At 39.4% G+C, this 106,923-nt stretch overlaps 2 protein-coding genes and 1 pseudogene across 3 annotated transcripts; 2 read left to right on the forward strand and 1 right to left on the reverse strand.

The window, feature by feature from the left end:
* Nucleotides 1-9,306: 9,306 nt before the first annotated feature.
* On the reverse strand, nt 9,307-10,413 carry LOC122127231 (transmembrane protein 41B-like). Its single transcript, XM_042701859.1, has one exon. The coding sequence runs from the start codon at nt 10,381-10,383 to the stop codon at nt 9,508-9,510; it is 876 nt and encodes a 291-aa protein (XP_042557793.1). The 5' UTR covers nt 10,384-10,413; the 3' UTR covers nt 9,307-9,507.
* A 15,013-nt stretch (nt 10,414-25,426) lies between these two features.
* On the forward strand, nt 25,427-80,467 carry Ppa2 (inorganic pyrophosphatase 2). Of its 2 annotated transcripts, none has more exons than XM_042701840.1 (12): nt 25,427-25,598; nt 37,052-37,116; nt 37,952-37,996; nt 41,270-41,323; nt 42,243-42,362; nt 51,189-51,275; nt 55,889-56,015; nt 64,309-64,436; nt 66,622-66,707; nt 74,700-74,769; nt 78,881-78,920; nt 80,103-80,467. In XM_042701840.1, exons 1-12 carry the CDS (start codon nt 25,427-25,429, stop codon nt 80,132-80,134), a joined length of 1,026 nt encoding a protein of 341 aa, XP_042557774.1. In that variant the 3' UTR covers nt 80,135-80,467. The 2 variants fall into 2 exon arrangements, with proteins under 2 accessions (XP_042557774.1, XP_042557775.1); XM_042701841.1 differs by having other exon boundaries at nt 80,106-80,467.
* On the forward strand, nt 33,566-33,742 carry LOC122127277 (annotated as a pseudogene).
* Nucleotides 80,468-106,923: the final 26,456 nt, after the last annotated feature.

Below are 106,923 nucleotides of genomic sequence, written 5' to 3' on the forward strand. Positions count from 1 at the left end.
CAAGCCCCAGGACTGGTAAAAATAAAAAGCCTGGGAGAACTCATTCTATTGTTCTAATAGCGTCATTATTTTTATTAATTCCCTAATGGAACTAAGATATATTTATGAATATATACATTTATATTATAAATATATTTTATATATGTTAGTATCTATATTTATAAATATTTATATACAAACATGTTTATAAATATATGTAATTTTTTTTCAGGCAAGGGAAAGGTTTATTTTTGAGCTGCAGGCCACCTCTGATCAAGTTGAAAGCTGTAATATTTATATATGTATAATATGTACACATGTATAAATATTATAAATATTATTATATAAATATAATAGCGCCTATGTAAATATAAAAATAATACTGAAAGTCTTTCAAAACTACTGCTGTGGTATGAATCTGAAATGCCCCCCAAAGGCTGAGATGTTGGGAGTTTGACAGGTGATGTGCTGTGGGGAAGTGTTTGGATCCTGAGGTTCTGACCTAATCCATGAATTAATCCTTTGATGGATCCATCACAGGATGGCATTACTGGGAAGTTGTGGAAAGAAGGTATGGCATAGTTGGAGGAAGTGGGTCACTGCAGATGTCCTGGAAAGTTGTTTCCTGTCCCCAGCTCCTTCTCTCTTTTCTGTTTCCTGGCTGTCATGTGGTGAGTGGCTCTGCTCCACTCTTCCCTTCCACCATGATGCTGTACTTCTCCATAGGCCCAGAGACAGAGGAAGACACAAAATAAGTTGTTTCCTTAGGTAATCTGTCACAGAAACAAAAAGCTGACTAACACAATGATCTTTTATTCAGTCAGTGAGTGAGGCAGGCATTGTTGTTCACTCAATTTTTATCTATGGTTTTACCCCCAGGCCATATTTCAGCAGCAGAACCCTTATTTTGTTGCAGGCATCCTTGAATTGGCAAACCAATGCTAATTATTCCCTCTTTTTCCAGTCTGTCTTGCAAGGAAGTCCTGGCAGATTGGACCTCAGTGGTAGTCTGCTAGAGTGAGGGGCAAGTATGGATTCTGGAAAGCTTTTGTTGCTCCAATTAAAGGGGCAGGCAGAAGGACCTCAATCTTCCCCTTTCCTCCAGATTTGATTATAGGGAGGGCCTTTACATATCTGTGCCACAAATCAACAGTTGCAACCATCCAGCTTTATAGTTGCTATTGTTAGGATAAAGACTTAACTTTTTAAAAAATATTTTTAAATTTTTTTATCATAGGACCTGAACTATGGGCCTGGGCACTGTCCCTCAGCTCTTCAGCTCAAGGCTAGCGCTCTACCACTTGAGCCACAGCGCCACTTCTGGCTTTTTTCTTATGTGGTGCTGAGGAATCGAACCCAGGGCCTCAGGCATGCAAGGCAAGTGCTCTACCACTGAGCCACCTTCCCAGCCCTGTCCCTCAGCTCTTTAGCTCAAGGCTAGCGCTCTATCACTTGAGCCTCAGTGCCACTTCTGGCTTTTTCTGCTTATGTGGTGCTGAGGAATGGAATCCAGGGCCTTGTGCATGCAAGGCAAGCACACTACCACTGAGCCACCTTCAGGGCCCCAAGACTTACCTTTTTTAAGCCATGGTTAGAAAGCTTGTAGACATATTTCTGAGAGATTTGACAGATAGAACATGGTACGCACATGAAGCCACAGTTCTGTTTGCTCATCTCCCTGACATTTCTTAGCCAGTGTGTTCAGTTTTTCCAGCACAAAACATGATTTATCTCTGCTGGAAATAAAAACATCTGGTTCAGAGAAATTTTGAATGGATACCTTAACTGTACAGTATCTGCAAGGTAAAAGGAGCCTCTAATCTATCAAAGCTTCATGTTCTTTGGAAGAGGTAAAAAGTATTTCCATGTAAGAAGTTTATATAAGTTGAAAAAAAATATTAATGTTGAGACATTCAAATTCATTTTAGTGGAAACAGGGAACAAACGAGTCCTTATTCATTATTAGGAAAAGCACTGGACACTAAATCCAGGAGTTTTACTCTTGGGTATGACAAAAATAAGTTTCATGACAATACAGTTGACATAATCTCTCTAGGTCCCAATTTCCTCATCAGTAAACTTTAAGGAAAAGCTGGCCATTAATGCTATACACAAGGTATTTTTAAGCTCTCATTTATGCCCGCGGGAGTATTTCATTATCATGTGCCCTCTCAATGTATCCCTGCCCATGTGACTTGTTTTGGCCAATGAGATAGATGAAAAGCAGTGTATGTCACTTTGGGGTAAAGTGTGTAGAGCTCAGTGGGGTTTTCTATTGCTTTGTTTCCTTCATCCATGGGATCCAGAAAGATTTCAGCCAGTGGATGCGCCATTAGAATGAGTAGTGAACATGGATTTCTAGAGCAGAGCACCCTGATATTCCATCATGTGATGAGAGAATGAAATGAGTCTTTGTTGCTTGAAATTACTAAGATTTGATGCCTTTTTATCTTACTATTGCAGTATTATTTAGACTACACTTACAAATTCAGAGGGCAAACTATATAATACCTACATCTTTTTAAGATCCAGCATTATGTAATTTCAGAATTATAAGACCCAGCATACTATTAGATTGCAAAGTTCTTAATTCCAAAACAGAAATAACATCTCTTGAATAATGTGAATAAATTGGGTTGAAGAAGGTAAGAGTATAATCTCGGCAGGAAAAAAATCTTAGACTAGAATAGTGGTGGTAAAGAAAGGTTGATGAACTCAAGCTATGCTATACAAGTTGAAGGCACAGTGGTTACAACTGGTTTGATGGATGTAGGTAAGCAAAAAGAGAAATGAATGACGCATTCCAAGTTTTCAGCCTGAATGGAAGAAATTTAGTGTTGTGTGCTACTATAAGAAGAATAACAAGAGGAAGTATGGGTTGTTAAGAATTTTGTTCAAGATACAGAAATGGTTATGATGCTTGTAAGCTGTCCAAGGGAATTATGGGGCTTTGGAGTGATCAATTTAGAGCCATTATTTAGATTTTAGATTTAAAAACTAGGGGGTCATTATACTATACACAGTATATAAAGCTATAGATTGAGGATATAATCAAGGAAAACAATGTACCCAGAAGAAAAAGAACAAGCATCTCTGAAGATCTCTAAGTCTAGAAAATGGCTTAGAGAAAAACCTAGCAAATAAACTACTACATTTTTTAAAAAAATTTTATTGTGAAAATACTGTACAGAGGGGTTACAATTACATGGGCAAGATAGTGAGTACATTTCTTATCAAGCATTGTAGCCTCCTCCTTTGTTTCCCCTTCCCATCCCTTCCCAGCCTCCCCACCCCCCCGTCCTCCCACCTAATCCTCCCCCCCCCCCCCAAACTACTACTTTTGAGTAGAAGAAAAGCAGTAGAATTTTATTCCAGTGAACTCTGGAAGCAAGCTTTTTCCAAAATGAAGGGTTCATCAAATAAAATAGAAATAAAATGAAAGGTTCTATTTGTCATTTTCAACATACGGGAGTTTGAATTCAGGACTTTTCATAGGCTGTGGCTCAAGTGGTAGAGTGCTAGCCTGGAGCTGAAGGGCTCAGCACCCATGACCAGAGTTCAGGCCCCACGACCGGACCCCCCCCCCCAAAAAAAAGAGTCTCATGGACTTTCCTGCCCAGGCTGGCTTTGAACTGGGATCCTCAGATCTCAGCCTCCTGAGTAGCTGGGATTACAGGCATGAGCCACCCGTGCCTGGCCTTTTTTCCTTCTTGCAAGGCATCTAGGAACAACTCTCTATCACCTTTCTTTATTCTAATTTATCCGAGGAATCTGAGATTTTACCAATCATTTCAAGTGGTTTTATGCACACTTCCACTTTGAGAATTCATGTGAGTATTCACCTTGACTCCAGTATCTCTACTTCATTTCATCCTGTCTAATATTCTTTTGAGTTCCCAAACATCAGGTCAAGTCATTCTTCCGACTAAAAGACATTTGATCCCACTGCCTGTAGAAGGAAACCTAAGTATTCCTTAGGTCTCAATCAGATTGTTGAATTCTTAATTATTTACTGTTCTAGTCATTGATTGCTGAATGACAAATCATACCCCTGTACCCCAAAACTTAGATGCTTGAAACAATGATTACCATTAGACTAACACTGATAGTTTTTGTGAGATAGGCGTTTTGGAAAGTCTGAGTCACCTGGGAAGTTCAAATTCAGGGCTCTCATATAGTTGTTTGTAAATATTGATTGGATCTGGAGCAGCAAGTAGCTGGACCAGCCGTTAGTTGACCAGGGAGCTTCTTTTCCTCATTGACTCAGAGCCTCTCCCTTTGATGTCTAGTTTAAGCTTCCTTTGCAGCCCAGAATCTGGAAGTCAAATGTTTTGTGTGTCTCCAAAAGTGGGAGTGTCTCATGAGAACCAGGCAGAAACTGGACCATGTTTGACCACGGCCTCTGTGGCAAGTGTCACTTCCAGGAAGAGCAGAACACATACTCAGAATCCAAAGGAGGCTATATAGATTCTCCTTCCTCGATAGGAAGAATACCCAAATCTTTCTAAAGAAGTTCTTACAAAAAGGAAGGAATTGCCATGGCTACCATTGACAAATGTAATCTGATTCCCAATCCCATTATACACTCTACATTCTATTTTTAGGATGGATTTTGTTCAAGCAGCTTCTTATAAATGAAATTGCCTTCCCCATCCCAGTGCAATCCTATACATCCTTCCAGCCCTACTTTAAATGTCACTTCTTCTATGACATTTCTCTCCTGTCTCCTGGGAACAGCCACTTCCTCCTGCCTCTGAAATCACCTCTCAACATACTTCTTCCATATGAAGGAAGCTCCTTATATTCTGTGACCTCGGATGATGAGCTCCTAAAGCTATTTGCTGCTGAAGCTCTCATGACTAGCAGGATGTTTGTCGTTAAGAGAATCAGGTATCAGTATAAGATTATGTAATCAGCTTACCCAATTATGGAGAAAGATGTGGGTAAGAACAGAAGAATTTTTTCTTATTATTAGTACTTTCTTGCAAAAAGAGAGTATAGAAATGGAAACAAAAGGAAGAATCAGAGGATATTATTTCCTCAAAGATGAGGTCATTAATGCATCTGTAAGATGGCCATAAAGCCAGCTTTGAGTGCTCCCTATTCAACTATAAATTGCTCACCGTGGCCCTGCTATCTTGTAGCTGTATTTTTATATCCACTGATGTGCTTCCTGAAAGCAACCATTTCTGTTAATGCACTGGACCAAGCAACAGCATAATAACCCTGTCAGCAAACAATGGATGGGAGCTCAGGCCTGGGAGGAGGTAAACCTCCTAATGTTTTTATCCTCTTGACTGAAGTAATGTTAGCAATGACATATGATCAGACTTGGGCCTTTGTCTCAGCAATAATGAATCATCCATTACGAGATTTTCAAGGTTGTCGGGAGGAAATTGATCTTAGGAAGGGGGAACATTTTTGCTAGTGCATGAGATGGCCTGGCTATGAGCAAAACCAGCCACATAAGCAAGAAAAAGTGCCATTGGAATCTCTGAAAACTATTTAATAACGCCAGGGTCTATATTGGATCATTGGGTTCAATTTCCAATTGTATATGATCTTTCAGAATTCATTTAACAATTACTCAGCAGAACAGCAACTTGGGCCAAAACAGCTGGAAGATGAAATGAACTATGCTCATTTTCAAGGGAGAATTTAGATGATTTCTGTTTTTGCCTTCTCGCTAATTTCTCCTAGCTTTATGTCTTCAAATGAGTACTAACCTGATATTTAGCTTCTAAATATTAGATGGGACTAATTTGGTCTTAATTTGGTACTGAGAAACTGTTAAGTTCATTATAAGTATTAATAATTAACATTTATTAAAGAAGAAAAATTATTATGGTTGAAGACTTAAATGTGTCTGTTATAATGCCATCTTTTATATGCATGATTATATATTACGGGTTTCTAAAAGATAGTCATCAAATCATCCTGGAAACTCAAATTAAAATAAATGATCCTGTATTGCTTCATTCCCTAGACATTTTGTCGTTTCACTTGGTTTTATTTTGTGAAGAAAACCTGTTTTTTTGGTGGAGCTCAATGCATTGAGATCAAGTAGCTGTTTGTGCTTTTTGAGCTTATAGGTCAGCAACTGAAGCTACAAATGACTGGGAGAAAAAGCATTCTTTGAATAAGTGCAGTAAGAACTCATGTAAATCACTTGTAGTGAGAAGCAGTTCTTCTGGTTTGACTGAGTTTGAAAAATGTACTGTCTTCTGAACTAATTATAGACTTTAACTTCACTAATTCTGAGAATTCCCTATTGATGTCAAATTAACTACTTAGCCGTTCCTGACTCAGTTTCTTCACCTTTCAAGGCTCAGCTTCAGATTGATCTTAACATTTCATAGATATATACTGCTGTTCCTCTAGGGAATACTATTAAATTCAAAATTATGGTATCCATGGTAACTATAACTAGGTCAGACTGCACTTAGAGGAACAGTCTGAACTTAGAGAATCTCTATCCGTTCCCAACCATCCTCTGTGCCTGCAATGTCCATTGAACACAGCTTTTCAAGAAAAGGGCCGAGTACCCTGTAGGAGAGATTTATGATTTATTTGTAATCTGCACACTCATAAAAACTTTGTGCAAGTTGTATAATGCATGGTGTGGATTTTCGCCAGTCCCAGGGCTTAAACCCAGGGCCTAGGCGCTGTCCCTGAGCTTTGTTATTCTAAGCTAGTGCTCTACTACTTGATCCACAGCTCCATTTCTGGCTATTTGGTTGTTAATTGGAGATAAGAGTCTCATCAGGCTTCCCTTCCCTGGCTGGCTTTGAACTTCTGCCCTCAGATCTCAGTATGTTGAGTAGCTAGTGCTGTAGCATGAGCTACTGGCTTCCAGCAACAACCAAAGAATTCTATAAAAGGAACTGGGGTAGCTTGAAGACATCTGTTGGTTATAGTCAATCCTACCTCCAGATACTGTTTTCTGAATCAATAAATACTCATAGTTCCCTTCCACTCACCACTCCAATATCTTTATCTTACAGTCTGTTACACGATCTTTTTATAAAAATCAATTATATGTGCACCTGTAGTTTCACATGTGCACAAAATTGGGCAAAGACAATACTGCACAGTGGAACTTAGCAGTTACTAAGTTCTAGAGTAATCATTATAACATTACATGAAGGGCTCCATTTATTGAGCATCTAGCTTGTGTCGTGCCACTTAATTATTCTTCAGGTTCTATGAACAAGCCTGAGGCCTATATTTTTATTATTATAGTTTAACAAGACTGAAACTGAAATAATAGCTTCACTGTCGATTACCTGGTAGATAATAGAAATGAGGAACCAGCTCAAGTAGGTCCAGCCTAAAACTCAATGCCCTTTTCTTCATAAAAAGTATTTCAACTTATCTTTCTATTATCTTTGTGTGGTAGATTCAAAAACAAAATAATGCCTGATTACAAGAGCAACTGACTTGTTGAGCTAGGTTTTCAGCTTTAACCTATATGCTTGGCATTTAGGTAAGTGCCAAGTTTATTTTGAAGTATAAATATCTTTAAAAAGTCTAAGTGGTTGCAAAACATCATCCAGCAGGTTGGTTGCCAGCCTAGAACTGTAAAAGTAGACTCTTGATATATAAAATATTATTTCTCCTTGCACATTGATAATCTAGAGAGAAATATTTCATTGATGCTCATAAGCAATGGTATAACTTGGCTAGACTCCTGGAGACAAAGGGCTTACTTGGAGTGTAATCTTTGCATGGCTACTTTCTTTTCTCCTGTGGAAAAAAACATAGGTGGATTAAAAATAATCTGGAGCAGAGATAAACAAAAGCAAGTATGCATCTGGTTTGTTTTTTTTTTTTTTGAGGTTTCTTGAGTCAAAGCTCTTATTTTTATTTTTAAAAGTCTGATAAAAATTTACTCAGTTACATTTTGTACATTAATATTTAGTGAACTTTGTCTCAAAAGGCTATGTTTTAAATTCATTTGTAAAAATAACAAAAGCTTTACCAGTCAGTCTCTGGTCAATAAGAAAGAAAACCTTGCTACTCTGGTCAATAGGAAAGAAAACCTTGCTAGAAATAACAATAAATAATTTTGCACAAAAGACCAGGTGACATTAAGACCACTATATTAATCTATTATTTTTGTATGTACAACATATCCATTTGTTAATACTGTGATAGAAAAAAATTAATCAGTCCATATTATGCAGTAAGACAGGCTTTGAGGACAACCACACCTCTGATAATGAATGAAAACATACAAGATTTCTTACAGAGCTAAAGCACTTTTTCAACATTAATATTCTTAGGGTGAAAGTAAAACTGAGGAAGTACTTTAGATTGGCTGTGTCCCAGAATCAAGGGCACAAGGGCATACCAAGCAGCAAAAAGCTTTTCAGTTTTCCAGAACTATTCAAACTTAATAGTTACTATGTGAGCAGGTAGTTTACTTTTTGAAACAGAAGAGTAAAAACTAAATTGTGAAATGGCTTGAGTTTAAAGCAGTCCCAAACAAAAAGCCATCATATAAACAAGATAGTCTTACAAGTGTATCATGCATTAAAAAGAATAATTACATAATACGTTGCTTAATTATCAAATGAGGTAAAATTTACAGTCATTAGAACCATAAACTGTAATTAGCCATTAGTGTTGTGCTGCTACTGTTTGTTTCAAAATAAAATAACCATCTAATGTCTGGAATTGGTATTTTCAGATCCTCTACTGAGATATTAGAGATGTTATAACAAAATATCTAAGTATACATTATCAACACCAATATTATATAGGTATGCATCTTCATTTTGCATATATAGTGTGGAAATACTGCAAAACCTAGAAAAAAACATGAATGAAAACAGACTGGCCAGAATTTACATTATCAGACTATTCCATAATACAAATCTAAAACAGAAAATGATAAATCTGTAAGACAAATAACTTGATATCCTATTTTCATTGGTGGCTGAAGATACAGTTCCTAATGAAATTCATTACCTCAAAGGGTAACAGAAAAAGAAAATGTAAACCTTTTTTAAATTTTATTTATCCAGTTTATCCTCTGACATTAGGCTAAACTTTAGCAAAAACTATACCTCTTATTTTATGACAGAATCTTGCTAACTTGCCTGGGCTGCCTCAAATTCACAATCTTTAGTCTCTTGAGTGGCTTAGGATGATAGGTGCACAACACTGCACTTGACTTCACTATCTATTTTACTTGTTAGACATAAAAATAAATATTGGATGTATTCAGACCAAGAAGTTTCTACCATGCCTCTATTATCTGTCTATAGCCATTGTTAGTAGTTTGTAAGATGTCTATCATAACTATAGATGACAGCACTTTTCTTAGTATGCCAATTTCTCCTTTTAAATTCTGTGCGCTCTTGTCATTTAAATGCATTATTTAAAATGTATCATTACATATTTTACAAATATCCCATAAAACAATACTTCTTTCGAGTACTGATTATTTAAAAACAAATGGATGCACCTGCTAATCCTGAGATGATGAAAATGAAGATGACAGAAAAACCTAGTTTTAATTTTTTACTCAAATTTCTGCTTTAGTTTCTTCTGGAAGATAGCTGGCAGAATAGAAAGAATGGCCAAAATCATCAGAATAAATACTGAGTTCCAGGAAACAGCTTCCCCGGCTGTTGTAAGCTGGTACAGTGTTGTTCCTGCCTTGATTGCTACAAAAGAGGGAGGTGCAACGCCTAGAAAAGTGCCAATAAAAAAAACTTTCAGTGGCACGTTTATCACAGGAGATGTAATATTGATAAACCAATTAGGCAGAAATGGTGTTATTCTCAAAAATATTATGTAGTTTATGAGATGTTCTCTGTGACGTTCAACCTGTTGTGACCACTTTACTGCTTTCTCTGTTAAGTATTTATATACAACTGGTCTTCCAACTAAATAGGAGAGCATATAGCAGAATGAGGCACCAAGTCCAGAACACAAACAAACAAGAAATAAGGCTAGTGGAAAGGGATAAAGAAACCCTGAGAGTATGCTGAGAAAAATAGAGCCAGGAATAGCAAATGTTTGCAAGAAAATATACGTAGCAAAGTAAGCTACAAGTACTTGTACATAAAAGGTGTCCTTATATTTGGATAAAACTTTTCCTAGAGCCTTGGCATCATCCATATTCCTGGGGACCTTCATATTCACTCTTTCTTCTTCACTAAGCTGAGGAAAATTTTTATATACCAAAAACATAACAAAGGCTGCAGACAAGAAAATGGACACCAATATAAGAAGTGACATTCTTGCTGACCCCGCTTCCACACAGGCTTTTTCCTTCAGACTGCCTCCGCTGCCCGGCTCCGCGGAATCCCGCGTCCGCGCAGCCTGGTCCTCTACTGGGGTCTTGTGGAGTGCCCCCGTTGGCGACCGTTCGGCGGCTTTGCCTTTCGCCATGGCGGCTGAGCTGACCTCAGCTAGACGACGTTCTGCATCTGGTTTTATTTGATTTTATTTGACTATCACTTTGTTATAAACAAGATGTGCACAATGTTTGGAGTAATTGTATGAGACTCTCAGAATTGAGATTTGTAAAAGTTTGTTTTGCAGAAGATTAGGCAGATAAAACAGAAAGATTTTGAAACAGGAAATAATAAAAGGAGGTTTTGTGAAACCATCAAAAGCAAGAGAAGAGATCACACCTGAGATGCTCTGAAATGAGACCAGATACACCTCAAAATAAAAGAGTATGCAAAGAAACTCCATTAGCAAACAGCTAACAGGATGCTGTTTGATCAAATCTCAAGCAGAAGATGGGATAGTAGCTTAATCTGTTGCCAAGGAGAAAAGCTGGGTTTAAATCTAAAGAATCTTGATCCTTCAGTAGCTAACTTTATGAGAGAAACATTTAGCATATTATTATTTTTTTGTCAGTTGTGGGGCTTGAACTCTGTTCTTGGGCGCTGTCCCTGCGCTCTTCAGCTCAAAGTTAGTACTCTACCACTGAGCCACAGCACCACTTCCAGTTTTCTAGTGGTTTATTGGAGATAACATTCTCACGGACTTTCATGCCCAGCCTGGCTTTGAACCAAAATCCTCAGATCTCACAGGTTTGAGCCACCAGCATCCAGCTTAGTATACAATTATTATGAGATCTATCAATGTGTCTCTGGGAACAGAAGAGAGGTAGAGTGCTCAGGAGTAGACAGAATGAATGGTGTGCGTGTGCAAATGAGGATCACAATTTAAAAAGTGTCACAAAAAGCCATATGTAATGATAGCCTGTGACAAGGTGAATTGTCCAACATGTATCTATGCATCTGATTATCACTTCTACAGATGCATTTTGATTTTAGTTTTAATCTGTCATTATGTCTTTAAGTCATTCATTCTGAAGGAAAACAAAGCAAAACAAGAAGATACCCAAGTCAGTTAAAATATTTGTCCAGTGCCTGTTTTCCATATACAAGAGTATTTGCTCCTGACAAGAATAGACAATCGCTTCTCAGAATTCTGACCTCACTGGTGATTGCCAAAATGACTTCAGCTAGTGAGGACACACAGAATAACCTGTGTTGATGCTGACCTTGGTGACATTTGCTCAGTGTTGTGACAGATTCTGTCCAAAGCAAATTGGATCCAGATCATACAAAGTTTTGGCTTTTCATCATTTTTCATAAATTAAGCCTCTAACAATGTTTGCAAACGTCACACTGGGCTGGGATGTATGCATTGGAAGCATGCACTTTACTCAAATTATACCTAATCCAGCCTCTTACCTCATCGCTCCCTACTGTCCTTCATGCATCAGAAAGCAAGACAACCAGTCTCTTTGAAGTAGATTGATTCAGTGTTTCCTCCGCTGATAAGCATCAATTCACATAAAAATGTAACTCAGTGCTAATAAAGAAGGGAAAGGTAATCTCCTTCATATTATTCAAGCATTCCCAAGACTTATGCAGGTATAGTTCAAAGTGACTTAACTACTCCTGCTAACTTTTCTCTTTTCTAGCACCTCTAGCCTATCTCCATAACAAGTCTGAGGTTTCCTTAAATTGCCTTTCTCCCTGTAATGTTTTCTGTATGTAACTTGAAGAATATGTTGTAATTGTAATATTATTTGTACTAAAACCCATCTTTGTTTGGAATTTTAGTGCTTCATTATTAAGGATATATTAAGGATTGACTTGGGTAAATTTACTTCAATAACTATCTGAGGGGACAGAAGAGAAGAGACAGAAGAGGAGGGAGAGAGAGAGAGAAGAGGAGAAAGAGAATCTTTTTTTTCTGCCTGCTTTCTATAAACTGTTAAAAACGTAGACTTGTTTTCATTATAAACTAGATTAGTTTCTAGTTATTTAGAAGTAGAGATACCTATTAGGAAAAGCTTACTAACTTTAGATGAATTATTTTTTTTAGTTATATTTTAAGACCAGACTTAGTGGCACATACCTGTAATCCCATCCTGGGGCTTGAACTCTGGATCTGGGCGCTGTCCCTGAACCCCTTTTTGCTCAAGGCTAGCACTCTGCACTTGTGCCATAGCCCCACTTCTGGCTTTTTAATTGGAGATACAAGTCTCATGGACTTTCCTGGCCTTGATCCTGAGATCCTCAGATCTCAGCCTTCTAAGTAGCAAGCAAGAATGGCTACCAGCACCTGGCTGAGAGAGAAACTTTACAGACACAATGCAGATGTCAGCAACAGCAGCACAATTCATCATCCTAGCAAATATATGGAAGGTTTTAAACATAGGTAGCAAGATACTTGTCTTGGTCCTTTGAAGAAATTTGGATTAGCCATTGTGCCTTTCACAAAGGGAACAAAGACCAGTAAATGCTAGCACTCTTAATCTACCCTATCTCCGTGTGGCTCTATGTTCCTGCCACGCTGCAGTGTGTTCCTCCTGATTGTAGAGAAAACACTTTATATGGTATTGTAAATACTCGCATTACATGGCCCATTCATGCTTTCTTGTGGAAGCAGATGTTTAGTGGGCTTGTGGTAATAAAGGAAATGAATTACTAAAACTTGTTAATCTGGCTTCTCTAAGATATCTTTATTCTGTTCGTGTTTTGTAGATGACCTAACTTACCATGTCTGAACTAGAGTCAAATTTATATTGTTTCTTCTATCACTGAAATATTTCACTTGTGATGAAAACTCTAGAAAAATATGACTTATAGTTAGTAACATTTCCTTTCAGAATATTGCACAGAGAGTATATTAGTACTTTCTCTTCTCTTTGAAATAATCTTACACTATCCCATCCTGGAGAGGTGAAAATCTCTATTGAGAACACAGACACAACCTTAATATGCCATAAATAAATCGAGAATGGGTGACAAAGGAGGGTGGTTTAAATGCTGCATGATTTCCAAAATTTATGTTACATTTATTTTTGGTTAATAGAGGACAATAAAAATAATTCAAAGTAATAGAGACAATAGGATGTTTTAATGCATGTGTATATTGTTTAATGTTCAATCCAAGTTAAACATTTCAATCTCTTTCGGCGTCTCTTTACAGTTGAAAGAAGAGCCATGAAATCCTTCCTTCTAGCTGGGTAAGTAATATACTACATTATTATGATCTGACACTACCCTCCTGTATAATAGACACCAGGACTTTTTTCTCATATCACTCATATCCAACTGTAACTTAGCATTCATTGACCAGCCTTTCTCTCCTTTTCCCTCCTGTTCCCTCCTCAGTCTCTGGAAGTCACTATTCTACTCTCCATTTCTATGAGATCAACTTTTTCCATTTTGCATGACTGAAATGAGGTTCTTGTCAGAATGGTTTTTTTCAGTACCAGGTTAGCCTCCCATTTGTACTACAATTTATAAATGTCTCTATGATTTGAGTTTATTCCAAGCAATACTTATAAAAGGCATATAATCAAAAAATTACCCAAAGATATAAAGTAAAATTCATGGGATAAATAATAAGCTGTGAAGAATTATCCCAGGGAGTAAAGAGAATTCGTATTTTTACTAATGTCTTGATGAAAAGAGTTCAAAGAAACTGATAAGAGCTACCACACCTCAATAATAAAATATGGGCAAAGGGTATGAACAGATGTTCACAGAAGAGGAAATGCAAATGTTCTTTCTGCATCAATGTGCTGTTTTTTTAAATGTAGCATCATATTCACTATCCTGATTAAAAAAATGCTTACTTTTTCCTGTAATTCCTGGGAGTTTGTGGAGAAAGAAGTTGCTATTGAATGCTAAGAGAATACTCATTAGAAAACACCCTAAGAAACCGCTGGGTTGGGGTGCAATTGGTCACCCCTGAAAGTTATTTTCAAAAGAACAAATGCCTAAAGTCCAATTTCACAGGATTAAAAAGACAATTGTGTGCAATAAATGAAAGATGGAGCCAGTGCCATTAAGCCAAGAAGCTAGTCAATGAAAGAGAGTGAAACATGGCATTATCTAAAAGGGGGAAAATGGTTATTAACTCATCCATGTGTCTAACATATACTGGCTATTGATCCTGTTTTGATTACTTGGCCTTTCTGCATGCCATTTTGCTTTTATGTAAGAACCATCAATGTAATTCACATTGAAGGATTCTGTTATTTTGAAAACTTTGACTTTTAAAAATTATACATATTAGTGGTGTGCCATATCATGTGTAGATACATGCATATATTGTTTAATATTGATCTCAGGGTGAGTGTGTCTATGTCTTCAAATGTTTGTCATTTTATTGTGGTGAAAACATTCAAAGAAAAGTCCTTTCCTTTAGCTTTTTTTTCCTCAAGAGAACTGTTCACTGAAAACTGATCATTGAAAGTTGAACACTAGGATTATAGGCTGTTAATTTTTGTTGTTTATTTTCCTTCATGCTGTTCCAGTTATATTCATTATGGTCCTTATGGGTTAGAAAAACATACTGATATATTTGTACCTGATGTTGATACTTGATGTTGATATTTGTACTTGATATTGATTTTTCAAAGTTGCCTTTGAGAGTTGCCCTCACACCATTTGGGGTTAGAATCTTCCTCCCAAACAAAGAAATTAATATGAGAAAATGGGTCTGAATGGTGAAACTCTTGAGTCAAAGTGGGAGGACACAAGACTTGACAAATGTCAAGAACAAATACCTTCAGTTTGTAAAACATGTGAGCAAATATTGATTACAAGTACAATTTCTTTCTGCCTCTATTTTAATGTCATATACAACAGTACTGTTTAAAATCTTGGTCTGCCTACCTAGTAAATAATAATGGTGTATTTGTGAATAAAGAAGACTTTTCCATTGGATGTGTGATGTAAATATTTGTTCATTATTGGTGATACATGCATGGATCTGTGTGCTTTCTGTATTTTTATTATAAAAAGAGAATGGGTTAATGAAGCAAATAATGCATAATAAATGAAATCTATTATCAAATGATGCAAGGATCTTTGAAGGCATAATTTCTTTGTATATGATCAGCAGATTTCTAGACATTCAGATTTTATTGAGATTTGTACCTGGTAGGAATAAGAAGCATGATATTGTCATTTAAAATAAGACATAAGAAGGTTGACTGATAAACACAGAAATATGAAAAAAGTACCAGTATAGAGAAGTAGACAATATTTAACTTGATTACCCAAGAAGACTACCGAATAGGTTAGGGTGCCCTTGGGTGGAAGCAACAGAAATGAGCATAAACAATACAGATAATTATTGGTTCAGTTGGTCAGTGTATCTAAATATAAATTTGCATAGATTTGATTCCTAAACTGCATCAACAAAAACCAAACCAAGGAGCAAATTTCTTTCCCTTCCTCAAATCTGGCCTCCAGGGGGAGTCAGCTCAGTTTCCTTCTTCTGCTGGCTCCCCCTTGTGGTGTCAAGATAGTTAGCAAATTCTCAAATGTTTTTATTGCATGGGGAACTCTTGGAAGTAGTGGGGAGGATCCTTTCCTTAAAAGCCCATAACTCAGCCAGGGCCTTTGTACCACGACATTCCTAAGCAGTGGAAAGAACAGAGGCCTGAAATTCCTTACACAAGATGTACTAAATCGATCTACCTCTCTACTGATAATTAACTCGCTGTTTGTAAAGAACAAAATAGTTATTTTTTTATTTAAAGGTCAACTTTTTTTATTTGTTCATTTCTTGCATTTGAAGTACTCTTCCATGACATCCTTGGCCTAAGACTCTTTGCCATAGTCCTTAACAACTACACAACTGCAACGAACCACTTTACGGGTTTTCCCTCTCGATCAATTTTGCAGAGACCTACCCACTCGCCTAGTTTTTTGTTATCATCGACCTTAATAAGGTTGATTTGGTGCTCAGCACAAAGTGCCTCCACCAACTTGACATACATAGGCTCACTGCAGTTGGACGCAAGCACACAAAGGTGTGCTTAGCGCAATTTTAGTATATGTGTTGCCAAAGCAAACACCAAAATAGCTTTATCTTCATAAATACTAGCAAATATATCATATCACTTGAACTCAGGGCCTTTTTCCCTGGCTAACTGCCTTGCTTGCTCAGGGGTATCAGTGTTGAGCCACACCTTCAATTTGGTTTTTTGCTAGTAAAATGGAGATGGTTGTTCCTTGGTAGACTCTTCTGCCAAGGCTGGCTGTTTCACTCAAGATTGAAACACTACCACTTGAGCCACAACTCCACTTGCAGCATTTTTTTTGTGGTTAATTGGAGATAAGAGTCTTACAGACATTCCTGTCTGGGCTGATTTGGAATTGCAATCCTCAGACCTCAGTCTTTTGAGTAGGTAGGATTACAGTCATGAGCCACCAGCACCTAGCAAAAATATTACTTTTAAACAAGGAAAATTCCTCAGCTGCCAAATCTTCAATCATTCTGATCACAAACATCAACTTAAATTATGGATTTTTACTTTGCATTATTAGGGGAGGAGGTGCCCTGAAATTATTTTTTGGTGTGGTCATAAGGTCTGATATGAATTAAGTCTGTCCAATTTCCTTGCCATAGATTATATAAAATTTACTTCAAGGAATTGCCTTTGGAACCTAGAGTTCTTTTGAATCCAGTACTCAGAATATGTATCAAAAAGAAAAATATAGAAATTCTCTAGTTAAATCATTAAAAACAAAATTAATTCCCACTGCTCAAGGCCTAAAGGGAAAAATCTAGAAAATAGGCAAAGGAAATGGATTGTCTCATTAGATTTTGTACAGGACATATCATTACTAATTTATTAGCTCAACTCTTGAATTGGATTAAAGTATTACCAAGACTATAATATTTGTGATATTACAAGGAATTTATAATGTCATCTGAAGCTAAAATTTCTTAATATTATATTAATTTAGAAGCAGCAATAATACTTAATCAAGCAAAACTTTCTGTTTTTCTCGTATCATTTAACAATATGTAATTAAATCAAATGTGATTCTTGTATGATAGATAAATTTTATTATGTCAAATATAGTAAGCAGCCAGAAAGACTGAAATCTTAATATCAGATATATTCTACAAATCATTAGCACAGAGTTTAAACCAACCTGATTGTTCTCTTCTTTTTTTGTGTCTTAGGACATGTGTTTATTTTCACTTAGATAAGATCTGTCTTAAAAGAATTTCTAGATGCTAACAACTCCCCAAACCCCACTTTTTCCCCTCTCAGCCAGAGAATTAAACTAATTTCTCATCTCTCAATCCCCAATGATATTTTTTTCTATTGGCCATGAGTCTGTTTCTTGGGCCATTTGTTTCAGTGAAAGTTGGAACACAAATCTGTCCTAAGAGAAGGGAAAAGGTTTCTGTAAAGATGGGTCTTGCACTTGCTCTGTGTGTGTGTGTATGTGTGTGTGTGTGTGTGTGTGTGTGTGTGTGTGTGTGTGTGTGTGAGTTATAGGGCTTGATCTCAGGGCCTGGACTCTGTCCCTGAGTCTCTTTGTGCTCAAGGCTAGTGCTCTACCACTTAAGCCACAGTGCCACTTACAGTTTTTGAGTAATTCTTTGGGGATAAGAGTCTCATGGGGACTTTTCAGCCTTAGCTGGCTTTGAACCATGATCCTTAGATCTTAGCCTCCTGAGTAGCTAGGATTACAGGCGTGAGCCACAGGTGCCCTGCTTCCGTTTGATTCTTTTTTCTCATTATTTAGAGAATACTTTATTAGTTTCGGTAATCAAACCCATGTAGATAAGACCTTACATACTTAATACAGTGCATTTACCCTTGTACAAATGGAAAAAAATTAAGCTTAACATTTCTAGACTGCATTTGATTCTTTAATGATGTCTTTTTTTCAGATTTTTTTTATTATTATGAAAATACTGTACAGAGGGGTTACAATTACATGGGCAAGATAATGAGTACATTTCTTATCAAGCATTGTAGCCTCCTCCTTTGTTTCCCCTTCCCATCCCATTCTCCTCTCACTCCCCCCTCCCCCCCCCCACCAAAGTTCGTTTTCTACATAACGACTTGTAGGAATCCAATGCGTTAATATAATTGCTTTTTAATTTTTTGTTTGCTTTGTCTTTCATTATTATAATATATATACATATACACGTATATTGCCTATCCTGGGGCTTGTGAACTATGGGCCTTGGCACTGTCCTTAAGTTTCTTTTGCTCAAGGCTAGCACTCTACCACTTGAGCCACAGGGCCACTTCCAGCTTTTTCTGTTCATGTCATACTGAAGAATTGAACCCAGGGTTCCATGCATGCTAGGCAAGCACTCTTATCACTGAGCCACATTCCCAGCCCATTATTTTTTCTTATCCAGATCTTCTTAACCACTCACACACAAGTACTTCTAAGGGAAAAGACGGGATATATGCCTCTAACAACTACCAGGCTTGATTGCAATTCTGAGGTAGAATATAGGGGATGGGCAAACTTGTATTTTAAAAGATCTCATTTTTCTTTTCCAGATCAAATGTAGCTTTTATGAAAGGAGGTAACAAATTCTCTATGGTTTCAGTAGTGCCTGTGACATGTGTCTGCAATAAGAATGGCATATAATTATTTTATCACTGTCCAGTTATTGTACAGTTTTCTAACTACCCCTGCTATTGCAAAATCACAGGAGACCTATTGCTAGTTATAGTTACTTAATGCCTAACTAAAAATACACATGTATCATTAGATCACAAAATTATTCTCTAGATTTCTAAATATATTTCAATATGATTAGTTTCTTCTTTAGTTGTATATTTTAATTTATGCACTTATAAACGTTTCTTTTTTTCCTTTGGTGGTACCAGAGTTTGAACTTAGGGCTATGCTTTCTAGATAGGTGCCCTACCACTTGAGCCAGGCTTCTGACCCCGTTTACAAACAATTATTTTAAGAAGGATTGGATAGGCTTAATAAGGTTACTAACGGGGGTGGGGGGTACATCGACTGAAAATGGCCAATAAGCTCTAAAGTAGTTGTTCTCAAAGTGATTGGACATAACTTTCCCTTTAAAAAATACCTAAGAAATTCATATAGCCTATAACCATTTTAGAGCATACAATTTTAGTAGCATTTATTGTGTAGCCATGACAGTGTATAACCACCACTTCCCTTTGCTTTCTAAACACTTTTGTTACCCCCTGACCTGGAAGCAACCATCCCCCATTTCTCCTTGCCCCTTGGCAACAGCTCCTCTGCTGTCCATCTGCGTGGATGTGCCTACTCTGGATGGTTTGCATAAAAGGAATCATGAATTAATTAAGCCAGACCCTTTGTGTCTGGCTTCTTTCACTTAGGCTAATGCTTTTGATGCTCATCCAACTTGTAAATTGTGTTATACCTACATCCTTTTTTATGGTTAGATTATATGGCTAGGTGATATTGTGTGTATACATCACAATTCCCACTGCTCACGGATTAAGACAACAACCCTGGAGTCTTCAAAGAGAGTCTCAGGGAGAGGCCATGAATTACAAATATAGTAAAATGCCGGTTCGGCCCCCTGCTCGCCAATCCATGGAAACTTCTTCATTCACTTCACAAAGTGCCCTTACTTCCCAAATAGCTGCCATTTATATTTGATCAAGCTGGCTACAGGAAATCACAAAGTCACATGGCAAAGATTTCCTGTCCCCTACCTCCAAATGGACACACACTTCAAAAAATTATCTTGACATCAATCTTTTGGTTACTTTGTGGTTAGGGAACAGGGTAAAGTAAGGCATTTAGACAGCTTGGATTCTATGTTTACATCTGAGCTTTAGGCACAGATTTCTGGAATACATCAGCCCAGATCTGTTCAAGTGATGGCTTGTTCTGATTGATCAAGCAGCCAGTGTGAACACAAGCCACAGTGGCTTTTGCTGAGTAGCTGGTTGCAAACTGCTTTCAAACAAATCAATGTTCAGAATTGATCTAAGGTCAGAAAAGAACTTTAAAACAATGTCACTTTCAGCATAGGGCAAACTTTATAGTTTGCTACTGGATCTCTTAAAGACTGAGCCATCATCAGGCCGAAATTTTCTGAATAGAGACCTGGAAACACAACAAATCAAAGAAAGGTTGGACAAATGGGATTGCATAAAGTTGCAGAGCTTCTGCAGGGCAAATGACATAGCTAGCAAGATCAATAGAAAGCCCACGGATTGGGAGAAGATCTTTACTAGCCATACAACGGACAAGGGTCTCATATCTAAAATATACTTGGAACTCAAAAAATTAAACCCCCCAACAACAAATCCTCAAAGAAACAACTGCCCAATAAATAAGTGGGCGAAAGACTTAAAGAGAAACTTCTCTGAAGAAGAAAGAAGGATGGCCAATAGACACATGAAGAAATGTTCAACATCCCTAGCCATAAAAGAAATGCAAATCAAAACAACATTGAGATATCACCTCACTCCAGTGAGAACGGCAAAAATCAAGAACTCTAACAACAACAGATGCTGGAGGGGATGTGGACAGAAAGGAACCTTAATTCATTGTTGGTGGGAATGTAAACTTGTTCAACCACTTTGGAAAGCAGTATGGAGGTTCCTCAAAAGACTCCACATAGAGCTCCCCTATGACCCAGCAATCCCACTTTTGGGCATTTACCCTAATGTTTACAAACAAGACCACACTAAAGCTACCAGCACAACTATGTTTATTGCAGCATTATTTACCATAGCTAAGATATGGAACCAACCCAGATGCCCCTCAGTAGATGAATGGATCAAGAAAATGTGGTATATATACACAATGGAATTCTATGCCTCCATCAGAAAGAATGACATTGCCCCATTTGTTAGGAAATGGAAAAACTTGGAAAAAATTATATTAAGTGAAGTAAGCCAGGCCCAAAGAAACGTAGGTCCCATGGTTTCCCTTATTTGTAATATCTAGTATATGTATGAGTCAAGCGGAAAAGGTCAGATAATGTGATGTCAGGAAAATGAACCCTTAGATGTGTATTTTAATGTTTTTTTCTTTCATGCATGTGTTTCTAACACATTTATAAGATTATCTCTTTGTTGCTTTGTATGTCCCTCCCCCACAGTATAACCCTTGCTTTCACTATATTTGATGTCAGTATAACTTGTGGAGGAGATGGGGAAAAACCAGTTGTTTAAGGATACAGGTGGACCTGTTGCAACAATGAGAAGTACAAGTTGTCATGTCCAAAACGAACTTTACAATGTTGGTGGGGGGGGGGGCTGGGGGGAGGGAGGAAGGAGAAGGATTGGGATTAGGGGGGGAGGGGGGAGGCTGGGAAGGGATGTGAAGGATAAACAAAGGAGGAGGCTGCAATGCTTGGTAAGAAATGTACACATTATCCTGCCCATGTAACTGTAACTCCTCTGAACAGTATGTTCACAAATAAAATAAAATTAAATTAAAAAAAAAAAAAAAAAAAAAAAAAGACTGAGCCATCAGAATGGTTTTAGGGATTCATCATTTTGTCTGTCAAAGGTTTCAGACACATGGGAATTTTCCTTTTCACTTGGACCTCACATGTACTTTCTTTAAATACAGTACCCAGAGCTTGGTACTAAAGTTTAAGTTGAGTTATCTTTTCAAACATACAATATAAAAGCCCTGCTGAAATATCATATAGGAATGGAATTGGTAGATCTATGCAATGTATGAAATACAAAGAGAAAGTGATTATCAGTGAAATACTGATTCATTCAGAAACTCATCCTATTTACATTTTTTAAAGCCCTGAGAAGGAGAACTAAAGATTGCTGCTCTTGAATAGCTGTATATATCTTAAAAGAATTTTGAGATTTTATATTAGGGGTTCAGAAACCTTTTCAAAAAAAATGAGCTGTGAGAATATAGGCTTTGTTCATTAAGCTAGTGGAGGTGTGGGCAGCCAAAAAAAAGGGTCTAAACTCTCAATAAGGTGAAATTAGACATTGGCTTTGAAATAAATCCAGACCAAATAGCTCCAGTGTAATAACCAGTGGGGTGAAAGCCCGCCCCATGCTGACATCATCGCCCTGCAGCCTATTGCTTGGAGGGGGTGGGGCGTCAAGAAGCTGGCCTCACCACTCCGCTGGCCATCACTGGAGGGAGGAAGGCATTGAGGCTGCCCCACGGGGGCAGGCTGTCAAGAAGTGTCAAGAAGTGGTTGGACAGTGGGCAGCTTGAGTGGCTGTTGAAACTCTTAGAGCCATTGGAGTGGGGGAGGGGTGCAGCCTATATATAGGCTGTGTATTCTGAGTGGGTAGGGGGTTCCGTAGAGAGAGATGGTGGGGAGAGACAGCAAGAGGCAACTATCTGAGCAGGGCAGGCCTGTGGAGAGGCCTGCAGCCTGTGGAGAGGCCACTATTGGAGCAGAGCAGGGCAGGCCTGTGGAGAGGCCTGCAAAGAGACCTATAGAGAGGCCCAGGGAGAGGCCTGTGGAAATTGGAGAAGCCTGCAGAGAAGGAGGAAGAAAGAAAAAGGAAAAGCCTTCCCCTTTGGAGGTTTGGAGCTTTCAGAGGTCTGGGGTTTGGAGGTTTGCAGACCAACTAATAAAGGTCAGGGCTGCCCATTGGTGACTTGGAGGTTAGGTGGTTGAGACCATTCTTGGTTCTGGGTAGCTAACCCAGGACACAGTAGTCGCAGGTCCCCTTTCTGGTGTAAATAGTGTAAATAAAATCCTCTTGTCACCTTTAACCATGCTTTGATGGATTGTTTTGTTCTCAGGTCATAAAACCAGTAATATAATAGTGCACTTGCCAGTTTTTCTGAAAAGGTGACCATCTCCATGGGGTGGCCACAGGGGACCAGATCATCTTACATAGGATGCCTAATGGTTTGGAGCCCAGGTGCAAACTCATATCTCTATGGGTTTCTTCAAATCAGAATGAACATAATGCGTCCATTACTTATGAGGTTAGTTTAGTCCTGTCAGAGCTGATGAAAGCCACTACCCATATCGGTCTTGGAATTATGTGCTAGACTTTCCCATGAATCAGTATGTGAGTTAGGATAAAGGCAATGGTGTTCATTTGAGGAATAATGCTTTGAGAAAATTTGTCTTTTCACTGTTTTTCTATATAAAGCCATTGCTTCTAATATCCTGAAGCCATTTGTCTAAAAATCAGATGCAAGCCAGGCACTGGTGGCTCACGCCTGTAATCTTAGCTACTCAGAAGGCTGAGATCTGAGGATCATGGTTCAAAGCCAGCCTGGGTACAAAATTCTGTGAGCCTCTTATCTCCAATAAACCACTCAAAAAACCAGAAGTGGTGCTGTGGCTCAAGTGGTAGAGGGCTAGCTTTGAGCTGAAGAGCTGAGGGACAGTGACCAGAACCAGAATTCAAGCCCAACTACTGACAAAAATAAATAAATAAATAAATAATAAAAATCAGATGCAGAGAAAGTTTTATTTTATGTTTCTTAAACACTAGACCACTGGCTATGAACTCACAACTTCTCAGTAGGAATTTGCCTTCCTGAAACATGTGATCTTCAAAGATCTTTTTTTAACATAAATAATACAATTATACACCACTGTGATGTACTGTGATATATGCACAAAAACAATGTTTTCACAATTTATTAGAGCATTTGCCTTGTCATTTAGCCTAGTCAACTTGACACATCATAAAGCCACCCACGTTGACAAAAATATTTTAGGCCATACATCCTTAGTTCATGCTTGTAATTCTAGTGACTTAGAAGGCTAATCTCCAGAGGATTATGATTGGAAGCTAATCTAGGCTAAAAAATCTTTTAGGGTCCATCTCCAAATTAACCAGCCCAAAACAGGGCTGGGGGTGCAGGTGGCTCCAGTGATAAAGCCATCCAGGAAAGTGCAAGGCCCTGAGTTAAATCCTAGTATGAATAATAATAACTATTACTATGAATACTTATTACTATTTATTATTATTATTATTGGAACTACAATTGAAGTAGAGAGTCTGAGCGGTTAGTGACTCCTTCAAGGGCCAGACCCTTTGGAACCTGGAAGGACCAGGCTTCTAATGTTAACTATCACTATTTAATTATCTCAAGGAATACATGCCCAATCAAGGCACTGCAGTGGGCTCTGTTCACCTCTGGAGTAGAAACCTCTAGAATTCTACAAATGTCTCTGTAGTATTCTAGAGGTTCCTTGATGAAGTTAGTATACAGTAAGGAAATGCCATTTGTGGCACACTGTCCTTTGCTGCCTAACACCATTTGCCTCTCTGTAGTAAGTGTGGCTTATGGCTCCAATTGTTAGAGTGGCCCATAACCATCCCAGATAAAGGATACTCATTGTGGCCATTACCCTAAGCACTGTCCAAGGGGATATAAGAAAACTAGTTCATGCAATGTGGGGAACGTCATCTTTAAATATTCAAGGGGAATATTAGGAGGAGGTGGCATTTGGAAGGTCATGTCAAGGTCAAAGTTTCATAAGAAGGCCTACTTATGTCTTATATTGATGGTTGTACACAGTTTTCTCCTGTGTTGGACATGGGTTAGTCCACAATAGTTCCTGGCATAGAGTGACCACATAATAATAACATAATAATAATGTTGAGATGGTGAATATTGATGGGGTAAATGAATGAGCAAGTTCAAGTAAATGAATGACAGTTCTTCAGGGATGGTAGGCTTGTCTCGTGCATCATTGTTTTGTGTCTGTTTTGAGGTACTGGTGTTTGAGCTGACCAGAGTCACATTGGCTAGGCAGGTGCACTATAACTTGGAGCCACGCTGCCATAAATGGTGTGTGTGTGTGTGTGTGTGTGTCGCTCCTGGGGATTGAACTTGGGGCCTGGCACTGTCTCTTACCTTTTTGCTCAAGGCCGGCACTGCACCACCTGAGCCACAGCTCTACTTCCAGGCTTTTTGAGAATTAACTGAAGATACACTCATCGACATTGGTTCGCTTTGAACCTTGATCCACGAACCTCAGCCCTCCCAAGTAGCCAGGATTACAGGCAGGAGCCAGTGGTGCCGGGCTTTTCTTCTCCCTTGGGGCGAGAGTCCCGGCGCGCGAGGCAAGCCACACGGGCAGGCAGACGCAGTAACGCCTCCGGGCGGCAGGGGGCGCGCGCGCGCGGCCGGCCCCGCTCCTCCCTCCCCGGCCACGTCGCGGCGCGCCGGTCCGGCCCGCAGTCTACGCCATGCGCGCGCTGCGCTCGCTGCTGCGCGCGGGCCGGGGGTGGCGCGCGGGGCCCGCGGCCGCCTGCCCGCCGCGGGGAGCGAGCTCGGGCGGCGGGGCGCGCCGCGCCATGGCCGGGTTCGGCACGGAGGAGCGCGGCCGGCCCCACACGCTGGACTACCGCCTCTTCTTCAGTAAGTTGCTGGCGGGGGGAGCCGCGCCGGGCCAGGGACCCGGGAGGGCACCCGGGGTCCCGGTGCCGCCCCGCGCGGGCCCTCCGCGCGGCCCGGGCCGCCTTCCCGCACGCGGGGGCCCGCGACCCGCAAACGGGGGCGTGGGGGACACATCAGAACACCCCTCCCCCCGGCGGAGGGCCGGGGACCCCGCGCCGAGCCAACCGCCTGCGGGGCGCGCGAGGCCTCGCACACCCCACCCGGGGCCGGGCCTCCCGCAGCCCCCCACAACCCTCCACACCCGGCCTGTGCCCCAGGGTCACACCCCTGCGCCCCAACCTTCCACACCCTACCGCACCATCACACCCGGCCTGCAGCCTGGGGCCACACCGAATCCCCCCACAACTCCACCCCGACCCCACAGCCTGGGGTCACACTACACTACACCTCCACACCCCGACCCCACAGCCTGGAGGTCACGCTTGAGTCCTGCTCCTCAGCCCCCCTCCTTCCCCCCCAGCTCCCCAGGCTTCCATACCCCAACTATGTGAGCCCCCCCTCCCCAGCCTCCCACACCTACTCTCCACACCACAGCGCCCCCCCCCCCCCTTCCAGCCAGGCCTGGGGTCCCACCGCTTAGTGGGAAAAAAGGTGGTTGGAAAATGTCCCCAGGATTGTCATGGCAGCCACAAGACAGAACTTGGCTGAGGCACAAGTTTGCACCCCGCAGGTCCTTCCATCCTGGGGACAGTGGCCCTCCCACCCTCCACAAATCGAAGCCCCCCCCCCCCAGCGGAGCGACTCACCTTATTAGGTGTCCTCCTAATTTAAGTTTTAGCAAGGATTTATTATAAAAGGGTTGACATAGCGAGAAATAGAAACACTGAGGAAAATGTTTCCTGCTCTTCATGCAGGAAATGGGAGTTGAAGATTCCAAGAATTCATGAATGGGGGAAGATTCAAAGCTTGCCCAAACTCTGTGGTTATAATGCAACTAGGCCTAACCTTTCTATCCAAAGTTGGTTAATTTTTGTTTCCTAGTCTAAGCCATGCTAAACCCACCCCCCAGCCTCGTTCTTGTTTGGTCAAGACTGATCTGGCAAGGAAACTTAGCAAACTCCTTAACTCCTGGTGCAGTGGTGCTAGCATATAATCCTAGAATCTGGGAGGCAGAGGCAGAAGGATCACAAGTGCAAAGCCATCCTTGGCTGTACATACAAATAACCTGTCTCAAAAAAGCGGTTGGGAGAGGATGATGAAGACCAAAACTACCAATGTCTCAAATTTCTGAATGGATTGCGTTCCCAAAGTTACGATGTAGTGACTACTGGGAGTCATTTTCCTTAGAAACATGACAGTGGCAGACAAAAGCCTAACTACAGCATAGTATGGTGAAAGTGTCCTGACTTGCAGTCTCTACAGTAATCAGTTATAAACAACAAAAATAGTTGTTAAGTCTGAAATACGCTTGACCCTGATTTGAAACGGATATGGAGATTTAGTTCTGGGCCCTGTCCGCAAATTCATAATGTCAGTAAGACTAGATGAGAATGTAAAAGTACTGAAAGGTATTTTACTTGTATGGTGGAAACAGTGTTGAACCTGGAGCCTCCTACTGTGTTTGGAATGAACAACTGAGCGTTACTACTGGTTTTATATTAACTCTTCTATGATGTGCTGTTGGGGCAGGTAATTATGGAACAGTTTCATCAGCCATAAAAGATCTTTGACCTGGCAGTGATCTTCAAGGTCCTTTTTTAAAAAAAAATTATTTTAGTTTTTTTTTTTGAGGCCTGGGCACTGTCCTGAGCTTCTTTCACCCAAGGCTAGCATTCTACCGCTTAGCTACAGGGCCACTTCCAGCTTTTGTTTTTTCTTTGATTAGTTTATTTGGAGATAAGAGTCTCATGGACTTTTCTGCCAGGGCTGGCTTCAAACTGTGATCTTTAGATCTCAGCCTCCTGAGTAGCTAGGCGTACAGGTGTGAGCCACTGGCACCCAGTTGCATTGGTATTTCTTGAAGCCATTGGATGAATAATAAAGATTCAATTTCTCAAAGGACAAGACTGGTTTGGGGGTGTTGCAAATGTACTTCATACGTGTGATTTTGCTGTAACACAGCATTTCATCTTATCAGTAAAAATGTGTTGCTATGGTTGTTATTATTGATATTATAATTACTTAGTTGGTAAGTAGGGCATAAAAGAACAGGCTTTCCTGAGAGCAATACAAGAATTAGAAGAAAGGAGAGTGGTTTGGGGAGGGACCAAATAGTGAGGTCCTGATTGGAAGGTGTGTTGGGGGAAGTAATTTCTTAACTAGCCACCAGATGGCATTATTGACTCAGGGCTGTTCACTACTTGCTAGAGGCATTAGGAAGCCATTTGAAGATGAGTAGGGTAACGGGAAAACAATGCAGAAATAACTTTATAACGATACCTGTGGTAACTAAAGAATAAAAGTTTTAAAGTTCCCAACAAGTAAAAAATGTAAATATTTGAGGAGATGGAAATGCTCACTGTCCTGATTTGATCATTAACATTTTGTATATATGTTAGCACATATGCTGTCTCTTTAAGTCTAAATTTTGTGTGTCAAAGATAGTCATAAGTATATGCTAGTACTGGGCTAGGAAGGTGGCTCAGTGGTAGAGCGCTTGCCTTGCATGCTTAAGGCCCTGGGTTCGATTCCTCAGCACCACATAAGCAAAAAGAAAAAAGCCGGAAGTGGCGCTGTGACTCAAGTGGTAGAGCACTAGCCTTGAGCTAAAGAGCTGTGGGACAGCGCCCAGGCCCAGAGTTCAGGCCCACTACTGGAGCAAAAAAAAAAAAAGTAAATGCTAGTACTAGGTATCTAAGAATGAGGTTGTACTTCTGTTTCACTGCATTACTTGTCTGAAAATTGTTTTGTTTTTTTTTTTCAGGTAAGGGGTAGGTTTATTCAGTAGACCTGATGGGACCAGGCAAGGGTGGCACTCCACATGGCTGGGAAAGGCCTGGTAATGAGAGAGAGCTGGGAAAGAGAGGAAAGAGAGAGGAAAGAGCTAGAGAGAAAGCAGAAAGAGCTAGAATAGAACAGAGAGAGAGAGCCTGGGCCTGCGCTAGGCCTTACCTAGGGTATGGGCAGAGAAAGGTGTGGCCACATCAAATTCAGATGTGACCTCAGCGGATGCAGATGTGACCTCTTCCAGGTGTCCCAGTTGCCTAGGTAACGCAGGTACTGGGTGGAGACTTTGCTGCGAGGAGGGTGGAGTCTGCTTGCCATCCAGGAGTGGACCTTACATTCCAGCCTTTTAATAATCATGAAATAGGGCACGGATTCTCTCTGGCTACTTCCTGCTGACAAGGGGCATCGACAATAGGGGTAAAAGGCTGGAATTTGGTCCCCTCCCAGAGAAGGCAGTGAGCAGCATCTGTCCCTTGGTGGCGTGAGTCCTTAGATGAAGTCTAGAGAAGTCTCATGAGCATTGAGGGGCAGAGTAGAGAAGTGGTGTGGACGTGGATGTGAAGGCAGCAATGGTATTGGATGCCCTGATTCCGCCGCAGACAGACTGGTTCGCAAAAGGCTGTCAGAACTGTGGTTATTCCTCAGAGCAAAAAGGGAAAAACAAACAAAAAAGAAAAAAGAGGAAAAAAACAGAGAGGAATCCCAGCTATCCTGACTTTAAGCCCTTTATCCGAGTCACGGCACCATTTATGTTAGGTTTTTAAAAAGAGGTAGCCGAGTAAGAACTGCAGCACGCACGTGGTATTCAGGTAAGGGGTAGGTTTATTCAGTAGACCTGCTGGGACCAGGCAAGGTTGGCACTCCACGTGGCTGGGAAAGAGAGGAAAGGGAGAGAAAAGAGCTAGAAAAGAGCAGAGAGAACAAGAAAAGAACAGAGAGAGATAGAGAGCTAGAAAAGAACAGAGAGGTAAGAACAGAGCCTGAAAATTGTTCTTCAGCATTAATTATTTCTGTTATTAAAGCAGAAATAATTGCTATGTTCCCAAACTTATCCAAGTATATGAATAACAGTACAGTGGGAGACATTTTTCACTTTTGTGTCACTTTACTGCCATTACAAAGAATAAAAAGAATTGATTTAATACATTTTTAAATTGGTGTTGAACTTTGTACCAATAGTATTACCAGAGGGCAGGACGATTCTGGAAAAGACCAGCCTGGATCCTCAGGCCATCTTGGGCAGCCCTGGCCCTGTTAGTAACTTGTTGCGTGGACTTGTCATGGAACAAGTCCTTTTCCAAACTGCGCTTCATTGAATACATGCATCCCAGGGTGTTATTGTTAGGTTTTCTTATAACCAGAAGATTTCATGATTTAACAGACCAGGACACTTGTGGTTTTGTTGCTTAGAGAATAATAATGCAGATATTTAAATTATGATGTAAAAGAACTTGCCTCAAGCTTTTAAACCACCAAGCATTTATTTTTCGTAACACACTTATCACCTTAGTAACCCCAGTGCTTCGTGGGACTTAGTTTGGGAGGCACCATGAGGAAATTCTGTGACTTCCAGAAGTAACTGTTGTGATAACAGTTCTAAACTAACAGTCAGAATCACTTAAAATTACAGTCCTGGCTTCAACAGCTTACCCAGTCCTATGGATGGCCTAACCACTATGTGGCATCTCTTTGAAGACACCTTTAGCTCAGTTTCTCTAAAGTGGACCTATCATTCTGTAGAATGAGATTGGGTAGAAATGACCTGTCTCACATGTGACAAATAGGAAATATTTCTTTTCCTCTTTTCATTTTAAGATATTTGACTTTTTGTTTTTATGAGTGCAATCATTTGGTGACCATCTATTTATTATTGGCTCTCTCTAGGCTGTGGAATGCATATGCAATTTTTATTTCTGTACACCCAGGTCTTTAAGCCACCAAACTGAAAATACCTTAGAACAGTATCATTGGCATGAAATAATTTTCAAGCACAGAATGGCAAGAGAAGGATTTTAGAGAAAAAAAATGGATGAGTTCACTTTGGGAGTTTTTTTTAATTTGAGGAAGTTTTTGGGTATCCCAGTGGAACAGTTTGGTAGACTGTTCAAGTATGGGATATGAGGATAGAGATTTGGAAATTTTTGCTTTATACAGTAGTTAGAGCTATGGGACCAGGATAAGATCATTTGGAGACCATGGAGGTCACTCAAAGGCTGGGGGCATTTGCTGGAGGGCACCAGCATTTGAACTGAGGAAAGCAATAGAAGGTACCCCAGAAACGAAACAGAAGAGACATGGAGGAGAATGAAGAGGTTCACAGGCAGCCAGGTCTGAGAGGGAAGGCAGAGCTGGAGTGGATGACACTGCATGACCTAGTATCTTAGGCCTCATGCGGGGGGGGGGGTGCGGGGAGACAGCTGAAGCCAGGGTGCACATGGCCCCACGCTTTGGTCATGAGGCATTTTTCAGAACAGCTTCGGAAGCCTAAGGAACCCAGTAAGCAGTACAAGTGTGGATCTTGTGCAAAACTCACTCAAGAAATAAGAATGAGCAGGAAAAAAAGAGAGTGGAGAAAATACGATTTGCTAGTTATGAAGCTCGTCTGTTAGCTTCAAACTTTTTTTTTTTTACAATTGTTCATGTGTTTCACTGTTTGCATATTTGTATATAATGTACTTCAAGAATGTATTCACTCCCTGTGGGTCATAAGTTTTCATTCATGTCTTTATTTTTGTTTGTTTTTAAATTTAGGTCTAGATTGAGAGAAAATATGTGATATTTATCAGAGTTTGTCTTCTCTTACCTGCAGCTCCAACTATTTTCTTTCAAGTGACATAATTCCATTATTTGTTATGGCTGAGTAATGCTCCATTGTGTATATCCATATCCTAGTCTTACAATCCATTCATCAAATGTTGGGCACATTCTCTGCACTGTTGTTCTTCATTTCACTGATTTTTGCCTTTGGTTTCATTAGTTATTTCTATGTACTGTGTTTGAGTTCTTGTTTTTCTAAGAGAATGAGATGCATCATAATTTGAGTTCTGATTTTTTTTAATGTAAATATTCAAAACTTACCTCTCCTCTTTGTACCCATTGTGGGGTTTCAAAGATTGTGGTAAACTGTGTTTTCGTTTTCATTGGATCCTAGGAATTTTCTGCTTTCCTTCTTAATTTTTCAATGACTACTCCTTTTCAATGAGCATTCAGAAATGTATTGTGTAGTTTCCATGTATTTCTTGCAGTTTTACTTTTGATTACTAGTTTTATTCCATTCTGTTTTCTTGTATTTGTTAAGACTTTCCTTATGTCCTAAAATAGACTCTCTCTCTCTCTTTTTCTCTCTCTCTCTCTCTCTCTATATATATATGAAATGTCTTTGAGTTGCTGAGTTGGATATGTGTTCAGTGACTGTTTTGGAGTGTTCTGCAGATGTTAAGTCCATTTCATTTACTATATCATTTACTTCTGATGCTTTTTGTTGATGGTTGTCTCTTTTATCTATGTATTAGTAAAAATATTGAAGTCACCCACTGTTATTGTGTTGGAGTATATCTGTGTTTTGATGTCCACTGGTGTTTGTTTTATGAAATTGAGTGCTTTGATGTTCATTCTGTATGTTTTCCCTGGTTATGAGTATTATGTCTTCTTTTTTTGTCCTGGGATTTGAAGTCAAGCCCTGCGAGCTGTCCCTGAGCTTTTTTGCTCTAGGCTGGTGCCCACCACTTTGAGCCACTGCTCCACTTCTGTTTTTTTGGTGTCTAATTGGAGATAAGAGTCTCCGTAACTTTCCTGCCTGACTGGCTTTGAAGCACGATCCTCAGATCTCAGCTGCCTGAGAAGCTAGGATTACAAGTGTGAGTTACCAGTGCTCAGCCCTGTAGTATCTTCCTGATGGATTAATTACTCCCTTTGTCAACATGTAGTCACCTCCTTTTTTCTCCTACTAATTTGGTTTGAAGTATGCATGGTCAGATCTGAGTATGGCTTTTCTTCCTTGTTTTGGGGTTCCATTTGATTAGAATATCATTTTCCACTTTTTTAAATTAATTGTGAAAATACTACCAGTGGAGTTTCTCCCTAGCCATGTACAGACCTATAGTCTTCTACTATCTGGTGAATCATTTCTTTTGGGCTGTATTTAACGTGCAATACACCCTCCCTCCTCTACATACAGCCAGATGAAGGAACATTGGGAGGAGACAGAAAGTAATCTGGCTATGGAGTTACTGTAAAAATAGAAGACATTAAAAACACAAAGGAGGGGGTAAAATTCTCGACAAGAAAGTAGTCATTACCTTACTTATGTAACTGTAACCTCTGTGCAGCATCTTTATAATACAATAAAATTTAAAAGAAGGAAGCAAGTTCCAATGTAAGCCTCAGTTGTGGGCCAGTTCCCTCTGTGTGGGAAGAGACAACAGCAGGGGCAATAAGAAAAAAAAAAAAAGAAAATACTGTACAGAGGGGTTACAATTACATGAGCAAGGTAATGAGCACATTTCTTACCAAGCATTGTTGCCTCCTCCTTTGTTTCCTCTGTCTTATAGACAACAAATAGTTGGCTCTGTGTGTGTGTGTGTGTGTGTGTGTGTGTGTGTGTGTTCTTCCCTTAGCTGCTTTTGCTCAAGTCTAGCACTCTACCACTTGAACCACAGTGCTTCTTCTGCCTTCTTTTGAGTAGTTTATTGGAGATAAGAGTCTCAAGGACCTTTCCATCTGTGATTCTCAGATCTCAGCCTCCTGAGTAGAATTACTGGTGTGAGCCACCAGTGCCTGGCTGGGTCTTGTTTTTTTAATTGAATCTACCAGTCTGTGCCTTTAGAGAATTGAGATCATTAGTATTTGAGGTTTTTGTAGGAGGTACATAATTTCTGACTTATTTTTTGGTTAGTGTTTAATTTTTTTCCTAATTAATACTCATGTAGAGACTTGGCTAGTGTTATTTCTTTCTCATTGTTTTTGTGGTCATGTTTGTCTTCCTTTAAGTATCTTCTGCAGAGTTTCACCAGTTTTTGTATGCTATGGAAAATGTTTGCCTTAGCTTTGCGCAGCGGCAGTATGGTAGCCAATCAGGCTTATCCGAGGCGCGATTGTTGCTAATTGAAAATGTTTGCCTTTCCATTCTGAAAGATAGCTTTGCTTGATACAGTGATCTAGATTTTCTTCATATAGGTTGAAGATATATGAAATAATAGTGTAGAAGAATATAGTTTATTGTAGAAAAAGATAGTTATCATCAAAGAATGAAAACTTAAAAAACAATAGTAACAATAGACAGAAAATAAAAGTGGAAAAAATCAGATAAAATACGTGTCAGTACTTCCTTGTTGCAGAGCAGGAGAGTGTACACCAGCTGGACTTAGTGTAGCAGGGGATTTCCTCCAGTCTCTGGCCTTCAATGTTCTGGCTGTGCTTTTCTGGCTGTGTTCACCCTGGGTTCCTCTTGGGGACTGGGATTGTCTACAGTTGTTGCTCAGCTATTTGTGATGATGATAGGTAGGTTGCTTAAGACTCTCACCAGGATTTCAGCCTGGGCAGGGCAGGGCAGGGGAGGGGAGGGCTACTTGTGTTGAGTGACAGCAATTCTATGGGCAGGGCTCTTCCAGGGTTGCAGCAATTCTATAAGGGTTTGGGCTGTTCTAGTCAGGTGTGGCAGCAGCTAGTGAGGGGTCCGTGCAAGGGCCAGAGTGCACAGCTCCTGGGTCTTTGTACGCTCCAAGGACAACTGCTTCTGTGGCCTAGGCCTCGACCTATGCGCAAGATTCAGTATCTGCTCTGGCTGGTCTGCATGCAGCTGGTTTGCCCTCTCTCTCCTAGCCTGCAACATAGTTTTGTTTGCACAGGGTGTGTGACTAGCTATGTGCGAAATTTAGTGTCATTTCTAGCTGATCTGCAACAGGTTTGCCCTCTTCCTTCTAGCCCTCAGGAGGGTTTTATTTGCACAAGGTGTGTGGCTCACTCTTGCCAGACAAATACTCTAGGCAAACTTGCAAATATACTACAAATGCACTAGGTAAACCTATAGATACACTAGGTCAAGGGATGAAGCAGGTCTGGGTGTGCTCTATGGACTTCTCTGGCTACCACTCCTGCCCTTTGTCCACATTGGGGTGCTCAGGCTATGATTGTCTTCCCAAGTTTGCCTTCTTTTACCTAGCCTGCCAGACTGCCACTTGTTTGCAAAGTGGCAGGTGGTTAACTCTTGCCATACAATACACTGCATTTGGGTCTTGGGATGAAGTTGGTTAGGGTGTGCTTGCTGCAGCTTGCCTGCCTGCACCCATCCCTTGACTTCTGTCTGACCACAGCAAGGTTTGCCGTCTCCTCCCTAGCTGGCCAGGCTGGTGTTTGTACAATGGCACATGGCTAGCACTTGCCACCCCATGCGTGTGTGATGGGTCTAGGGGTAGAGTGACCGTGTCCTGCTCAGCAGTTTGCCCGCCTCCGCAGGGCTGCTCTGAGCTCTGTAGAATAAAAGTTTTCTTTGCTTCTTTTGTAAATAGAATGCTTGGTATTAAAACAAATTTTTTTTCCCTATCATTCTCTTCCTGGTGTCCTTCCCTTGCTTTTCTTTTCTTTTTTTTTTTCTTTTGTCGGTTGTGGGGCTTGAGCTCTGGGCTTAGACGCTGTCCCTGCGCTCTTCAGCTCAAGGCGAGCACTCTACCTCTTGAGCCACAGCGCCACTTCCAGTTTTCTAGTGGTTTATTGGAGATCAGAGTCTCAGGGACTTTCCTGCCTGGGCTGGCTTTGATCCTCAGATCTCAGCCTCCTGAGTAGCTAGGCGTGAGCCACCAGTGCCCAGCCCCTTGCTTTTCTAAACTGCTTACCTTTCCCTATAGCCAAGTTACTGAAGTTTTATTGGAGATTCATGGAGACACAAGAATGTGGTCGATGTCTGTAACCTGCAATCCTGAAACTTCTTTCATTAGACAGGTTCTTACTGCTAATTCCTGTAGAGAGTACAAAGAAGAGACTATATAAAACAATATTTGAAATGTCTCAATTTATTAATTTCTGTGTCTAATAATTTCAATGGATACTGCTCTGTAGTCTTTTAAGTTAACTAAATGAATGCAGTTGTTTATATTGGGCCAATGATCTAGTATTACTTATTTCTGTTCTTTGATATATTGTTGTTTTGTTGTGTTAATAACTGGAAAATTCTTTAAGTAAATATTTTAATAGTATGTGATACGCACCATACATGTGAACATATTAACTTTAGTTTTTTAATCCTAGCAGAAAATTAGCCTTCTTTATTACTAAAGCTTCCAATGAGAATTTCTACAAAGGCTGGCATGGTGGCACATACCTGTAACCCAGCTACTATATAGGAGGATTCTGGTTTGAGGCCAAACCTGGTCAAGTTAGCCCAAAACCCTATCTTAAAAACAAACCAAAAGCTAAAGACTTAGGGTATGACTCAGGTGATAGAGTACTTATCTAACAAGCATGGTACCTTGAGTTCAAGCCTCGGTACCACAAAAAAAAGAATTTCTTTAAGTGGTTTTGGTAATGGTGTGTAACAGTATGTTGGTATTTGGCATAAATGTAGGTGTTTGTTATAGAAGCAGACTATCAGACAGAGATTTCATATTCATATGATATTCTCTCTTGTACAAGCAATCAACATACAGGGAGCTCAAGAAACTAAATAACCAAAGAATCAATAACCCAATTAATAAATGGGCAAAGAAGCTAAGTAGAGACTTCTCAGAAGAATGGCCAATAAATACATAGGAAATGCTCGACATTCCTGGCCATAAAGGAAATGCAAATCAAAGTTCATTTCACTTTAGTAAGATTAGTCGTCATCAAGAATTTTTAAACTATATTTTAAAGACACCTTTTAGTATACAACTCTTAATATCTTAAGATAAGTTTGTTACTGAAAGTTGCTTTTGTTTTAAGCTTACCTTAATATAGACTTCTTTGCCAGTGTGGGTGAAAACAGATTATTTGTTTCTTTTTATAAAATGCGACCTTTTCACCATTCTGTGGATGGTAGATAGAAACTGGAGGTTTTATTAAGATTCTCCTAGGGAAAAAAATGGTACTAGTCTTTTTAGTGAGATTTTCGTGCATTTTTCTCTATTCTAGGCATTTTCTACATTGAATATTTAAGCAAATGATTTTCAGCAACACAGTATAGTTTAGATGGTGTTATTTCTCTTGGTGATTAGACAGGAACAATTTTTTTTTGTTGGTCATGGGGCTTGAACTCTGGGCCTGGGCGCTGTCCCTCAGTCCTTCAGCTCAAGGCTAGTGCTCTACCACTTGAGCCACAGTGCCACTTCTGGCTTTTTCTGTTTATGTGGTGCTGAGGAATCAAACCCAGAGCCTCATGCATGCGAGGCAAGCATTCTACCACTGAGCCACCTTCCCAGCCCAGGAACATTTTAAAAGTTGAGTTGAGCTTAACATTGGAGGTTTAAGAAGAAAGTCAGTACAGGTCAAAGTGGATCAAGTTATCATCGCTAAAAAGAGCCGGCATCGTTGCTTAATTGTGGGTTTTTCTTTTGCAGAGAATGTGGCAGGTCACTACATTTCCCCATTTCATGATATTCCTCTGAAGGTGGATATTAAAGAGGTATGATTTCCTACTTGTTTCTGGAATGAAGATAAGTGTTTTTGTCATTCCCATAAAATGCTTCTCTAGCAACACCCTGAAAGACGGAATATGGTTGGAGGTCAAGAAGGGAAGCAGGTGCAGTAACAGGGCTGTAAACCTCAATCATGAATGAAAATTTGGGTAAGGATAGGATTTGGAAAAAAGCGGGTGTTAGTGGTAGATAAAGCTTAGAATTCGGTATGAAGTGAAGATTAGAGGTAATAATTTAGTTAAACAATGGGCTTATTTTTAACAATAGCAACAATAATAATTGTTTTTCTGTTTGTTTGCTTCATTAGTAGTCATTTTGGTGTATAAATGTTATATGTACTGGGTGTACATTTGTGAATGGCTTAATTTTTCTTCCCAACCCACCACATAGTCTGGTTTAATTTAAAAAATGCCTCGTAGAGGCATAATCATCACACCTGGGTAGAATTCACAGGCAGGAGGTGCAGCCGGTACTTCCATGGCTTGTTAGTCATGCTCCCTGGAGTTTCATTTCAATAATGGAATGACTGTTTTAAGTGTAATCACTGGAAACTGCCAGTCTTTCCTTAAAGACTGTACAGAACCTTTGCTTATTTCATAAAAATCTGGAAAAATTCTTGAAAGTGATTTAGCTTTTCTAATACTTTATTTTATAAAATCCTTTGGTGCTTAGTTCACTGGACATTACTGGTGGGAGGAGGAAATTTCTGAGTAGCCTCTGGGATGGGACATGAAGAAAGCCGGTGCATTTTTATCACTTTGCAGTGCATCTGTATTTTTCTGTGAAATATTACACTCATAAATGCTGTCTTGTCTTTTATAGGAAAATGGCATTCCCACGAAGAAAGCACGGAATGATGAATATGAGGTATATCTAAAAGTTCCTATTTTGTGAATCTCTTTTATACTGTCTCTTTGGGACCTTAGTGATAGTTTGCATTTGTAAACTTGTGAGTTTGCCCATGTAAGACTCATGTGCATTCTGGTATTTTTTTCTTCTAGTATCTCTCTAAGGAAGTTAGGGCTTTTATTGTGGTAAAGTATTTGTAGCATAAAATTTACCATTTTAAACTTTATAGAATGTACAGTGTGCTGGCATTAAGTACTGCCTATTTGCAGAGTTTTCTGTCATCCCAGATGGAAACTTTGCACCCAGTAAATAAATAGCAGTCCCTTTTGACCCCTCCTGTATCCACTGTTCTTCTTTGTCTTTCAGTTTTACTGTTTTAGAAACTTCTTTCTCAAGGGAAAGACCTAAGAGAATCAATGCAAAACTAGATTTTGGTAGCAAACTATGTATTGTGGTAGATTAGTCTAAAGTAAATGTACTTCATGAGATGGCATCAGATTAGCTTCCTTTATTTGTAAAATAAAGTAGTTGGAGTATGTATTCCAAAACTTTAAAAAGTAAGAAAGAAAATGCTTGATAAAATAAATGCATGCCATATATTTCAAGTCTGTGTTTTAACTAAATGACTATCAAACCTTTTTGGAATTTCTCAGTTATATTATGTGATTGATATTTCTGCACCTCTTGCTCTAGGTGCTAGACAGCTTTCCCGGCTGCCTTACCTTTCCAGCCATATTACCTCTCTTCTCTCCCCTCACTGAGACTTTTGTCCCTAGTCTGTGATCCCTCTTCACACATAGACAAGGAGGCTGTTTAATCCCTACAGCCTTTGCCCGCCATCCTCCATTTTCTCGAGTTAGTGTTTGTCAAATAATCTTTCAATTACCCACACTGGACCCACTTACAGAGTTTGTTGGAGCTGAGGTCCTAGGACCCTCTTGTCTCTCTGCTAAATCAGAATCTACTTGATGGGGCCTGGTTCTCCTCCATGCTTAGCAAGTATTCCAGGTTCATCCTAGACATAAAGTTTGACAGCCAGTGTCCTAGTGATTAGGTACTTGATGTTGGACTAGCAAACATGAAGGAACTCAAAAGTTTGTATTAGCCTGTAACAGTGGGAAAAGTATATTCTGAGTCCAGACAACCAAATTAAAATACAATTCTTGTAATCTAGTTCACGTTAGAGACTATCTGATTTGTATTCATTTGAAAGCATTAAGAGGAAAGAAGAGCGATATTCCTATTTCCCCCCTCATTCCCCACCCCTGTGTATGTAAAACTTGGTGACTTTGTTTTGTTTAAAAATTGGGTGTTTTATTTCATTACATTTACAAAGGAAGAAATGGAGAGAAGAGGATTGAGGGAGAAGTTAAATGTCCATATATAATTGTCTGATTTGATATATGCCTCCTTTTATCTTGGTGATTTTCTAATAAATTCTGGCAGACCATTATTGGCTTGTAATTAATAACAATCTTTGGAAACCCAGACTAACGTGAGCCTGAAAATTACAGGCCCAATACATTTTAGCTGGAGAGAAGAAAGGCAGGTTAGAAGTTGGCCCTTAGTGATCAGGAGCAAGTGCTGAGGGAGGGGGAGTCTGACTTCCAGGCTGAAAATTCAGACCTATTCTTTGGCCCAGTTCAGGTCTGTGTGAGTGATTTTGGTAGGTGTCATTGTGTACAGCAGTCATCCTGAGCCTGGTCTTCTCTGTCATCTTGAATATTCATCCACGTGCATTTGTTCTACAGCTAGGCTTTCAGGGAATGAATACATTATGTGAACATCTGCCACTTACTTGGGTTTTTCTTTTAACGGCTTCTTGAGACATATTTAAACAGGTGTGGAGCACCTCATGAAAGAGCATAGAGAATGAAGCAGAACAGCAGGGCTGTGCCAGGGTTGCCGAGCTAGGTAGGAGATGCACTTCTAAGGCATAGTTGCTGGAAACTCATTCTAGGCTTTGTTTACCTCATTATGGGTTTGCCTCTTGCCATTTGAAAGTCTTAGTCTCACCTAGAAAAAATAAATATCATCATCGAACGTATATTTACATTTAATTGTGCAAATGGCATTGTTTGAATTAACAACATTTGCTATTCACTAAAACCTGCAAGCTGTTGTTTTTTTAAACCAACTTTGTGTATTAAAATGGCTTAGAGAGCTTTTAAAAATAAGCACCCTCCTGGCTCCTTCCCATCCAACTGAGTTCACATTGGTCAGTGGTAGGGCTAGGGATTTCTGTTTGTATTTAAAGCTCACCAGGTGAATTCGATGTGTGCACATTTGAAAATAAGTGTATTTAATTATTCTCAAATAATTGTGGTTTTTGGTGTTTGTTGTGAACTGATAGTTTAGAAATAGGATCAGAATGAATGATGAAAAGTATTAAGTCAAGTTTCAGTTTTTGATGATTGGATTCACAGACATGTGATTACTGTCAGCTTCCTGCATAGGATTCTAAATGCCAGTAACAACCAGTTGGCAGATTGGCCTGGTCCAGGGCCACACCTGGGGTAGTACTGTCTTGAACCATTGCTTCTTCCTGATTAAAATGTCACATGAGTCCCCAATAACTGGAATAGTCTCACTTTGTATGACATGCTGTGGAATGGCTTTTATTCACTACTGACCTATAGTCTCTGCTAGCTTAAGCAGTCTATAAAGTATAGGAGAAAAAGAAGCTATCTGAGGGGAGGGGAAATGGCTGGCTATGGTTTATGCAGAATCTATAACTGCCTATACTGATAGTTCTCATTTTGCATTATGATTGTATCTTACATGTAAATATTGTTGTATAGTTTTCAAAATATCTGACTTCATAACTTTCTGTGTGTTTTCCTTTACGTTATGTAAGTCACTGATCTTCCTAATTACTTTGTGGTAGTTGGGACGGAGATGGTCCCACTGTTTTCTTTGAACAGAAGAGTAAGGTGAAGTCTGAGATGAGGGACTGGGTCTCTCTCCTATCTTAGCTAGAAAATGATAGTCACCACCTCTTCCTGACTCCATTCTCCTTCTGTCATTGCACTGCAAAGGTGCATTTAAAGGTAGCAACCTTCAACACTAGGAGTCAAAGTGATGGGTTCAGTTCTGCTGTGTTTCAAACAACCTGTATAATTCCTACAAGAAATAGGTAAGTGTATAATGTGGACACTGAACATTTTTTTGTTGGACAAAAACCTATAGCATTCTTTCAAAGGCTGTACTAATTTCAGTTAGCACTAGGTTCTCCAATTCATAGTGAAAAAACCAGATGAAATATCCAGTGTTCTTTTTTTTAAATTACAGAATTTGTTTAATATGGTCGTGGAAGTGCCTCGGTGGACAAATGCTAAAATGGAGGTACGAGCGTGTTTATTAATGTAGAATGAACTGTCAGTGTAGTAATGATACAAAAACACTCTCTAGCTATTTGGCATAATACTTTGAAATAGGGATGTTTGACAGACTTCTTTATTACTTATTTTCAGTGTTTCATTATTTCTTTGGTAAGATGAGATCTCTTAGAGTTGAAATTTAGTTTGTGGCACTGTTTATGTAGCTAACTTCTACTGCTTGGGATCTGGTGGAATGTGTTATTTTAAGTTAAAGATAAGCATTGTTAAGAAGATGTGTAATTTTCAAAATTTATATTTAGGAAGTTTTATCAGTAATTTTACTAGGTCCTCTGTGTGTGTGTGTGTGTGTGTGTGTGTGTGCGTGTGTGTGTGTGTGTGTGTGTGTGTGTGTAGTTACCTGTAGTAACTGTGTGTGTGTATATACATACAGCGTATATACTGTATGTATACGTGTAGTGTATGTATGTATACATGTAAACACAGTATACAACGTACATTGTTTCTTCACTATCAATTATTTCCTTTGCTTTGCAGAAGCTTTTTCATTTGCTGTAATCACATTTGTCTAGTCTTGCTTTTTTTACTTGTATGTTTGGAGTCAAATCTAAAAGATTATTGCCCAGACAACTTGGTTAATCTTTATCTTCTTGCCATTCCAAGTATGTTATCACTTGTGTTTAGGAACATGAAATGCATAGTGTTACAGTGCCTCCACCTATGATTAGATGTTTCCTTTCCATCTTAAAATGGTATTCTAAATCAGTAATAGGCACTGACTTAATTTATTTTAAAGCACTTTTGACCGGTGAGTTAGAACATATTTTGTCTGAATATGGAAAATTTAAAAAGTGCTTAGATGTAAGATGTATCATATCACATCCAGTGCTCAGTCTCCTTTTTTTGTCCCCCTGTGGTCTGCTCAGATTGCCACCAAGGAACCATTGAATCCCATTAAACAAGACGCGAAGCATGGCAAGCTGCGCTTTGTGGCAAACATCTTCCCTCACAAGGGTTATATATGGAACTATGGGGCCCTCCCTCAGGTAATGTTTTGTTATAATGGTAAAATTTTTCTGTCTTCAGAAAAAAATTGCCTTGTAAATCCTGTGAACTACTTGAATTTAAATTGGTTCTGAGGACCCGTCAGTTGGAGAGATTTGTAAATTTAAAATTCTTTAATGTGCAGTTTTATTGCATCAATAAATTTTGTTTGAAACCATATATGTGTCTGTGCTGAAGTTCTTGGGGTCTGGCACAGTGTATTGACATTATGAGCACATTTCATTTTCTGGACTGAGCTATGAAGTGTGATTTGTGTGTGTGTATGTGTGTGTGTGTGAAGTGTGATTTGTGTTTGTGTGAGTGTGTGTGTGTGTGTGTGTGCATGTGCCAGTCCTCTGGCTTGAACTCAGGGCTTATGGCTTAGGTGCTATCCCTGAGCTTTTTTACTCTTTGAGCCACACAGTTCGTCTTCTGGCTGTTTGGTGGTTAATTGAAGATAGGAGTCTCAAGGACTTTCTTGCTTGGGCTGACTGAACCTTGATCCTCAGATGTCAGCCCCCCTGGGTAGCTAGGATTACAGGTGTAAACCACCAGAGCCTGGCTAATTTGGGGGGGGGGAATACAGTCATGGGGCCTGAACTCTGGGCCTGGGACACTGTCCCTCAGCTCTTCAGCTCAAGGCTAGTGCTCTACCACTTGAGCCACAGTGCCACTTCCGGCTTTTTTCTTTTTGCTTATGTGGTGCTGAGGAATTGAACCCAGGGCCTCATGCATGCAAGGCAAGCACTCTACCACTGAGCCACCTTCCCAGCCCCTGGCTAATTTTTTTATCTGTAGTCATTCCTATAATTTTGTTATACCTATTTATATGCAATGAATTTTATTTTTTAAATGGTTGATTTTTTCAGAACATGTGAGCTGAGTTAGACCATCTACTTACTCACTGTTAGGAGTAGAAAGCAAGGAGGATGAGAAGCAAGTGGCAGTATAATGACGAATGTTCTCATTGGATAGTTTCCTTTCTTATTTGCTTCCATCCTTTCTTGCTCTTTTAACTTTCCTCTCATATTTCAGTTTAACTAGGAAGCTTCAGTATGTTTGCTTGCTCCAAAGTCTAGGTTTGGGGGACAGAGAGAAAAAAACATTTGTTTTTATGTTTATTAACCTCATTAGAACATCTGCCTGAAGGTTTAATTTTTGTGTTTTTATATATTGATGTTAATATCTTGCATGAAATGCAAAGACTTAAGAAATTTCTAGGAATGGGGAGAGGGGTCCTGGCTTTATCCCAGCCCAGCAAAACAGCTGCCCATTTAGAATAAACATTCACAGAAAAGGGAAAATTGTTCTCTGAAGAGCCAGGCTGCTTTTCTTGCAGTTAGACCACCCACGTGGATGCATTCTTGGTTAACTGGCACTCCTAAAATGGATGTGCTCAGGATGGAAATGTCTGCTGAGATGGAAAGCAGCCTTTCTGATTCCCTAAATGCCTAAAAAGACATTCTGCTAGACTCACCAGGGAAAGGTTGAAGAAATTCTGTGGCACATAGGGCATGGGGAAAGGTGAGGAAGGGAGGAAGAGGGCCAGGCCAAAGAAGCCACTGAATTTGAGGCAGATGGAAAAAAAGGCATGTAAGGAAGAGAGAGTTCAAGTTTGTTCGTTTCTGTAGACATTTATTAAGAATCTATGTTCTGGCTAGTAAACTAGGTGTTGGGCTTAGAAGACAGAGGATACAATATGACCTTGGGCAAGGTACATCTTTACCTGTACAATGAAGAGTAATATCTATTGCATATGGCTGTGGTGAGAGGAAATGAAATTATTTCATTAGTAGAATGTGTAATGGATAGTAATATTGTGATTACTACTTGAATATTTTCTGTTTTTTATCGAAGTAATTTACATTCTGGTTGGTGTGATCGACATCTAAGCCTAACATTTTTACTAATTCTGTTATTTTGTTGGGGACAATATAAAGCAGACCTATTGATGAGAAGTGAAAGGAGGTGAGAGATGAAGGTAAAACAAAAGAAATTTATGTAGATTTCTCTATGGAGCCCGCTAAAATTTTGTGTTTCCCTTGTGTGATGTGTTTTAATTTTAAGGTGCTCTTATCTGCCATGATCTTAGTCTGTTATGTGTAGTAGTGTTCTCTTTCTCCATCTCTCTCTTTCTTTTTCTGTCTCTCCCTTGCTAGTACTGAGGTTTGAACTCAGGCCCTAAATCGTACTCAAACCTGTGCTATGTGAGCCACATCACTAGCCTGGCGTTTTGCAGGTTATTTGGAGATGGAGTTTCAGGGACTTTTCTTTGTGAGTTAACTTTGAATCAACCAAATTAAATTGCTTCCATGTCTTAATGTACTATTTACCTTGTATTCTCCATTACCTACCTAAAACATATTCCATCCAACATCTACTGTGAGAGTTTAAAAATCCAGGAATGCTTTTCCTATGCCAGAACTTTTCAGAGCCAACTATGGAAGTACATGTCTCTAATCCCACCTACTTTGGAGCACAGATCAAGACTGTCTGGGCAAAATTAGGATACCCAATTTGAAAAACAAACCCAAAGGACTGGGATGCAGCTCAAGTGGTAAAGTGCTTACAAAACCTGTGTTCTGTTCTAATACTGGAAAATAAAACAAAACAAAAACAATAAAGAGCCCCTCAATTTCTTGTCCTTAAAAGGATAAAATATAAAACTCTTATTTAAAAGTTCTTCCCTGACCCTGCATGATCTCCATCCTTACTTTGCAACTTTCTTCCTTCATCCTTACTTCCATTCCACACAACTTCTATAGTGTTTCTAATTTCTAAGCTTACAGAACTGTTCTTCCATTTAATACATATTTATTGAGTGTTTAATAGTTTCCAGGCAGTGTTTTTAGTCTTAAGTACTCTGGGAAAACAGTAATAAAAGTGACAAAAACTCATTGGGAACTTTTATTCTAGTCAGACAGATGAACAATAAACCAAGTATAATGTCAGCGGGTAGTAAGTGCACTGGAGGAGGAAAAAAAGCAGGGAGGCTGGGTGTGGCGGCTCATTAAATGCCTCCTTGTCCCTTCCTGTAATCTCAACTACTTGGGAAGAAGAGATTGGAAGGATTAGTGGTTCAAGGCTAGGATGCACAAAAAGTATTGAGACCCTGTGCAAATCAATAAGTCAAGGGTGATAGTGTGCATCTGTGCTCTCAGTTGCACAGGAATAGAGGTAGGAAGATCATGATCTTAGGCAAAGCCTGTACAGAAATGTAAAGCCACACCTGAAAAATAAAAAGCAGAAAAGGCTGGGGGTATGGCTTATGTGGTACAGTTCCTGCTTAGCAAGTAGAAGGCCTTGAATTCAAACCCCAGTACTGCTAGGAAGGGAGGGAATGGCACTCCGAAGTGTTCTTGACCTTGAGCTAAGGGAAGATCTCAGTGAAAAGTATTATTTCAGTAAAGATCTAAAGGAAGTGAGGGACCATGTATGGTGGACATTTAGGAAAAGAGCAGTCCAACAGGAAACAGCAAGGAGAATGGCCTGAGGTTGAATATGCCTTGTATAGTTAAGTAACACAGAGTAGCCCAGTGTGATTGAATGGAAATGAAGGAAAGGAAATAGACTGCTATTTTTAAGCAAAAGTCTTAGATATGTGTTTAAATCCTAGCCAGTCTTGGGAGTATATATGTGTGCACATAAACTTAGATTGCATATCCTATTTATCTACCAAATAAAAATAATTAAATTAAATGTTTTTAAAAACAATGCTCAAATGAAAGCCAACTCATACATGCCTATGAATAACACATATGCAATGCATTAATTAATTCACAGCAAAAATATTTACTGATCACCAGCTTAGTGCCAGCCACTAAGCTAGACAGTTGGGATATAACCATCAATAAAACACACAAAAATCCTGTTCTCATCAAGACTGCATTCTAAGGTCTGGGAATGTGGCTTAGTGATAAGAGTTCTTACCTACCCTGCACGAAGCCCTGGGTTTGATTCCTCAGTACCACCTAAACAGAAAAAGCTGGAAGTGGTGCTGTGGCTCCAGTGGTAGGGTGCTAGCCCTGAGCAAAAGAAGCTCAAGGACAGTGCCCAGGCCCTGAGTTCAAGCCCCAGGATTGATAAAAAACAAAACAAAACAAAACTGCACTGTAGCCAGAAGAAGTTGACAACAAATTAAATGAATTATAGGGCAGGTTACGGTGTGGGAAGTGCGGAAAGGGGGAAAAATAAAGCATAGAAATAAGAACAAGAGTTCTGGAGGCAGGGATTTTGTGGATGGTTATATCCTGGTTCTCAGTGTCATTGGCATATATAGATGCCACATTTGGCTGTTCACCTGTGATTTATCTTACAACAGTGGGAAATTTGGTGAGAGCAGTCATCAAGTCAACTGCTAAGTTGAAGATTGGGTTTAGAGCCTAAGAGACTTAACCTTGTTGGGTCCATCCATATGTATGGTCCCACCACCTGCCCCAACAAGGTGGTTGTGAGTAGCAAAGGGTGAGCCAGCAGCATGTTCAACTCTGTAGTGAATTCACAGTAATATCTCAGTGATGCCAGTGACAGCAAGAGGCACTCTTGCTCTAATTGAAAGCTGGGAATCCAGGTTGTCACTGAGTAGCTATTACTTCCTTTAGCACAGTGATACGGTTAATCAGGAATGAATTCTCAAGACTCTCCTATATATGAAGCTTTGGGCCAGAGCATGGTGGTTACAAGCATATTAGCTCGTATTTATAAATTACAGGGCAATGATCTTAAACACTGTACAAAAGTTTTAATTTAGGCTACACATTTTGATTTGTTCCTTTTTTCATAGCATCACAATCATTTATTATAACACGGTTCCTGATAATAGCTTTATTTTAAAGCTTTTTTGGATTCCTTGCTTTGGTCCATATTAATTGTTTTCTCTATATTTGAGTATGTACCCCTAGGTATATACTTCATGAGTCAAATTGTGAATTTTATACCTATTTTAATAAGTATCCCCAAGTTGTTTATAACTTACACTCTGTATGTGTGTGTGCTGGTCCTGAGGATTTGAACACAGGGCCTGGCTGTTGTCATTGAAGATTTTTGTTGTTGTTGTTGTTTTTGTTATGCTTAAGCCTAGTGCTCTACCTCTTGAGCTACAGCCACTTCCAGCTTTTTGGTAGTGAATTGAAGATGCACATCTCTTCAACTTCCTGCTCAGGCTGGCTTTGAACTTTGGTCCTCAGATCTCAGCCTCCTGAGTATCTAGAATTACAGGTGTGAGCCACTGTTGCCAAGCAGCAACTTATACTGTTATAAATACCTTCACTGGTATTAACACTATCAGATTTTTTTTTAAAAAAAATTGGAAATAGTGTTGTGGTTTTAGTTTGTATTTATCTGATCAATCTTTTTGCACATTTTTTTTTTTTGGGGGGGGGGTCCGGTCATGGGGCCTGAACTGTGGGCCTCGGCTCTGTCCCTCAGCTCTTTAGCTCAAGGCTAGTGCTCTACCACTTGAGCCACAGAGCCATTTCCGGCTTTTTTCTTTTTGCTTATGTGGTGCTGAGGAATCGAACCCAGGGCCTCAGGCATGCAAAGCAAGCGCTCTACCACCGAGCCACCTTCCCAGCCCTTTTTGCACATTTTTAAGCTATTCATATTTTGTTTCTCTGAATTTCCTGTTCATGTCTAAAACCCATTTTAGTTGGGTTGTCCTTACAAAAATTAGTTTTAAATTCTAGATAGTAACCGTTTTCACTTTTCTGAAAGAAATACAAAGCTCATGAACTTCTTATTTTCTAGTTAGTTGCTTGTTATACACCTAAAACTCCACAAGAGGGCATGTTCAAAGTTTTAAATCGGTCAAGATTTCCTCTCTTTGACTTTAAACTAAATGACCCCAAGTTAAAATTGAGGTCATTTAGTTTGTGTTTCTTCTTAAATGAAAACCAAAGCCCTGAAGATTTAACTCGTTGAAGGCAGACATGGAAATAGAATCAGTCTGGTATTTTTTCTGTTGCAAAGTCATGAAGAAACGGTGTTAAAATTAGTATCATTGTGTAGTTTAAGCATGCTTTACTTCGTACTTATTTCCGTAATGATAGAAACTAAATCAGTGGCTAATACTCAAAATACAGTTCTGGGAGAATGCAAGTCAACAGAAACACTTACCAAAACCAAGTTTTGTTCATGTCATAAAAATACAGTTTTGTCTCAGAGAACAGCCAAAGTAAGCTTCGTATTCATTGGTAGTATTCATGCAGATTATGAATGAATACTAAAAATCACAGTTGCAGGGCAAAAATATATCTAAAATTTTTCTAGTTGAATCATTTTTTCTAGCAGAAGACACTGAGGTCTTGATTTTGTAGTCATAGTAGTTTGTGGCTGAGGTAGGATAGAATCCTGCTGCCTTTCCTAATTAAGGCCGTGTCTCTGGCTTATCACATTTGTTTTCTCTGTGACTGTGGGTGAAGGATTAGGAGGGTTCAAGAGAGGACCCTGTATAAGGAGAGAGATTTTTTAGGATTTTGATTTTGACTTTACTTTGGTCTCACATTGTTTTCCCCAGCACAAATGCTGAAGTATTTGTCATAAATTCCAGTACCCTGATACTCTTCAAGGTATTGGCTGTTTCTTACTCATTTCTATTCCTGGCCTAGATAGCACTCAGTAAATACTGTACTCATCTTACTGATTAATGTAAATGGATGTTTGGTAACAATAAGAAAAATGTAGAGTGATGGGGAAACCAAAGAAGAATGGAACTTCTGTGGGAAAATGTGCTTAGGAGATTCTGAGAAAAGTATCTACAAGAAGATAACTACAAAATAGAATTTGCTATCATTATCAAAATTTGGACATTATGCTTGGCGTTGATAGCTCATACCTATAATCCTAGCTACTCAAGGATCTGAGATCTGAGGAACACACTTTGGAGCTAGTCCGAGCAGGAAAGTCCATGAGTCGCTTTATCTCCACTAAACTACCAAAAAAAGCCAAAAGTAGAGCTGTGGCCTAAGTGTTAAGAGTGCTAGCCTTGAGCAAAAAGCTCAGGGACAGCATCTAACCCCTGAGTTGAGCCCTAAGCACCAAAAAAAGAAAAAAAAAAGTGCATTATAAATGCTTAGAAACTCTAAACTTGGATAAGTTAAACACTTTATTTCACTTTATCTGTACAAATGTGGATAATGTCATTTTCCCCCACAGTGTTTATGCATGTGATTTAGAAAGTATCTATCACCTATAAGCAGTATGTAAGGTGAACAATTATAGTTTTTTATATTGTACTAGTAATTAATATTTGGGAAGTATAATCTTGTCTGACATGGTTGCTTTTTTTTCAATAGGGTCAGGACAATTTATTTCTGGGTATACTATAATTAACATGAGAAAGAAAATATTTTTCTGGAGTTGGCTATTAATAAGTGTGCATTTTTAGTTACAGACATAAAATTAGAGAAACTAAACTTGGCTAACCTGAAATCCAAGGTAGTAGCAATTAACTGAATCTTAAGGTTGCACAATGTTCACAGCTCTTTTTATTTTATTTTATTTTATTTTATTTTGAAACTACTGTACAGAGGGGTTACAATTACACGGGCAAGATAATGAGTACATTTCTTATCAAGCATTGTGGCCTTCTCCTTTGTTTCCCCTTCCCATTCCTTCCCATCCTCTCCCCCGCCCCCCGCCCCCCTTTACGCTCTTATAGTGTAAATTCTGGGAGCTTTTGAGCAACTTTTAGGCTTGGATTTAGAGCAAGCAGTTAGGAAGCTTTAGGGAAGTGGTAGGTCCTAGAGGATATTTAAACTTGATAGCAAATATCTACTATGCTGTCCATTTACAAAAGCACACGTAATTTTGTAGTCAATAGTATACTATGTTTAGTAAACTGGGTGAGTTTATTTTCATGGTTTTGTGTGGGTTTTTTGTTGTTGTTGTTGTTCTGGTATTGGAGTTTTAACTCAGGGCTGTGCACTCTTGCTTAGCTTTTTTTCCCCCAAGTCTGGCACTCTTACCATTTGAGCCATATCTCCACTTTTGGCTTTTTGCTGCTTAATTGGAGATAAGAGTCTTTCAGATTTGTCTGCTTAGGCTGGCTTGGAACCTTGATCCTCAGTTGTCTGCTTCCTGTGTAGGTAGAATTACAGGCATGAGCCACTGGTATTGATTGGCTCTATGTATGTTTTTTCAGTATCTTGACATTTAATGTAAAAATACAGAGCATTTTCTTTAGTGGAACAAAATGAGATAAAAAAGAGTTTTTCTTTCATTATTTTTACTATCTCTAGGTAGTTGTAGAAGGAGGTTACCATTCAACAAATCAATTTATAAGTGTGATGCTTCTTGATTGCTATTGCCCCTTTCGTCATTCTCCCCTGCCCCTCCCAAGGTATATAACGTCTTGTTCTTTTGTTTACGAAAGGAAAACTGTTTCTACAAGTAGAAGATATTTAAAGACTAGGAAGTTCATTTTCAAAAACGGGAAGCTGCATCTCTTCAGTGTCACCATGTCAGACAGCAATAAGAGACAGAAGCCATTGTTGAGGCTGCCAGCGGAAATTCAAGCAAGGGCACAAACAGGAGAACACACAAACTGAAACTCTTAAGATTTGTGAATATGAATTGAGTCCCTGACTAAATTTGGAGGACCACCCACTTTCAGACATGATTATACAGACAAATGAGACAGAGGGAGGAAATACTATAAATCTGTTTTAATTATTGTGATGCTTAGGGACATACTGGCGTCTTGCCCTTGAGCCTGTGTAATTTCTGAGAATTTCCCCTTTGAATTATAGCTAGCTATAAAACTTGATGATCATGTAGAAAGATTAAGATGTTACAGTGAGCATTAGCCTACATTTCTGCTTCTCTTTCAGACTTGGGAAGATCCCAATCAGAAAGATAAGAACACAGACTGCTGTGGAGATAATGACCCTATTGATGTTTGTGAAATAGGCTCCAAGGTTGGTTTTATAGACTTTGTTTGTTACAACATATGCTTTGATTTATTCATGCTATGAAGTTTCATTTTTGCCTCTAGTCCTTCAACTCTTCAAAGTGCAAGCTATTGATTTCTCTGATATCTGGTCTTTTATATATTTACTTCTCTTAACACAGGGGTTGGTAAATTATAGCAAGAAAAATGCAGCCACCCCTATATGTACAATACAGCTATGCCTAATATGTGCATTGTCTAGGGCTGCTTTTGTACTACATGGTAGAATTGAGGAATTGTAGGAGAGATCATGGTGTCCACAAAGCCTGAAATAGTTACTATCTGACACTTTACAGGAAGTTTGCCAAGCCCTGTCTCTCCTCAGCATCCCTGTCATTATCCAGACAGAAGCTTTAATACTGATGAGAGCCAACTGCTTCTCGCCTCTCTTCTTTTTCATTTGTTTTACTTCTTCTTCTTCCTCTTTATCTTTCTTTCTTTTGCTTCTTGCTTTTTTCTCTTCCACTGTCTTCTCTTCCTCTACTTCCTTTTCTTACTTCCCCTCCTTTCTTTTTCCTTCCCTCTTACTGTTTTCCTGAAGGTGAAAAAGCCTTATTCCATTTTGTGTTTCTGGGAATTTGTTTATTTGGGTTTTTTGCCAGTCCTGGGGTTTGAACTCAGGGCCTGAACTAGGACACTGTCCCTGAGCCAATTTGTGCTCAAGGCTAGTGCTCTACCACTTGAGCCACAATGTCACTTCTGGCTTTTTCTGAGTAGTTTATTAGAGATTAAGAGTCTCATGGCTTTTCTGCCCAGACTAGCTTTGAACTCTGGTTCTCAGATTTCAACCTCCTGAGTATTTGTTGATTAGTTACAATTCATATGTATATATGACTGTAATTCTCCAGCAGAAATAGGAACAAATTATAAGTTTTGCTTATAATATTTAAGCTGCAGTTGAGAATTCATTTTTTGAACTTTTTTCTCCCCAGGGATGGTCAAAGTGTGCATAAAATGAAAGATTAGAAAGAATGATGGATATTCTAACGAGTACCTCCTGTGCCCAGACACTGTGCTGTGTTTTTCAATCACATCCATGTATCTTGATAAAGAGTCTTATCATAAAATAGTAACTTTATAATCTTAAGCAAAGGTCAATAAATTGATGTTACATTGATTGAAAGATTATATAAAAAAGATTATATAAAATTCTTTGAGTACAATTCCTGTCCTATGTAGTTCATATTTGGTATAAATTATTAAATTGGTTGAAACATTATGTAGGTGTTAAAAGATTAAATTTAAAGTGACTTTATTTTTGTCCATGAACAGATGTGTCAGTGAAATGTAATTAATGAGATGGTTAACTGGAAGGAATCCTATGAAAATATTTGTATCTGTTAAATTGATTTGACTTAGTGACACTAATTTGTTACTGACAGAACAAATTAATAACACTCAGAAAACTCAATGTGGGTTCTTAAATAAACGTGTCAGTCACTGAATATGCAGAATAAAATGAAAGGTTTTTAATATAGTGATTTCTAAATACAGTATTGAAAGCATAGTACCTTTAAAGCCTAGTACATAGCTAGTATGTACTAATTCCTGAAGAATATATTGACTAATCTTTGTAATGTTTTGTGTAGATAAGATACTAATTATAAATGATTAAATGAAAGTACTTCTACTTGAATATCTATTAGAATATTAAAGGTGTAGGAGAAATGCTCATGGCATAAGAATCAACAAGAGTTGCTGGAAAGATATTCTAGAATGATGAAATTATTAGCAGCATGTAGAAGAAAAAAATGAATTCCTAAGCACCATGGTTTACCAGTAAGCAAAATATTGCTATTTTATACTAAAATTAACATTTTGTAAGCCTGGTTATTATTTGAATTTGGTGATCACAAAAATCTATTTCTTCTCTAGGAACATATTCTTTAATTTTTATCTGCTTTTGTTTTTATTTTTGACCCTTTTTTCCCAAATATTTTAAATTTTTTCCCCTCAATGTTATGTATTATAGAAAATTATAGTTTTATTCATAGACAAGAAATTAAAGACAAACTTTCTCTTAAAATCCTGCTGTGCCAATAAATGTAGGTTTTTATTTTTCCATGTTTTCTTCCTCAGATAAATATGTACATATTTGAGTTTGGGGGCATTTTTTTTTACAATTTATTTTTGTTATAGAACTTCTCCTTTTTAATTTCTTTTGGGATACTAGATTTTCCAAAATGGTACTTAAAGATGTCTGCCATGATTCTTGCATCTGTGGATATAGTGAGACATTTCGCTCTATCTAGATTGTGTTTTATCTCCTGGCTTGCTGTAAAATAGGAACAGTTCAGGCCTCAGGCATTCTGCTCATACTAGACTCTTGAGGATCGCAGTGGGTAGGTATGTGAGAGTTCAATGTAATGATGTGAGCCCTTAAAAACAGAGTTTGCTCTGGCTAGTGGTGGAAGAGGACGTGAAAGGGTCATGTGAGAAGGTCACAGGAAGTGCGCATACCCCACTGCTGCTTTAAAGATGAGGAAGGGATGGCACTTGGGAAGGATAGAGGCCAACTTCTAGATGCAGAGAGCAAGACAACAGAGGCCTCTGTCCCACAACTGCAGGAAACCAACAGAAGAGAATCCTTCCTTGTTTCTAGCTTGCAAGGCCGTAGGCAGAGAACGTAGACTACTGGCCAAGACACCTGAACCATACAAACAGATGATATACTATTTGAGGCCTTTCAATGTTAATAATTTATTATGCAATATTAGGAAACCTCTTCATATCATAGTAGACTTTAAAGTAGTATTTATATTGACTGGACCTGGTTGAAGTTTACCCCTGTTTTAAGTTCTTAATCACCATAGAACTTATGTTAGAGTTTCCTAAATTCTGAATCTACATAGAATATACACTGGAGGGCTGGGATGTAGCTCAGTGGCAAAATGCTTGCCTAGCAAGTGCAATGTCCTGGGTTCGATCCCCAGTACCAAAAAAAGAAAAGAATATACACTGGAGGCCTCAGGGATTCTGCTCATACCAGACTCTGAAGGATCAGCAGTGGGTAGTGCTAAGTTCATGTGAGCTGAGTGAGAAAAACATTGGTATCTATAGATGATCTTGTATGATTTTTAGTTCAAAGTCTGCTCTCCCTGGCCTCTTTACTTCCCATAGTGGATAAGTGATATTGTCTTTATTTGACTGTTGAGAAACATGTAAAATACTCCATGAAGTAATCTTCCTCAGGTTGCCACTTGTAACAGTAGTGAAAGAATTAAGCCACACTGTTTATAACTAAAAATCCTGTCATTTGAAATTTTTTGCAGTGGCTACCAAAGTTGATAACCCAATTTTGATATCACTTAAAACCTTTGAGGCATATAGAATCCCAGCTTACTTCAAACATGATGAACTACATTAGACCTGCAGAATTGATATTTTTAAAAAATCTGCCATGTAAAGTAATTTTCTTGGAAGGGTAGACTTATATTTGAACTGGGAAAGTACATTTTTCCTGACAGCCAGATCAGTTTATTCCTTTTTCTCAATATGACCCATCATAATATTTACTAAAGTATATTTGCAGTCATATGTACTTTGCTAAGGGTGTGCTATGCCTGACCTCTGTGCCTGGCTATGAAAAGAATACTTTAGTCGGACGTATGGAGCACTGTGGTAGAAACTTTCCTTTAACAAGTATTGTTAACAGGCTGAGGAAATCAAGCAGAATCCTGCAAGTTGATAATTGAGAGACACAGACGCAGAAATTTCAGCATTATAAGTTTCTTTAGAGATTATGCATTATTCATTTGGTATCTAGGATTAAGCATGATATGGTTGGTAAAAATTTGTTGCATTAATTCAGATTGAGGTTAACATTTTTTCCTAAGTATCTTTTGTTTGATTTTTTTTTCTTTATACTTTGCAAAAATGTTGCAGCAATAGTTTGTTTGAAATAAAATGATCCCTTCTGTTCTTATGTGATCAAAGGGCATGTATATTTTGATGAAACTTTATGATCCATTAGTCATGCTTCTTGCTTGCCTATAAACCCATAAAAAATTTTAAATAAATTTTCAAATATAAAATAATTTATCTTTTTTTTTTTTTTTTTGCTGGTTCTGGGGCTTGAACTGAGGGCCTACACTCTGTCCCTGAGCTTGTCTGTGCTAAGGTTAGCACTTTCCCACTTGAACCACGGCACCACTTCCAGCTTTTTCTGAGTAGTTTGTTGGAGATAAGAGTCTCATAGACTTTCCTGTCCAGGCTGTCTTTGAACTGCAATCCACAGATCTTAGCTTCCTGAGTAATTAGGATGACAGATGTGAGCCACCAGTGTCTGACTCTAGCATGAGCTTTTTAAAAACTTTATGTGGAGTCCCAAGAACTTTAAAAACACTCTTTGTTCCCAACTTGTGAAATACTGCTATTTGAGGTGGAAGTAAAAATGATAAAATAATTGGTTTTAAAGGAATGTTGCAAAGCAATCTTTATGACTACTTTTACATTGTCTGTAAGTATTAAAACTTACATTTCTGTCTATAGTATTTTTTTTGTCCTTTGTATGGGTTTCTATGTTACTTGGGTAAACTCTTAAGAGCCTTGCAAATGGTGACTCTCTTTTTCTCTTTAAAGGTTCTTTCTCGAGGAGAAGTGGTTCAGGTGAAGATCCTTGGGATATTGGCTCTTATTGATGAGGGAGAAACAGATTGGAAATTAATTGCTATCAATGTAAATGATCCTGAAGCTGAAAAGTTTCATGGTAAGTCTGGAACTTCCCAGAAAAGTAAATTATTATGTCATTAGAATTCTTAGAGCTTAAAACATGGTCATGTAAAACACAATTGATACATCTGGGAATTAAATATATGTAGTTTTTAAAATTTTCTTCCCATAGATTGTAAAAGATAATCTAAGTTTTTGTCTGAGTAGTGTCATATGTAGTAAGAGAAACAAGAGAGAGGAAAACATATCAACAAACAGTATTTTAAACTAAGAAAGTGTTTACTGTAGTCTACCATCCATCTGCTCCATGTTCCCTCTTCCACTGACTCTCATCCCTTTCTGTTGTTTCCTCCTCCCTTCCCTTCCTTCCACACCCCTCTCTCGTACTGTTTCTGTCTTTACATGCCGGTTTTTAGTTCTTTTGAGTGATTGTTGCTGTTCTATAAAGAATATGTTTACAACTCATTTCTTATTTTGTATTTTTTCTTTATGGACTTAAGTTGCTATTCTAAGACAGGGAATTCATTTCTAAACATAGCTTGATTATATTGTATTTCCCTCAGTTATTCCAATAACTCTCAAGTAATGTTATCTAAAGTTCTGTTTTTTACTTCCTTTCCTATGACCAGGTCAGAAGCTGGTTTGACAACTCTGGGGCCCTGTCCTTCAGCTTTATTTATTTATTTATTTTTAACTCAAGGCTGGCACTCTACCTCTGCCATTTGAGCCACAGCTCTACTTCCAACTTTTTGGTGGTTAATTGAAAATAAGAGTTTCATGGACTTTCCTGCCTCCGCTGTCTTTAAACCCAAATCCTCAGACTCCTGAGTAGCTAGGATTACAGGCATGAGCCACCAGGGCCCAGCTTCTGATATGATTTTGATATAGCAATATACCCATTTATTCCTGGTTTAATTTGATAATTCGAAAGTGATGATTTTTTCTTTGGGTAAGTAAGTGATCAGTCATGCCTCATGGTTTGCACTAGACAGGTAGGTAGACTGGTTACTTTCACAAACAAGATTCAGGGTTATCCGGCCTCAGCACCTTTTCTCCACAGGGACACTGCTGCTTAGAGATTGGAGTTGCCCAGGGCCAGCATGACCTGAAAGCTCCCGTTCTGTACAGTGTGGAGTAACTGATCTCCATGATATCTTTTATCTATACATTTTTTCTTTTCTTTTTTTACTATATTTTTATGGACATATTTAAGCTGTGATGTTTTCAAAGAAATTTTGGAGTTGTTCTGTGATGAACTAGCTTCTCTGGTCCTAATGGACAGATGTGCAAACATGGATGAAGCACATAGTCTTTTGTCTTATATCTTAGTTTTTAATTTTGACGTGAGGTGAACTAAAACTTGCCATTGCATCAGCGAGCAAGTTTCAATTAGTAAAAAAACGTATTTCTATAATTTTAACTTTACTAATTTAAATCTTCAGGTTTTACCTACCAGGACTGGAATATCCACTATAATCTCACAAAAGTCTAGGTAAATAACACTTGAAACTAAAACACCTTGTTCTCCCAAACAGAAAATTGGTCACTTTGGCAGTCTCATTAATACTTGGAGACCATTCGTGTACTGCAATTAGGTTCCAGGCCCTAATGATTGTAATAGCACCTTAATTGCCTAAAAGAGTTAATAAGACTCTCAGGGCATGTAAATTGTTACAGAGAATGACTGGGCCATTAGAGATAATAGTACTTGCTTATAAAATAACCAGATTCAGAGCTTTTCACAAGATGAAAATGCTGGGGCTTCTGTCACTTCCCTCTTGGTGAAATTAACCACGTACCCTAATGTAGAGCTTTGGAAATTCACCAAGCATCAAACAGATGCTTAACCTCTTCAGGACTTCCAGCAGTAACTTGGGACCTTTACAAGGAGAGGAATGTCAAGAACCAGGTAACGGAGGCCTAGAAGCTATTTCTACATGCTGAGCAAGGGACATTGCTGCTGCTTTCTTCTCTTTATAAATAAACATTGATGCCTGTTGTCTAGCAAAATACTTTGCCTGTGCAGTGACTTTATAGTTTTAAAATATGAAAGATTAAAAAACATACTGAAATCTAAACAATCCTATTGGTGTAGTACATTCTGAATGAAAAAGTTAAATGAACAAGAAGGAAATTATTTTAGACAGTTGGGACTTTTTTAAAAGCTTTTCAACATTGAGGAAGATGTGCAAATCAAAGCTGTAATATTCCTTTTATTTAGCGGAATAAATGTAGAAACTGCATGGCTTAACCTTTCATTTGCTAAGTAAATGCTTCTAGTACCCTTGTAATAACTACTTTTTTAAACACATTAGGGTAGTGTTTGATTTTCTTCTTTCTGGAATATAATCTAATAATGTCATTTAGGAAAGAAAGAAAAAGAAGAGGGAATAGCCTGGTAATCTTGAAGGAGAGCATTCAAGTTAATCTATGTGATGGGGAAAAAAGTTCAGTCTGCTTTCCTGCTTTGTTAGCAAGCAGTAGATGCACTCTTGGGCTGTGAAGTATCCCTGTCTTCTTGTTAGCTGCAGCATTACTGTGCCTATCAACTACACCACAAGCAATTTTCTCATAACTCCAATCAAGATCCTTGCTGTTCCTATTTGTTCAGATAAGGAAACTGAGGCTTGGTGGGGAATGGTTACCAACTCCTCTGAAATTACCCCTTAGCCATTTTGAGTTCCATTTGGTTCCAAGAGATCATGATCAAGGCTGTATCACACTGCTCTTCTAAAAACTACTGGGTTAGTTGGCTGCATGTGTTGTCTTCTGGGATTTAGGATCATTTTCTGTTAAATAATGAAAGCATCAGTAAGATGATAATTAGAGGTCCAGTGAGAAGGTAGCTCTTTTCATCTTCTTCCCTTTGATTCCATTAATGAATATATCTTAGAGATGTGGGTGAGGAAGGCTAGGGTGTGGGAGGAGGCAGTTGAAGAACAGGGACAAATTGAGTTAAATGCACTATAATTACAAATTAAATTACTGGGAGTCTGTTGATCTTTGTTGAACATTTGACATATAGTTTTTTAGGTTTCAGTCACAATTCAGTCATAGCCGTAGATTCTAAAATACTCCCCTTTGCTTGTTATCTGGCTTTGGAAAACACACACACACACACACACACACACAGACACACACACACACGAACACACACACACACACACACACGGAAAGCCTGAGTTCCTTCATGTCTAAATTTGTAGGGATGATTGTCTATGTTTGTGTTCTAAGAAATACTTTTAACCTATTATTTTTAGTCCATCTTCCTCTCTAAATTGAATGATCTAAATTATCGTCAAAGTTCCTGCTGAAGCAGGAAGTGTGTTTTTATCGTCATCATTATTAGCATAGTAATTGTACATATTAATAGAATTCACTGTGATATTTCCAGACATCATAGAACCACTGCTTGCTTCATTCATGAGTTAGATTTCTTAGGACACTGGAACGTTTTTAAGTACTTCAGGGGAATTCCTTAGAGATGAAGCTGGAGGTTCACTGGATGCCTGTGTGTGATCCAAAGCTGTGCTTTCAACTACTTTCAATTTTTTCCTGATCACGTGAGATTTCTTATAAACTTGTACCTAACCTACTTTTGGAAAAATCTACCAATTTTTTTCAGGACTGAGTATATAGGTACATATGTAGAATTCATCTTTTTTTTTGGTTGGTCATGGGGCTTGAATTCTAGGCCTGGGTGCTGTCCCTGAATAATTCAGCTCAAGACTAGCGCTCTACCACTTGAGCCACAGCGCCACTTTCGGCTTTTTCTGCTTATGTGGTGCTGAGGAATCAAACCCAGGGCCTTATGCAAGGCAAGCACTATACCACTGTGGAGCTACCTTCCCAACCCAAATTTATCTTTTTTAAATCCCTTTGGAAAAGATGTTAGCATTTGGCTATTCCCTGGTTTGTTTGTTGCTTGGTTGATTGGTTTTTCTTTCTTCATAATAAAGACAAAGACAACTAAGTTTATATTACAGATTTTTTTAATTAAAAGAAAAAGCTAGACCAGAAGCTGGTGGCTCATGCCTGTAATCCTAGCTACTCAGGAGGCTGAGATCTGAGGATCACTGTTCAAAGCCAGCCCAGACAGGAAAGTCCCTGAGCCTCTTATCTCCAGCTAATCAGAAAAAGCTGAAAGTGGTGCTGTGGCTCAAGTAGTAGAGCACTTGAAGGAGAGCATTCAAGTTAATCTGTGTGATGGGAAAAGATTTCAGTCTGCTTTCTTGCTTTGTTAGCCTTGAGATAATGTGCTCAGGGACAGTACCCAGGCCCAGAGTTTAGCCTCCAGGACCAGCGAAAGAAAGGAAGCAAGCAAGCAAGCAAGCAGCAAGCTAGGATGCTGGGCACTGGTAGCTCATGACTGTATTCCTAGGTACTAATCAGGAGGCTGAGATCCTCAGATCTCAGCAGCCAGGACAGAAAAGTCTCCTTGAGACTCTTATCTCCAATTAACTACTCAAAAACCAGAAGTGGCATTGTGGCTCAAGTGATAGAGCACAAGTCTTGAGCACAAAGAGATTAGGGACAGCACCTAGGTCCTGAGTTCAAGCCCCATAACTGACAACATCCTTAGCTGTGTTCTGATTTGGTAGAAATAGTCCAGGTAAATGCAGCATTTTAGCATTTTTCTGCTGATGTTATTGGGAGTACAGGTGATTTTCAGTTTGTGGAAATGGATGGTGAAGTTACAAATGTGAATTACATGGTTTAAAAACATTCCCTGGTGATTTTGTATAGTGTTCAACATGGGCACTAGTATTAGGGACAGTTGGTGAATATGTAAAAGCATGCAATTGTATTTTAACAAAAATGAACATTTTCAGTAAAGTTTGAAAATACCTTCTAACTAGATACATTTTCACTTCTTTCAAAGCAAGAAACCATTTGTTTATACTTGAAACTGTAGTGTTTTTAATTTTAATATTTTTAGAGTCGTGTACATACCTCCTTTATACATGGTAACATTCTAAACTTTATCATCTGTCATGAATGGTCTTCCTAAGTCACTAGCAATCTAACGCATCATACAATCTGTCATCAAATTATCTGACCTCAGATAATCTGAAAGATACCTTTCAGATCTTCTCTCTGGTCTCTTATACTAACGCTTGTTACTTTTCCATTAAAATAGTGGTAACATTTCTCTGCTCTAAGCTTCCTATAACTAAATTTACTTTGCAATTTACCAAACTTACCTGATTTTTAAAAAAATCTTACTTTAAAAGAATGTTGGGAATCTTCTGACTTCTTATTCTTTACAAAAAAATGTAAATTCTCTTTTAAGTTGCTAAATGTTTTAGTAATCTTCTCCTACCAGTTTTTCTAAACATTCACACTATGTAACAGGGGTCACAGCACATTAGTTTCTCCTCTCCCCAGAAATGCAGGCTCACCTCACTAGCTTTACAGATACGTTTGCCTCTGAAGTATCTGCCTAACTGAAAACACCTTCCTTTCTTTTGAGAATCAGTCCAAATACTACCTTTCATAGTGTCTTGACTATGAGACAAACATGATTGGTTAGTTACCAAACCCTTCTTTCATTTACACCATTCTGTTTGATTCTGTGAAGTGTGTTTGATTTCACATAAGTTGAATTTGCTTGTTTCCATTTTCTACTCTTTTCAGAGCTGGGGACAGCGCTCATGATTTTTGTCTTTTTGAATTTCTTTTTTTCATGTTACCTATTTTACTGTGAGCTAACCTGAAGGGTTGGTGCTGAAAGTATTTTTGATTGCTGATAATTTGATTAATTTAAGTCTCATTTTAAAACTAAATATTTTCATGTGCTTTTAAATAATTTTACATATATGTAGCCCTTTCCCACAGTAGTTATTTACATCTAATTCAAAAATTCTGGGAAAGAAATAATTGTTAAGAATTAATTTATAATAATATTAGGGCTAAAAATAAATATCATTAAATAATAAATTAATTAAAAATTGTTTTTTAGAGTACCTGTATAACATGTGCAGGGAAACCCTGAGTTCAGTCTCCATAATTATAATAAAAAATTGTTTTTCAATTTATTTGGAGTCAATTTAATGACAACCATAGTGGAACTGTGGCAGATGATGCCAGATGATCAGATTTGGGACACTTTTAGAAAGAACTAAGAATTATCATTAAAAAAGGACAACCAGTAAAAACTTATATAAGTTTCAAAGTGTCAAAGAACTGAGAGGGACAAGTCTGTAATATTAAGAAATCTAAATCATAGGAAGCCTAAAAGAAGGTCTGGAGATGTGACTTAAGTGGTAAAATGTCCACCTAGCAAGTTAGGGGCACTGAGTTTAAACCTCAATAGTGCCCCCCCCCCCAAAAAAAAAATCATGTACTAAAACCAAGAGCAGTCATCAAATATATAGAGATTGAAGATAAGTAGGTAGGCAGTTAGGTAGGATGGATGGATGGATGGATGGATGGATAGATAGATAGATAGATAGATAGATAGATAGATAGATAGATAGATAGATAGATAGATAGATAGATAGATAGATCGATCGATCTCACATATATCCATCCCATTCCAGATTTTTTTAAAGGGTTTCATTAGTGTTATAAACTAGATCTCTTGCTACACTTTTCCTTGACTACATAGTAATCCTTTCTCCACAAGGCAGTTGGAGAGTGTGCCCTAAAGCACAGACTTCTTAAAGCCAATAGTGGCTGGTGTGGACCCAGGACTCCCATGTGACTCGCGTGGGTCTGCTTCTGTGCGCTCTTCTCACAGGCCCTCTTTCTTCACTCTGCTGTAGCCTCAGGACTTTTACTCATCAAAAGCACAATCTTAGCTCAGAGTATTTGCACTGTCTTCCTTCCTGGAATACACTCTTTTAAAAAGTCTCATACTTCAAGAGTCTACTAAACTGTATTTTATCAGATGTGACCTCTCTGTCTAAATTTCTCCTCCTCCTCCTCCACTTATAAAAGCGCTCTACCTGTGTTGTAGAATACTGTTGCTTTCCTGTTTTTCTACCCAATCCTAATTTGATAGCAAATGTTTTTTGCCCCTAGTTTTACTGAATTATTTTAAAACATTCAAAGTTAATTTCACAGAAACCAGGACTTTTTTTTTTTTTTGGGGGGGGGGTGGGCAGGAGGGCGAGGAAGGCTGGTATTTGTATTTGTATTTGCTATGTAAGTTCTCTAACTACTTGAGTCATGCCCCCCTGGCCTCAGAACTCTTGTGTTGATAATGCCATTGGTTTACTTAATATAAGTAATATAATTATATAACAAAAATGCAAACATAAGTGCCTTGGGAATAAACACATGATGCTTGATGAAGCTAACAAAGATGTGGGCTTTGTGCTAGCTAGAGCACTCTTACTTGGGAAAGAGACTGACACATAGTTAGAACCTAATAAATATCTGGATAAAAATGCATTCATATCCAGCTTTAATGTGTTCTCATCTGGGTATGCCTCATCCTTGGCTAACTTTCTTTCCAGGTCATACATTTTTTATGGGGGGGTCCGGTCGTGGGGCCTGAACTCTGGGCCTGGGCTCTGTCCCTCAGCTCTTCAGCTCAAGGCTAGTGCTCTACCACTTAAACCACAGCGCTACTTCCAGCTTTTTTCTTTTTCCTTATGTGGTGCTGAGGAATCGAACCCAGGGCCTCATGCATGCAAGGCAAGCACTCTACCACTGAGCCACCTTCCCAGCCCTCCGGGTCATATTTTTAAAACACGGTCCTGATGTTGTAGCTTTCACTGGCTTAACCCCTCTGATGCCTGTAAAGTGTTCTTGATTCCTTAGCAAAATATATGTGTTTCTCAGTGACCAGCCCTTCTTGGTATCTCTCCTTCCCTACTTCCTCCTAACAGCCAGGTCCTGTTAGTACACACACTTGCTTTCATACGATATTCTTTCTACCTTTCCCCTTGTCTGATTGGCCCTTGTGCCTCCCAGTTTTCGTGTTTTCTTTCCTTCTTGTATGACATCCTTGGCATATATGTTTAAGCCTATTGCACTTCATTTGCACTTTGTTCTCTTGTCTGTCCATTTCCCATCACTAGGCCTCGGAACATCTGAGCAAAGGGAAATATATTTATTATATATATCCACTAACTCTTTATACCCAAACACTACCATGTTTGAAGGTGCTCTATATATGTAGAATGAAGAAACAGTATCTTACATGTGGAAAAGGGAAGTCTAGAGCGATCTACCCATCAAATGTAGCCAGTTGGCATAACTGATTATGATCTTACTGGAGGAGAACTGTTTTCTTGCTCTTGTAGTCTTGATACCTACCACTAAATGAAATGAAGTTTGGTTTTTAACAAAATGTCTTTTTTTTGTTTCTTTCCTTACAGATATTGATGATGTAGAGACGTTCAAACCAGGTTATTTAGAAGCTACTCTGAATTGGCTCAGATTTTATAAAGTACCAGAAGGAAAAGCAGAAAACAAGTTTGCTTTTAATGGAGAATTCAAAAACAAGGTAAACATAAGAATTATTATTTTAAAATGTACTTTCTGCTGTATGCACAAATACTTTCACTTGGGTTATTTTTTATGTGAATGGTTGTATAAGCGTAATGACAAAAGTGCTTTATTATTGATTTGAGTATTTAAAGACATTCAGGAGAGCTAAGTAAATTCAAGAGGCTAAGAAATATCTATGTGAGTCACCTCATATAAAACTTGTTCACTTTTTCAGAAAACAAAAGAATTCCATGGTCAGTTTAACTTTGCAAATTGTCTATGAAGAAAAACCCTTCCTTTACTCTTTTGAGGAGAAAGATACTTGTCCTTAATCTAATTCCATAGAGGCCTCCTTCCTGACTGTTCACCCTGACCTAAAATGAACTACTCAGTAATTAAGAAGCCTGAGTTCCCTTACTGTCATAGGATTTTTCTATTAGAATGCCAAGTTACCATAAATTGTCTCTGATGTGTTACTAATGGAGAAAACAGACCATGAAGTCAGTTTTTCAGATTGTTACAGAAAGTGCCAATTATCTACAAACTTCTAAATTGGTACTAGTAAATAAAATACATTTTACAAGTGAAATAAGATACAGTAATGAAAACTTAAAATTTAGATTAGATGATATAAGAATGTATATAAGTTGATAGCTGGACCTTGTAGTTTTTGAGAGACGCCTTAAATGAACCCTTAATGTCAGCTTCTTTAAGATTATTAAGTATAAACATAAAACTTTTTATTTTAGACTGCATTCTTTTTAGAATTAAATATTGGAAATTTGTATAATAAATTATTTTTATCTAATTCCTCTAAATACATATTTTCATGTCCCTTTATTGCCTTAGGGTAGTTCTGTCATGTCATGAAACGTCTCTGTCTGAAAACTGGGTCATTTTTATAACTCCTTCAGAATATAATCATTCTATACATTGCTCTTTATTGCAAAGTTTAAAACATAGAGCCTACAAGGTGCTGGTGGTGGCTCACGCCTGTAAATCTAAGTACTCAGGAGGCTGAGATCTAAGGATCACGGTTTGATGCCAGCCTAGACCGAAAATCTGAGAGTCATCTCCAACTGACTAGCAAAAACCTGGAGTGAAGCTGTGGCTCAAGTAGTAGGGTACTGATCTTGAGCAAAGAGGAAAAAAAGGGGCTGGGAAGGTGGCTCAGTGGTAGAGCGCTTGCCTTTCATGCCTGAGGCCCTGGGTTAAATTCCTCAGTACCACATAAGCAAAAAAGAAAAAAGCCAGAAGTGGTGCTGAGGCTCAAGTGGTTGAGTGCTAGCCTTGAGCTGAAGAGCTGAGGGACAGAGCCCAGGCCCAGAGTTCAGGCCCCACGACCGGACCAAAAAAAAAAGCTCAGGAACAGTGCCCAAGACCACCACAAAAACAAGGAGTCAAACTTAAAAAAAATTAATTGTGCTTCTTTAGCATAATTGAAAGGATGACTTTCCTTTTTTTTCTATTCTGGTATTTTTCTCCTAGCTCCTTAAGCAAGTTCTAGAATGGCTTCCAAGTACTCACAGTTAACAGAACATATTTGGCTAACAGTTTTTTCTTGTATGATCCAGACAATAAATTATTTTCCTTGTGTTATATCTTAAGCAAGATTTTCCAGCACTGCTTCATTGAAAATTAAACTGTTCTCTGTTATTTTAGCCAATAGTAACCCTGAGAGAACTTTTATTTTAAAGGTTAAATTTCTGATTATATTATATTTCAGAATCCAAGAGTATTGGAGCTAAGCTTAGCACTTCACATACAGCATCTTTAGCCTTTGTTCAGTTCTATAGTTAAGGTCAGGGACTGGCAAACTATTTCCATATAGGATCATATGGTTACTTTTTTAGGCTTTCTAGACTCTATAATTTAGTCACAACACTGAACTCTGTCATTGTAGTATTTATTAAAGCAGCACAAGCTAACAGCTACCAGGGCTGATGTAATCCACAGGCACTAGTTTGCCAGCCCCTGAAACAGACTTATTTCCATTGTTCTCATTTAGTTAGTGAGGGAACTGAGACTTAGTGACAGTAAGACTACCCCTAGAGTTGTTAACGTTGGTAAGTAAGGAAGCCAGGTTTATACTCAAGTTACCCTGGTTCTGGCGCTCCTGCTCATGTAACAGTGTTATAGTGAGATTAGTTCTGGGTTAACATAACAATGTGATTGCTATGTCTATTCTTGGTTGAACCTAGGCTTTTGCTCTTGAAGTTATTAAATCTGCTCATGAATGTTGGAAAGCATTACTTATGAAGAAGTGCGATGGAGGAGCTATAAAATGGTAAGAATTTGTCTTTTTGTTTGTGCCAGTACTGGAGCTTGAACTCAGGTCCTGGGAGCTGTCCCTTAGCTTTTTCACTTAAGGCTAGTGTTCTACCACTTGAGCCACAGCTCTACTGTCAGCTTTTTGATTAGAGATAAGATTCTCATGGACTGCTGAGACTGGCTTTGAACCATGATTCTCAGATCTAGGCCTATTGAGTAACTAGGATTACAGTTTTTGTTTGGGGGTCTTTTTTTCTTTTTGGCAGTACTTGTATTTGAACTTAGAGCCTTGCATTTATCAGGCAGGTGTTCTACCACTTGAACTCCCCAAAATTGCCTTTTCTACGTTAATTTCAATTATTTTTCATTTAAAAAGTATAAAACATCTATGCAGTGGGTGTTAGAGTTCTGCTCTGTGAAGCTAGGAATTGCCATTGTCCCCTTCTTCAAGGAATTTAGGTTTTATTGAGACACTGACAAGCAAATTAGGCATTTGATTGTAATACAATGATATGTGCAGACATACAGTAAAAAATTGCAACTTTTCAACCTTTGAAAATATAGTAGTAATAGTCTAACAACTAACACACTTTTTAAAATTGTTTTTAAGTCGTTGTACAGAGGAGTTACCATTCAGCAGGTCAGTTTATGAGTTCAGTGCATCTTGATTGATGTCATCCCTTTCATCATTCTCCCCATTCTTCCCAACACACCCACCACATCATTTCTTAGTAAGTCTTGTCAACATGATCGGATTATTAGCTTATTAAGAGTCGTCAAACGGTAGTAACATGTAGCATACATAACTTAAACATTTATTTTAAACATTTAATATATTTATTTACCAGTCATTGGATGCAGGGCTCAGGTCTTTTCTGTACAGATCCCATGTAGATTTTTCTATACATACACCAACTAAAGCAGAATAGAAAATAAAGATTTTTATAATCTTTAAATACCTTACAACTTAAAAACTGTTACAGAATGAGAGCAGTTGCTTATAACTGTAATCCCAGCTACTGGAGAGGTAGAGATGAGAAGGGCAAGGTTTCAGAGTAGCCCAGGCAGAAATTTAGTGAGTTCCTCATAATCAAATCCAGTAAGCTTAGCATGGTGGTGTATGCCTGTCATTTCTATTACATGGGAAATAGGAATAAGAGGCTTGTGATTTAGGTCAGCCTGGGCAAAAACATGTCGATCTTCAAGTAATAACTGAAGCAAACCAAGGGCTGGGAGATTGGCTCAAGTGATAGAGCATTTGACCAGGAAGCAAAAGGTCTTCAGTTTCCAATCCTAGTACCATCAACAAAAGAAACCTTAGCACCTAGCAGTTTACTACCTCTATTGAGACTTTATAGAGCCTTGGTATTGTTTACAGACTTCCTAGTTGTGAGATTTACATGTAGCATTTTTCTTACCACATTCCTTTTATTAGTAAGAGTGATTACTACTTATATTGTAAAATTATAGTAATAACTACAACTGACATAAGTGACTTTTGGTGAAGCAAAGTCACATAGTAAACCTGGGGAGCAGAGCCCCCAACATCATGGCCCCTCTGAATCAGAAGAAATGGAAGGAACTCACTCATTAGCACACAGCTATACTTCCTAAAGAGTTCTAGCTTCCCCCATGTGATCCCATTGTTTCCCAGTTATCCACAGTCTGCTGTCATTCCTTCTGTGCTGATTCTTCTACTTATCTTTACTCTGAAGGGAACTTTAGTTCTAAGTTATGACGTGTTTTTGCAGTAGCCCATCTAGGGATTGCATTACAATAAAAGTGACATTTATTGACCGTTATACTGTTCCAGAACTTGAGTGTCTTATATGTTTTCTTCCATTAATTTCAAGATAAAATACGTTACACTCTCCACTTACACAGTAGTAAATTGAAACTACATGAGATTTAATAACATATTCACTCAGTAGAGTATTTAAACCCAAATTCCAAACCTATCTTAGCAGTTGTCTTTGTCTGTATTGCTATGACAAAGTATCTGAAGCTGGGTAGTGTGTCAAGAAAAGAAGTTTTTTGGCTTACAGTGTAGAGGGCTTAGCATCTATTTACCTGTGGAAAAGGCTTAATGGCAGACGGCATCACACAGTAGAAGCACATGAAGAGGTGACTCAAGACCTGAGCCTTGGAAGGGACTGGCCTCCATCTTTTATAACAGTTGGTATTAATCCACTCTGGTGAGACCTGCATTAATCTCAAGAGGACAGTCATGACCCAATCATCCCCCCAGTAGGCTCTACCTGAAAGCTTCCAGCATCTCATCACCACCACACTGGAGACCAGACTTGCAGCGCACAGGCTTGGGCGTGGAGGGGGAATTCAGATTCAAGTGTAGTCACACCAACATTCTGTTACCTTGTCTACATATCTACATATCTCACAACTGGGACTCCAACTTGGTACCCAATGCTTCTGCCCATTACCTAATGCTCTACCAACTTAACCATGCTCCCAACCCCCAACAGAATTTTAACTTAAGAATTTTGAGGCAGTAAGCCAGATGCTGGTGGCTCACACCTGTAATACTAGCTACTCACGAGGCTGAGATTTGAGGATTGTGGTTTGAGGTCAGCCTGGACAAGAACATCCACAAGACTCTTACCGCCTATTAATTATCAAAAAGCTAGAATTGGAGGTATGGCTTAGTTGGTAGAGTGCCAACCTTCAGCCAAAAAGTCAAATGAGAGCATGAGGCCCTGAGTTCAAGTCCCCAGTACCAGCACATACAAAAAAAATGAATTTTGATATAAGTTGTAAGCACTTAAAGTGAAAAGCATGGGAATTTTAATGTTTTATCCACTCTTTTTATTAGTACTTAATTTGTAAAGTAGTTACTTCTTTTGCCTTTGTGTAATGAGCAGCCTTCCTCTTGCAGTGTACTGTTGCTGAAGGAGCAAGCCTCCTTTCCTTCCTGGTCCCCTCCTCACCCGTTTTCTTTGTGCAGTGTAGGTTAGATCCACGCTCTTCACTACAGCCATTCTCTCAATCCTTGTATCCAGACCACTTCAGAATGACTTAGGGAAGCATTGGAAAGTTCAGGTGCAGTGTCTCCTCTGAATATTTATTAGGATCTCTGGGGAAGTGGTATCTAAGCCAGGTATGATTTTAACTCCAGACATATTTCTGATGAGTTTCTACTTAAGAACTAAGAAATCTAAACTTTTCATGAGAGATCAAACAAGACCTTCCAAGGTCCCGTCTCATTACCTTGCTAGCCTCGTTTCTATCACTTCCTGCTTCTACTTTGGGCTACAGCAAGGATTCCTACAAAGTCCATACCCTTTATGCGCTAGGCCGGTGTTCTTTTGTCATCTTTGCTTCAATGATGTTCTCATTTTTGAATGAGCTAATTTGTCCTTTAAGACTTCATCTAGATCCTTCTTTAGAAAAAATTCCTAAAGATCTTGGACTCACCAATAGACATCTAGTGCAGTTAACTATTGAATAGTATTTTAAAGCCTAAAAATATCTTCTACTTTTTTTTGCACGTTTTTATTATAAAATGTTGTACAGAGGGGTTACAGTAACATGAGCAAGGTAATGAATACATTTCCTCTTGAGCATTGGTTGCTTCCTCCTTCGTTTTCCCCCTACCATCCCCTCCATCCCATCTCCACAACTACCTCCCACCGAAGTTGTAAAGTTCATTTTCAACATAGTGTTTTGTACATCTCATTGTTACAATGGGTCAACCTGTATCCTTCTTTAAGTATTTTGTTTTTTTCCCTTCCTCTCCCTGAATTAGAGAAGTGTATATAAAAGATGAAGGGCACCAACATCAAATACAGTGAAAATAGGGGTTATACCGTGGGGAAGGAACATACAAAGCAACAAAAAAAAATCACATGATACATTATAAATACAATAGCAAGAAGGAAAAAAAGACATTTGTGTTGCTATCTTAGGGTTCATTTAGCATCATCTTATGGTCATACGTACGTTGCTTTTGGCCTTTTCTGCTTGTCCTACACTTGTATTAGTTATTGCAAATAAGGGAAACCATGGGACCTATGTTTCTTTGGGTCTGGCTTACTTTACTTAATATAATTCTTACCATAGCTAAGATATGGAACCAACCCAGATGCCCCTCAGTAGATGAATGGATCAAGAAAATGTGGTATATATACACAATGGAATTCTATGCCTCCATCAGAAAGAATGACATTGCCCCATTTGTTAGGGAATGGAAAGACTTGGAAAGAATTATAAATTTTTATTGTTTTTGCCAGTTCTGGGGCTTGCACTCAGGACCTGGATACTGTTCCTAAGTTTCTTTTGCTAGCACTCTACCACTTGAGTCACAGCGCCACTTCCGGCCTTTTCTGTTTATGTGGTACAGAGGAATCCAACCCAGGGCTTCATGCATACTAGGCAAGCACTCTACCACTGAGCCTCACATTCCCAGCCCCTCTGCTACTTTTTTAATCCAAGTTATGACTTTTGTTTCTGGGACTGCTGCATTTTTCATTGATACTTTGAGTCGTTCTCTGAAAGTAACTTTTTACCGGTGGTAATATGTACTCTGAAAGCTGTATATTCTTGGAACAGAGAATTTTCATTATTTCTATTCTCACCTGAGAAAACTTTTAGTTTTCTGTTATAGGAGAAATAAGTATACTTATAAATAAATATATAATATATATTCTGTTACAGGAGAAATAAAATTTTATGACATAAGTATTTCCCTTTCAGCCTCTCTCACCTTCTCTTCAAATACAGCTTTCTGATTTTAAGAAACCAGAAATGTACTCTGGCTTCTCACATTATTTATTTTGGCCCTTCTGTCTTTCAAGTTTTTCAAGTTGTGATTGACTTTTGAATATCCTTCTACAGTAACTCATAAGTTCTTTACTCACAGTATTTTGTTAACATCCATTCTCTTATTTAATATATTCTGTACATTAAATTCAGAATTTTTTTAGGCCTAATGCAACTCCTTCAATTCAGGATTGAAATAATCTCCTAAACAATGCACAAGCCTCATATTCTGTCTCCTATCCCTCTGTTTCGTTGATGAACTTCTGCTCTTCAAGAGGAAGTCCAAACATCATCTCTGCACACTTCACATTGCTGCTATATACTCCTTTGCATGTTTTCATGCTCTGTGTTAGGTCTTTATCATAGCACATTATATGTAAATAGGATTTGACACATAAGCTCATGTCTACATGCTTATTGAGTAAGGAATATATATTCAATTCAAATTAAGTGTTGAAATTATTTCTTTTTTGCTTTCTGGAATAAAGATGGATGTAATTTGTGGCAAGTACTTTTATGTACTGGAAGCTGCAGTTCTACTTAGCTTTGTGAACATTCGCCCGTGCTACTTCCTTCTATAAACTATTATGTTTATCCAGAATCATTGTCAGTCTTAGCTCCTTGTATTTTTCTCTCCTTTGTTCTTAACTATTTGATCTAGAGTGGGAAACCTTGGTAAGTCTATAAATCTGTATCCTGGCCATTGTTTTTGGGAATCTCATGAATGGGGCCTTTGATTGGAGACTGACTTGAAGAAATAATTTTCCATTTACTAAAGTTCCATGTTACTGGACCTTTCAGTTTCATCCTTTTTATCTGTTTTGTTGTTTTCAGGTAATCATCTATTTCTATTTCTTTATATTCGATCAGTTATTTTATAAATTAATTTCTTTTAATTACCTTTAAATTCAGTTTGGGCTTGTTGTACATTTTTTATATTGCTAATTCTTTGCTGTAATGTCATGTCTGCTTAGTTTGGCCAGAAAAGTTGCGCATATGTACATAAACATATGTAATGCTTATATGTAATGTTTATATATGTTTATATGTAATGTTTATAAACTGTTCTGTTTCTTCAGCCCTGGGCATTTAGAATTTTAGGACTGAAGATTAAGTATCTAACTACACCAAAGAAAGCACATTCTTTTTAATTGATTTAATCTGATTTATAGTAGGAACGAACATCCTCCTCCTTTCCCTCCTTCTTTCCTTCTCCCCCTATGACTCTACTGTTTTTCCTCCTGAAGGCTAGGAGCAAAGTTTGAGAGCTGAAGAATCCTGTTGATTATGAGTTCCACGGGTTAATGTTGTATCCCAGCATCCAGAAAAGTATGTTCCTCTCAATACTTGGGACATACTTAGACTTAAAAAAGTTTATCTGGCCAGGTACTGGTGGCTCATGCCTGTAATCCTAGCTACTCAGCAGGCTGATATCTGAAGATCACAGTTTGAAGCCAGTCTAGCCAGAAAAGACCCCGTGAGACTCCTATCTCTAATCAACCACTCAAAAACTGGAAGTGGCGCTGTGGCTTAAGTGGTAAAATGCTAGCCTTGAGCACAAAAAGGCTCAAGGACAGTGACCAGGCCCTGAGTTCAAGCCCCAAGCCCCACAACCAACAACAACAACAAAAAGTTTATCTGGAAATTCAAATTTAATTGGGTATTCTCCCTTTTTTTTCTGACAGTTTTATATAGGGAAAGATAACACCCCACCTTCCGTATTTCTCACCACCATTTTCTAAGAATTAACACAGAAGGCATTTGTTTGAGTTATAATATTAAAAACATATTTAGTGTACACCATGCTTTCTTTTTTTTTTCTTTTTTTTTTTTTTGCCGATCATGGGACCTGAACTCTGGGCCTGGGCCCTGTCCCTCAGCTCTTCAGCTCAAGGCTAGCACTCTACCACTTGAGCCACAGTGCCCACTGCTGGCTTTTTCTGTGTATGTTGGTGCTGAGGAATCAAACCCATGGCCTCATGCATGCAAGGTACACCATGCTTTCTCCAGAGAGCTAGCATTAAGACTTTGCAGTATCTATTTTTAGGGGGCCTGGATCTATTTATTGTTATTATATTTCCTTGGGATAACATCTGAATTACAAGGTCATACCTTTTTCAGTTTTCAAATTGCTTTTAAATGAGCTGTGGAAAATAGAATACAAAAAGATATAGTTTAAAGATGGTATTGCCAACTTAGATCAAATTTTATTCTTGCTGAACCAAACATGATGATGCATTCTAATAATGATAGCACACAGGAGGCTAAGGCAAGAGGGTCTGAAGTTCAAGGCCATCCTGCAGCTACAAGTAGTAAGGTTCTAGTTTTATTCATGCTGAGAATGAAAATGTTTCCCATTATGAGTCTGGATGGAACCCTAAATGAACACTGTAATCACTGTTGTCAATTATAGACAGATACAGTTTACAAAATAAATAAATAGGTAGGTATCCTTATCACAGATCCCCCTCACACACGTATTTCACAAAGAAGTTGTGGAGATAAATTTGATAATGAATGTCCTCCAGGTCCAACTAAGGAGAAATATGTTTGTGTTTTGCCTACTTATCTCCTTTAGTAGACAATCACTGGCAATCCCTTTGGCCTTAACTCCTCTCTGTGTTGCTTTTTCCTATATCCATTTTAATCTGCCAATTTCTTTAATGAAATTTTGAAAGTTCAGCCTTGGTAACTGTGGGAAAATGGTACCTCTTGGTTAATCTAGAAGCAAACCTTGTGTGGCAGTAGCCAGCTTGAGGCAAAATAGGAAAGGTCTGGACTTCACTGATCCTGGCTGATGAGGTTTTCTGTCTTCCCAAACTGCTGTATAGTTAGTTGTCTAACAGTTTTTACCTTCATTTAGTATCCTGTTATCTTTAATCTTACCTGTCTGTCTGACAAAGAGAATCTACTTCCATTGCTAGTTAAAATATTGATCACATAGAGGAAAATTTCTCCCATGCTATGGGTTCACTTTTACTTTTCTGTAATATAAGTGAATTGGAGTTGTATAGATTTATATACACCCTAGGTAATTATTAGAATTTATATATTATTTGAAATCTTTTTTATTCTAGACAGTACAGTGTTACTTTAGTTGTATTGATTTATGTCCATTCAGCTCCTGTTCATTGGCTGAAATTATACAGGCAAGGTGGAGTATTTGGAGTTGGTTCTTCTTTGGTGATTGCACCTTTTGCATTGTATTAACATGTTCTCTTTTGTTGTGCAGCACAAATGTGCAGGTGTGTGATAGCCCTTTCCATTGCACCCAAGAGGAAGCAAGATCATTAGTTGAGTCGGTAAGGAGCAAGTATCTACTGCACCCATTAATTAAATAAGTGTCTTGGGAAGTCTCATGGAAATGTTGAAATACATAGCAATGAAATTTTTCTAGCTGTTTTGGAAAGCAGAATGTTAAAAAAAGAAAAAGTTCTCATCCTTCTTTAATTCAGGGAATAATTTTGCGGGGTTATTTCTTCTGAACCACACCTCCAACCTTAATTCTTGGAACTTAAAACAAAAACTTTAAAAACTTTTCGTTGAGTTTTTTTCCATTTTTAAGTAGCATTTTCAAATGTTTCTAGGCATCAGGAGCTCATTATTGTTTATATATTTCTGTGAGTAATATGTCATGTAGTTCCTGTGTGGGAACAGGTTCTTGGGGCTGATACATGTTGGCTAAAGGAAAATGAAGGAAATAAAACAGATAAGAGTGCCCTTTTCTTAAAAAAAAAAATTGCAGGGGTGATGTTCAGAGGGCTTACCGTTATATAAGTAAGGTAAAAAGTACATTGCTTTTTAGACAGTGTCACCTCTTTGCTCTCTCCCAGTTTTTTCCTACAACAGTACCCTTTTCATTTCCATTTAGTTCACCTATCTCACAGTGTTCTCCAAGCCAAGAAGACATCCATGAATTTTTACGTGTCCCACTGACAATGCTGCATAAAGGCAACTGAACTTATTAGTAAATTAATGCCTAATTTGGAGAATACTAAATTGAAAAATTACAATTCAGATAATTAAGTAGTGTAGGCATCTAAGGAAACACTCAGCAGGGATCTTAGAATTGAAACCTTATTTATAAATTAAGGGCTTTTAAAAACTAATTATGAACTAGAAACTAATGAATTTAGGTCTTTAGGATCAACTAAAATGTTCCTAAATGTTATTTGCTTGTGATGGCTGCTTTTAATTTGTTGAGGGTTTTATTTTCTACTAATTCATCAGCTATTTAATTAGGGTTTGCTATGTGGTAAGAGTTCCTTGCTGAGGATGAGTATTAAAGATGAGGATGCAGTATTAAAGATGAAAAAAAACCCTCTGCTTCATGAAGATGAGATTTTATTTGTGGAGATGGAGGTGAGGTTTTAGTTAGATACTTGTATAATAAATATGTAAGTAAAAGACATAACATGTCAGTACACCATAAATGCTGTTATAAAAAGGGAGCAGGGAGAGGGGCCAAAGTTCCTAGGAATTGTAGTTATTTAAAAGGTGGTCACAGACAGCCTGTGAGAAGAGAACTTCAATTTGATCTCAGAATTGTAGAAGATAAAGCAATGAGCCAAGTAGCCATCTGAAGAAAGAGCATTGCAGACTTTGGCCATGAGGCAGGAAGATGCCTTATATACAGTTCAGGAAGTAGTCAAAATGACTACACTAACTCCTGGAAGACAGAGTGTGCGGAGAAAGGAAATGAGACAGGAAATGTTTTTTTTTTTTTTTTTTTTTGGGTCCGGTCGTGGGGCCTGAACTCTGGGCCTGGGCGCTGTCCCTCAGCTCAAGGCTAGTGCGCTCTACCACTTGAGCCACAGCGCCACTTCCGGCTTTTTTCTTTTTGCTTATGTGGTGCTGAGGAATCAAACCCAGGGCCTCAGGCATGCAAGGCAAGCGCTCTACCACTGAGCCATCTTCCCAGCCCGAGACAGGAAATGTTTGGATCTAAGGGTAGAGGTGGAGGCAAATTAGGAAAGATGCTGTCAAGATCATGTTTCTTTTTCTGAATAAAGTGCAAAACCACTGGAGAGTTGAGTGAAGGAGAAATAATCTGCATTAGATTTAATTTCAATAGCTTTATTTGCTTTTTGTTGTTATACTACTGTCTTCTTGATGTTTCTCAGAAATTATATCTGTTAAACAACAGATGACTGTGCATATAAAAAGGTTTATTTGTCGCCAGGGCACCTGTGGTTGGCTCACACCTGTAATCCTAGCTACTCAGGAGGCTGAGATCTGAGACAGTTCAAAGCCAGCCTGGGCAGGAAGGTCCGTGAGACTCTTATCTCTAATAGGTCATCAGAAAACTGGAAGAGGCACTGTGGCTTACGGGTAGAGCACTCGCCTTGAGCTGAAAAGAGCTCAGGGACAGCGCCCAGGCCCAGAGTTCAAGACCCAGGACTGACAAAAAAGAAAAGGCTTATTGTCAGAGATTGGCTCATAGGATTATGACACTGTTCCAAATCTGCAGTTGATAGCAGTTCTAGTTAGCTTAGAGACCTAGGAGAGTCATTTGTGCAAAGTCTGTAAACACCTTACTGGAGAATTTAAGAGAGTAAGGTTTTTGGTTTTTTGTCTATTCAGGCTTCCACTGATAGGAAAGGAGGAGGTCCACCTATGTCATCCACCCACATATGGAAAGCAGTTTGCTTTACTCAGAGTTTGCTGATTTAGATGTTAACTTTGTATTAAGAACTCACTCCAATTCTACTCATGAATTTGTGAGAAAAATACTTTAATTTTGAAGAAATTAAAATTTCATTTTCACTGGGTTTCTTATCCAAAGCAAGGAGAGTCCTACCTCTGGTCTGCTTTTCCAGTGTCCTACTTTGAAAAGTTACATCCCTTTTTCATAGAGCAAGAAGACTAAGGGACCAAAGTTATGGACTTACCGAGGGTCCTTATTCTAGGTATGTTTTGACTTCCCAAGACTGTGGAATTCTTTTTTTTTTTTTTTCCCAGACAGCTTGAGTCTTGTTTCCAGGGCCTCTTGGAAACCAGGCCCTACATCTCCCTAACCCAAACATCTTCCCAGATCTTATTTCTGACTGTGTGGGCTGTGTGCCCACCATTTCTGCAGGGGCCAGTGAGTGGCCATTTGGAGGTAAAACAGGCACAGGTGTGCCACCTGGAATTTCTGCCTGCGTAAGAGGGAGACAGAGCAGGGCCATGTGCCTTTCCCTTTCCTTACTCTACCAGGTCAAGTCACAAGCCTCTAAGGTGTCTAGAATTGTAAATGGAGCTCTCATGTCATAAAAAAATAAAGGTCATACAAGGTAACTGGGCAGGATACATTTTTATATCCTATTGTTTACTTTGCTAGCTTGGGCTATTTTAACTGTTAAATGTTTATGTGTATGGTTTGTTGTCTGACATTTGTGTCTGTTCTGAACCTCAAATGTCAGAGACAGGTCTTTCATAGTAAGGATGGACACATTTAGGGAATTAGAAACTAATTATTAAATTTGAATCTGGAAAGTCTTTTGTTATAAAAAAGAAGCGGTTTTAAGTGCATGTAGTTGGCATGTTCTGCCTCTTCACAGGGATCAGTTAATATGTAATGAACTGAAAAGTTATATAATCATTCTAATGATTTATTAAACTACATAACAGGATTTATGCTTTCTCTATGAATATTGGTTTCCCCTGTTAATACATTAAAATAAAAATAGAGGCCAGGCGCTGATGGCTCTTGCCTGCTCAGGAGGCTGAGATATGAGGATCGAGGTTCAAAGCCAGCCCAGGCAGGAAAGTTTGTGAGACTCTTATCTCCAGTTAACCACAGTGGCACTGTGACTCAAGCGGTAGAGCATTCACCTTGAGCTGAAGAGCTCAGGGACTGCGTCCAGGCCCAGAGTTCAAGTCCATGGCCAACAAAAATAAATAAAGATATTGTTGTTAACTTTAAAAGTCTTCTATCTCAGGAAAATCTTTCAGATGTGTGTACTGTAGACTGTATTTTCTCTATTCTAAGACTCTTTACCCGTGGCTACCACCATAATAAACCAAAACAGGCAAGTTCACATCTCTGGAATACAACTAAATATTATATGTAGCATCTTCATGCACCACATGCACATGTGTTTGCATGTGTATATGTTTGATTTTTCATTCCTAACACTTCAGCCTTGGAAACAACAGAAAGGAAACTTCCTATTCTGAGTTCCCAGCTCTTAGTGGTTCCCATGAGTTTTTATTGAGAAATACTTGCGCATGCGCTCTTTCACTTGACTCTGTGATTTCTTTGTGGGAAAGAAGGAGCAATAATAAAAGGTAAAGAGGAATGTTTTTTTTCAGATTAAGGAATTGAGATGTCAACTTTGTTTTATAATTTCATGAAGAAATTATTTTTGGTTTCACTTTTCACATTCAAATATAATTTAAGACTTTTTTTTTCCTGTTCTTACCTTTCAGGTAACAACATCTTCAGTGAATAAAGACAATAATGTTGAAGGTATCGTATATTTTAGATTCTGATAGGCAAGATCTCTAAGTTTATTTATTATGGTAATGGGAACTGAAAAGTAATTAATATATAAATGAAGTGAAATAATTTTAATATGAAAATTTTCTGATGAAATACCAAATTTCCTAATTTTAGAAAATGAAGAGAAATGCACTTATTACTTTTGCACTAGAAAATTATTATTGCAGTGACATTTTTGTGTGTGATGAAGGAAGTAATGAGAAGTTGTAGTTAGTTCTGATAAACTGGAAAAGAATCACAAGCTGTATGTTGTGGTATACGCCTATAATTCTAGCTCCTCTCAAGGCAAAGGACTGAGGACCCAAGTTCAAGGCCAACCCTGGCAAAGTTAGGGAGACCCTGTCTCAAAAACAAAATACAAACAAAAGGGCAAGGGTTGGGGCTAAAGTGGAAAACACTTGCCCAGCTTCCTTGAGTCCCTGGGTTCAAGCCCATGTCGGTAAGAGTAATGAGTTTTAACTGAAGACCTTAAAATTAAAATGTATAGTAGGATTGAGTTAATTCCATGTTCTTGATTAGCATTATTTGAAGCTGTTTGGAAAATCAAGTAATAATGTTCTGGGTAAATTTTTCAAGATACATGCACATATATGTATATATACATATCATTTGTCTTTGGAGATATTGCAAAGCTTTCTAGTGTAAAATGCTACAAGAATATTCATTCACCTTACAAATTCAGAGGCAAAATGAGAACTATTTACTTTGAATGCCTTTGTAACTGTTTAGAATTGTCCCTGGACATAATTTCAAAGCAAAGCAAAGCTATATTCCTGATAGGACAATAGTGTCTCATTTCAGATAATTGATGGGCAGTGAAATTTATAGCAAGTGATTTTCCTAGAACTTTCCACATTATAGGAAGGACACTTAACTTCTGTGTTGTTTACTGGAGACTAAACCTATAAAGTATAGAAAATAACGTGGGAATGTTCTAGAGTTTGTAATGTAGTTTGATATAAGGCTTGAGCCAACTGAGAGAACGTAGACAGGAATTTAGAAGGAAGTAATGTTGACAGCAGAAATATGATATACTGAGATTATTACTCTTATCTGCCTAAATGCTTCCCAAAGATCTTCAATTAAATTTGTTCTTCCCTCTCTTCCACTTCTCCTCCTCCCTTACCACCTTTCTTCCCTCATTTTAAGCAGAGCAAGTTTGGCACTTCCTTGGCAAATGAATGGAGGTTTTGAAGTTTTGCCATCAAGATTTCAGCCTGTAAGGAACTCTCTTAAATGCAAGAGATAAGCAGGTCTATAAGCATTTGCTAACTTTATGTTGAAATTTCATTGACATTTTTGAAATATGCAATATGTAAATAAATAATTTTTTGATTTGTCTCCTCTGGATATTTATTGATATATAAAAAGAAAAGATTTGGCTTAATTTCATAGCAGGAATCTGGGGACATTGTTTTGAAGAAATAATGATTTTAGTAGCTTGTGTGTCTATAGATTAAATGTAAAAATCACCAACTCAATTCATCAATAAAATGTTTACAGATGCTGCTGTTTTTATTTTTTAAATTGTGAAAATACCATACAGAGGGGTTACAGTAAAATTCTTATTTTTATGCCATGTTATTTCTTTGCTGGAAAAGCCTTTATTTAGCCAACCTCTGTCCTTTCTTCCCAGTGTCTGTGTAACTTCATTATAGTTATTGAACTCTTCCCTGTATTTTGGAGATCCTAACATTTTTTATTGTTTCTGTCAGTTCTCTTCTTCATGGTGATGGCGTCACATCTTTGGAAGGTGTCCAGATCTTACTCCTATGCTTTGCCTATTGATATCTTTTTAAATGCCTTTGACCTCTCTTGTCCTCGAACTTGATTGTTGGCTTTTCTTTCTCTGTCATTGTTTTAGGTGCTGGTACTGGGGCTTGAATTTAGGCCCTCATATTTTCACTTGGCTTTTTCATTCATGGCTGATGCTCTTCTACTTGTAAAGCCTTGTCTTGCTTTTTTTTTTAATATTTAGAATTTGCTTTTGCCAATCCTGGGGCTTGAACTCAGGGCCTGAGCACTGTTCCTGAGCTGCTTTTGCTCAAGGCTAGCACTCTACCACTTGAGCCACAGCACCACTTCCGGCTTTTTCTGCTTATGAGGTACTGAGGAATGGAACCCAGGGCTTCATGCATGCTAGGCAAGCACTCTACCACTAAGCCACATTCCCAGTCCCTTGTCTTGCTTTTTTTCTGGATAACTGTGGACTCTCATAGACTTTTGAACCTTTCTCCTCCAGGTCTCAGACTGTTCAGTAGCGAAGATTACAAGTGTGAGCCGTCAGCGCTCATCCTCCCCCCCCCCCCCCCCCCCCCCCGTGCTTGCTAGAATGAACATTTTCAGGAAATTTTGCTCTGCTGGTTTTTTTTTCTTTCTTTTACTGGACTCCTGTGACAGTTTCCTGCTTCTTCTCCATGACTCCAATGTCTAGCCCTTCTGCCTTAACCCCCTTGTCCTAGTCCATATGCTAAATGATGTCTTGTCTCTAGCTTCTCTCCATCCTGTTCTCCACATTTCCTGTGATTTTCCTAAAGCACAGATCTCACTCTGTGGCTAGTAGGGGCACTCCTGAAATACCAGCCTCACAGGAGTCTGAGATAGAAGTGATCCAAGGCCAGCCTCTGGCAAAAAAAATATGACTATGAAAAAAATAACTACAGCCGAAAGGGCTAGGGCATCCCACAAGTGGAGGCCCTGAATTCAAATCCCAGTCCTGGGGGAAGTAGATCTTCTCTAATGTTTCTTTCAGAATGCCTGCAGTGTCATCCCATGTTCTTGATAATAAAACAAGACTGCTTCTCACTCCTCTGTGAACATGTCTTGTACTTTCACACTGCCTGAGTTGTGTAGCTCTCTTGCTGATTCTCTTCATTATTTCTTCTCCCTTTTTTCTCTTATTATCAGCACTGCAATTACTAGTGCAATTTGTGATCACCAAATACTTAGGGTAGTACTTCCACTTTGTGAGTACTTTCTATGTACCAAGCACTGTTTTGCTCTATGTGTGGATATAGATGTCGGGCTGGGAAGGTGGCTCAGTGATAGCGTGCTTGCTTCTCATGCATGAAGCCCTAGGTTTGATTCCTCAGCACCACATGAACAGAAAAAGCTGCAAGTGGCACTGTGGCTTAAGTGGTAGAGCACTAGTCTTGAGCTGAAATGCTGAGGGACAGTGCCCAAGTCCAGAGTTCAATCCCCACAACTGCCAAAAAAATAACAAACCAAAAAAAAAAAACAGGTGTTGTCCATGTGAGGCCCTGAGAAAGTTCTGTAATATGCCCCAAATCACAATTTCAAAGCCAGAATTAGAAATTATGACTGTCTGGCTATACATCTTGCATTGTTTCCACGCTGCATGCTCTGTCACCTGTGATGAAGATAAAGCTCATAGTGGCTCTGTTTTACAGCAGAGGATATAGTCACAGGGAGCTTCATGAAAAAGAGTAAAAACAGTATTTTCTTGATTTGTTTTGGAAATGCCTTAATCTCTGAGAGATAACATAGAGTACAAGGGGAAAATAAATTGTTTAAACTTTCATTAATATACTGATTTCTTAAATTGTGAAAATAAAACGTACAGAAAGAGAACATCAGGAGGAGGAGCTGTGCTGGTCGAGGTGGGCTTTCTTGGGAACAAACACCACACAAAGGAGTGGGAAAGCAGGAAGAGTGAGCCCAGGCGGGTCTCAGGGCAAGAGTACCCATGCAGAAAATACCAAGCACAAAGGTCCCAAGACAGCAAGAAGAGGAAAAAGTGGGGCAGAGCCTCAGCAATACAGCCCCAGGGCACCAGAGAGACCATGTGGCCCTGCAGACACTAAAAAGATGTGGCCTCTTACCTGATGAATGAGCTGACCACTACAGCCACTGCATGGAAAATTCCTCATTCTGGGGCCAAGGACATGAGTGAAAACAAAAGGATAATCCACAGGGGTGCTGTAGTAATGCAATAAACTTGTACAGGGTTTTCTCTTCTTTGAGATCATTTTCTTAGTGTAATCCCTAAAGTGGACTGGGGGCGGAGGGGGGAGCAACCTCTGACCAATAGAATTTCAGAAGTTATTCTGAATTTTATTGCTATCCCCAATATGTGAGTTCTAGTTTCCCGAGGATAGGCTGTTTATTTCTCATAACAGATTTAACTTTTCCCTATATACTTAACTATAGTATTTGATTTGTGTGCATTTTCTTTGCCTGGTTGGTTCACCTGATCTTAATGTGTTTATCAGTTGCTATCACATTCTGAGTTTCAGGTCTTGAATCTAGATCCAAGTCCAAAGCCAGAAATCTAAATCTGGACCCTGAAAATATTTATGCTGCACTGAATGTGCCAAGGTAAAATTTTCTAATTTCCATCATCTGATGGGGGACCGGCCATGGGATATCCTCATTATGTTACTGTTTCTTGTTAAGCTCAACATGCAAATAAGATAATTTTTAAATTTTTCAATAACACTCTATAAATAGATAAGATGGTAAAGCTGGTATAGCTAAAGTAATGAGGCGGGATGAACCCAACTCCATCTGCTGACTCCAAGGCCTTTGCCTCTGTGTTACCTTACTACTTGATCTGATTCTGGTCTTCAGTGCTCCACTCCAATGCTGCCCTTCTTGTCCGTGACTGGTGGATGGTACTATGTGCTTGTGACTGTTGTATGGCATCTGGTTGATTCTGGCTTATCTTAGAACTGCTCATATTGTCTACTACTGAGTTAGAAATTCGCTGAGGACAATGATTGTATATTGACACTTTTTGCATCATTGTGTATATTAACAGTTCATGTTTGTTGAAGTAGACTGACACAGTACTTACCAGAACAGATATTGCACCCATTAAAGTATAGAGAAGAGAAATGGATTTCTGAAAATCACAGGCCTGCATCTTGAGAATCTACTTTTACTGCAGGTGGAAGCAGTTAGAGGGATTTCTCTCTACTGTTCCAAAATCCATGTAAGATCTGTGAAATGTAAAATTCTGTTATGGGTGCTGGTTACTCTGTTTTGTATCTATACCTACTTGGGACTCTGAAATGGATAGGATTGTGGTTTGAGGCCAGCCCAGCAGGAAAATTCAAGAAAACTCCCTTGTCGATGGAGACCTGAGCAGAGTGGTGCACGCCTGGTATTGTAGCAATGACAAGACGTCTAACATAAGCTGATTGTGCCCAGGTACACAACTAGGCAGGAATCAAGACCAAAAATAACCACTAAAAACAGGCTGGAGGTATGGCTCGGTGGTAAGAGCATCTGCCTAGAAGTTGAACTCCTGTACCATTGGGGAAAGGAGAGAATCCATTCATGCTAAAGATCACTCAAGAAGAATGTAAGGATATTTAAATACTAACTTCACTTGAGCTTTGTGTGTGTGTGTCCAAGCACACGTGCATGGTTGTGTGCCAGTAGTGGGGCCTGAACTTAGCCTGGGTACTGCACCTGAGCTTTTTTGCTCAATACTAGCATTTTACCCATTGAGCCATGGCTTCACTTCTGGCTTTCCTACCCAGGCGGCTTGGAACCAGCTCCTTATAAATCTTAAAATGTAAAATTATTAAATTCCCCCCACCCCCAAATAATTATTGCTTTCTAAAAGCTCTCATCATTTGTTGAAATCTCTTACCAATTATCTTTTTTTTTTTCATGGTGCCCCAAATAAATAGAGCACCATCTGCCTAGTGTCAAGACAAAAACCCAACCCCTCATTCTTCATACATTCTGTATACCTTTTTGATGCATCCAGAGCACCTTGTGATTTCTGGGAGATTGATTAGTGTTATCCACTTTGGGTTTTCTTTTTTTCCCAAGTGAATAAATATTATCCAGAAAAATAAGATTCTTTGGGAAAGATCATAGGATTAAAAGTATTCAGAGAGTTTAGCAAGTTCTTGTACAAGATTCTTCTAATGCCCCTGGGAACAAGGCTTAGCTTATGAAGGCTGATAATCACGTTTACTGCTGCTCTTTTGTAAAGTATGAGGCAAAAATAAACATGGAATACTTGACAACAAAAATAGTCTCAGGGTTCAAAGGCCAAGATTCTTGTTCTACCATGGCATCTTCCACGGGTTTTGGCATAACTATCAATAATTGCTTCCTTGTTCGAAACCTGACCTGAACTTGAAAGGAGAAGGAGCATCTTTTGATTGGCAGATAAGAAATACCCAAGCAGCACAGCATTAGAAGATCTGCATTTAATAGTAATGTGTGGTGAAAATGAGAAAAAATGGAATCCATGTGGATCTAATCTAAAGAGTTCAGCTGAGGAAACCTTGTGAAAATAGTTTTGAAGGGCATCTGTTCCATTTAGAACTGCTTACTCCACACTACTTTTTCACAGAGTATTTTTCTCACAGAAAAGTATAGTTTTCCTTTTCTTCCCATAATATCAAATGTCATTCCTCTGATACCTTTTTTTTTTCCTAGACTAAATTTTTTACTTAGGAAGATTTAGGACTCTTGATGGTCGTTCAAAACCATAATTTGATTTTTTGCCAATACACAGCCAGCTTCTTCCCTAGATCTAATCAAAATAGTGCTATAAATATGTTAGTATTGTCTCTAGAGCATACTTAATCACTTAAATTGATTTTACATAACTCAGGAATCTGCAGAACATACAGTATCTGGTGACTATGCTGTTTCTAAATCTAGAAGAAGAGTTAGAATACAGAACCTTTTTTTTGGGGGGGGGGGGTGTCAGTTGTGGGGCTCGAACTGTGAGCCTGGTTACTGTCCCTGAGCTCTTCGGCTCAAGGCAAGCACTCTACCACATGAGCCACAGTACCACTGCTGGTTTTCTGGTGGCTAATTGGAGATACAAGTCTCATGGACTTTGCTACCCAGACTGGCTTTGAACCATGATCCTCAGATCTCAGCCTCCTGAGTAGCTAGGATGACAGGTGTGAGCCACTGGCATCTGGCGGAATACAGAACTTTTTTAATTAAAAAGAAAATTTTGCTTTTGAGACGTGTAGAATCCATGGGGTTAATTAGAAGAAGCTACACAGCGAGTGATGGAAAGTGGCTTGAAACCAAATCTGAACCTGAACTTGTTTTGGCTTTACTTTGGTGTTGTACCTTCCTGTATTAGATTTAAATTAGAAACTAATTTACAAGCTGGGTGCTGGTGGCTCACGCCTGTAATTCTAGCTACTCAGAAGGCTGTGGCCTGAAGATCACGGTTCAAAGCCAGCCTGGGCAGGAAAGTCCATGAGACTCATCTCCAATAAACCACCAGAAAACTGGAAGTGGTAGAGTACTAGCCTTGAGCTGAAGAACTGAGGGCAGTGCCCGAGCCCAGAGTTCAAACCCCATGACCGACACCAAAAAAAAATAATTTTTTTGTGCCGTACACATTTAAGCATTTCTATATGCTAGCCAGGTGCTATAATGTGTGCGTGAGATCCATGCTACTCAGAAGGCTGAGACAGAAGGACTACTTGAACCCTGGAGTTAGAGATGGGCCGAGACAAGAATGAGATCTCCTTTCAAAAGCAAACACAACAGGGCTGGGAAGGTGGCTCAGTGGTGGAGTGCTTGCCTTGCATGCATGAGGCCCTGGGTTCGATTCCTCAGCACCACATAAACAAAAGGTTGGAAGTGGAGCTGTGGCTTCAAGTGGTAGAGCACTAGCCTTGAGCTGAAAAGTAGAGGGACAGTGCCAGGCCCAGAGTTCAGGCCCCACAACCAAAAAAAATGTCTCACAAACTCTGCCAGGCGCCCGTGGCTCACACCTGTAATCCTAGCTACTCAGAAGGCTGAGATCTGAGGATCACGGTTCAAAGCCAGCCCGGGCAGGAAAGTCCGTGAGACTCTTATCTCCAATGAACCACTCAAAAACTTGAAGTGGTGCAGTTGCTCAAGCTGTAGAGCGCTAGCCTTGAGCTGAAGGGCTGAGGGACAGTGCCCAGGCCCAGAGTTCAAGCCCCACGAATGACCAAAAAAAAAAAAAATGAAGATATACACCAGTTACTGTTTTTGGTCGTGAGTTTTAAAGTGTTAATGGTTTTGCTACAAAAGTACCTTTGGTGTGGAACATCATGATAGACTTTCAAACCTGTCAGCCAATCTGGTTATTCCTATAAATGTGAAACTGTATTAAAGGTGAAATGTATGACCAGGACCAGTGTGTGTGTGTGTGTGTGTGCACGTGTGTGTGCAGGTGCATGCTCCTGGGGCTTGTACCGTCCCTTAGCTTTTTCACTCAAGACTGACACTACTACTTGAGCTATTTCCAATTTTGGCTTTTTCCTGATTAATTGGAAATAAGTCCCAGACTTTCCTAGGCTGACTTCTAGCCACAGTCCTCACTCTCAGCCTCCTGAGTAGCTAGGATTACAGGTGTGAGCCACCAGCACTCAGCATGGCTTAACCTTTTAAATAAATGACTAGTACTTAGGATGGACTCAAAGAAACATTGGGGGCATAAATTTACATTTATTTTTTTTGGGGGGGGGGTCTGGTTGTGGGGCCTGAACTCTGGGCCTGGGCGCTGTCCCTAAGCTCTTCAGCTCAAGGTGAGCGCTCTACAGCTTGAGCCACAGTGCCACTTCCGGCTTTTTTCTTTTTTCTTATCTGGTGCTGAGGAATCGAACCCAGAGCCTCATGCATGTTAGGCAAGCGCTCTACCACTGAGCCACCTTCCCAGCCCCTACATTTATTTTTACATGAGTGTAATAGTAGGTCTTTTCTCATCCTGAGACTGTCTACTATCATTAGAAAAAATGCAAATTGTTTGTTTTTCCTCATACTTGCACTAGACAGTGCAACAATGTCAGTTTAAATTCTTTTTTTAATGTATTTTTTTATTGTGAAAATACTGTACAGAGGGATCACAATTACATGGGCAAGATAATGAGTACATTTCTTATCAAGCATTGTAGCCTCCGCCTTTGTTTCCTCTTCCCATCCCTTCCCATCCTCCCCCTGCCCCCCCAATCCTCCCCGACCCCCCCCCTCCCCCCGCACGAAAGTTATAAAGTTCGTTTTCCACATAACAACTTGTTAGTTTAAATTCTTTAGTGCTGAATATAAGTGGTACTTTAGTACTTTAAGCAAATGGAGAAACAATGCTTGCATTCTCCTAAAAACACTGTCTCAGCCAGGCAATGATGTCTCCTGCCTGTAATCCTATCAACTTAGGAGGCTGAGATCTGAGTGTCTTGGTTCAGAGCCAGCTCAGGTGGGAATGTCCATGACACTGATCTCCAATATACTACCAAAAAAATGCCAGGAATGGAGCTATGACTCAAGTGTTAGAGTGCTACCCTTGAGCAAAAGGGACTCAGGGACAGCACCTAGCCCTGAGTTCAAAGAAAAATACACACCTGTCTTTGTCCTAACAGCTTTTTTTTTTTTTGAAAAAAAAAATTTTATTGTGAAAATACCAAACAGAGGGGTTACAATTACATGGGCAAGATAATGAGTACATTTCTTATCAAGCATTGTAGTCTCCTTCTTTGTTTCCCCTTCCCATCCCCCCACCCCTTCTACTCAGTCTTCCCCCCCAAATTCCCCCCACCACCAAAGTTGTAAAGTTCGTTTTTTGACATAACAACTTGTACATCTCATTATTGCAATGGGTCCACCTGTATCCCTACTTAAACAATTTGTTTTTTCCCTTCCCCTCCACAAATTATACCGCCATCAAATACAGTGAAAGCAGGGATTATACCATGGGGGAGGGACATACAAAGCAACAAAGAAATAATCTTATAAATATGTTAGAAACAATAGCAAGAAAGAAATAAAAAACATTTGAATACTTACCTTGGGATTCATTTCCCTAACATCAACTTATCTGACCTTTTCTGCTTGACTCAGACATATACTAGTTATTGCAAACTAATTATTCCAAATAAGGGAAACCATGGGACCTATGTTTCTTTGGGCCTGGCTTACTTCACTTAAGATGATTTTTTCCAGGTCTTTCCATTTCCTAACAAATGGGGCAATGTCATTCTTTCTGATGGAGGCATAGAATTCCATTGTGTATATATACCACATCTTCTTGATCCATTCATCTACTGAGGGGCATCTGTGTTGGTTCCATATCTTAGCTATGGTAAATAATGCTGCAATAAATACAGTTGTGCTGGTAGCTTTAGTGTGGTCTTGTTTGTGATTATTTGGGTAAATGCCCCAAAGTGGGATTGCTGGGTCATAGGGGAGCTCTATGTGGAGTCTTTTGAGGAACGTCCATACTGCTTTCCAAAGTGGTTGAACAAGTTTACACTCCCACCAACAATGCAGTAAGGTTGCCTTCTGTCCACATCCCCTCCAGCATTTGTTATTAGAGTTCTTGATTATAGCCATTCTAACTGGGGTGAGGTGGTATCTAAATGTTGTTTTGATTTGCATTTCTTTTATGGCTAGAGAGATTGAGCATTTCTTCATATGTCTATTGGCCATCCTTTCCTTTTCAGAGAAGTTTCTCTTTAAGTCTTTAGCCCACTTATTTATTGGGCAGTTGTTTCTTTGAAGATATGTTGTTGGGGGATTTAATTTTTTGAGTTCCAGATATATTTTAGATATGACACCCTTGTCTGTTGTATGGCTAGTGAAGATCTTCTCCCAATCCGTGGGCTTTCTATTGATCTTGCTAGCTATGTCCTTTGCCATGCATAGTTGCCATGCAATTTTATGCAATCCCATTTGTCCAACCTTTCTTTGATTTGTTGTGTTTCTGGGTCTCTATTAAGAAAATTTTGGCCTGTGCCAAGGATACTTAGGGTTTCTCCTATTCCATCCTGTAATGTTTTCAGAGTGTCTGCTTTGAGTTCAAGGTCTTTGATCCATTTGGAGTTGTTTCTGGTGCAGGGTGATATATAAGGATCTAGCTTTTGTTTTCTACAAGTAGTTAACCAATTTTGCCAGCACTATTTACTGAAGAGGCTGTCTTTCTTCCATTCTATTTTTTTAGCTCCCTTGTTGAAGATTAGATGGCTATAGGTCTGTAGGTTCATTTCTGGGTTTTCAGTTCTATTCCATTGGTCTTGAGGTCTGTTCTTGTGCCAGCCTAACATCTTTTCGTGTGGATATTTCCCCCATGGTAGGCAAGAAAAAGTGCATCGAATTAGAATTGCCACTCCAAAGTGTTTTCCCTAATATACATTGAATGCAACACTTAGTTCCAGAGAAAGCAGGTGGTATAGGAACTGAAATTGATGTTGACCAAATACCTATGGCACAAATTCATTTGCTCTAAATCATTGTCCCTGGAAGAGCTTTTTGCAGTCTATTACTCAGAACATACTACATTAGGAGCATCTAATTAGAGTTCCTTTGAGGCCAGATACTTGGCATGACCCTGACCAACAATTACTTAATGATGCCTATGTGAGACAAAAAGACTGATTTTAAAGTGCATTTCAAGTTAGATTCTCACTTTTTTTTTTGTAGAAAGGAGGTGCGCTCTTAATATGTCTATTTCATTTGGCTTCACCTTTTTCTTTCCCCTAAGAAGGATATAATTCACATTTTAATAGTCGGTGGTTTATGTCTATGTCCCACATGTATGGCTTAAGGTTGTGCTTTTGGAGGAAAAAGAGGAGCAATGAATCTTTTTCCACAAATAGAAATTTGACAGTTGCTTTGTATAGAAAAGGCACCTTTGGTGCCAACATCAGCATAAAAATTCTGGCCTCAAGAAAACTCACAAAACAATTACTTTCCTAGAATTTCTGGAGATAGGAATGTAACACTTCCTATGTAAAGAATGAAATGATGCTATGGTCAAAGAGTCAGTTGCACATTTGCTCTTCATTATCGCAAAGTAAATGGCTGGATAGCTTCATAGTAAGAATTAATATGCTGGGCACTGGTGGCTCATACTTGTAATCCTAGCTATACAGGAGGCTGAGATCTGAGGACTGAGGTTCAAAGCCAGCCTAGGCAGGAAAGTCTGTGAGACTCTTACCTCCAATTAACCACCAAAAAGATGGAAGTAGAAGTATGGCTCAAGTAGAAGAGCACCAGCCTTAAGTGAAAAAGCTAAAGGACAGTTCCCTGGCCCTGAGTTCAAGCCCCTGGACCAACACAAAAACAGAATGTAAGACAAATCTTCTGTGGGCACTGAGCATCCATGTGAGAGCTGAGGACGTCCACTAATAGTGCCAGAAAGGCTGAAGTCCCTTTAAGTCTCAGCTGTGGTCAGAAGGGAGAAAATGCCATCCTAAGTGTATCTCAGGGACACTCGGAACCTCACTGGTGAGAAGATGGCGGCTCCCTCCTTTGACTGCCCAGAGGAAACGCTGGCCTTGGTCTGTACTGTGGGGCATTTGGGCAGCAAAGATGGGGCTGAGAGTGAGTTGAGTGGGCAGAGCCCGGTGTGTTTGCTTTCAGTGCATAAACAGCTCCTAGAAGCTTAGGTGCATGATAGGGTGTGACCTTGACAGTGATTGGTTCCTTTTCCTCCCCATGCCACTCGGTCTTTTTTGCTTTTAAAAAGTGCTTGCTGTGTGTTAATAAACGAGTTGTCCTGCTTGACTTGACTCTGATTGTCTCCCGGGCTAAGGGAGGCTGGGGAACTGGGTGGGAGGGACTAAGACAACACTGTACTGCATATTCCCTGTAGACCTGCATAACACCCAGCACAAGCAGTGTCACTGTGCTGATTCCCCAGCTACTTTTTCCTGCTGCTTCTAGACTCAGGTAAAGAGAAAACTCAGTATCTTCCTACCTAGTTTACTCACAAGAAAGAGATGGGTATGTATTGATCTCCTGTCAGGCAACAACAAAAATAACAAAACTAATATTTGGGGATCAGCAACAATGCTGCCAGTTTGGCTTTTGTTTGGATGTGGCCAATGTTTGTCGACAAGCACGGGGAGGCGGATGAGTATGAGCTTGTAACCTAAAAGACCTGGTAACCATCGAGATTTAACATTGTTTAAAGAAGTAACTGGAAAAAACCATTTCTAATATGGTAGATATGACCAATCAAATGACAAAACATAGCAGTACAGAAAAAATGTTTTCTTACAACTTAAAGCCAAATACAAAGTAACATCTGTGACTAGTAAACATAGTGTACACGTATACAAACAACACAAGAACATAAAAAACTAAGGAAGGCAATTTGCTAGCATGGAGGGCATCAGGATAATTCTTTGAAGTTTGTTGTTGTTGTTGCTGTGATATTGTTATTACACATTTACCAAAATCAAGAGATTGAGAGCAAGTGTTGGGTTTTTGCTTGAACTACAATGAAGGCATCTTACCTTAAAGAGCTATGCACATAATCACTGAATTAAAAAATGGCCCAAATCCAGATTTCTGTGAACTAAGCAATATAGAGTGATAGAACTTTGAGGTCTCCCATCCTAGGACAAGAGCCAAGTGAGCTCAGAAATGGTAATAGGATCACTTAAGTGAGGCTTTCTTCCTCCATAAAGGGAGGCTAAGAGATAAACTCTAAAGCTGAGCTGTTGGGAAATTATATGAGTAATGCTGGGTTCATGGCTAATTTGGAAGAAAAAAAAATATGTCAATTACTTCTGGGAAACAGTTCATGAAGATAAACAATCAAGATGGTCTAGTGATGATAAATTGTGCATAGAAAATTGATCCAAAAAATGAAATTTTGCCTTAAGAGGAGATGAGGACAACGGGAGATAGATGTGTTCTGCAAAAGCAATTTAGAATAGAGTCCTTGAAAGAAGGCCAACTCAGCAAGAGGACAGGAAGTTTCACTTCCCCAGACTCTATGATGAAGATGAATATATGGATGCTCAATGCCTGTTTCCAATAAGCAATTGTTTTGAGTCTCAAACTTTTAACAGGGCACAATCTCAAACTCTTAACAGGGCACAATCTCAAACTCTTAACGGCTGAAAATCACAAAGGCTTCTAGCTTAGTAGGCTGGGATGGCTTTAGCAGACAAGATGTGGACATTTTTAGATTTAAATTAATCTAGGGAACAGCATGAACTTTAGAGTCATTGAGTTGGGCTGAGTTTTGTATTTATTTTACTGTGGATTATCTTTGATAACTTGTGTAACCTATTCCTTTCATAAAATGACTCTGAATTCTTCCTTAGAAATCATCATTGTAGAGTGCATTAAATAGATCCATTTAATCTACTCATACTAAATTTAAAAAGAAAGGAGGGTTGACAAGAAATGTACTCATTACCTGACTTATGTAACTGAAATCCCTCTGCATATCACTTCAACAATAAAATAAATAAAAAGAACCATAAAAGAAGAAGATGAGGAGGAGGAGGAGGAGGAGGAGAAGGAGGAAGAAGAAGAAGGAGGAGGAGGAGGAGGAGGAGGAGAAGGAAGAAGAAGAAGAAGAAAGAAGAAGAAGAAGAAGAAGAAGAAGAAGAAGAAGAAGAAGAAGAAGAAGAAGAAGAAGAAGAAGAAGAAGAAGAAGAAGAAGAAGAAGAAGAAGGAGAAGAAGGAGAAGAAGAAGAAGAAGAAGAAGAAGAAGAAGAAGAAGAAGAAGAGGAAGAGGAAGAAGAAGAGGAAGTGGAGAGAAAGGAGGAAGGAGAAAGAAAGGAGAAATAACAGTATAGATAGTATCCACAGACCTCCAAGGACAAGTAGTATGGTGGGCCTCAGAAGCAAGTGAATCCAGGAAATACAATAGAATTTCTGAGACCATCAAGTCTCTGTTAGAGACTTGTCATCTTTACATCATTCTTCATTTCCAAACTTGAAAATGAATCCAATATGACCTCTCCATTAGAATATTGGCTAGTTCTAATAACTCATCCAAAGCCAAGTGAAAGTTCCAACAACTATGAACTTAATTGACATAGTTTACCTGAATCAGGTGTCTATCTGTGGTCTAGTAAACTTTGAAGTGGTGGATCAAGTTCTTACAACATGAAATTCTACCCCTCCCTAGAGGGGTAGATGTGAGGGGGAAAGAGTAGGGGAAGGAAATAGGGGAAAAGAGAAGAGAAAAAGGAAACTGATAAGTGTCTCAACTGAAACAACTTGCTCGGGACAATATGAAGATCAACTGAGAAAATGTACTTGAATTGTCTTGAATTATGTGTACATGATATATATGCAGTATCTAGAATATGACCTGCAGGGCTCAAAACTAATCTTTTTTTTTTGGTCGGTCGTGAACTCTGGGCCTGGGCGCTGTCCCTCAGCTCTTCAGCTCAAGGCGAGCGCTCTACCACTTGAGCTACAGCGCCACTTCCGGTTTTCTGGTGGTTTATTGGAGATAGGAGTCTCACAGTCTCTCCTGCCCGGGCTGGCTTTGAACTGCGATCCTCAGATCTCAGCCTCCTGAGTAGCTAGGATTACAGGCGTGAGCCACCAGCGCCCGGCCAAAACTAATCTTTGAAACAACACTGCTGATGGACACAGTTCATACATGCTCATCCATTTCATCTTTACACTGCAGTTTGCTGTCCCTATCATCCTAGAAGAAAGCTCACAGAAATATCAGTCCTGTGATATCTATGAAAAGTTTCCTTCTAGACTGAAGTAGCTACTGTGAGGAGGGGCTGTCCTAGCTGCTGCTGCATGCTGCTGCACGCTGCCAGGTCCTGGCTTCGTCATTTCATCTGTGCTCAGATGGCAATTAGAAAAGATAACCTAGCAGAATGACTACACCATGTCAGTATTTTCCTTGCATTTATAGAAAAGACATGCGATGAATGGCCACATTTTTATTTGGGTTAAACAGGTTCATTGATTTTTGGTAAGATTATTGAGTCTAAAAATAGGATATATACAGAGGCTCCTTATTTTAACATTAAAATCATTTTTTGGGTGACATTGTTCAAAAAGAAATGTACTCTTTACCTGACTTAGGTAACTGTAACCCCTCTCTATATCACTTTTATAATAGCAATAAAACAAAAAAATAAAAATTATAAACCATATTTACTCTTTGGTGGCACTGGGGTTTGAACTCAGGACCCCACACTTGCTAGGCCGGCATAATACCACTAAGCCAGACCTCCAGGTATGCTTTTTTGTTATTAACTTGAACAAAAGGTTTCACTCCCTGCTGGGCATACTACTGAGACACACTCATTTGCTTTTTTAAGTTTCCTGTTACAGGGAATCACAGGATATGTCACTGTGTCCAGCTATGGATCGAGAAGGCATCTCAGGAGCTTTTCTGCCAGGGCTGGTCTTGAACCAGGATCATCACTTTCTCAGCCTCCTAAGTTGCTAAGTTTACAAGTGTGAATCACTGGCACTCAGCCATATTTCCTTTTAAGCATCACACACAAAGGAATCAGGTCCTTATGTGGCCAAGCGCAGCTAAAACCATTAATCAAGATGTGCTGTTTCTTTCTTACTTAAACCGGGCTGTTTATTTTTAGATTTTAATAGCTTGTTAATATCCCCTTTAATTAAAGGAACATTATAAAATGGGTGTCAATGCAGTTTTTCTTTCCTACTGCCACAGTGGTGTGTCCAGAGATGTTACTATCTTAAAAGAAAAATTATCTCAGTTAATCTGAGTTCTCAAGCTGATATATACGTGGTAACTTTTCAAGAAAAATTTAAATGTGCACACTAGATAGTTTCTCTATTGGTGTTTGAGTTTATTAATGCATCAAAAACTTTAAACTACATTTGCTTGTTGGAAAAATTTGAGAGCAAATATATAAATGAAGTCAAGAAGAAAAAAGTGGCTTTCTCCTTAAAACATATTTTACTGACTTCATCCTTGTGAACACATTACCTAATGTATTTCCTTTCCTCCCTTGGAGTTTCCTAGAGTTTCCAGACTTTGGACATAACTTATACTTTAGTCTAATGTCAAAATCTATTTTAGAAGTGAGAGTGCCAATGCAGTTGTCAGGGAAGTCCTCAGAAAACTCAGGGGGCCCAAGCTGTGAGGAGAAATGTACCCCCTCGCACATGTCAGCCCATTGACTCCCTGTGTCCTTAGGCTGGGGGATTTGGAGAAGCCCATCCTTCAGCGTAACTTAGAATAATGCCACAGATCTGTATTTGTCCTGCCTGGGTCCAGTCTGCTCTATTAGAGACTTGCCCCCAGTAGACTTGACAAGACCCGACTTAGAGTTTCCTGCTGAATCCATCATTTCTCACCAAGATGCAGGTCTCAGGATTGAATGGATATTGTGGTTGTGGACATTACAATACCCATGTTATTAAATGATATGGGTTGGGTAGAGATAGAGAAAAAGTCACAACCTTACCATACACAGATGCTGGAGGAACCTGCTCTGGGTGTTACGTGTTTTACCATCCTACCAGCTCCACCTTCCCTCTTGTGTCCCACCTGTGTATGCAGCTCTCCTATAGACCACACCATATGGAAAAATCCATAGGCATCAGCAGGTGCAAATATGGACCTTGAATGGGCTCCATCCAGCCTCTGCCTCCTGCCTCTGCCAGAAACCCAAACACTCCTCTACCACTTGCCTTCATGTCCAGTTTAATTTGGCTTGTGAGTAGATCTTTGACTTTGAGATCGATATTATAATTGATAGACTCCCTTTCCAAGTCCATCTCTTTTAGCATTTTCCTCTCTCAATCTCAAAGATGATAAGTTTCCTAAAAGTTTGCATTTAAGAATGCAAACAAGGGCTGGGAAGGTGGCTCAGTGGTAGAGCGCTTGCCTTGCATGCCTGAGGCCCTGGGTTCAATTCCTCAGCACCACATAAGCAAAAAGAAAAAAGCCAGAAGTGGTGCTGTGGCTCAAGTGGTAGAGCGCTAGCCTTGAGCTGAAGAAAAAAAAAAAAGAATGCAAACAAATGAAGTTTTCTGTTAGAAAAACAAAACTATTAGAAGTACACATTTCAGCCAAACACTGGTGGCTGAGATCATAAGAACTGTGGTTCAAAGCCAGCCCAGGCAAGAAAAGTCCATGAGACTCATCTCCAATTAAGCATCAAAAAAAAAAAAAAAAAAAAACAAACAGAAGAAGCCGAGCGCTGGTGGCTCACGCCTATAATCCTAGCTACTCAGGAGGCTGAGATCTGAGGATCGCGGTTCAAAGCCAGCCCGGGCAGGAAAGACTGTGAGACTCCTATCTCCAATAAACCACCAGAAAACCGGAAGTGGCGCTGTAGCTCAAGTGGTAGAGCGCTTGCCTTGAGCTGAAGAGCTGAGGGACAGCGCCCAGGCCCAGAGTTCAAGCCCCATGACCGACAAAAAAAAAAAACAAAACAGAAGAGGAGCTCTATCCTTGAGCAAGAAAGCTTAGAGACAGCCTCAAGGCCCTGAGTTCAAACCCCAGAATAGCACCAAACAAAACAATAACAAAGAAAACCAAGCTGGGCGCTGGTGGCTCATTCCTGTAATCCTAGCTACTCAGGAGGCTGAGAGATGAGGATCATGGCTCAAAGCCAGCCCAGGAAAGAAAGTCTGTGAGACTCATCACCAATAAACCACCAGAAAATCAGAAATGGCACTGTGGCTCAAATGGTAGAGTGCTAGGCTTAAGCTGAAGAGCTGAAGGATAGTGCCCAGGCCCAGAGTTCAGGCCCCACGACTGACCAAAAAAAAAGAAAGAAAGAAAACCATAACTATTAAAAGTATACAGCCTAGTAACTAATGTAAAATAGCGATGTAGTAGTAACTATTTATAGAATAATGGAGATAGGATTTTTTTTAACGAAATGCAGTGTTAATGGCAGTACCCAAACAAGCTGCTGACTTCAGCACAATGCTCTTCAGAACCCCAGTGCCCGTCCAAATCCACTGATGACCTGTTCAGTGTGCAGATTCTGCCTTGCTTGGACTTGGGTAGGACCTGAGCATCTGTATTTCCAACAAGCTCAGAGGCTGCTGCCTCTGCTGACTTACACAATTTGCATCACAAGGAACTCTTGCCCCTAAACCATCTGTGTCAAGCCTGTTCCTTCAAACAAGCAAACAAACAACCATATTGGTTCTGCCTCACAGAGAGATGACCCACTCTTATTTTTTCATGGTAAGGGATAACCTTTATATTTATGCCAGAAGTTAACCCTCAATTTGCCTGAGTCCTAGAGACATTAAATGACATTTTACACACATGGAAATGCTTGAAAAGTAAAAAATAAATAAATAAATAAAAGACAAAAATGAAACAGTGCTGGAAATCCACATGTTTTCAAAGCATGGACTGAAAACCATCCCAACAACTGAGAAATCACTTTGCCTCCTCTAGCCCCTCTCAGCATAAGAGATTTCATTACCAGCAAAAGGCTCTAAAGCTGTGAGCCAACATAAACTTGAAAATAATGCATGATCTAGAACAACTGAGAATTTTCTATCATTTTATGCTAAAAATACAAGGCCATAATCTAAGCTTTATAATATCCTGAGATGAGACAAAATTAATTATAAACTTTTTCCTGCAAATAAGATAATCCTTTTTTTTTTTTTTGGTCGGTCATGGGGCTTGAACTCTGGACCTGATGTCTCTCAGCTCTTCAGCTCAAGGCTAACACTCTACCCTCTTGGGCTACAGCACCACTTCCGCAAATAAGATAATCCTATCTGTGTATAACTTTATCCTCTTGCTCTTTTACTTCTGGATCAACTGATATACTTCCATTACTTTTTTTTTCTTTTTTTGTCAGTCATGGGGCTTGAACTCGGACCTGGGTGTTGTCCCTCAGCTGTTCAGCTCAAGGCAAGTGCTCTACCCTCTTGAGCCACAGCACTACTTCCAGTTTTCTGGTGGTTAATTGGAGATAAGAGTTTCACAGACTTTCCTGCCTAAGTTGGCTTTGAACCTTGATCCTCAGATCTCAGCTTCCTGAGTAGCTAGGATTACAGGCATGAGCCACTGGCTCCCAGCAACTTCCATTACTATTAAATGAATAAAACTAATACCAGCAGTCCATTGAATTGTATTGTAGAGCTAACATTCTTTTTTTTTTTTTTTGTCGGTCGTGGGGCTTGAACTCTGGGCCTGGGCGCTGTCCCTCAGCTCTTCAGCTCAAAGCAAGCGCTCTACCACTTGAGCTACAGCGCCACTTCCGGTTTTCTGGTGGTTTATTGGAGATAGGAGTCTCACGGTCTCTCCTGCCCGGGCTGGCTTTGAACCGCGATCCTCAGATCTCAGCCTTCTGAGTAGCTAGGATTATAGGCGTGAGCCACCAGCGCCCGGCTGCTAACATTCTTCATGTGTCCTGTAGAACTGATGCAGAACAAATTGCTTATAAGAATTATTCCATTAATCCAGCAGCAAAATTCAGTGTAGGGGTGCTATAGGAGTGATGTGTAGGGTTGAGTCATTGCTCTTCCTATGAGAAAAGTCCATCCTGCCTCCATACAAGGGAACTTTGATTCTTTCCTTGTCATAGCAAATGCAGTGACAAATAACTTTATTTCTTATGAAATATGATTGTATAAAGAACGTACATATGCTGTCCATGGCTAATGACAGAGGTGAGGGGAAGGAAGAAGCAGGCTAAGAAGAACATTTGGATACGTAACCAACTTTGGTCACCAACTTTGGCCTTGTGTGATGACCTTGGTGGTCATTCAGTCTGAAGGCAAAAACTGTTTCAGTGAAAGAGAAAGCTGAAAGTCATTTAACTTATGGGATCAAGTCAGGTGCGGGAGCTGGCCACCAGTGGTTCACACCTGTAATTCTTGCCACACAGGAGGCTGAGAGAATTGAGACTTGGAGCTGGGAAGGTAGCTCAGTGGTAGAGTGCTTGCTTCACATGCATGAGGCCCTGGGTTCAATTCCTCAGCCCCATCTAAGCAGAAAAAGCTGGAAGTGTCGCTGTGGCTCAAATGGTAGAGCACTAGCCTTGAGCTGAAGAGCTGAGGGACAGTGCCTAGGCCCAGAGTTCAAGCCTCATAACCAAAATAATAATAATAATAAAGGTTTCAGAATAGTCTGGACAGAAAAGTCTTTGAGACTCCTCCAAAAACCTACCAAAATGCAAGGCTAGAAGCCTGACTCAAGTGCAAAGCACTAGACAAGCAAGCTGAATTAGCATGGGAGTGGGTTTAAATCCCAACATTTGGCAAGGGAAAAAAAGAGGGGAAGAAAAAAGGAAAAAGAAGGTTCCAGATAACAATCTCTAAATGGAAGTAGAAAGTGGTTGGGGTGGAGGAAACAGACACTTCTGTAAATATTCATCTGATTCAGGATTTTTAAGGGCAACTTTTTGGTAGAAGTGAAGGTCTCCTGTAGCAGAATCTATTGTTTTGCTTTTGTTTTTGTTTGTTTTATTTTTGTGCTTTTCTTTTCTTTCCTCTTCTTTTTTTTTTTTTTTTTTGCCAGTCCTGGGGCTTGAACTCAGGGCCTGGGCACTGTCCCTGAGCAGCTTTTGCTCAAGGCCAGCACTCTACCACTTGAGCCACAGTGCCACTTGTGGCTTTTTCTGTTTATGTGGGACTGAGGAATTGAACCCAGGGCTTCATGCGTGCTAGGCAAGCACTCTACTAGTAAGCTGCATTCCCAGCCCTTTAATTGCTTCTCTTTCTCCTTGTGCCTCTGGCTCTTACTTAGCTCAAGGTTGTGTATTTCTTATCTGGACTATGGAGTAGTTTTCTACTTTGTCTCTCTGCCACCCATCTCACTGCTCACAGTGTCCAAAGCCGACTCATTATCCACACTGAAACCAGAAACACGATTTTTAAAACATTGATCTGACTCTGTCATTCCTCTACAAATGTCTCTGTGATGTTAGATCAAGTGTAGGACAAAGACTAAACACATTGCTAACGGCATTACACCTTTCCCACAGCCTGGCCTTTCCTCTCTCTTCACTTCTGTTGCCCTAGTCCCTGACTCAGTGCTCCAGAAACAGCATATTATATTCAGCTCCTCCCGTATACTAATCTACCCCATCCCAGTGGCTCATGGCCCGAGTGCCCTTCATCTGTGATTACTAGGCCACCACGGTGCGCATCCTGAGCACAGAGTACTCCGTCTTGGTTTCCTCTTATTCTTGGGAGCTTGCACAGCCCTTAAAAAGTGTTCCACATAGATTGAATAAATAAATGCCCCTTTCTATTTTGCATCTTTGGTGCTACCATTGTACCTAACACACAGTTTAGGTGAGGCATTTATTTTACCAAGCTGTGATTATCTATGCCTCTGTTTTCAGTCACTGGCTAGTTGAGGGAGGGGTTGAATTTCGAAGGGAAGATCATTTCTTATTCAGATTTGTTGGATGAATATTTAGCACAGGGTTTGTATATGGCTCAATAATTTTTACATATATTTGATGTATGATTTTTTTCTCTTATTCATTTATTTATTTTTTATAAATCCCTCAAGAAAGGAATCCCTTGATTAATATGTCTAAAATCTATTACAAGTTTTCAGATTGCTCCTGGGGTTTGATTCTTTTGATGTGTTATACTTTAAAATGTCAGCAGTCACATGTGAATACAATCAGTGTTACCATACCATTTTAAAAAATCAGTTCTATCATTTTAACACTCGTTTTTTTTAAAGTAATCCAGTAGGATTGTGTGTTTGGCAAATGGTGTGTTTTAAGATAGTCTTTTTTCACTTTTTCTAAACTGCTAATTTGGGAGCAGGGAGAAGTTATTGGAAATTCTGGTTGGAACTAGAGCCTTGTGCTAAGCATTCCATCATATCCTAGCCCTTTTTGCTTTCGTTTCTATTTTAGATGAGGTCTTACGCTTTTTTTCCCAGGAAGGCCTTGCACGATAATCTTACCTACATCTTCCACATAGTTGGGATTGCAGGTGTGAACCACCATTCCTGGCCCTCTAACTGCTTACTTCTAAAAGTATTGTGGATCAGAGGCAGGGACCCTGGGGCCTGCTGGCACTGGATCCAGGGACTGAGTCTTCCCCCACTTCCACTGTACTAGGCTTGTTTTAACCATTAAAAAAAAGGGTATACAAATGATCACAAAGAAGACTACACTAAAGCTACCAGCACGACTATGTTTATTGTAGCATTATTTACCATAGCTAAGATATGGAGCCAACCCAGATGCCCCTCAGTAGATGAATGGATCAAGAAAATGTGGTATGTATACACAATGGAATTCTATGCTTCCATCAGAAAGAATGACATTGCCCCATTTGTTAGGAAATGAAAAGACTTGGAAAAAATTATATTTAGTGAAGTAAGCCAGGTCCAAAGAAAGATAGGTCCTATGGTTTCCCTTATTTGCAATAACTAGTATATGTCTGGGACAAGTAGAAAAGGTCAAAAGCTATGTTCATATAACCAGATAAGATGAAGTTAAGCAAAATGAACCCCAAGACAGGGACACAAGTGTTTTTTTTTTCTTTCTTGCTATTGTTTTTAATGTATTTATAAGGTATCATGTGATTTTTTGTTGTTGTTGTTGCTTTGTACGTCCCTCCCCCACGGTATAACCCCTGTTTTCACTGTATTTGATGTCAGTATAATTTGGGGAGGGGAAGGGAAAAAATGAAATATTTAGGGATACAGGTGGACCCATTGTAACAATGAGATGTACAAGACACTACATTGAAAAACGAACTTTACAATTTAGGTGGCGGGGTGGAGTTGTGTAGTTGTGGAGGGAAGGAAGGGATGGTAGGGGAAAAACAAAGGAGGAGGCAATAATGCTTGATAAGAAATGTACTCATTACCTTGCTCATGCAACTGTAACCCCTCTGTATAGTATTTTCACAATAAAAAAACTCAATTTTTAAAAAAGGGTATAAATAGAACAAGATACTCTTCAGAACTAGGTTGAAGGTGAGTTGTATAGGACATAAATCCAGGGAGAAAGTTCTCTTTCATTTGAATAGGTTATGGAAACAAGAATTCTTCTGGTTGCCTGGCATCTTTGCCCCAAACTACCAGAAGCTAAACTGTCTGCCTGTGTATGGAGGCCTGCAGTGGCCTAAATTGCTGAGGTCCACACTGCTGGCAGGAGCCGAAGTAGATGTGGCACTTGTTTTGTGATTGTTTTCAATGGTCCTGGGAAAGTGATATTTTGTAATTTTCGTTTCTTTCTTCCATTATTAAGATGAACACTCGACTGTCTGAAACAAGTTTACATCTACAATCAACGACATATACCCTATATAATATGGATTTGGAAAGTTCCTCTAAATATAGGACTGTAGCTGACAATGACCTAATGCCACAGAAAATGCAAGTTCGGCATTCTGAAGTCTTGGGACCTAGCAATGTTGAAGAAGCTTTACTTTCCACAGGATGAAGATGTATCAGCCCCAGCCCTGGATGAGCCCCGTGGGATGAGACCTACTGGAGAAGATGGTGAAGAACCTTGTACCTCCCACCAGAAGGGAGATCTCTTCTTCCTCCTGACCTTCCTGAACACTTCTAGAAAGGTCACAACAACAGGGCAAGTACCGGGTCTGCTGTTTAAAAGATAAGGATTTTTCCACCCAAACTGTGAGGAGGATGAACAAAAATGCCATTTTTCCTTCTTTGCCATGTGGCTGGAGATGTACTCAGAGGATTTCTGCCAGTCCAAGAACCTGGCCAACTTGAATCAGCCGATGGCCTATATGCTAGCTCTCATGCCCTGCTCCGGCCTGTCAAGCCATACCCAGCATCTTCAAACCCTGCTGAAGGAACTAAAGTACAAGGAAGCAGAGTCTACAGTGGGAGGACTCCTTGAATTTGGGGCTGCACACAGCAGCTGCTCCTGAGCTCCAGGAAACGGGCCCAACCATGATGTCAACACTTCTGGTACTAGAATCAATATCTCCTGCTCTAGCTGGAGACCTGGGGCCTCCACAGCATCCTGTGCTGCATGTGACATCCCAGACATAGGACATACATTCTGGTAAAAGGGAAGCGGTTGCATTTACAGGTAAAAGCACAGGGCTTGGTGGTGTCCTACATGGGAAGGTGCACAAGATGGCGCCATTTTGGAAACAGGAGTCCGGCTGCTCTGATTGTTCCTGGCGTTTGACTTTGGCTTCCCGGCTGGGAGGAATAAATTTCTATTATTTATCAATAACTCAGATTGTGATACATTACCATACGAAAACATAAAGCGGGGGAGAGAGTTCTTCCTGATTTCCTGGTCTCCTCAAATACCTTGCCAGTGCTTCTGAGGCCTGACTGTAAAGCACATTTGTAAGCTTCCTTGGGATCTAACTCATAACGTGGAAGTCCCTTAGGTCGCTTTTCCTTGTCGGCAGGAGAAGGTAGGTAGGTGCTCTGTCTCACAGACTTGCTCTAACAGGTTCTGACAACATGCTTGCTGAGTAAGGGAATCAGCCTGCAGTGGTGCTCTTGCTGTTCCTTGCATTGGAATCCTGGGATGGCAATGATGCAGAGAGACTGGGGGGGGGGGGGACCCTGGAGGGCCAGAGGAGGCCTGTGCCCAGGGCCTGCTCCTTAGTCCTCATCACACTTCCTGTCACCCATGGCTGTGGCAGAGCCACCATACCCTATATTTAATGAGCTGATAAAATGCCTGGAGCAGCAGGGGCTTGGGAGTGAGGAGAGAGGGGGACCTCCACTTTGCGCTAAGCCAAAAGCTGATAATTGAGAGTGTGTGGCAGCTGAGATGTGGAGATTTCTACTCAAAGAGCCCTGCTTTAACTCCCTCCCCCTCCCTTTTCCCCCTGTCTCATGTGCAGCTGGCTTCTGATAAGGACTCAGGACTCATTCTCCAGAGAGTTAACTGCCATCCCCTAGATTATTTTGATTAACTCTTAACTCTGAGAGTCTCCATTCACTGCCACTGACTGTCACATTAGCAGCCATGCTCTAGTGTAAATGACTGGTGTGTGTGTGTGGGGTGTGTGGGTGGGGGGGTGTATAAACCAGGTCTAATGATTACATGCTGAGGCTCTTTTCATGCCCCACCCCCACATAATCATTTCTGTTTAAGATTCACACAAGGGATAGGAACAACAACAAGAAAGGCCATTTTCTACTATTTTAAATAAATCTCCTCAAGTGACAGTTTTAACAGTGAGGGATATTTTGTAAATGTATTGATGGGCACCCACACCTGTCATGTCTCTAAACACTTTGTACCATCTAGCTAACTCTTTGAAGAAATTTCTTTAAAACCCCGTGAAATAGAGCATGATGATTAATTCAGTTAAATGCCAGTTAGGCAGGATAAAAGGATTTGTTGAAAATTAGTTTAGGGAGGAAATAATTTTTTTTTCCTCTGGCCTATTCATGTAATATGGCTACTGAGGAAGAAACTACCTCCCAACACTGGCTTTCTTCTCTTGCCTTTCATGCACCTGTTCTTCACTCAATCTCATTTTATTTGAGAGTTAAAAGTCTGAAGTAGTGAGCAACAAAAGAGCAAATCCAGAAGGAAGATAATGTATAAGAGATGAGCCTGCTTGCTCCTCACACCCACCCAGGAGTAAAGGAGAGGAAATCATGTAGATTTCTTCAGGAGCCCTTTTTGGCTTGTTGTCTTTGCCTGCTTTTTTTTTTGGAGACAAAAATTTTACTATATAACTAAAGCTGCCTTTGAGTCCAGAGCTTCCTATCTCAGCTTCCAAAATGCTGACATTACAGGAGTGAACCAACATGTGATTTTTATGATTTGTTCAATACAAATTTTCTTCCATGACTTCCCTTAAACTCTATTTTCCTGAAGGTATGAGCATGTATATGTATAATACATATATATATATATATATATATATATATATATATATTGGAGGGAGTAGGCTGGAAACAAAATTTTCATTGGTGCCAATTAAGAATTCAAATGAGATTCACTATTAGTTTTATATATGTGTGTGTGTGTGTGTGTGTGTGTGTATTACTGTTGTTTTGTTTCAGTCCCGAGGCTTGAATTCAGAGCCTGGGCCCTGTTTCTGAGCTTCTTTTACTCAAGGCTAGTGCACTAGCACTTAAGCCACAACTTCTGTTTTTTTGTGTGGTGGTTTTAGTAGAGAGTCTCATGAACTTTCTTGCGTAGGCTGGCTTTGACTTGTGGTCCTCAAATCTCAGCCTCCTAAGTAGCTAGGATTACAGGTGTAAGCCACCAGTGCTTGGCTCTAAAATATTTCCCTCAACTTTGAAGTTGAGAACTAGATTTTCTTGGCTTTCAGTTCTGAAATCAAACCCTATACTTTAACCCTTCAGTCTAGCCCAGGGCATGTGACTTCACTTTGCATGGATGAGAATCAGCTGAATGACATGTTAAAACAACACCTCACCAAAGTTCCTAATTTAATACATCTGGGATGGGTCAGAGACTGAGTTTCTGAAAGGTCCTGGGTGTGACATGCAGACTGCAATCAGATGCACTTGGAGGCACTGAGCTGCTAGGTTGCAGCAGGTGGAATTACTGTCATTAGTGGACAGCATGATTGCCCAGCTGCCTGCATGGGCCTAAAGTGTTTGCAAGAGCTCTAAAAGCAGAAGATGTGAGCCAACAATTGGGCTCATGACAATCGTTCTGCTCTTGCTGGCTTTGAGCGTGGAGAAAAGGGCTGCAGACCAAGGAATGAGGCCTCTCCACAGGGAGAATGTCACCCATGGCTCAAGGCAACTGGAGCCTCAGCCCTAGGAGGACTGAACTCTGCCCACCAGAGAAATTGAGGAGTAACTCTCTCCAGTGCGTCTTTAAGAGAGAGCTGTGTCCTCCTGACCCGTCTAGCAGCGATCCACGCGGGGCCCAGACTTCTGACCTTCAACAAGCTAGTAAGTGTGTGTTGTTTGAAAGCCATTCTATTTCTAGTCATTTATTACAGCCTGGATGAAAAGTCAATCTACCTGGTAATACTGATGCCGCTGGTCTCAGGATCCAAAGTTGAGATTCTTTGGCTTATCTTTTCTAAGTTCTCTACTAGTATCAATTCACAGACATCTAGAGAGGTTGAAATTTTCTTTCTTCATTTTCTTTCTCTTTCTTTTGGCAGTACTGAGGTTTGAACTCAGGGTTTCATACACGCTAGGCAAGCATTTCATATTGGAACCACACTCTCGCCTTTTTTGCTTTAGCTATTTTTCTCATAGGATCTTGGGGTTTTGCCTGAAACTAGCTAGCCTGGCTCTCAGTCCTCTTAATTTATATTGCGCACACAGCTCTGAAAGGTCTGTATCACTATGCTCAGCTTATTATCTGAGATGGGAGTTTTATGA

This window comes from Dipodomys spectabilis, unplaced genomic scaffold, assembly GCF_019054845.1.
Source record: "Dipodomys spectabilis isolate Male_0828 unplaced genomic scaffold, ASM1905484v1 ptg000297l, whole genome shotgun sequence".
NCBI classification, from domain to species: domain Eukaryota; kingdom Metazoa; phylum Chordata; class Mammalia; order Rodentia; family Heteromyidae; genus Dipodomys; species Dipodomys spectabilis.

What these genes read in the sequence shown, in the direction of transcription:
- LOC122127231 (XM_042701859.1), bottom strand. Translation starts at nt 10,383, where the DNA reads ATGGCGAAAGGCAAAGCCGCCGAACGGTCGCCAACGGGGGCACTCCAC.
- Ppa2 (XM_042701840.1), top strand. Translation starts at nt 25,427, where the DNA reads ATGCGCGCGCTGCGCTCGCTGCTGCGCGCGGGCCGGGGGTGGCGCGCG. An exon ending in CAAGATCATTAGTTGAGTCG is followed by an intron (nt 74,770 to 78,880) that starts GTAAGGAGCAAG and finishes CTTACCTTTCAG; the next exon opens with GTAACAACATCTTCAGTGAA. An exon ending in TAAAGACAATAATGTTGAAG is followed by an intron (nt 78,921 to 80,102) that starts GTATCGTATATT and finishes CCTCATTTTAAG; the next exon opens with CAGAGCAAGTTTGGCACTTC.